The sequence below is a fragment of the Mesoplodon densirostris genome, chromosome 1 (assembly GCF_025265405.1).
Source record: "Mesoplodon densirostris isolate mMesDen1 chromosome 1, mMesDen1 primary haplotype, whole genome shotgun sequence".
Classification (NCBI taxonomy): domain Eukaryota; kingdom Metazoa; phylum Chordata; class Mammalia; order Artiodactyla; family Ziphiidae; genus Mesoplodon; species Mesoplodon densirostris.
Window position 1 is genome coordinate 54206933 of NC_082661.1, and position 144179 is coordinate 54351111.

General features: G+C 43.1%; 1 protein-coding gene across 1 annotated transcript; it reads left to right on the forward strand.

The window, feature by feature from the left end:
• Positions 1–5665: 5665 nt before the first annotated feature.
• On the forward strand, positions 5666–106432 carry SEL1L3 (SEL1L family member 3). The gene is made up of 24 exons (XM_060103549.1): positions 5666–5903; positions 18384–18954; positions 29410–29536; positions 31181–31302; positions 31655–31770; positions 34906–34964; positions 42443–42575; positions 44447–44579; positions 46082–46222; positions 59047–59258; positions 60420–60599; positions 68926–69045; positions 71295–71435; positions 75111–75173; positions 78209–78385; positions 80767–80894; positions 82633–82716; positions 89954–90044; positions 90175–90259; positions 91378–91487; positions 95958–96085; positions 96686–96788; positions 96871–96943; positions 105295–106432. The coding sequence occupies exons 1-24, from the start codon at positions 5736–5738 to the stop codon at positions 105432–105434; spliced, it is 3405 nt and encodes a 1134-aa protein (XP_059959532.1). The 5' UTR covers positions 5666–5735; the 3' UTR covers positions 105435–106432.
• The last annotated feature ends 37747 nt before the right edge of the window (positions 106433–144179 follow it).

The following is a 144179-nucleotide window of genomic DNA, read 5'->3' on the forward strand; positions in this document are numbered from 1 at the left end:
AAAGTCATACTTGATAAGAACTTTAAAAAGAAATCTCTCAGTGAAAAACTGTAGAGATAAGTAGCTATTAAGAAGACTCTGGTCTAGTTTTCTCTTCTTTATGCTTTTCTTGATTTTATATGGACCATACTAAGCGCCCAGCTGATATTGACATTTTACTTTGCTGGATATCGCATATTATCAGATAGACTAAAAGCCCTAAGTCAATGTTATTGCCTGACTGTTACGATTTCAGCTGCAAGACGTAGTTATAAAATATTGTCAGGACTTGTCGACACAAGCTGTTTTCCCCAAGCGTTAGTGTGCACTCACTTTCCCTCTGCAGTTATTTACACTGACATTCTCTCCTTTGGTGCCCAGTGGCTCTCTCCTCTCACTCTCCATCCCAAGCAGATCTGCACATTCACACCCAGCTTCTCTCCACTCTGCTGCTTTCCACACACATGTTCTTCTCAACACACTCAGCCAAAGACATCCTTGCACCTATGGACCTTCTGCATCCCAGGGCACCTTCCTTCCTCAGACCCCCAGTGTACAAATATTTCTGTGCTCACTGAGCCTGAAATGTCCCCTCCATCCCAGGTCCCCCCAGGGATATGCTGGAGAGGATTTGCAGCCATGCCACGCAGGGCAGGATGCAGACCTATGTATGAGTGAGGAAGCTCTGGACACTTGGCTGCACCTGTCCAGGGATGTTTGGCCCACACAGCTCTTCATCAGTGGCCAGAGAGTGGATTTCCCTACTGCCCACCTGGACACTGCACAGACATCCTGGGCGCAGTCCAGAGAGTAGACGACAGCTGCTGCTTAAGGGGACAAGTGTTCCCGACCCAGGAGGGAGGAGGCTTGGCTAAGGGAAGCTGCCTGTTTTTCCTAGCTCAGGGTTGGGGGAACATTGAGCTGAATATGCACCTATTCAGAAGGGCAAAGAGCCAAAAATAACTAGGAGCAACAGCATTTCATCTGACAGGCCCAGAAATAGAGCTCATTTCAGAGCTACAGACCGAGTGATTCCAAGACCTTCACCATCCCCATAGAAATACACCTTCAAATTCCCACAGAAAAATTCTGAGGTGACACACAAAATACCATCCCCTCTTCACTACAGCTTCTCAGAGTGAGGGCTCTGGGGCCCATAGGAAGAGAATCTGCCGAGTCAAAGACCTGAGGCTCGAAAGACAAGGTCTGGAGACCAAGACGTGAGGATGCTATCTGGTGGAATGTTCTAAGGTAGGAAGTAATTGATCAATATGGAGATTGCAAAACAGGAAGAACAGAGATAGAAAAGGGATGTAGGGAAGGTAAAGAATAGGTGTTATGAGAAAAACAGAAGTACTGAACATTAAGAACAGTGTGCAGTGGACTTCCCCGGCAGTCCAGTGGTTAAGACTCCACCTTCCAATGCAAGGTGTGCGGGTTCAACTCCTGGTCGAGGAATTAAGATCCCACGTGTCTTGCGGCGAGTATGTCGCCTTCTATTTTCTTCTCTTCTGTTTTGATGTAAAAGGCAAATGTCACAGTTCAGTCTATATTCTGAATATCAGAAATTGCAGGAAGGAAGTTGGGGATGGAAGAGAGGAGAGGCTGCAGGATTCCAGAGACCCCTGATTGTGGGGAAAAACTGTGTTCTATTGGAAGAAGATCGGGGGAAGAGTAATGAATAAGAAAGGAAAAGGAGGAAGGAAGATAAAAAGGGACAGGAGAGGGAGGATGGAAGAAAAATTGAAAAAGGAAGATGAGGGGTTCAATTTTATTTAGCGAATTTGTCTAGGAACTTTCTATACAAGGCATGAAGGCATTACACAGAGCTGACTAAGAAACAATCCCTGTTTGTAAGGAGCTTATAGTCTATCTGAGGAGGAGAACTGGCCAGCAAACCAGCTACAAAATAAATAAAGCAGGATTAGATGGCTACAGGCAATGCTTGGTGGGGCAGAGAGAAATGACCAATTGAGTTTTTCTTTTTCATATGTATATAGTTTTATTTAGTGGCTTTTTAAAATTGAAGTATAGTTGATTTACAGTATTGTGTTCGTTTCAGGTATACAGCAAAGTGATTCAGTTGTATATATATATTTTTTTTTCCAGATTATTTTTCATTAAAGATTATTACAAGATATTGAAGTTTGTAATTGAGGTCATGAGGGGAGCTCCCTGGAGCTGGGGGCCCTAGGTTTGTGCAAGGCCTCCTGCAGGGCCTCTCCGCCAGCTCTGTAACCCCTAGGTCAGCTCTCTCTGTAAGAGCAGATCTCTTGACCCGACACATCCTTAATATTTAGAAATGTGGTTTCCAAGTGCCCAGCAACGGGCAGCACTGATCTGAAGGTAAGTTGCTACTCGTCCACAGCAAAATAAGACCAAGACAAGTTAGGAGTTTTTCACAAGCAAATGATATTCAATTTAAAGGACTGTCTTTTATTATGATGTTAGGTCTTTCCTAACTTTTTGCTGGTAAAAATGCCCTATCTTTTTAATGAAATAATGTTGATAGAAGATTGTGTATTGGGGGGTTGTTTTTTGTTGGTTGGTTTGGCTTAAATATTTTTACTTGGCAAGTTAATAGTTGGCCAACTGCATTGGTCCCTGAGATTTTTCTCATCTCCAACCATTTCAGAGTCTGAGAACTACTGGCCTCAGATGTTATCCAGTGCCCAGCCAGGCAAGCAGCTTCTCCTCAGCTCCTTTCCCTCCAGGTCCCTGGGTGCTCCTCCACGGAGCTTAGATAAGCGAGGCTGCCATCCTCCTTCCAGACTCCGTTGCCTTTGTCCTTTCCCGGGTTCAGGTGTGGCATCATTTACCTTTCACTGTCTCTTTAGAGGGGACGTGATGAACTGACTTATACTTCAGCAGTAATGAGCAATATACTCTCCCCAGGGGCCTTCACATTTCAGTGGAGTATTAAAGCTTAACTCAAACCAATGAATTGTAACAGTGGAATTTTAAGCCCTTCCACAGGACAATGGAAAAGGGGGCTGTTTTTAAATAAAGGCCCTCTGAAATCAGACCACACCCTTCAAATTACCGACACAAACATCTAGAGAGAAGGCAAGGGCAATAACGGATTCTGTCTTCTGGATCAAAATTTCACACTCCACTGTGAGTAGAAATTCTGACCTTCTCTTCCTCTACCCTTCTGCAATACAGAATTAGTCAATCCCATCACCCCCTGCCCTGGGCCACAGAGCAAGATGAAAGTAACTTTTAAAGGATGGAATTGTGTTTTGGTGAGTTTTCTGCATGACTGATGCTCCTCAGGATTCTCAGGGTCTGGGGTGGTGCCAGATGCACAGTAGGAACACAGTAGAAGATGAATAAGTGAGACATTGGCTATACCAGGTTAAAAATAGCCCAAGCCCCTAGTGGGTGCCTCCACATTGACTATAGTTAGGTAAATTCAAACCCTTAAAGCTCACAGGCTTGAAAACTCCAATTCCATAAATCCTGAATACAGACAACCTGAGGGACTCAGTTCTCTGAAGACCAGCCCAAACCGGGTGCAGTGAAGGAGGAGAGAAAATCCAGAGGAGGGCCCAGGAAGACAGGTGGAAACCCCAGAAACACTGTGAAGTCCTGTTCTCTCTGGAACAGTTTTCCTTCCACACACATTAAAAAGTAGAGTCTACCATACTGATAGAAAAAATATGGACATGATCTAGGACAAAGCCACCAAATCTTTTATCCCCTTGGACACTCAGTAGAATAAATGGAATGGTTTTCTACATCACACAGGAGAATTTTAAGAGCTTTGGGTCTGTGGAAATGGGACAAGGCATTGTCAAAGAAACCCTCAAATTCTTTAATGTGGTGGCCTGTGGATGAGAGAGGAGCAGAGTGACCCTTTCTTATCAGCCAGTGGTTCTGGAAATGGGGTCTCTGGACTGGCAGCAGCATCACCTCCCAGCTTGTTAGCAAGGCAGATTCTCAAGCCCCACCCAGGACCAACTGAAGCTGCAATTCTAGCCCAGCAATGTGTGTTTTAACAAGCCCTCCTGGTGACTGGGATGCACGCTGAAGTTTGAGAACAGTTGACATAAGTCATGAATTTGCAGCCAGGAGCCTGACCCAGGGCCACAGTCCTTAGGTGACCTAGAAAAAGTAAGGGATGACTCAGCTGAGGTGCTGAGTGTAGCCAGGGCTGTACTGAGATGGCTGAGGGCATATCCAGGCACGGGCGATTCCAAAGCTGTTCTAACCCCACCCTGGGCATCCTATCTTCACCACCAGCCTCTCCTGACGCCTGTCGGGACTTGACCTGCTATGGTGGCACCTCCACTGGGAAAGGGCTGTATCCTCTCAGACTCCCAATCTTTTATTAGTTCCAATCCGCACAAATCCACCAGTGCCAAAGGGAAGCTTCTGAGAACTTTCGAAGGTGGGTTAACTGTTTCAGAGCAGCCGCGGGCCCAAGCAATTATCTGAGTCGCTAGACACAGCCACTCTCTTTCCGGAGTGCCAGGGCTGGCGCGAGCTGGGAATCCCTCTGTCCAGCCGGGCCACTCGGCCTGGCGGCAGAATCCGGGTCGCCGAGCAGCCAGTCCCAACCTGTGTCCCCAAGGCCGAGGATGTGCCTGAATTTTCTTTTCTTTCATTTTTTTTTTTTTTTAAAGCTGTTTGTACACTTCAAGAGCCTCACCCCTTTCACTTGGGGCTTGAGCACAACTGAATTGGCCTAATTAATTCATTTTCTTTTCGGTCCAAAGTGGAAGCCAGGACACAGGGATGCAAATCAAATACAAACGCGATTTGGGCGCCGATACTCTGGACAATTAAAACAAAGAGCTCGGCGGCAGTGGCGCCGGCCCAGCACAAAACCCTCGGGAAGCATCCAGAACGTGCCGCGAACCAGCCGGCAGGGTGCGGCGCACCTCGGGCTAAAACGGTGCCCGCAGGGAGGAGGCCCCGCGCCTGCAGGTGGACAGGTGGAGGTCGGTAGGGGTCAAAATCCACCCTTAAAGACTGGAAGCTGGGCCACTGCGTAGCGCGACTCCACGGGGGCACACTCGCACTGCGCCCGACGGGAATGGCGCCCTCGCCAGAAAAGCAACCAAACAAAAACCCATTGCACGGGCGGGAACTAGGCTGTAGGACCCGCCAAAGGAGTGGGTGGGAGAGAGAGGATGCGCAAGAGAGGAATAGAATGAGAAGAGGAGGGAGTGGAGAGAGGAAACGGATTGAGAGAGAAGGAAGCAAGTGAAAAAAGAAAAAAGAGGGGGTTAGGAAGAGAGAGGTGAGAGTGAGAGAATTGTAGAGAAGGAAAAAAGGGAAGCGGAGGGCGGGGAGAGGGATCGCGGAGAGAAAGAGCGCGGAAGGGGGGTGGGGAAGGAAGAGGAAAGGAAAGAAAGGGAAAGGGGGTCTGTCCGGGAGCGGGGGGGCGGCGGCCAGGGGGCGGGGCCCGGGTCAGTCCCCACCTGCGTGGGCGCCTGCTGCCCGCCGGGGTGGAAGCCTGGAGGCCGGAGGGAGCGGCCGGGAGGCGGGCTGGGCCGGGAGCGGAGGGGAGGGAGGGGACGGGGACTGGGAGGCTGGGAGGAGCTGGCGCTCGGCTGGGGCTGCGGGGGCGGCGACGGCGGGAGCGGCAGTGGAGGCGGCGGCGGGTCCGGCGGCGGCGGCGGCGGCTGCAGGTGGCCCCGCGCGCAGCGGCCGGCCCGGCCGGGGGCGGGCGGGAAGGTGGCGCCTTGGGCGGGGGCCGGTCTCTGCACCAGGTGACCTGTTCCGGCCCGGATCCGGGCGGCCTCGCCATGCAGCGGCGAGGCGCCGGGCTCGGGTGTCCACGGCGGCAGCAGCAGCAACAACCCCTGCCGCTCGCGGCCGGCCCCCGGGCCTCAGCCATGGCCCCCCCGAGCGGCGGCGTCCCCCCGGGCCTCGGCGGGCGCCCTGCCTGCGCGCTGCTCCTGCTCTGCTACCTGGTGAGCGCCGGACCCTGCCCGGGTCCTCCCCTCCGCGCGGGGCCCCGGGGACGCGGGTGGGGGCGGCCGGGGACCTCCACCTCGCGGGCAGGTGCGGCACGGCTAGTTTTGTCTCTTCCTCGCCGCCGCACCCTGGGCGCTCCCGGCACCTGGGACGGGTACCCGGGGCGCGGAGAGCGGTGCGTGGACCGGAGTTGTGGCGCTGCGCTCTCGCCGGGGTCCCTTCCTCTCCCTCCGAGACCCGCTCCAGACCCGGGTCAGGTTCCCCTCGACACCCAGTCCTGTTCCCCACTCCACCTGGGAGCCTCGCCACCCCGCGTTTTCTCCCTCCCCGCTGCGCACAGCTCTCCAGCTCCCTCCCTGCCGGTCCTGGGCGTCCCTCACAATCTTCTCGAGGTTCCTTTCCTTCCCGTGCCCAACTTCGCCTCTTTCTCTCTGCGAATGCCACCCGCCTCGCCCCTCCTCTTAGTTTCCACCCGGTCCTCATGGCCCGGACCGTTTTGTGCGGACGCACCCGGCGATGAACCTCGTATTTGCAGCGCTCTTCAACTCCTCCATGGTCCCTCCAGCCAAGTTGCGGCTGCCAGAAAGAAATCTAGTTCTTTGTAACACGCTTACCGCCGGAGTGGGGACTTTAGCTGCGTCTTGAATATTGTCATTTCAGAGAACGCGTTTGGCTCATGCGTGTCCGTTTACAATTTGCACACTTCCTGGCTTTTGTTTTAGTCATCAACTAAATGGCAGTAACCTATTTTTCAAAACCAACTCATTTAAAATACCAGACTAATTTAGACCCTCGGAACAAGGTGGGGGAATATTCCCCAGTTCCTTTGCTGGCTTGCTCTCTTCTGCCTTGAATTCTCCTAAACAACAGTAAATTTACAGGAGTTGACACCCTTTCTGTCCAGCCTACCTTATGTTCCAGGATCCTGCAGAAACCTTGGGTTATCTCGCCATATATTACTGTAAATAAATGAAATGGAAAATGCTGAATCATGAAACTGATGTAATAGGAAATTCACAGAATGCTGAAAAAAAAAAAAAGAAAAAAAATTGAGTAGTGTCATTGTCCAGAATTCTTTTCATTTATGTGGCATTGCCATTATTTGGAGACTTTCTTCTTGGAGGCAAAAAACTGCTTAGGAGACACTGGCAGGATTTAGAATTTGATTCCAAAGAAAGTTGCCACTCAGCCCAAGTTTCTTTTGATACCCTTTACTTGTTGAATGTTTCATTTCTTGAAGCAAGAGGATGTAAAAATGCAAATTGTAATTCTGCCTTTTCATCTACCTGTTGAGCAATCCATGCTTTTCCTCATATTGTAAAATAAGCCAGTATCAGATTTTGTGGTTGGCTTTAGTTCATATTTTTGTAAGAAGTTGTCAGTTAACATGAATGGTTTTTTTCACCTAGGAGATATTATTATTTAATATTTATGCCACAGGGTTACAGCACACAGGCTCATAAATAAAACTGCCATAACAGATGACAGGGTTGCAGTTTAAACAGATGATTCCCATCCACAAGGCACTGGTTACCCACAGAGGCAGAAATGATGTAGTAGAGCAGTGTGTGAAACATTAATGTGCAAGTGGTCAGGAAAGTTCCACGTGGAAATACCAAGACCTGGCAAGCAGAGACTGCTTCTTGACTGTTACAAGAAATCAGAGAAACAAGAGCAATAAAGGCCTAAGTGGTCCACAGGAGCAAAGACAGATGATGGAGAAAGTATGAAAGTGCTGTATGGGGTTTCCCTGGTGGTGCAGTGGTTAAGAATCCGCCTGCCAATGCAGGGAACGTGGATTTGAGCCCTAGTCTGGGAGGATCCCACATGCCGCGGAGCAACTGGGCTGGTGAGCCACAGCTGCTGAGCCTGCGCTCTAGAGCCCACGTGCCACAACTACTGAAGCCCGCGCGCCTAGAGCCCATGCTCCGCAACAAGAGAAGCCACCGCAATGAGAAGCCCCTGCACCGCAGCGAAAAGTAGCTCCCGCTCACCGCAACTGGAGAGAGCCTGCGTGCAGCAATGAGGACCCAACGCAGTCAAAAGTAAAATAAATAAAATTAAAAAAAATAAATTTATAAAATTTCTGTATGGACCAAGGGGGATTTGAGACAACAGATCACAGAGAGGAGAAAAATGATGCTATGGACAGACTATGGTGAGTTAGTGGTGAGGTAGGGCTCCAAAAAGAGAGATTATAGAAAATACTGTAATGTGGAAAATAACTAGAGCATGGATGAATGTCTTGGCAGACAAGGAAGGGATGGATTTTGGAACTACCATGGAGAGGGAAATGTCAGTGCTTCCTGAGTATGTGTGTTTCCTTCAGATGGGCTTCGGATATGTTACTGTTAAAAAAAAAAAAAAACAATTTGAATAAACAAGAAAACCATTTTTCAACTGAATGAGAAAGTTTTGCAAAACCCAGGGAAGCAAAACTGTGACTTGGAAGGTGGGCTTCACCTTTTGTTCTAAAGGTCTAGCCATTGGTAGGGATTTTGCTTGAGAGGTATGTGCTACCAGAGAAACTGCTGAAAGGTAAGCCTTCTTGACCTTGGAGAAATTCAGTTGCAAATTGGGGAAAATGTAAAACAGCTGCATGAACACATGAAAAACATAAACTACTGAGAAAAATGCATAAGTGTGTGTCTTGTACATCAAGGAATACTTCCTAGAGAAAGTGCTTGGTCAGGGCAGGGGGGTGGACAGATGGAGGGTAGAAGTCGAGCAGAATAGCTAAGCAGGACCTCAGGAACAGGTAGACACTAGAGGAAGAAAGCTATCCCATAATTTGGAAACCTAAATAATAGTAGTAGTAGTAATAATAGTTTGCATTGTGCTAGGTTATTTATATGCATTATCCTATATATATATATATATATATATTTTTTTTTTTTTTTTTGTGGTAGGCGGGCCTCTCACTGTTGCGGCCCCTCCCGCTGCGGAGCACAGGCTCCGGACGTGCAGGCTCAGCGACCATGGTTCACGGGCCCAGCCGCTCCACGGCATGTGGGATCTTCCTGGACCGGGGCACGAGCCCGTGTCCCCTGCATCGGCAGGCGGACTCTCAACCACTGCACCACCAGGGAAGCCCCCAATATTAATCTTAACCATAACCTTGTGAGGTAGGAGCTAGTATGATCCCCATTCAGATGAGTTAACTGAGGCTCAGAGAGGTTAAGTTAGTTGTACTAGGCCACACAGGTAGTCCAGGTTTGAAACCCAATTCTGTCTCCTTCCAGAGCCCCAGTTCTAACCATTCATTGCCTTCTGGATTTTGCTGCTTGTAACCCATTCCCCTTATCCATAGATGTATGGGCCATTAGCAAAGTTCTCAAAATTAGCAGCTTCTGTGAAATTGACCAGGATGTGAGGTCATGTCTAAAGTAGCCTAAAATATACAAAGCAGGAAGCCCAGGCCACAGAGTAGAAGCAGGATGTTAAAGAGGGGGAAAAAAAAAATAAGTAAAGCCAGAAGATATTTGCCATCACAATGGAGAGGTAAAGGATGGGGTCCTTGTATAATCCAGAGGCAGCTGGCAGAGTTTAGCACTTGAGTTTGTGTGAGCATGTGTCTAAGAGTATAGCCAAGTGTGCCTTGGAATGTATTACAAAGACAAATTGTCTGTGATTTGGGGACTGACTCCTGTTTTGTGTTATCCCTACCTATTTGCTGGTTCACAAGGGCTGGAGGTTGAGAGAGGCCTTCTAGACAGATGCCTTTAAGCCCCTGCCACCCTGATGGAGAACAGGGTCCTGAGGTGATGGCACATTCCTGCTCCATTGGCTGGGACAGAATAACCTTCAGTAGCAGCCCAAGAACAGCTCTGTGACTGTAGCTAGGATACTGCCAAAGCATGAATAATTGTGACGAGGCCTGAAAGATAAGTCACGGAACGATGCCAAGCAGATTTCTGAAAAGATGATCCCTGGTTCCAGCAGCTGCCCCCCAGATTCTGAAGTCACCAAAGGTCAAGGTGCAGAGAGCCTCCTCAGAGAGGATGGGGCCTTGAAAGCAAAAGGTCACGGAAACCGCTTCCACTGAAGCTATGGGTGCTGAGTGGTGGGGTCCATGCTGGTCTTTCTCTGCTTCAGAGACCCCCTATCCATTCTCGTCCATCGTTAACTCTTACCTTCCACCAGACTTGGCTAGAACAGCCTGAGACTGCCCAGCCCCATTTGTGACAATGGCACTTGGAGAAGGCAATTCTGTCTCTTCCGAACTCTGGTCTCGAAGTATAATTTTTTCCTAAAACGAGAAAATAAATCTCACAATGGCTGGTATTGGTGTCAGCTGTAGAGCTGAAATATTCCGAGTGGACATTTGCACTTGTGAGACAACCAGAAGACAAAGAAACAAGAGGGCATTAGCGGCACAGATGTGTGTGGGGCTCATTGGCAGACAGTGGCTGTGACAGAGTCTTGTACAGAATTCTCTGTAAGCGACCACAGACCATCAGTTATCCGTCCAGAAGTGTTCATTAACTCCTTGCTTTGTGTAACACAGGACCTAGGAACTTCAAAACGAGGTATAGAGATCTTCAATTATCCAGTTTGTGCAAGAATGATTATGGATATTTGAAATACAGAGACCCAACCTCTAACTTCACATCAGCCAATAGCTTCCACATTCATTCCAACCAGAGTCCCTAAAATCTCCCAACTGGCGGTGTTTGCCTCTTGCCTTCTCTTCCTTCCAGCTGCCTGTTGGCAAAAGTGTGGGAGCCATCAACTGGCTGAACAGGGCAGCTGGAAGGCAGGTAGAAGAGAAGGCGTAAAGAGGCCAGGCAATTCACGGAGAAGTTGGATAGACGGGAGTAGACCATAAATAGCCTGAAGTGAATTCAGTTACCCTGTTTATTGGCTCATCCCATTCCCCGGAGAAAGGAACGGAGGGGCACGAGGGCGTGCGGGATGTGAGGAATTGCCGAGGAGCTTCTGCTTTGGTGGCTTGTCATTTGTCCCCCAGCCTCACCCGAAGAAGGGCCGAACCAAGCTGGGGAGTCGGCTCAGTGCAGCGTGTGTGTTTGTAAGATAACATCTACCCTCCCGAGACGTAATGCATGGTGATCTGATGTGATTTTAGCCCCTCACCCCACACTTTCAAGATGGGAGTGAGCAAAGTCCCAAGATTTCCCCACCTGTAACCAGAAGGTAGTGACGGGTGTAGAAGTGGATGAGTTGAGGGCATCATTTTGGGTGTTTCTGGAAGGCAGCAGGCACACCATCACCAGCTGTGGAGTCAGCAGCTATGGATTTGAATTTTGGTTCTGCTTTTTTAGTGGCTGGTTGATCTTGCGCAAGTTACTCACCCTCTCTGAATCCATTTCATTTCCTCAGCTGTTAACTGGAATGCTGTGTCCCTCAGAGAGCTGTTGTGAGGTTAGAGGGGAGAAGTTCTATGAAATTCAGTGTGAGAGGATGAGGTTAGAAGTGAATGAGAAGACTTACTGCGTTTGTCCCCGTGCTTAGCACATAGTAGGTACTCAATGAAATTAAACTGCACCAAACTTGGTTACCCTCTCATAATTTGTGTTAGCAAGAAATAGCATATCAAACAGTATTAAAAGGGGGAGAGGATCCAACACAGCAAAGAGTGTTGATCATTATTGCAATGGTGTTTCTCTAGCCAGCTCTCAGGTTTGGGAAGGCACACGGGTCGGCTGGGAAATGTTTCCCAAGGCTCATCTTGACCTCGAAGTCCATATTGATGTCATCACTCATTCTGCTTAATTGCATGCTTTGTTGACATAAACAGAATTTTTGCTTATTTCTAGTTGGCAGAAATCGGAAACGTAGGCCTCTTAAGCCAATACAATTACCTTTTGACCTATGGAAAGTTTGATCCAGCCAGTTTGGAGAGAGGGTGCTCAAAAGCCAAGGTTTTCTTAGGTGACTGTGGCATGGCAGAATGGACAAGGATGAGAAAAATAGTCAATTATTGTTTGCAATCAGACATACCCACATGCACATGTAAGTGTAAATGGACTTCGCATAGACAAGTGACGTGAGTTAAGATTTTCTGATGTCTCTGTTTCCTTAAATAAGTGGATCATATAGAGAAAAGAGCCAAGTTTTCTCACATCTTTGGAACAAGGGAAGGTTATTTGAATAGCGTTTCCTCTTACTGATTTTTAAAGGAATGAGATGGACTCGTCCTAAAAAAAGTTCAGGTGGTTTTGATAGATTATTTTTTCCATCCAGAAGATACATTAAGTTCATCTGTTTCTTGATTCCCAGGCTGAACGGAATGCATTTAGAGTTCCAATTTTGGGTCTTTTATCAGGAACACACACGAAATGACCCATTTCTGTCTTGTTTTTTTAAAAAAATGACAAAACATACACAATTACACAAAGGCAAAGGAATCTATGTTTTGTGACTGTGTGGGATGTTGTCAAATTTGACTTTGATTAGGGCTTCATTCTGGTGTAAACAGATGTTTGAGGGCTCAGGCATCTTTCAGAGCCCAGCTCCATTGTGTGCGGAGTGGACCAGCAGCTTCCGAGGTGAAACATCTATGTGGTTGCCTAAATGGCATAATTTGAGGGGCACAGAGGTGCCCTTTACACTGCAACTATCTTGCTTACAGCTGCAGTACATTTGGCCTTTGTTTTTAAGGCATTATCTCCATCAGGCTGGCCTAGAAATGCAGATATGTGACATTACCACAGTGTTTTTCATTATCACATTAACATGGGTGAACTCGCCAGATGAGCACGAGTCCAACGGGGTGGAGGAGCAGGAAATTTAAATTTTTTATTTTATATTTTTTGGTGTGGGGAAATGGAAAAGTTCTAGAATGTAGGGCTGTTGTCTGAAAGGGAGAAGTCCACCCTAAAGGGACAAGGTGGGTGCAAGTGCCACCTTCTCTGACCTCACAGTCCCCTGGGTCAACTCTGACCCCCATGGGCCCAGTGAAATGTTCTTTGGAAGGAGATTAATGAGGCTGGATGAAAAACAGAGGAGTGCCAACCCCCATCCCCCCACCCGCCCCAAAGAACCTGTGAATGTCAGGAAAGTTTGGTGGGGACTTAAGATTGGATCGAGGGCTTTGGTTTATATGCAGGTGCCCCCAGCGCTGTGGGGCAGTTGATCTGAGTTGGACCACTGAGGCACCTGGTAGAAATGTCCACACCTGGTACTTATTTCAGCAAAAAACCCTTAGCCAAACTCTACAATGTGCCGAGCTCCATCTTATAAGCCGGGGACATAACAATGAACAAGACATGGACTCTGACTTTATAATTTCTAAACAAAGGAACGTTTGGGTAATTTTTAGCTTATGTTAATGCAAACTGGCATGTGAAAATGCCTATGAAGGTTGGACACGTGTCATGCCCGTAGCTGAAACTCTTCAAGTTAATTGCCTTATTTTCCTGGCAGGAAACAGCTCATAACACACACATAACTTGAGCCAGGAAATCAGCTTCAGCTTAATCAATATTTAGAATGTGATGTGTCTCTAATCGGTGTTGGTTTTGTACATAACAGAGGTAGCCACGACTCATGGTGTAGCAGCTGCCCGCTGGGTCTGCTCCAGTCCACGAGATGCCAGCTTCCTATGTTACATAGGTGCCCACGAGAAGGAAGATTGCAAAACCTTCCTGAGGGATTTAGACCAGGCTCCTCAAATCACATACAGTAACTCTGAGGTCCTCTTTGGGGCTGGCATACCCCCATCATATAAGAACATCACCCTATCCCTGAAGTTGCTCTTCTCTTGTTCCCCAGCTGTCACTAATGTTTCTCTCACTTCTTTAAACATCTATTTCAGTCCATGAAATTCTCGTTGTTGTTGCTGTTGTTGTTTTTGTCTGCGCCAAGTGGCTTGCAGGATCTTAGTTCCCCGACCAGGGATGGAATCTGTGCTCCCTGCAGTGGAAGCGCAGAGTCTTAACCACTGGACCACCAGGGAAGACCCGTCAGACCATGAAATTCTACCTCTTTTCCTAGCCTAGCTCCAACTTCTCATCCTACTTAGATCTTTATTGAAAGAAACATTAGCAAGGTGTCAACATACCCATGAGGGACCCTTGGCAAAATAGAAAATCAAGCCCCATCAACCACATGTATAGGGAATGATGCCTGATTGGGTTATTCATCTTATTTCTCCTATGTGATTATTCCTTTAAAAAGTATATCTTTTGTCACTCTGTGTTCTTTAAAACTCTATAGCACTTTAAGTGGTCTTCTAATTCAGCTGATTGTATGATCTTGTCATCTTTCCAAATGGCTGTAATCCAAAATAATGACGAGAACACATTTTCATAAAAATGACAAAATAAATAATATCTAATAATACAAAAACTCTATCTAGAATAAAAGCTTGATAGTCTGTAACAGTGATCTGCAAACTATGGCCCCCAGGCCAATCTAGCCAGCTACATTTTTCTGTAAACAAGGTTGCACTGGACCACAGCCATGCTCACTGGCTTGTGTGTTGTCAATGTCTGCTTTCTTGATACCACAGTAGATGGACATCAAGCAGCTGAAAAACCCAAAATAATTACCATATGGCCCTTTCTTACAGGAAAAGTATCTGACCTCAGATCTAGAATAGCACCATTGGATAGAAATATGTGAGCCACAAATTCGAGCCACATATGTAATTTCACATTTTCTAGTAGCCACACTAAACAAGTAAACAGAAACAGGTAAAATTAATTTTAGTAATGCATTTTATTGAACTCACTGTATCTTAATCTTATCATTTCAACATGTAATCAGTATAAAAATTATTAATGAGGTTTTTTTATCCTTTTTTGTGTTCAGTCTTTGAAATCCATTGTATCTTTTACACTCACAGCACATCTCGGTTCAAGTGCTTAGTATGACTTGTGGCCACCATATCAGATAGCATACATCTAGGACCTGTCAACCTGGAATTTACTTTTACTTCACTTGAGACTCTGAAGCCAGTGAAAACAAAATGATCTTCATATGAGTATATGGAGATTTCCTTAAAAACAGAATTTCAAGAGAAGGTCCTGGAGAGAATACACTGTCAGGTGTCCCATACCTTCTTCATTCTCATCTGTCACCACCCATCTCCACAATGATGAGCCTGGAGTCTGGAAATCTGTGGGTCACCAAGCAAAAGTGAAACTAGGGCTTCCCTGGTGGCGCAGTGGTTGAGAGTCCGCCTGCCGATGCAGGGGACACGGGTTCGTGCCCCGATCCCAGAAGATCCCACATGCCGCGGAGCGGCTGGGCCCGCGAGCCATGGCCGCGGAGCCTGTGTGTCCGGAGCCTGTGCTCCGCAACGGGAGAGGCCACAGCAGTGAGAGGCCCGCGTACAGCAAAAAAAAAAAAAAAAAAAAAAAAAAAAAGTGAAACTATATTTAGCATGATGCTGTGCTTATTAACGTGGAAGGGTGGGCTGGGGCATTTTTAGCAATAAGATGTAAATGAATTAACTGCACTTTCCAATGAAATTTAAGGAAATCAAACAGCTCTGTTTAAAAGAGGTTTTCACTGGAGTTCCTAGCATCAGCAAAAAAAACGTGATTTAAAAAAATTGAAGTGGGAGAACAGGGCCTGGGTGAGGTATTAAGGTATACATGAAAAGAACGAGGAAGAGGTTTTAAGTCATTCTTTGAGAAGGGACACAATGTGATATTTAATATACCACAGCACATCCTGGACTCTGTTCCCTATTGTCTCACTAAATAAGCAAATGTCTCCTTCCGGGGAGCTGAGAAAGGGAAGCCTTGGGGGCTTTTGGACTGAGGAGCGCAGGTCACCCATGGGCACCACTCTGGTCCAGCTCCCATCAGCACCAGCAGTCTCTGGCTTCGGCTAAACGCTGCTATGGGCTTAATAGCTCGATTTGAATCTTGAGGAGGTGGCCACGTCTCGGCACATCTGGCCAAATGAATAAACCATTGCTTGTGGACAAATGCTGGCTGTATCTCTCTTTATATGAAAGCAGAATCAGCCTGGAGTTCCCAGGCAGCCATGGAACGGCAAATCTTTGGTTTCATGGTGTGTGCTGTGGGGTGGAGAATGTCAGAGTGGGCATGAGGAAAAGGAGCCAGGCTTCCGGGCCGGGCTCTGCTAAACCTGCAGCTGCGGGATGTCGGAGAACACACCCTCGGGGTTGCCATGTCCTCATCTGAAAACCGGGGTGGTCTGGCTTATCACCAAGGGCTTGTGACCCTCATATTCCCATGTCCTTTTGTGTCTTTATTTACCCCTCTTCTGTCCTCTGGCCAAACCCGGCTGCTTGCTAGACCCCCAGGACAGCCACCTGTCCCTCCTTTCATGTCTCTACTTAAGCTGTTCACACCACTTGCAGTGACCTGCCTTTTCCTCTCTACCTAAAGAGCTTCTCTTCATCCATCGAAGCCCAACTGAAATGCCATTTCCTCCATAAAGCCTTTCCCAGAGCCCCCAGTCAGAATTACTGTCATTTGGTGCTGTGTTCCCTTAGGGTTTGCATTTAGTTTGACTGGAGTTCAGGCCATGTTCTGCCATGTGTCTGCTATCTGTAAACATGATTCTCTGATTCCAGACTTCGCATGTTACTCACCTTTGCCCCTCCTACAGCCCTAAGCCAGAATTGAAGAAAGAGGTCCCTATTTCTTCCTTCTTTGGAGAAGACCACAGTGACCTTTTTCTTTAAACTTGTGGTTAAAATATTCATAGCAGGGCTTCCCTGGTGGTGCAGTGGTTGAGAGTCCGCCTGCCGATGCAGGGGACACGGGTTCGTGCCCCGGTCCGGGAAGATCCCACATGCCACGGAGCAGCTGGGCCCGTGAGCCATGGCCGCTGAGCCTGCGCGTCCAGAGCCTGTGCTCCACAACGGGAGAGGCCACAACAGTGAGAGGCCCGCATACTGCAAAAAAAAAAAAAAAAAAATTCATAGCATAACATTTACCACTTCAGCTATTTTTAAATTTATAGTTCGGTGCAGGTAAGTACTTTCACAGGGTTGTGCCTCCATCACCAGAACTCTTTTCACCTTGTGGAACTGAAACTGTTCTCATTAAACCACAGCTCCCCATTTCCCCTCCCCCGCAAGCCCTGGTAACCACCATTCTACTTTCTGTCTATGAATCTGACTACTCTTGGAACCTCATATACGTGGAATCAGACAGTATTCTTTCTTTTGTGACTTTCATTTCACTTAGCATAATGTCCTCAAAGTTCATTCATATTATAGCATGTGTCAGAATTTCCTTCCTTTTTAAGGCTGAATAATATTCCATTGTGTGTATATACCACATTTTGTTTATCTATTCATCCATCAGTGAACAGTTGTGTTGTTTCCACCTTTTAACTATTATGAATAATGCTGCTGTGAACCTGGTGTATGTCTATGAACATATCTCTTCCAAGCCCTGCTTTCAACTTAGATATAGACCCAGAAGTGGAATTGCTGGGTCATATGACAATTTTGTGCTTAATTTTTTAGGAACTGCAGTACTGCCTTTCACAGTGGCTGCACCATTTTACATTCCCACCAGCGATACACAAGGGTTCCACATTTCTCTGCATCCTCTCGAACACTTGTGGTTTTCTTTTTTTAAAAAAATAGTAGCCATTCTAATGGGTGTAAATTGGTCCAAAGTAACATTTTTGCTATTGTGTTATGGATGTCTAAATCTCAAAGTCACATTTAGAACAGCTCTTAGCATCCATCCATCCATGCCTCATGATCAAAACATTGCCTTAATTTCAGGACCAAACTTTCCAGATTTCTTCTGGAAGGAAAGTCCACACTTGAGAGCGCTTCATCATCTAAAGAACTAGATAACTAACACAACATTGTAAATCAACTATTCTTCAATATAAAATAAAAATTAAAAAATGAAGAACTAGATAAATAAACCTGCAGCTAAAATCTCTCTTGGCACCTGTGGCGCCATCCATGGTGAAAGAATCAGACAGCACAGTTTGTGGTCCAAGCCTGCCTGTGTGTGATTTGGAGCAATAGAAACCTCTTGCTGGCCCATTCATCATGCATGCTTGTCCTAGCTCAGAACTTATGGAGAAAAAGCGCCCCAGCTGGCATCCCTGATATGTGTTCTCTCCGGTGCACTTTGAACTCTTCTCCCATCCTTTGATTTGGGTGCATTTGACCACCATTTGAAGTCAGGACAATAGTTTGGAAATGTCTGGAGCTGGATTGCCTCTTTTTCACTTTAAGGCACGTTCACTGCTCCTGGATTTGTTGTGAACTAGCTCCATCATTTGGAAACCAACTCTGGAATGTTTGCCACGTAGATTTGAAAGTCCCATCTTGATGAGCAGATGCTACTGAGTGTGGAGAGAGAGTTTAATGTGGCCTAATCTTCATTTGTGTGTATGTTGGTTTTTCTCCAATTATTCGGTAGTGCTTTCGACATCTTTTATCTTCCACTTTCATTGTATTATGTAAATGGATATTTTTTTCTTCCAGGAAAATAATGATTCACCTATCTGTTAATATGATCATTTTTAAGCTTTCTCTATTTTTTTTTTCTTTTCAGAATTTTGTACCATCTTTGGGTAGGCAGACTTCCCTGACGACGTCAGTGATACCCAGAGCTGAGCAGAGCGTGGCTTACAAAGACTTTATTTATTTCACTGTCTTTGAAGGAAATGTTCGCAATGTTTCTGAAGTCTCGGTGGAGTATTTATGCTCTCAGCCTTGTGTTGTCAATTTGGAAGCAGTGGTTTCATCTGAGTTCAGAAGTAGCATTCCCGTGTACAAAAAAAGGTGGAAGAATGAGAAACATCTTCACACCAGCAGGACACAAATAGTACATGTGAAATTTCCAAGCATCATGGTTTATAGAGATGATTATTTCATCAGACACTCCATTTCGGTATCTGTGGTGATACTACGCGCCTGGATTACTCACCGATATAGCGGTGGAGACTTGAATGTTAAATGGGAGGAAAACTTGCTACATGCTGTAGCAAAGAATTATACCCTGCTGAAGACCATCCCACCTTTTGAACGCCCTTTCAAAGATCATCAGGTGTGCCTTGAGTGGAACATGGGTTATATTTGGAACCTTCAAGCAAACAAGATTCCCCAGTGTCCTCTCGAGAATGGTAGGTCGTTTGCCTTGCTAGGAACCTAGTTCTCATTTTTTTTCAGACGGCTTGGATCTTAAGAGGAGGGCAGGGGGAAATTCTTGTATTAGTGGTGGGGGACAAAGCAAATGGAATCTATAATTTTGGACTTTGGGGACAAAAGAGGAAAAGTGAAAAGGTGTTGAGACAGAGTAGCAGAGAATAGGATTGAACAGGGAGTTGAGAGAGGGACAAAGAACCATGCAAAGGGGAACCTTGGGAGGCTTGGATCTGCTTTACATTGGAAAGGAGCTTTAGTGCCACTGAAATGAGGATCAGGAGAGTCTTCCTCCCCGTCTCCCTCAAAAATCCCACATGTGTCAGTTTTTGTGCAGCATTGGCTTTTCAGCCAAGCCTACCTGGGTTCAACTCCTGGCTTTGCCACTTTCTGCCAGTGTAACTTACAGAGTCTCAGTTTTCTCATCTGTAAAATGGGGGTAATAAATAACAATTCCCTCAGGGCAGTATTGTGAGAATTAAATGAAATGTGCTCAGCACAATAATCAGCACTCAGTAAAAAATAGTAGCCATAGTGATGATAGAATGCAAACTCTGTATTTTATCCTAAATGTCACAGGGTCACAGCCACTGAAGGATCAATAGAAGAGGCTCCTGTGCCCTTTCTCAGCCTCTTTTAAGCACTGGGGTTGGAGCTCTCTGGCTGCGTGCATTTAGAAGAAGGGGGCTGAAGTTCTCTCCATTGTTGCACAGGCACCTTGCTGTATGGATGCTGAGCGCCTGCCAGCTCCTCTCCATATCCTGCAACGGAAAGCCTATCCAGGCATGCTCCCAGGCACCCGCCTGGAGTCGGGCAGTGTTTCCTAAAGTGGGAGCCTAAGACCACCTGCAACAGAATCATCAGGGCTCTTGTTGCAAATGCAGATTTCCAGTCCTCATCTATTTCCTGCTCAGCCAGGATCTGTGGGGCGCAGGGCCCTAGAATCCACATTTTAAATACATTCCCATGACTGATGCACCTTAAAGCTTGAGAACCTCTAGAGCAGGGATAGAGCTGGTGGGACTTTGAGTTGCAGTGGCTGGACCCCCAGGCAGGCTTGGTGGGTGGAGGAAATCCACAGGCCTGTGACAGCAGACCCAGGGACGTGCCTGACACCTCTTAGTCTCCAAGAGGAATGGTTTGGAGCAAGGCGACTTAAGGACACAGTGAGAACACTGGCAGTGAGTATTTCCTGGGGCTACCCCCAAACACCCCTGCATATAATGAAAACTGAAAGGGCCAGAGCCCACTTGCTGTAGAACCAACACATTTGGCATTAAAAACAACAAAACAAAACAACAACAACAACAAAAAAACCCTCTTTATTTTGAAATAATTAGAGATTTGTAAGAAGTTGTAAAAATGGGAGAGAGTCTCCTGTATCCTTCCGCCAGCTTCCCCTAATTGTGACATCTTCCATAACTATAGTACAATGTCAAAACCAGGAAACTGACGTTGATCTAATACTCTTAACTAGACTGCAGACCTTATTCAGCTTACACTGGTTTTTACGTGCATTTTTGTGTGTGCGTAGTTCTAGACAATTTCATCCTACATTTTATTTTAATAGCTCTCTTCTGTGTCTGGCTTATGTTTGTGCAGTGCTTTAAATACAGAAATATCTAGAAGAAGAAGACAAATTCCCTTTCTGTGTGTGTGTCTGCACATTGCGGGTAGGGTGGGGTGGGCAGTTAAGCCTCTGAAATCTTCGAGCTGCATGCGTTTTGAAGATCAGTGTGCATCCCTCTTCCAGGCAGAACCCCATGCTAGTATCCATCTGGAATGCCTTCCGCAGGGATATCTAATTTGTTAAGGAGAAGGAAGCATGGGGCACACGCAGCCACAGTTTTGCTTTGCCTCCGATTGATTTTGTCAGGGCTTAATGATTCCATTTCATGTTTGGCAAATCACATATTTCTCATTGAAGAATGACTGAATTATAAATTGGAAGTTTTCAAATGAAGTCATTTATGAACCAGTTGAGTACTTAGGGCTCCTGAACATACCCTTAAACTGTGAAACGTCTTTTCTTTTCTTTTGTTGTTCCTTCCCCTATTCACAGGGCTCAGGAACAGCACAGAGGGATTTTTTCTCCCAGCCTCCTTCAGACCATTACTTTTGGGGTGAGAACCAATCCAATAATGCAGAGGAAAACCTTTTCTAAGAGTCAAAGTCACTGGAAATAGGCGTGGGGAGCTTCATCCACCCTCAAAACCAACTGTTTGTATGGCTAAGAAAAGGAGAGCACTTCCCCTCCCTCTCTTAAAAAGACAAATCAAAGAGTGTCTGCAGCAGCCCTGTCAAAGTGTCCACGACCTTTGCTCTTGATATTGTCTGCACGATGGAAGGGGGCCAGGCCTCTGGCTTGTTCCCAGCAGGGGCTTCTTTATTCGGCTCTTGAAGAACAAGAGTCTAGTGGGAACAACAAGGTGGCATCAGGGCGCCACAGGGGAGCTTTCAGGCCTGGCCTCATCACAGTCTGCAGCCAGCCCTGGTGTGGGGTGGAGGGAGACATTTTCTGTGTCAAGTGCCTGATGTCATACAAGAGGTCTGCGTCTGAACTAAGTACCCCCTGACTCACTTGCCTTTTCTTTTTTTCTTTATAAAGAGAGAGCCCAGTCCCCACGCACCGATGTTCCGTGAGTGTGGTTGCAGTGCCCCTCCATCAAAGCCTTAGCTTCGGCTCCCAGGGCCTGAGCTGTGTGTGCCCAGGCACTCTGCCGCTTACCTCCTGGGCTGGGACTGTGCCAGGCCGAGCCGGTGGGCTGATTGTCGGTGGAGGTGCAGCGGCTTCTGTCCCCCCCCGCTGAGTAAACCTACCCCAGATCAGAAGCCGGCAGCCTTTCAGGACACGTGCGTGCCAAGGCTCGGCCACGTGCCCTTCTGACGCACCTGTTCCTGCTGCATCCTGGGTGTGTGGGCCATTGGCGGCGAGGTCCACCCTGCCTGAGGCCACTTATTGTCCATTCCCTTGGGGGAGGGCACCGGCCATTAGCTGCTGCCCCTCACCAGCCACACGTGTGCCTGACTCACCCGGAGAAAGAAATCAGCCACACAGGCCGGTAGCTCTAGGGGCGCACCTGCACTTGACGTCCTATTTTGACAGGTCAGCTAGCCCTTCTGCCTCTATCTTCGGCCCGTCACTGCAGATTCAGTAGCTTCTCACCAGTGTTTGCTGTCATCCTAGTCTAAGCCACCACTGTCCCTGTCTGGACTCCGTCCATAAGCTGCAAATGGCCTCCCTACTTGCCCTCGTTCCTCACAGGGCAGCCGGTGCAAGCAGCTCACCGCACCCCCTGCAGGCGGCTCCTCCCATCACGTCAGGAAGGGTCAGCCATGTCCCTTAGCGTGGCCTGTGGAATCTGTCCCTGTCCCCTTGCTGGCCTCATCTCCTGCCACGCTCACCCTTGCCCACCCGTCCCAGCCACGCAGACCTGCTTGCTTCTCCCTTGATGTACCAAGTTCGCTCCCATTTTCGGACATCTGCATTACTGTCCCCTCCGCCTAAGATGCTGCTTCCCTGGATCACTACGTGGCTTGCTCTCTTATCTCATTCCTACCTCTGCACAAATGTCATCTCATCCGGGACAGCTTCCTTGACCACCTTATCTAAGGCGGCAGCCCCACCCCTGCTGCTCCCGTCCCATCGATATCCACCTTTTATTTCCTTCACAGCCTTGGCACCGCTGGACCTTGTAATTAAATATATGTAATGGCTTATTTGCCTGTTGAGTGTCTCCATACTAGAACACAGGCTCCATAAGTCCCGCTTTGTCTGGTTCCAGTGCCCAGCGCGACGCCCTGCACACAGCAGGCTCACGGTGACTGTTTGTTGATTGAGTGATGAATGCTGTCAGCCAAGGGGCAAGGACCCTTTCTCTCTGAGCGGATGTGTGACCATCACACTGTGACAGCACCCTCACACGGCTATCGTAGGGAGCATGTGGCGATGGACGGCAGCCCCGAGCCTTCCCTAGGGCCAACACACTCTGAGGCTTCCCAGGTGGAGCCCATTTGGGCTGAGCTGGTTAAAGCTGCAGTGATTCTCCTTTGCAACCACACATGAGCTCACCTGCACCCTGCACACGCCCTCTAGTTTGAGTCTGTGATCTCCCACCCCTATGCCTCGGCTAAAGAAGCTTCTTTTACAGGCAGCTGCCGTCCCTGGCTGCCCCCCAACACTCTCCCACCCCCAGTGCCATCTTTCCTGTCTTCCTGGCAAAATTATACTCATATTTCAGTAGCCAGCTCAAATTTCCCCTCCTTCCCCAAAAGCACTTTTCTTTTCTTTTGATTCCTACATCAGAAATTAACTTTCTACCCTCCAGCCTCCCCTAGTTCTCTGTGGGTACCCACCACCTCCTTATGATGTGTATCATGTTCAGTTCAATAAAGATTGATTGAACACCTATCACGTACCAATTTCTTTACTAAGTCTGGAGCCTCAAAGATGCAGACACAGTCCCTCTCTTCAAGGTGGTTTTACAGGAAGTAAACACAGCTACCAATCATAACAGCTACTTTCCCTTACTGAGCACTCGCTATGTGCCAGGAACTGGGCTAAGTGCTTTGTGCGAGTGTCTAATTTAATCCGCCCAGTGCTCTACTGTCGTTATTTACAGAGGAGGAAACTGACTCAGAGAGGTAGAGTAATTTGTCTAAGGTCACACAGCTAATAATGTAGCTAGGACTTGAACCCAGGTCGTTTGGTTCCCAAACACCATGCTTAACCATTAAGCTACACTGCCAGATGACATCATGAAGCTATTTACTTATTTAAGTCACTTATTCATTGAAAAAAGTTACTGAGCAGTCTGCGTGTTAGGCACTTTGCTAGGGTTCTTCACAGAGGAAGTGCCATTTGAACAGAAACTTGAAGGAGGAATAGAGTTTTCACTGTCAGAAAAGGGATAAAGGAAAGGCATCCAGGCAGAAGAGAAAAAAAGAGGAGGCAACGCAGACTGATGGGGGAGTGGGGACGAGCCTACATCCCTTGGTGTGAGGGATGGCAAATGAGTTTCATCTTGCACGCCAGCTCAGAGCGATGGGGGTGGCTACCTAGAGCACAGTGCTGAGAGGGATTCTGAGGCCGAGTCTGTGCTTAGTGAGAAAGAGTGCCATGTGGATTGATTACCGATGTCTGCCACAGGTGAAGTGTGGAGTAGCAGCCCTTGAGCTATTATTTGTTCAGGTAAGAGTCTCAAGTGTGAGATAAGCAATTCAGGAAATAAGACTGGGAAGGCAGGTTGGGGCCACACTTTGGAAGTGCTGAAATGCCAGGGTCAGGTGCAGTAAGCATTCTGTCCTACTACTTATATGAACATTTTCTGACCTTCCCTCTTGAGTCAGAAACTGGGGAACCTGGAAGTTTCCTTCTTCTCCACTTTCCTTTCACTAACAATTCATTCTCATTTTCAGGTCCAATAGATTGGAAGTGGAGTTTCTTATAACAAAATTCCTTTACAACAAAATCATAGAAGACTAAGTCAAATTTTGGAGACAGACTTTACATGTCTCTGTGAAAATATCAGCTTATTCAGTGAGACAATTCAAGTTAATGACATGATAATACTTTCTGTAACTATAAGAACTACCCATTTGATACTTCTGGAAAAAAAAGACACAGTTCTTTACTTCCCCCAGTTAATCACTGTAGACTGGATTTTTCAGTAATAGTGCTTATGAGTACCTAGCATCTGCATTGCCCTTTATGATTTTTGAACCACTTTTCCTATGCAGAATGTCTCATTTAACCCTTAGTAGCCCCAGGGAAGGACAGTATTCTCATTCTCTCCTTACAGAGGGGAACACTGAGGCTCAGGGAATTTGTTAACGGAGTCCCAGTTCTTGATTCTTTCAACTTTGCTAAGCCACCTCTCTGAAATATGCTAATACAGTCCTAACCCAGCTTCTAAATGGGAAGGAATACACTTTTTTATAAGTTGAATTTTCACTGACATGGATCACCCTGTATTCCTCACCCACTGGACTTTGCCTCTTTGAAGTGGATTGAACCACCACAGCGCCCAGCGCGGGGAGACCTCTGCATGTGGCTGGCTCCTACCCGCTTGCATGGAAATGCTCAGAGATGTTGTTCTCTTCCCTTGTAGCCAAAAAAGTAATACATGTACCTGGAGGAAAGTTCAGAGAGCATAAAAGGGTTTTGGGGAAGAGTAAACTCCCACCCACCCTATTCTTTTGGTCCTATTTCTAGAAGCAAACTCAATAACACTAGTTTCTGTGTCTCCTTCCAGAAATGTTCTCTGCCCATATAAGCATTAGGTTGATAGCCCCTTCTCTTCATACACACGTTGGAGGATACTATAGACTCGGCCCTGCGCTCGTTAACAATACGGCAGAGATTTTTCTATGTCAGTACTTGCTACACAACCCCATTCTTTTCAATAGCTTCTTACCATTGTGTTGCCTGACGCTTCATAATTTATTTACCCTGTCCCCTGCTGATGGTCATGCAGGTCATTTCTAGTCTTTTACCATTAACAACAAGGTTTCTCCAAGCATCCTTGTACATGCATCTTTGTACACACAAATAAATATTTTTGGAGGATAAATTACTGGGAGTGGAATTTATTTATTCTTAAGACTCCTAGTATTGAGTATGTTACAGACTTCCTTAGTCACTCACTTCACTGCGTAGTATCCTTTGGGGTGGAAGTTCTGACCTAAATCATACTTGCTAGAAGGTAGAGTTTTTGCTCTCAGGCTTTGGCTTTGAGGAAAATAAAACTCCAGATTGCCGCTGCCTGTTTAGTGTCCTGCATTTGGAAAGCAGATTGAGTTATCGACATTCTAACTTTACTTCTCTGGGTGGGAAAATCTTAGCTTCTTTTCCTCCAGGTTCCCCTTACAAACTTTTAGCCACAGTTATTCCTTGCCTCAAGACTATCTCTAACTTCCCCACAAAGGGACTGAGGGTCTCAGCTGCATCATTGTGATGTATTTGAAGCTCATCCTGAATAGGGCTTTGTTATGTAGAAACGGGCCCTTCCCCAGAGCAGGTGTCCTGTCAGGGCTCTGATCACTATGCTGAACTGGAGAATGGGCTATGTAAGCACACCCCACCAACCACTCCACTCAGGATGATACTCAAAATACTTAACAAATAGTATGAGCTGGGGGCCCCAGTCAGGCTCCCCCGGGCGCTGGCCCTGGTGCTGAAACAGGATGGTGCTGGAGACCCTTGCTGAGCCAGGTTCTACTCTGAAGGAGAAGCCAGCGTGGGTGGGTAGTGGGTGGGGGCTTTGGAGGTTCAAGGCAACACCAATCATCTAACCGATACACTGACATGTTTCAGTGCTTTAACAACTAGTACAGCCGCTCAGGGGCATGCCAGCTGAACACCAGTCCTAGCTCTCCCTGTGAGGACTTGTGAGATGTGATGTGGTTTAATAAAAAGCTCATTGTTTTGCAGTGGCAGACCAGGTTTGAGTCATACCTGGGTCTCTTATTAGTTATACAACCTTCAACAAGACACTAACCCTTTTCTTGTCGCCAAATGAAGGAGTTTGCACCATGTTATATCTAATGCCTCTTTTTGCTCTAGAATCTGAGGAAATAAAAGAAGCAAAATAACCAAGGGGGTAGGTTTCAAACCTGAACTGTTTTCCTGACATGTTGTGTTTATGTCATAATGATGCCTTTTCCCTACTTAACTTCCTCGTTCAAGATTAGCCAGAGAAATGGATCTGGGGGAAGGACCTGAAAAAAGAGAGACTTAATTTTTGGCTTGGGCAGCATGGGGCACATTATAAAATTATGGAACGTGTTGGGTGAAAGACAGGTTCAAACTCTGACTTGGCCGCAACTATGTTCATTGGATCATCCATCCATTCATTCATTCACTCCCTAAATATTTATGGAGCCTCTATCAAGTGTTGGCCATTATTCTGGCTGAGGATGGAATAATGAATGAAGTAAAGTGCATGCTCTCTTGGAGCTTACATTCTATGTAAGTGAGCCATTTAACCTGTTTGGGCCCAAGTTCTGGACTTAAGTGTTCCTACCTGTAAATTCTTTAAGTTTTTTTTTTTTTTTTTTTTTTTGCGGTACGCGGGCCTGTCACTGTTGTGGCCTCTCCCGTTGCGGAACACAGGCTTCGGACGTGCAGGCTCAGCGGCCATAGCTCACGGGTCCAGCCGCTCCACGGCACGTGGGATCTTCCTGGACTGGGGCACGAACCTGTGTCCCCTGCATCGACAGGCGGGCTCTCAACCACTGCGCCACCAGGGAAGCCCCTACCTGTAAGTTCTTTAATGGGGCATGGCACTGGTACTGTTACTTCCCATTCTGGTGCCTATGACAGCCATCACTAATCAGTTATAGCACTCCAAGCAGCCAATCAGTTACTAGAAATTGTTATCCTGGGCTAGATGAATTCTGAAGTCCTTCCCTGCACCAAAATTTCATTCCTATTAGTTATTTCTAATGAAAAGGAAAGACAGTATTATACTGAGGGAAAATTGTAATGGAACTCCAAATCAAAGAACTATTAAAGCTACTGATATTACAAGAGAACCACCATCACTTTGGTTTGGTTGGATACAAAAGATATGTGTTTATAAAAATTATTTTAGATCTTTGTGTCTTAGATTTTCCCTCCACAGTCTTTTGCTGCAAGTTCTCCTATTCAGCTAGCTTTTCTTTGATCACTGGATAAAGGAATGGCTCATCAACATTCACTTTTAACTCCCTTCACTTTGGAAAACTCCTTTATGAAGCCTCCTTTTACTGGAGTCAGGTTGGACAGAATCAAATCCTGTTCATTTTGATAAATGTTTCTACTATACACTAGATAACTCAACAGCAATCACTAGCAGAAGGCTTCCCAGGGGGCTAACATGACCGTCTGGTCTCTTACGTTCCACTCAACATGGTGGAAGCCAACCAAGGTTGGCTGATATCAACCTCTTGGTGAATTTTTTCCTTGGATTCTGAAGACACCCTTGTAGTATTTCCATTTCTAATCCCCTCTCTCCACTCCCGTAACTAACCAGCAAGTCCAGTGTGCACAAATTGAGCTCAAATTGCAAAGAAATAAGGTTTGAAGTATTTTTGTTGGAATTGATAACTCCACCCTTTTGGATTTCCAAATGCACCTCTGAGACTTTGAAAACATTGCTCTTATGATTTCCAAGTTGTAATGAACCAGAGGTACCTCTTTATATAATAAAACATTTTTCCCCATTGAGGAATGAGAGCTGGGGTGTCCAATATCCCAGGCTGAGGCTCCTGTAATTTCTTCCAATATTGGCATTCGGTAATTGGTGCAGAAGTCAACTCTAGGAAGCCCAGGAAAATAGATTATTTCCACCATTTAATTATGGATATTTAAACCAAGGAACATTTTAAGAAAGAGAAAGGTGATCTTTATTTCTAGGTTGTATTGTTGAATTTTTTTCTTTGAAGGGGGGTGGGGTATTGGAAATAAAAAAATCCGTATTAGCCTTGTAGGCATTAAATATAGATGAAATAACTCAGTTTTCCCTTTCAGATTTGTTACAGATGCTCCTCTTTTCTAGAACCACAGAATTCTCACACATTTGCAAAATAAAGTGGAAACCTCCCTAGTTTTAAGGAGTATGGTTAGTAATATTTGCATAGGGCAACATGTTGAGGTTATGCGGAAAGTCTGCACGGACGAAAAAAAAAAACTGTAATTTTAAGTGCATAGATTCTGAAACCAGACTGCTCGAGTTTGAATCCGAGCTCCACCTCTTATTATTCAACCTTCTCTAAGGCTCAGTTTAAAGGGGGACAATAATAGAATCTATCTCATAAATTGTGAAATTAAGCAAGATTATTGCTGAAATGTACTTAGCATGTTGCCTGGCATATTCTAAGTGTTAAATAAATGTTAGTATTTTAGCAGCTGTGCATCTATTTCCTCATCTATAGATGGGGGATAATAATGAGGATTAAATGAATTTATATATAAATATATATACATATATTTTTATACAGTAGTGTGGACCATAGTGATTGCTACTGAAGTGTTAACTGTTATTATTATTACATAAATTCAAAATGCTTTTCTTTGCATTAGAAGGGCAGGATGTAAAATGGTTAAGCACATAGACCCTGAGCTGGAAACTTGAAATTTCGCTCTACTACTTATTAGGTCTGTTACCTTAGGCAAGTTATTTTACCTCTCTATACCTCGGGCTTTTCATCTGTAGAATGGGACTAAGAAAGAATCTCCTTTATAGCGTTGCTATGAACACAAATTGAGATAGCTCTGTAAAGTGCTTCTCAGCTGGCTGGCATATATTCAGTGTGCAATAAATGTTTGCTAATATTTTCAGACTCTTCATTTAAATGTTTGATGGGAGCTAGGCAGTGGGTTCCAGGAAGAATGTAATGTTGGAAGCAGTGTTTTTCTGGAAATAATTAAAAGGCAGCCATCTTGCTGTTTACAGATGTGGTCACCCTCCTGGGCTTTCTCTTTGCCTCCAGTGGAGAAAACACAGGCATTGTGAAGAAGTTCCCGAGATTTCGGAATCGAGAGCTAGAGGCCACCCGACGCCAGCGGATAGATTACCCAGTGTAAGAAAAGGCCGGTGATGGGGGCCGGTGGGGCGGTAGTGCTCTTTTTATCTGAGGACCAGAGCAGGCTAGTGGAGCCAGTTAGGTAGACCTACCTTTGTAATATGCTTTGGAAAAATGGTGAGATCTACATAGCTTAGGTAGAATTTGTGGACCTGAGAACCTCAAAGAATTCTGAAATTATTCTTGCATTTAGCAATCAATCCTCGCTTGACCTTGTATGTTGGTCCTGGGAATGACCCAAGTAGGTGAGTCAGGTGTTGGAGCCTGAGGCTTTGCAAGGTGTCAGGTGCAGCCAGCCACAGCCCTGCCAGATTGCAGCCTTCACTTTGCCTTTTCTGTCTTGGAAGATTGGATGAGCTGCTTGAAATCTCACAACTTCTGATCTCCTCCACTGATTTCAGCAAAACCCAGATATATTTTTTTCCTTCTGCTGAATTGAAGATGCTGAAAATTGTTCGTGGTTTACCTCAGACTGGATGGATTTAGCAGAGTGATTTAATTCTTCCCATGCTGCTGGCTGTAGAAAGATCTTGAGTCACTTTACTAAGCGTATGTTCTTGCTAAGCTTCCTTGTAATAACTTATCTTCATGAGCTTGCTCAGCTGGGTGGGTCAGGAGGGAGCTGTGTGGTACCATCTGTTTGCATATCTTACCACCGACTTGAAGGCCAGTTTATAAAGCCCAGAATATTCTAAAGGTCTTGTTGGGTTGAGTCCCCAAAGAACCTGGGGCCGCTGCCACTTTAACCCAAACTGTGAATTGGTTACTGGGGTAATGGAGAACATTCTCTGTACAGGTTTTGACCTTGATTCATGTTTCACATGCAAAATGCACGACTCCCAGCTTATCTTTGAACTACTGGTCACTAGCCCAATGTGTGGCATCAAGCAAATGTTCTAACAGCAAATATTTGCTGAATGATTGGTGGATCACATAGCTTGGCTAAATGTGTCCTAGTTAAGTTGACCATTGTTATTTTATCCTCACTCCACAAATCACAGATGGATAATATTTTTTCAACTAAAATAACCCTAGCCCAGAAATGGAACAATTAGAGTAGTTGTTCCACATTGGTCAGCCAGAACTGTGATACTGAATAACCTAATATGGGCATTAAAATTGTATCTGTGTGTCCTGATTAGCATATAGTGATGCCATTTGCAAATTATGGCATTTTTTTCTGCCTTAGGGCTTTTATCTTTGAAAGAAACAAAATTGCTCAAAAAGCCCTAATTATGTTTTTTTTTTAAATCATTGAAATTAGAACAGCTTCTTATCAAGTCACCTCTTATTAAAATCCAGATTTTTATTCTGTGTCTGGCTTTATAAGCCTTAATCAAGGATTCAAATGGTGGGCCTGTGTGAAGCTCAGAAAAGGCACAGGAAGAGTTTTTGGTGCAAGGTACAATGTCTGCTAGTTTTGTACAGCGACGCTTAGTTAACTCCCGTCTTTTGCAGTTACTATAACTACCTCCTTTGTCTCAAAAATCAAGCTTTGCAAGCTGATCTCCCATGATGAACACGAAGGCAAATTCATCCCTTCATTGGAAAGAAAGCAATTTACTCTGTCATTGTTAACTGTAATTACCTGCTCTTGGATGATATCAATCTGCAGAATTTTTTTTCTCCTCACTCTTATAGGTTTACTGTTTCACTGTGGCTTTATTTACTCCATTATTGCAAGGCCAATCTCTGTGGGATTCTGTATTTTGTTGATTCTAATGAGATGTACGGCACGCCTTCTGTATTTCTTACTGAAGAGGGTGAGTATGAAACAGAACCTTTAGAATGATAGTGTAGTTTTCTTATGCTCTGTCTACTGGCAGATACGTCTGTCTAGAATAAGGAATGTTGTCAACGTGGCAATTCAATGAGAATGATGGTTTCCAAATATGGGATTCAAGTTAAATTTTTTTCTGGAAGCTTAAAACAAACATATACAGATGAATGCACATATGTGTTTTGTTTGTTTTGCTTTGCTTTGCTTTTATTTAAAGGAAGAAGGAATGTGATCTAGTCTTATAGCTGTTTAGGACAGTCGCCGAAAAGATATAGCCACTTCATTCACTCCTAAGGATTTTCTGTCATTTTCACAAGCTTTCATTTTCCTTTTAGGCCACTTGCATATTCAAATGCATCTTGTCAAAGGAGAAGACCTTGCTGTAAAAACGAAATTCACCATACCCTTGAAGGAGTGGTTTCGCCTGGATATCTCTTTTAATGGTGGCCAGGTACTGAAAGCTCGCTCCACCGTGATTCATATCAGCATCATCACTTAGCTTTAAACATTGCTGTAAAGTCAGGGAGCTAGGAAATCTGCAAAAACAAATTTGTGGTATCTGATAAACTTTTACAACCATAACACTTTTTTAATCAAATTTTTATAGTTGGAAATTTAAATCATAAGAATTCTATCCCATTTAATTAACTTTTAAAGTGCTTCTTTCAACTCTATTGTGAATGAGTAAATAATATAGCCAGCTACATAACCACAATTATCTGAGCAATTGAAGCCTTTTCTCCTAGCGAGATAGGCTTTGGGGAGATAAATGTCAAGATAGCCTTGGCCATATTTATATAGTGTTATCAAATCTACAACTTTTTTACAGGAAATTTATTTGTTAGTTCAGCCAAGAAATGGTTTGACTATTTTGGGCAGTTAAAACAATTGCTTATGCTTCGCATTAAACCGACAAATAACCAACAAACCTAAGTGATAATTCTGGTGAGATGGAGGTTCTTTAACTACTTTGTACTATAAAACACTGCACATAATAGTTTCAAGCTTTCATAACACAGATTTTATGGATTATGGCACCAGCAGTGTGGATGTTTGTCAGCTTGCCTTCTGACGGTAAATCTTGGAGGAAGATTCCTGCAGCCACTAATGCATTGTGTATGATAAAAAAACTCTCTGGTATGACACATGTTCTGTGATCATTGTTAATTAGTGACATAGTGACATTGCTATAATTGAAGATAATTCCATTTCTTCAAATATACGATGTCAGTATGCTACTCCTTTCTGGTTACTTTATTTTCTCATCAGCTTTTCTTATTGATTTGTAACTGTCCGATAATAAAACTGGAAAAGACATTTTGCTTGTCTTGTGTATTAGATAATACACAGACTTCCCTTGGCGGTTAGGTCTATCACATTTCCTTTTTCTGAAGAGAAAAGAAGTCAAGTCAGTTCTTGTAGCTTTCCTGAGGAGAGTCTGTAAGATGTTAGCTGGCAGTTTTTGTATGTTTGTTTCCTTAATTCTGTTAGGTGACGTTGCTGTGGTCCATGTTTTAGCTTCTCATTTGCATGAGGATATTGGTGGCATAGCTTGGTTGCTGCTTTCTCTTAAGGTCAGCTCAGTACCATGTGTCACTTAGGTATCAAATCATGAGAGCAAATAACAGATCTTATTTTGCACCAGCTGTATGCAAGGCACTATGCTCAAGGAGCTTACAGACTATTTATAGAAGTCACATTAAGCAGGTGAAGGGGTGTCATAAGGCGAGCTTAATTGCCAAATGATTCGTATTGATTCACAGAAGAGAGACAGCACTTCACCACTCAGGGGAGGTTTCGTAAAGAAGGTTCCTACGAATGGGCAGAATTTAAATGGAGAAGCAAGGAGGAGGTACTTTAGCACATCATTGGAGGTTGGCAGTTAAACCAGTTTGGAGTAGAAATTCGCTGCCTATAGAATGCTAATAGAAAAAAAAAATGTCTTTAGGGCTAGAATGTGCGAATCTTGAATATCATGGAATTTAAATTTCTAGTTGCAAGGCAGCACAACGTCATCGAAGCTTTCAGAGCAGAAGAGTAAATCAAAGTAGTTCTTTAATTAAAGAGACGAATTTAATGGCAGAGTACATGATCAAGTAAAACAGGAGAGAAGAATTAGGAAGACCAGATGCAGTGGAAAGAAAAAAGAAGTAGATCTTTTTTAGTAAACTTTTGCCATTTGCCCTTTCATCTTTCCATCCCATCTGGTCTCTCTGATCACATAGGTTCCAAAATAGTACTTATTGTTTTTCTACACAAAATCCAGCTCTGTGGTGAGACTACTATATTCATTGCTTTGACTAAATGGACACATTGGCTTAAAGTAAATGGTTGGTTTAGAGAAACAACTGGTCTGAGTCATTTTCTTCGCTGAACCAACATGTTCTATATGGCTGAATTGGGTTGGATTTTATGGGTTAGCTTTTCTTTCATAGACATGGTGTTGGAGCCACATCTTTGACAATCTAGTTAAGCCAGAATGTGTTTTCTGAACACTGGTTCTGCGCTAGCACTGGAGGGAATAAAGGGAGTCCCTTAACCCCAGAGGCTTATGTTGTAGTCCCAGGCACGAGAAGAATACACGACAGCTAACAACATTTGTGATGAAGACATTGTCACCATTGAAATGACAGCGACAATTCTCAGTGCTGAGGGAGAGAGGTTGGGAAGCCACAGTGCGTGAAGAACATTCATCCCCTGTCTTGTTTTCCCCCCAAGGCTCTCCTGGAATCAAAGACAAATTCCAAGAACTCCTTGTAATATCTTACACATTTCCTTGTCTTTTTATGCAACAAGTTTTCAAGCACGAATACACCAAATGAACCTTTGGCTGGTAGTGTGGAAGTGTCTACAACCCACTGGGGGAAACTGCACTATAGACGTTTTTATCACATTAAGTCATTTGGAGGGACTTTCCTGGCAGTCCAGTGGTTAAGACTCAGAGCTTCCACTGCAGGGGGCATGGGTTCGATCCCTGGTCGGGAACTAAGATTCCACATGCCGTACAGTGTGGCCAAAAAAATTTTTTTTAATAAATAAATAAAAATAAAATGACCGAAATACTTCTTTAAAAAAAAGTCAGGACTTCCCTTGTGATGCAGTGGTTAAGAATCCTCCTGCCAATGCTGGAGACACGGGTTCGAGCCCTGGTCCGGGAAGATCCCACAAGCCGCAGAGCAACTAAGCCCGTGTGCCACAACTACTGAGCCTGAGTTCTAGAGCCCACGTGCCACAACTACTGAGTCCCTGTGCCACAACTATTGAAGCCCGCACGCCTAGAGCCCGTGCTCCACAACAAGAGAAACCACTGTTCGCCGTGACTAGATAAAGCCTACTCAGCAATGAAGACCCAATTCAGCCCAAAATAAATAAATAAATTTATTTTTAAAAAAGTCATTTGGAGAAATTAAGTTTCTTAAGTCTCAAAATATACACAGGGCTAGTAAACTGCACCTTTTATTATTTGCAGAAACTGATCAGGTGAAAGACTATGAAGCCTATTTTACGAATAACTCATATCCAGGACTGTATTTATGATGTGGGGTCTTGAGGCATAACTGATCCTTGTGTATCTCTCCCAACATAGATAGTAGTAACCACCAGCACTGGACAGGATTTGAAAGACTACCATAATCAGACCATTAGGTAAGTGTGATTTTTCTTTTGATTCAAAATTTGCTGGATGAGGGTTAAGGAACCTTCATATGTTAGCCCTCAACCCTGAAGTTATTCCCACCCTATCTGATTCAGTTTTTTCAAGCATGGACTGGGCTAGTCTGCTCTGTAGCTAATCTTTGTACTATTTTTTTTTTCTTTTTTAAATGTACAAAAACTCTCCATGTTTTCCCCACAATCTTTTTTTTTTTCCAAGCAAGAGAAACTAGTTCTTTCGCCAGATCTCACTGTAAATTCTTCCTTTCATGACACTTTATAATTTGTTTTCTTTGAAAATTATCTTCTACAAAGGATTCGGAAAAATAAAAGTATTAATGTTGCTTATTGAGAGGGTTTGGTAAGTTTGGCCTAGTATAAAACATAAAAGCAGACAGCCTTGGGCCTCCCTGGTGGCGCAGTGGTTAAGAGTCCGCCTGCCGATGCAGGGGATACGGGTTCGTGCCCCGGTCTGGGAGGATCCCATATGCCGCGGAGCGGCTGGGCCCGTGAGCCATGGCCGCTGGGCCTGCGCATCCGGAGCCTGTGCTCCGCAACGGGAGAGACCACAACAGTGAGAGGCCCACATACCGCAAAAATCAAAAAAAAAAAAAAAAAAAAAAAAAAGCAGACAGCCTTCATATTTATGTTTATAATGTAAATTTGAAATGTATGCAACTATTGATATTGGGATAACTTTTCAATCTTATATAACGATTCTCTACAAGAGTTACAGAAACTGAGAATTGGGTCTTTTTCCTCATTTGTCATATATTTTTAATTTGCTTCTACATCCCTGTTTAAGAGTGGGTCATATAGTGTCAGAAACGTGGGGCATGAGCTCTTCTTTAGGAACTCAGGATATCTCATCACAGCTAGATTTTATATATATATCAATATATATAATGTATATGTATATGTGTAAATTCAAATGCTTAAGAATAAGTAAAGAACAGAAACAAAAATTAGCAGCTTCATATGTATAATTAAAAAATATATATATCAGGGAACTTCCCTGGCAGTCCAGTGGTTAGGACTCCACACATCCAGTGCAGGGGGCACGGGGTCATTTCCTGGTCCGGGAACTAAGACCCCGCATGCTGCACGGTGCGGCCAAAAACAAAAAAGTATATAAAAAAAAATATATCAGGACTGTTGGGGACTTTGGCTGGGGGATAGGGGGAGGTTCATTCCTTCATCCTTTAGTCATTTCACTACGCTCAGCCAAAAACCATCTCTCCAAACAGGCTACATTCACTCAGTCTCCACACAATCCAAATTTTCTTGGAAACCAATTATTAAAGAAAAGAAAGCAAAGAGGGGTGATGACAGCAGAGTAGGGGACATACACTCTACTTTTTTTTTCCCCCCACCATTTCTGTTTACATTTAAGTCAAACAATTTCTTTTAGGCTCTGGGCACGTAGAACAATTCTTATTTTCATGACTGGATTAAAGGATTAGAGTTATAGCGAAAGGCTAAAGCAGTGTTATTCCTTAGCCTGCAAAGAGAAAGTCAGGGAGTGACTTGATAGCTATATTGAAGCATAGAGACTGAGGCCTTAGAACAGAGCAGAAGCCTTAAGTGCACCAGGTGGATTTAGACCAGTGAGGAAGAATTCAACAGATATGTGTTTTGTTATATAACCAGCGGCCATGGGATCTGCTATGAAGAGTTTGAGAATAGGAAAGGCCTGAGAGTTTGCTTTGGAGAAACAGCTGATGTGTGGCCCCTTTAGAAATCTCTTCGAGTGCCCTGTTCTGCCCCAGAAATTAAGGGTTTGCATTTCAGGATGTGAGGTCTAAAATAATACCTGCCCTTTCTCCCCTGACACCCACATGCAACCTCAGACACTTTTGACAACCGATTGAATTTCATAAGCTTTTTTTCATTTTCTATGTCAGGGTTTCCTTTCCTCTTAAATCCCAGAAATGTAGATGCTGACACAAGCGGAGTGAGTCACAGTAAGATCCAGGGCATATAGGTGAGGCAAGGGAGGCACCTTCCACATAAAATGTAAGGAGACACCAACAAAACTTAGTAATTATATTAGTTTGCCGAGGCTGCTGGAACACAGTGCCACAAACTGAGTGACTTAAACAACAGAAATGTATTGCCTCGCAGTTCTAGAGGCTAGAGGTCCTAGAGCAAGGTGTCAGCAGAGCTATGCTCCCTCTGACGGCTCTAGGGAAAGATCTGTTCTAAGCTTCTCTCCAGCTTCTAATAGTTCCTTGGCTTGTGGCAGCATAATGCCAAACTTCACGTGGCATTTTCCCTGTGTGAGTGTCTGTCTTTGTCCAAACTTCCCTTTTTTATAAGGATACCAGTCATATTGGATTAAGGGCCCACCCTATTCCAGTATGATCTCATCTTAACTAATTATATCTGCAATGACCCTATATCCAAATAAGGTCACATTCTGCTGTACTGGGGGTTCAGACTTAAACATATGAATTTTGGGGGGGACACAATTCAGCTCATAACAATAGTCATGATAAATAACATTTAATACAGTATTTTAAAAAATCAAGATTAATGTAAAGAATCCATGAGGAACAAAATTACAAAATTTTAAGTAAAGACGGAGTCAGTATGATCATGTAAGATTCCAGAATTCAGGACTGATTTTCAGGTACATACCAATTCAACATCCTGGTGAAAGCTTTGAAATGATTCCTTACCTGGTAATACGTCCCCAGGCCCAAGACGTCCCCTTACCACTGTCTCAGCTGCCCTTCCCCTACTCCTGGGACCCCCTCCATCAATAGAACAACTAAAGAATTAATGTTGGGCCCACCTGGGATTCCAGTGGTTAGGTATTAGGAATCTCATTCACCAGAGAGATTTCAGAATGGGCCAGGTAGTAAACTAAACATCAATTTTTTTTTTTTTTTTTTTGGCGGTACGCGGGCCTCTCACTGTTGTGGCCTCTCCCATTGCGGAGCACAGGCTCCGGACGCCCAGGCTCAGCAGCCATGGCTCACGGGCCCAGCCGCTCCGCGGCATGTGGGATCCTCCCAGACTGGGGCACGAACCCGTATCCCCTGCATCGACAGGTGGACTCGCAACCACTGCGCCACCAGGGAAGCCCTAAACATCAAATATTGTAGATGGTTATAGGTGTTCCAAGGAAAGCCTCTTAATCCTCCTTTTTATTTGTTCTTGTAAAGTAAACATAATGATAGCTGTTATCCCGCAAAAGTGGTGTACGAAGATCAGTGATTAAGCGCTCAGAAGTTCAGTGCTGCACCGCATGAAAGCCTGCAGTAACAACTGCAGACTTGTCTAGTGTCGAATTCATTCATCTGTCCATCCATCCATCCATCCATCCAGTATATATTCATTCATCCTACACATTTACCACATGCTTGACAACGTGCTGGACTCTGGGAATAAAATGATGAAAAACAAGAATACAGTCCATCCCTGCCTTCATGGAACTAAAAAATCTAGTGGGGGGAAGACAGATCTTAAACAAATACATTCACAAATAAATTTAAAATTACAGATTGTGATGAATGCAGGGAAGGAAATAAATAGGTTGGCTTGAGAGGATCCCAAAGGAGCCAGAATTTAGACCAGGCCTTGAGGAAGTGACACTTAAGATGAGAATTACTTTAAGGGGTGGGAGGGACAGCTATTTTGAGGCTTTAAATTCCCCTGCTAAAGAACCCATGAGCAGGGACTTTCCTGGCGGTCCAGGGGTTAAGACTCCGTGCTTCCACTGCAGGGGGCCCGGGTTTGGCTCCTGGTCAGGGAACTAAGATCCCACATGTCCCTGCCATGTGTTGTGGCCAAAAAAAAAGAACCCATGAGCCAAAACTGTTCCCCAATTCTGAGTGAGGCCTAGTTAAAGACAGAGGCAGGCAATCCTTCCCCGCTGCTGGGTCCTCCACAGTAATAAACCGGGGCACTCTCCCACATCCAGATAAGAATAAAGATAGTTTGCCAGCTTGTCTGAGGCTTGCGGGAAGGACCAGCTTGGGCTTTTGAACTGTCTAGCTCAGCTTTTATGTCAGCAAAATTGATGACCATCAAACAACGCACAGTGCAAGGAATCTCTTGCAGTCTTGGTGCAGCCACTGTGAATTTTAGAGGAGAAAAATGTGGAGGCACCGATGTGGAGGGAGACTGAGCTGGAGAGATCTGTTAGTGGTATTATAATGACGGTAAAAAATTGCAATCTAGTACCATAGGGACCAAGTAATTTATTGATTAGTTGAGAATTCAGTTAAAGCAAAGATCCATAAAAAGAAGTGTGTAAATATTTTAATTTAAAATATGGAAATGTACATTAATTTGCCAATCTTTCTAGCTAGAGCCTTGCCTTTGAGTATGGGTCTACTGATTGGAGTTCCCTGTGATCTTTCTTGCATAAATGGTACCCAATTTCTGTTTCTCCCAAATGAAAAGAAAACAAAGACACTTGTGAAACTATCAGAGCCCAAAATCCATCTAGATTTCTTCAGTTTCTTTTTCCAGCTGTCCTAATTCCACAACAATTTTTTTAGTAACCATTCTTTACTGAGTCTACCGAAAATATTCAACTTAATTTTTAAAGAATGAACATCTCTTTCTTCTCCATCCCTATTTTATTGGATCACATAAGATTGAATTACATTGTATGGTTACAATGACCATACAGTTGGCAATTGACAGGTTTGGGAGCAAACACATCTTCCGTCAGCATGCAACTCAAAACGTGGCAACAGGGACTTCTCTGGTGGCGCAGTGGTTAAGAATCCTCCTGCCAATACAGGGGACACAGGTTCGATCCCTGGTCCAGGAAGATCCCACATGCCACACAGCAACTAAGCCCTTGTGCCACAACTACTGAAGCCCACGTGCCTAGAGCCCATGCTCAGCAACAAGAGAAGCCACCACAATGAGAAGCCCGCATGCTGCAACGAATACCCAATGCAGCCAAAAATAAATAAATAAATTAATTTTAAAAAGTGGCAGCAAAAGTCCAAGTTGGACTAGGTCAATAATAATAACTGTAGTTAACAGCTATGGTGCCTGCTATGGTGCCTACCATGTGCCAGGCACTGTTCTAAATGCTTTGTTTAAATATTAAATAAATGTTCCCAACAACCCTGTAGATAGGTACTATTTTTATCTCCATTTAAAAATGAGAAGACAGGGAATTCCCTGTCGGTCCAGTGGTTAAGACTGTGTGCTGCCACTGCAAGGGGCCCGGGTTCGATCCCTGGTCGAAGAACTAAGATCCCACAAGCCATATGGTGCAGCCAAAAAATAAAAAAAATATTTTTTTCAAATTAAAAAAAAAAATGAGAAGAAGCCTCCAGAGAGGAACCTCCAGCTGGCAAGCATCCAGCGTGTTGTAGGGATGAGCCGTGAGGTGAGCTGGTGAGTTGATTGAGCAGAGTTCTATTATGAGAGCTTCTATGGCAGAAGCATTGCATTGTGTCCCCTGAGTGCTGGGTAATACCTCATGAGGGTAGTTGGAATGTTCAAATCTTTCGAAGGTCTTGAAAAATTTAATCAATTCACAGCTCTCAGAGATAATAACTTTGTGGTCCCACGTTAAAAAAAAAGAGAAGAGACCATCAACTTCTTAGTGCCCTTCAAGCCTGAGATTCCAGAGAAAGAAATAGCAGGAAATAAAGCATTTCTTTTCCATGTTAGTTGCCTTTGTAGAAAGCTGATTTCTAAGTGTTCCCTCTTGCCACCATCGGTTGATGTTGTCAGAGTGCCCATTTCTTCACCTTTTTGTCTTCCTTCCAGCTGGGAGCACCTGCCCAGGGTTGGGTTTCTGCCTAACAGCCCATCCTCTCTCCTGGGATGACCCCCGGTTGCCTGGCTTCTCTGACCCAACCACTGGTGGCTGCTCTGTCCCGTCCGTGTCACCCTGGTCCATGGCTCTTGAGGCTGCCGGGCTCCTGGCGGCCTGCCTGACATGCTGTGTTCTTACCTTCTGCTGCCATCTGCCCTCTGTGCTCCCTGGCTCTTTTTGTCTTTGCCTGGCTTCTCACTCGATGCCTATCTTGATCCCTCCTTGCTGTTCACATATGCTCTGATGGCACCTTGTCCACCCATTCCTATTTTACTTTCTAAATAGGTAATAAATGCACATGGTATAAAAAACCAAAACAATGTGAAAAGGTCTACAGTTAGATGTCTTGCTTCCAGCTCTGCCTCCATCCACTCAATCCCCTAACCTCCATGCCATGTGGAAAGACTTTTATTAGTTTCTTATGTATACCTCCAGAGTCTTTTTTAATGCAAATACAAAAAAAATCCATTCTCCTCTTTCTTGGATAAAAATATATTTATTGTTCTGCTCGTTCATTTTTATTTTTTCACTGAACAATGTATTTTACAGATTATTCCAGGTCAGTACACAGAGCCCTTTGTCCTTTTTTAAGCTGTGTAGATGTCCAGGGCCCATTGGATGGATGTGGGTACCAGTCCTCACTGACAGACACCTAAACTTTTTCAGTCTTTGGTGGATGTAAATAATGCTGCCAGGAACAACTTGTGCATTTTATTCATGCTGACCCATTTTTTCCCTCCATTTTCCTTCCTGATCCTTTAAGTCTTTCAGGACAAAGTGGACTTCCAACAAATCACCTGTGCTGACCGCTTATCTTTGGCCAAGCCCTTTGACCTTGCTGTGGCCTCCTTCTCCTAACTCTGAATCTGACCTCAGTTCTTATCTAATAGGGTATGTTTTTATTTTCCTCCACATCCACCTTCTATCTACTCAACAAGTTTTCTTTTTTTCCTTTTAGAGCAAAATACTTCCAATTAAGATCAGCAATTCCAAATAATTCCAATGATGCTAAACAATTTCACCAATATCAATAGGCGGCACGTATTAAGTACTTATGGTGGAATTTAGGATTACCAGAGGGGAAGGGTAGGAAGGTAGTTAGGGAGTTTGGGATTGACATGTACACACTGCTATCTTTAAAATGGATAACCAACAAGGACCTACTATGTAACACAGGGACCTCTGCTCAATATTCTGTAACAACCGGGAGAAGAATTTGAAAAAGAATAGGTGCATGTATATGTATAACTGAATCACTTTGTTGTACACCTGAAACGAACACAATATTGTTAATTAACTATACTCCAATATAAAATAAAAAGTCAAATAAAAAATAAATAAAAAGAAAAAAAGGTACTTATGGTGGGCCAGGTGCTGCTAGATGCTGTACTTCTTTACTTAATCCTCTTATCAATCCAGTAAGAGAGGAATTCTCATTTTACTAATAAGAAGACTCAGTCTCAGAGAGGTTAAGCAACTGGTCCAAAGTCACACAGCTGGTAAATAGCAGGGTTGGGATCCTAGCTCAAGTCTGCCTGACCCCACCATGGTCTCATCTTCTAGAACTAGAGTGAAGGGTTTGCGGAAATTTGGAGTTCTAAGTCAAGGAGAAAGAGTCTTTAAAAAAAAAATCTGTTCAAACCCAGAACTCTTTTAACCCTTTGTTCTTCTCTAGCTTCCGAGAGGATTTCCATTATAATGACACTGCTGGGTACTTCATTATTGGAGGGAGCAGGTATGTGGCCGGCATTGAAGGGTTTTTTGGACCCCTGAAGTACTATCGCCTCCATGCTCTGCACCCTGCACAGGTGAGCCCAGGGGACCAAGGAGTTTTCGAATGCTTATGGGTAATGGGCATGTGGGTCAGGACTGTGGAACCAGTCCAGTGTAAACAAAAGATTTATCTAAGCCGGACCTCGCATCGGCTCTGTCACCAAACATAAGTAATATTGAGGCTTCCCCCTCCACCCTGCAAACGTGATAATAGATTTTTGTTAAGGTTTGGTTCATTTAGTACTCATAAAATGGAAGCCGTTTACTTCCTCCGTTTTAATAACTAGTAGCTTAATTATAGAGTCGATTTTTATCAGGCTGTTGCCTATCCAGTGATTAAGCTAATGAAAGGAGAGAGTCTTAGCTATTTGGTAAAGCTTCTTTTATATGCTATTATTTAAAGTATCAGAGAGGAGACAGTCCAGCAAATAGGACTCTTGGTTCTGCTTACTGCTCTCTCCAGAAACGTGGGCCTTTGGCTCACACTGGGTGGGTGGGCTGCAGTGGTGGAGATCATAGAGGGCTTTGTAGTCAGCACTGAATTCTCAAGTCCAAAACCCACCCACAAATGAATGGAATTGTCGGAGTCTCCAGGCCAGCTCCAGCAGAGCTGGCGGGTATTAGAGGGGGGCTGCCCCATGAGGGAACCTTCACCCTGGTTGCTTTTCGTGCCTTGGTAAGGAGATCACCGGATACCTAAAAAAGGAACGTTCTTTCATTCCTGTGACCTTGTGGGATTTGTTCTGGGAAAAGCAGGAGTCACTAGGCAAAGTCAATTCGGAAAAATGGGGCACTTTATCACCCATAGGTCATCTTAGAACCCCTGTTGAGATACCTCTATAAGAGGAAAAAAATGAAATTCTCTTATTCATGTGTACAGCCAATACTTATTAAGCACCTACTATGTGCCAGGCTCTGTGCAAGATGCTGAGGTGTCCAAGATGAATTAAGGTGGTGGCTTTCAAACTTTTTTTTGAAGGTGGTCCACAGTAAGAACTCTATTTAATAGCATGAGCAGTACGTACATAAGCATATATAATACACATATACATACATACACACATAATATATACGTATATATATATAGATATATATAAAACACAAAACTGAAATAAGAATTTTACTAACGATATAGATCCTTGCTATGTTCAGTGTACTCTGATGTTCTGTGTTCTGCTCTATAAAAAACAAAATCACTGCTGGTTACAAACCACTGAAATAATTTCACAACCCTCCAATGGGTCATAACCCGTATTTTGAAAACCACTGAATTGAGATCAGGTCTCTGATCTTGAGGAGCTCCTTGCCTGGGTCTTAAACAGATAAGTCATGAAAGAATGGGGTACATGCTTTAATAAAGATGTGAGCACTGTGTCTGGCAGTGCCGAGGTGCGGTCCTCTGCATCGGTACATGTATGAGGGTGGGATAGGCTGTTAGGGAGGCTGCCCTGAAGGGATGACCTTGGATCTGACTCTTGGAGGTTGAGTAGGAGCCTTCTAAACAGAAGAAAAGGAGAGGAGGCTTCCAGGCAGCAGGTGCAGCACTGGTAGACTTGGGGTCCTTTGGGAACTCAGGGGAGATAAATGTCATTTTCTGGGGATAGCACATAGCGGCGGGGAAGGGAAGAGAATGAAGGCCTGGTCTCTGGGAAATCCTAACACTTAAGAAGCTCTGCAGAGGAGAAGATGCCACAAAAAGAAACTAGAGGGAAGCAGTCAGAGCTGGCGTGTCCTTGAATTACTAGTAACACCCTTCCTTTGAGAATCCAAAGCAGATGATCTGTGTACAGACAAGCCACCTGGTGCTATCAGTGGGAGAAGGAAATCCACCTGAACGTAGCCTCATTGGTACCCATGGGTGTTTGATGACAATTGTTGTTCATTCCGTTTTCTTGCCCTCTTGTAGATTTTCAATCCCCTACTTGAGAAGCAACTTGCTGAACATATCAAGTTATATTATGAAAGGTGTGCAGAGGTTCAAGAAATAGTATCTGTGTACACATCCATGGTACAGCAGGGGGACAGGAGACAAGAAGCATGTAAGTATTGAACTTCAGGAGAGTGATTTTTAGCTCCAGGCATTTGTAGCAGCATGCTTGGCTTCTTTCACTAAGGGGTTGGAATAGAACATATGTGACTTGACCAATGGGGGCAAGTATGGCCTCCCCAGATGGATGCAAATGATAGTGTGCCTTCCATCTAGATCCCACCAAGACCAAGAGCCAGCAAAACCCAAACCTGCCTCGTGGCTTCAACTAGCTGTAATTTAGTTTAAGAACATAAATGAGAGTGTTTTGAGCCTCAAATTGCATTATTCCCATCCATAATGGGATCTTAGGCCAGTCTAGGAAAATAAAAATGAATTGGAAAATAAATTAGTCATTAAAAATGTTTCCCCGTCGGTGCACTTTTGTCTTGGACCATTAATATCTGAATATTAGCCTTCAGAAATGTTGAACAATGGCTTTGTTGTTTGGGGCTGGGTTTTATTTTTCAAATCTTTGAAATTGACTCATTCTGGAAGACATTGGTAACTTTTCAACAGAAGGAATGAATTTCAAATAGACTGCTTCCGTGCCTGCTCGTATTTGCAGACATCCTTTCATTCATACGGAGTGTGTATCTGTTATAAAACTCATCCCGTCTTGTCTTCCAATGTTCCAGCACTTATAAATTTCTCTAGCTATAGATCTTCTTGCATGATATGGTGGCACTAGAGTTAGTCACATATGTTCTTTCTGGAAGAGAAATTCCTGTGGGGCCTTTGCCATCAGCAAAAGTAAATTGAGTATTTCAGTCCTGCCTAAGTAATCTCAACATCTCCAGAGCTGAGCTTCCCATTTCAGACCATGGAGGAATGGATGCATGTTGAACATACCCCATTCTGATAGGGTTCACATAAAATGGTCATAGGAAGTGATTAGAGATGGTGATAGGTATGTGTAGAAAGGCAGCACTTCCGCAATTTAATTTAAGAATAGGCTATACTAGTCTCCCAGCTGCTGCTCTCATCACTGAATCATCCAGAAAATATGATGCAGTCAGAAGAGGGGAAGATATATAGGAATAGTAATGTCCCAAACAGGAAAGAAACTGATTTTGAAAGCTGATGTAATTTCAGGAGAGATACCCAGAGTCAGAAGGCCGGTCTTGCATGCTGATCTGTTTGGGGGCATTGGGAAGATTCTCCTAACATCTTCTACTGCCTTTCCTCCCTGGGGAGGTCCCTGTGCTTTGTTGACTCACACTGCCAACAAAATGGCCTAGATATTGTCCTCCTGGGGACCAGTCCGAGGCCATCTGCTCATTCTGTAGAATTATTCAACAGCCTTCAGCAACTTTGGCACATTTCCCTTGGACTTGGCTTTGAATTTGTGACCTCGAGGCAGAGGCATTGTAGCCAATTTCAAATCCCGGATGCACCCAAACCAACATCCAGTAATGCTAAGTCTGACCTCTTATTTCTAGTTCCCCATAGAGGAAGGGAGTTAGAGAGGCAAGGCTTCCCTCTAATGGTATCCTGTGCTTCCCTTTCCTGTAGGCGACCTCCAGAATTCCTACCTGGACTTGAAGCTCAGGTACGGGCGGCCCTCGATGTGCAGAGCCCTCCTCTGGGAGAAGGAGCTGAAAGCCAAGCACCAAAGCTTGTTCCAGGCCTTGCTGGAGATGAGTCTGGTGACAGGTAATTGAGTCTATGCCTCGCTCGCCTTTGGACGCTGGTTAGGAAGGTCCCTGTTTTTCTGCTTTCCCTCACCCTCTTTAGTGATTTATGCCTTGAAGTTATTTTTAACCCTAGTGTTCTAGCTTAATTTCAAATTTAAATTCTGCCCTTAATGTGTCCACCACTCAATGTATCTGTGCACATTTTCAACCCTAAATACAAAAACTTAAATTTAGGAATCACTTGAGCAATTCTTTATTTAAAGCCAAGGCCACAAACAAGCAGCTGACAACCAGAGCTGACCCCCAAATGTGATTGCTTTGGCATACACATTGTTGTCAATTAAAAAAAAATTAGTTACAGGGATCTAAAAACTTCCACGAAAATGCAAATTTCTAGCTTTTCTCAGAAGATCCAAAGATCTGGCGACGCCAGGCCTCCGTTCCTGAGTGGCAGCAATCCCAGAGGTGTGTGGTTGGGACAGGCAGGCTCTGTCCATCCACAGCCCTTCCTGCCTCTGGTTGAGCACCTCCTGCTGACTTCAGTCATGGATCTTACCTGCCCGGGCCCTCGGGCCCTTGAACTTGAGACCTTTGATTTGAAGTACATTTTAAGCAGCATCTCAGGAATCTGTGTATATTTTGCAAATGTGTCCAGCTTAAGTCCATTGTGATTTACGTTTGCGTAGTAATGAAGTACATACTGTAAGACTACAAGGAATCTTGAAACAGTGTCTGTTAGGAAGAGAAGAGAAGCTGGAGGTGTTCAGCCTGGGGAAGGGAATGAGAAGGAGGGTAATGAGAACTATCTTAGCGGTCCGCAGCAGCCCATGGTATTCCTGGGCATATGACCAAACCCTTGGGTCAAGGCAATGCAGAAACTGACTGCTGCTGCATATAAGAACTTCCTAAAAATGGCAGTGTCCAGTGGGATAGACTCTCTTTGCAGATAGTGATTCACCCTCACCCCATCTTGAAAGAATTCAAACCATACAAGATATTTCCTCTTTGGTTCATTTGATATTTGCTGAGTGACTGCTCAGTTACTTGGCTGGACTTCAGAGGTAAGTAAAATAGTACAAGGTCTCTCTCTGCCCTTGAGGGACCGACTTGAAAGCAAAGAAAAATGGTAATGTATTTTTAAAAATAAAAGCTATGGGAGTAATTGGCAAAGGCACAAAGAAGGGAGTGGTCAATTCTACTTGGAAGTCTAGGGTGCTCCAGGAAGGCTTCCTGGAGGAGGTGACACTGGGATTGATTCTTGAAGGGTCAATTGATGTTTGCCAGATAAGCAAGGTGGGGGTAGGTATTGCAGGCAGAGTAGAGGCAGAGAGATGGGAACAGCATGTCACTTTTAATGACGTGCAAGGAATTTGGGAAGCGGGAGAAGGCCTGGAGAGTGATTATTCTTTTTTTAAAATTATTTGTTTATTGAAGTAAAATTGATCTACAATGTTGTGTTAGTTTCAGGTATACAGCACAGTGATTCAGTTATATATATATATTTTTTTTTTCAGATTCTTTTCTGTTATAGGTTATTTCAAGATATTGAATATAGTTTCCTGTGCTATATAGTAGGTCCTTGTTGTTTATCTATTTTACTTATAGTAGTGTGTATATGTTAATCCCAAACTCCTAATTTATCCCACCCCTTTCTTTCCCCTTTGATAACCCTAAGTTTATTTTCTGTGTCTGTGAGTCTATTTCTGTTTTGTAAATAAGTTCATTTCTATCTTTTTTTTTAAGATTCCACATATAAGCGATATCATATATTTGTCTTTCTCTGTCTGGCTTACTTCACTTAGTATGATAATCTCTAGGTCCATCCATGTTGCTGCAAACAGCATTATTTTTTTTCTTTTTTTATGGCTGAGTAGTATTCCAGTGTGTATAGATACCACATCTTCTTTATCCATTCATCTGTTGATGGACATTTAGGTTGCTTCCATGTCTTGGCTATTGTAAATAGTGCTGCAGTGAACATTGGGGTGCATGTATCTTTTTGAATTATGGTTTTCTCCAGATACATGCCCAGGAGTGGGGTTGCAGGACCATATGGTAGTTCTATTTTTAGTTCTTAAAGGACCCTCCATACTGTTCTCATAGTGGCTGCACCAATTTACATTCCCACCAACAACATGGGAGGGCTCCTTACTAGAGCTTAGACTCCATCCTAACAAGTTGGAGCTTTACCTTGTAGGTGACGGGGACCTGTTGAAGGGTTTCAAGCAGGGGCTAGAGGCGTGATCAGATCTGGGTTTTTGAGGTCACTCTTGTCAGCAGTGGGAGACTGAGGGAGGTAAACTAGAGTGCTGTGGAGCTGGAAGCAGGGGGGCCACTGCATGGCCCGGGGAGGAGAGGATGGAGGCCTGAATGGGACAGAGTGATGTAGATGGAGCCAAAGGATATAACGGGTTGGCTCTGAGGGACTTCATCACTGCCTGGATCTGGGAAAGGGAGGCCATGTGGAGTCAGGTGTCAGCATAGCCTCTGCAGCCAAGTGACCTGATTCTGATATTAACTTAGCACTTACTAGCTGTGTGATCTTGGGCAAGCCACTTCATTTCACTGAGCCTCAGTTTCCTCATCTGCAAAATGGGGATGACAATAGTCCCTCTCTTCTAGTGTTGGGTTAAGGAATTGACACTTAGAAGAGTATGGGCACTTAGTAAACTCTATGTAAACAGCGTTTCTCAATCTTAGCACTACTGACATTTTGGATAATTCGTTGTTGTGAAGGATCTGTCCTGTGTATCGTAGGATGTTTAGCTGCATTTCTGGTCTCTACCCACTAGATACCAGCAGGACTCTGTCCCCTCCCATAAACCTCCACCCAAGGGTGACAACTAAAAATGTCTCCAGATATTGTCAAGTGTCCCCAGGGAGGTCAAATCGCCCCCGGTGGAGAATCACTGCTGTGTAAGTGTTACACTATTACTACCAGGCAGAGACAATTGCTGGGTTTTCGTGGGCCTTCTGGGAGGTGGTTGAACTGCCCCCTGAGACAGGTGAACGGAAGAGGGTGATGCATGTTGGAAAGTGTAGGCTAAACGGACAAAGACCACATCAACTCAAAACTGGCTTTATGAGATTTCAGATATATTTAAATATAGTTTTACTGATTAGGAACAGGAGTGAATCACTTTCACAAAACATTCTTTTTCAAGCAAATACTCTCAATAAAGAATGTTTTTGTGTTATTTTTACTGCTCAGGAGTTTCTTTTAAAGAATGCAGAATGGGGCTTCCCTGGTGGCGCAGTGGTTGGGAGTCCGCCTGCCGATGCAGGGGACACGGGTTTGTGCCCCAGTCCGGCAGGATCCCGCATGCCGCGGAGCACCTGGGCCTGTGGGCCATGGCCGCTGGGCCTGCGCGTCCGGAGCCTGTGCTCCGCGGCGGGGTGTGGGGGGCAGTGAGAGGCCCACGTACTGCAAAAAAAAAATGCAGAATGATTTTATTCTCTGTGGAGGCCTAGAAAGGGAGCTAATTAACCCAGATCATGAACCCCCAAACCTTGAGACTTGATGGGCTGCAGTGCTGGGGAGTTGTCACACTGCAGCATAGACACGCGTCCAGCTGCCCTCGGTCAGGCTTCCGGGGCCCCATGCCTGGGGGGAGGGGGACACAAAGCCAGATTTGCCACTTTAGGGCCCACTGCTGGTGCCCAAGGAGCCGGTCAGGTCCTTCTGGTGCCAAGTCGGCTTAGATCAGCGCCAGGGAGCATACACGGAGGGGCCCCTATCTGCCTGGGAATGCAGCCACCTGCATCCCACCTCTCCCTGCCATTTCCTGGGGCCCAGAAGCAGGTGGGGAGGGAGGGTAGTCAGGGTAGGCAAATCTCCAGAACCAACCTCAGGCTCCCATTCTGCCTTCACCCCCTATTTTTCTAGTTCACGTTGTCCCATCCATAGGGACTGGGGGCCTCCTGCAGGGGTAGGGCTTACACCCATTTAAATTCATCTCTACCTGGCACACTGCCCTTGCTTGGGGCCATCATAGTTAACTAGATAATCTCTGTGGTTAACCCTGGAGAGAGATTGGTGTCAGACATTGTGCCCAGTTTCTAACAATCCTGAGGGAAGTGCAGAAAATTTGATTTTGTAAATTGCGGGGAAAAAAATTACATTATTTACATATCTTTACTCTGGTCTCCTATAAAAAGAAGAGTAGTCTGACTGGTGTGACTATGTATCTATTCCTGGTTCCTCACATAACTTTTGATCCAAGTTTATCCTGCTGTGAGTGTCTAGCTGGCTTTGCAGTGCTTTGGACAACTCTAGTCAATAGGAACTATGTTTGCATCATGTTTTCTGCTGCTGGCCTGAGCTGTTTGGTCCTGTTGACCAGTAGACTTTACTAGAACATCCTCATCATGTTACATTTCTTGTATCTGAGATAAGCTACAAGAACAGACTCAAGGATCAGATGTTGGCTGCTTAGAATTCTTGCTGTAGGAACTGAGTAGGTGCAGTAACAAAGATAAGGAATGAAACCGTGTGAGTAGCTTAAGTCACTCGTATCACAACCTTCCATTCATTCATTCACTAGACAAGTATTGACCAAGTGGCCCAGGATAGGACAAAGATGAGGCCATGTTTTGAATGAGAGTGACTTAGGTTAAATGCAAAGCATTAGGAAAAATGCTCCCATAGCTCCCACAAAGGGAATTAATTGGTGGAATTATTTTTTTCCTGGCATTAAAAAAATATATATGACAGCATGAGACAATGGCCTGTAATTTCGGGTTCTTTGCGACAGACTCACCCTTTTCTTGGCAGCCTCTCCTCACATATACAGCCAACTCTACTGCCAGGCTGCTGCACGTGCACGCTTCAGACGGCAGCGTTTTCCCCCGACACTGTGTGATTTTAGATGGATCATCTGCTCTCCCTCTGAGCCAACGATGTACTTCAAAGGAGCCATGAGAACGGTGCAGGGAGTGCAGAGTCGGAAGCTTTCAACCAGTAGGAGTGTCCTCTGCATTCCGCCCAGTGAGGTCAGGAGTGGTCACCACCTTCTAATTGTTCCCAAAAGATTGAGCTCTATTTTTCTACTGCAAAAGAGAATCCCCAAATATTTACACCCTCCCTCTTTAAGGACTGTAATTTTTTTAAAAATTTGTGGTAAAATGCACATAATTTAAAATTCTCCATCATCACCATTTTTAGGTGTACCCTTCAGTAGCATTAAGTACGTTCACATTGTTGCACAACAGATTCTAGAACTTTCTTATCTTGCAAAACTGAAACTCTGTACTCATTAAACCACAACTCCCCACCCTGCCCCTGCCCCCACCCCCAGTCCCTAGTGACCACCATTCTACTTTCTGTGTCTATGAACTTGACTCTTCTAGATACCTGATATGAGTGCAATCATACAGTATTTGTCTTTGCATGACTGGCTTATCTTGCTTAGCATAAGGTCCTCAAGGTTCATCCATGTTATAGCATCTGTCAGAATCTCCTTCCGCTTTAAGGCTGAATAATATTCCATTGTGTGTCTATACCACATTTTGTTTATTCATTCATCTGTTGATGGACACTTGGGTTGCTTCCCCCTCTTGGCTATTGTGAATAGTGCTGGTTTGAACGTGGTGTACAAGTATCTCTTTAGGACTCGGCTTTCAGTTCTTTTGGCTGTATACTCAGAGGTGGGCTTGCTGGATCATACAGTAATTCTATGTTTAATCTTTTGAGGAACCATTATCCTGTTTTCCATAGGGGCTGCACCATCTTACATTCCCGTCAACAGCATACAAGTGTTCCAATTTCTCCACATTCTCACCAACACTTGTGATTTTCTGGGTTTTTGATAATAGCTATCCTTATGGGTATGACGGGTAATTTATGTTTGTAACTTATATACCGGGGAAAGTCTGGTTTCATAGGAATGAAGAATGTAATGCTCTCATAAAGTGACAGTGTCTACGAAAGAGCTTCACAGACAGAAAGGTACCCTATGGATATGAGAGATAGAGTCGCCCGGATAGGGCTCGTCTCATCTGCCTTGACTTACAGCGCTTTGATCCTATGGGTGTGTCCATTACTCGCTTGACTGCAAGCTTGTTGAGGGTAATGCGAGAGGTATAAGTATCCCACTATGCTTCCTATTCCTTCACAGTGTCTGCAACGGTGCTGGGCATACGTTAGCTGCTTAGTTATCAATCCTTCTTCCATATGACCCTATACAGTGCATTTATGCCCCCCTCCCCTCAAAGAACACACCTCAGCCACCCATGCTCTTCAATTTGCCTGCCTTGCAAGCAGCCTTCAAGTCCCAGCTCAAACACTGCCTGCTCACATCGTCTTTCCTGTCCCCCCAGGCAGTCAGCTCCATCTCCCCTGCCCCCCTTGCCATTTTGTAGGTGTCCCCTTATCAGTACCTATCTTACCACATTACAATATTGATTTGCCTGTCTGATTCCACAGTGGAGCTCAGACATCTTCAAAGACAGCAACAGAATCTAGGTTTTCTTTGAAGACCCTCAATAAGTATTTGTTGAGCCACTGAACACGCTCCAGATGAATAAGTTATCTCATTGGAAATACTAAAAACATCTTTTTGGGTCTGTGAATCAGTGAAGGAACAAGGAGTTTAACTTCCAGGAGATACAAATTCAAGGTCTGCGCTAGCTAAGCCATAGCACCAATCCAGACCGATGGAGTCTGTGGGCTTATTTGCCTTTCCTCCACATTTTTTTCACTTCTCTCACACTTCCTTAGCCTGCTTCTCCCTCAGAGGCTGCTGTCCTGGCTCTGAAGACGCCTCTGCAAATATAGTCCTGTTTGCCAGGTCAGCCAGGATGCTGTCTCTCAACTCTCCCCTGACAACAAAAGTAGGCCAGGGGCTTCCCTGGTGGCGCAGTGGTTAAGAATCTGCCTGCCAATGCAAGGGACAAGGGTTTGAGCCCTGGCCTGGGAAGATCCCACATGCCGCGGAGCAACTAAACCCGTGTGCCACAACTACTGAGCCTGAGCTCTAGAGCCCGCGAGCCACAACTACTGAGCCCGCGTGCCTAGAGCCCGTGCTCCGCAACAAGAGAAGCCACCACAATGAGAAGCCCACGCACCGTAACGGCAACGAAGAGTAGCCCCCGCTCGCCGCAACTAGAGAAAGCCCGCGTGCACCAACAAAGACCCAAACTCAGCCAAAAATAAATAAATAAGATAAATAAATTTATAAAAATAAATAAATAAGTAAAGACATCAGTGCTCTTGGGGCACCCAGCTGCAGCGCACACAGATGTAGCAGCCAACCCTTCCTGCCACGGCTCTGCATCCTGATTTCCTCGAGTGGCCCAGGAATGCTCCTGTGATGCTCTGTCCTGAAGTTCACCGCTGTCCAGGCTCTGGGGGGCATCTGACACAAGACCCCATGTTCAAGACTTCAGGGGGGGAGGGGGGAGGGAGACGCAAGAGGGAGGGGATATGGAAACATATGTATATGTATAACTGATTCATTATGCTATAAAGCAGAAACTAACACACCATTGTTAAACAATTATACTCCAATAAAGATGTAAAAAAAAAAAAAAAAAGACTTCAGGGGGACCATTCTGCTTGGTCAACCTCTGTGTTGTCTCCTGGGGAAACTCCAGTTCTTTAGGAAAATGGCTCTTGTCAGAGCATAGAAATTGCCCTATTTGCATTGGGGCTTTTTCTAATGCTAGGCTGGTAGTATTTTAGTATGCATGCCTTTTCATCCTTTAAGAAGTATACTGGCTGTTTCTTTTTACTCTCCTCTCACACCTTTCTTGACAAAATGGAACGCTTTCAATTCAAAAACCCTCTGAATGGGGCTCTGGCATCAGGGAAGAGAAACGGTGAGAACCAGCTGGTAAGAGGTGGCAGGAATGGCAGAGCTAGGTGGGGCTCCAGGCCAGAGAGCTGGTATGGCAGGAAGGAGCAAGGAAGGACACAATGGCCCACGTGCAGGGGTCTCGAAGGCAGGGAGCCCCAGGTAAGCGTGACAGGTGAGTGGACCAGCACTCCCTCCAGACATTTGCCCTGAGGCCAGAACTGTTTACTTCCTTTCTTCCTTTCATGCTGGACTGGGCACCTCTGAGCCCATGGTAGCTGATGACTGTGGCTACAGAAAGTCCAAGGTCTGCCAGCAAATGGTTCTCGGGAGGAAGCCAGGTCTGAGGCTGGGCTCCCCTCCCAGGGCTGACACCATCTGCATTGTTCCTTCAGGGCCACAGCCTGACTCCTGCCCCAGGCTTCAGAGAGCAGAGTGCAGGGGACGAGGTTCCTCTACACAATATGCAGACGGGTGCTGGCTGCACTATCGTCCCTCTAGCTTGTTTCTAACTCTTCTTATTTTTGCCAACAATTGCAATGTTTATTTGGAGACTAAAACGCAGAGCATGGAAATGGTAGAAACACAATGGGGTTATTTAGTAACTCCAGGATCCTGTGTCCTTTAAGAGCTATGTTCACTGTTGTTCATTAAAGGACCTTTATCTTATTTTTTTTAATTTAAGAAAGCATCTTTATAGTTTTAAAAAAAATCCACGGAGAGAGAGAAAGAGGCAAAGGGAAGGAGGGAGGGGGCAAGGAGGAGGGAGGAAGAGAAGTTACATGTATAAAACCAGACAATGTGCACAGGACAGAAAAGTACAAGTAGTTTACTTCTGAGAGAGAAATAGGCCACTTCTTTGAGTCTCGGGAGCCCAGTGGAGCTCATCAAATGAGAATGCAAATGAAGGATGTGCTGTGTTTTTTTAAATCAGTAAACTTGGTGAAGATCTTTCCTTTTCTGGGTAAATGATATTTTCTCCTTTCACATTTTTTTCCCTTTTCAAACTTCTTCCCTGGATGCATTACACCTTTTGGAAGCTTGAAGCTAAAAATAACTTTCCTGTTGTTGTCTCGTTCCCCTCATAAGGGATAAGTCTGCCTTCCTTCTCCCAAATTCTCCATCAGAGGCCGCTCTGGCTCCTTCAGTAGGTGACTACCTTCTCATTTTCTGCTTTTTGCCTCTTTTAATGATGAGTGTGGGCTTCCCTGGTGGCGCAGTGGTTAAGAATCCACCTGCCAATGCAGGGGACACAGGTTTGAGCCCTGGTCCGGGAAGATCCCACATGCGGCAGAGCAACTAAGCCCGTGCACCACAACTACTGAGCCTGCATGCCACAACTACTGAAGCCAGTGTGCCTAGAGCCTGTGCTCCGCAACAAAAGAAGCCACCACAATGAGAAGTTCGCACACCACAACGAAGAGTAGCCACCGCTTGCCGCAACTAGAGAAAGCCCGCTCTCAGCAACGAAAACCCAATGCAGCCAAAAATTAAACAAAACAAAACAAAACAAAACAAAACCAATGATGAGCGCACAAATGGTGACCTTGTGGTATTGCTGGAAAAAGGAAAAAAGAGCAAAATAAACAACGCTGTGCTACTCAGGGAGAATAAGAGTTAATGGTGGTGGTGCCTTTGTTTCCTTAGCTTCTGGTGTAGGAAGAAAGAAAAATGGGAAAATGGCTCCTACTTCTATTTTGTTTGTTTGTTTTTCATTACTCCATTGATCTCCATAAATAAGGCATGTTTTTTAGTTATAGATCTACTAGAAAAAATGCATATGCTAAACCTGTTGGGTGAAATTAACAGTTTCATTAAATGGATTTTTCAATTGCCAGTTTTACAATACCACCAGTGACATCAGAGCTTCGATTTTGTGCCACATTTGGAATTCAAACTTTAAAGAATGTGCAAAACGAGTGGTTTTCCTTTAGAAGTATTATTATTTTATTATTATACTCACTAGTGCAGAAAATTGTCTAGATTCTTTTGCAGAGAAAATACTGATTGGTAATGTCTGGGGGGAGTTAAGAATTTTAATAGGTAAAAGAAATAATGAAGGTTTTTCAACCTGCCTCCGTTTCAGTCTGCAAAGTTTTCTTGTGTGTTTGCTAAGGATATGAACTTTGTGAAGGATCGCCCTCCTGATCCTTATTCTCCTGCAGTCCCAGCGATCTGGGCGATCACAGTAATGATTGCTTGGATTCTGTGCCAGAGGTCAGCAGGGCAAGTGTTTCATTTGGACGTGCATTTGGCTTGGAGTCTCTTTTCTCCTCTGAGCCCCCAAAGCCCATGTCTGTGGGTACTCAGGCAAAACTCATCATATTAGATATTTTTCTAATGCCTATTTTATTTTATTTTTTGTGTGAAATGGCTTTTTTTTAAATTAATTTTTATTGTAGTATAGTTGCTTTACAATGTTGTGTTAGCTTCTACTGCACAGCAAGATGAATCTGGCAGAGCAGGTAAGGCTGGAATGAATCGTTAACAAATTGTTAATGTTGCTTTGCTCAGAGTGTGCACAGAGGGGTATCGGAGATGAGTATGTATTTAAAAGTAAATATATGAATAAGTAAGAGTAGAATTTACTTTGCAACTCCATCTGAGTACTGCAGTACATACCAAACCTAGCGGAGAAAGTTCTTATCCTATCTAATGTTTGGGTAGGATGGAATTTTCCTCTCAGCTATGCAAAGGGAGAATCCAAAAGGAGATCCCCGGCCTCCTGGTGGAAAAAAGGGTTATTATTCAGATACATCCCAACAGATGAGCAGAGGGAAATGCTCGAGGATGTTCATTGCTGTGTTGCTGGTTATAGCAAAAGCAGTGGAAGCAACCCAAGAGTCTAAAAATAGAGAACCGGTTGGAAGAACGGCACTGCTATAGAATGCAATACTATTGAAACTTTAGGAAGAATGAGCTTCTGACTGCTGTGGACAGGTATTCATGGTATGTGGTTAATTTAAAAAAGAAAGTTGACAGATAAACAATGATTTACTGTCTAGCATAGGGAACTATACTCAATATCTTGTAATAACCTATAAAGGAAAAGAATCTGAAAAAGAATCTGTATATATGAGTCATTTTGCTCTACACCTGAAACTAACACAGAATTGTAAATCAAATATAGTTTGATAAAAAATTACACTCATAAGGGAAAAAAAGTTGAGAGTCCAAACCTATAGGGGCTTTTTGGAAAGAAAATGTATATGTATATAGGCAGATAGATGTGTAATGAATTATTGTCTATGCCAAGGAAAAGTCTAGAAGTATATACACCAAGCTTTCAACAGTTTATCTTCACTATTAAAGAAGATTTGGGAGAGAGAGGACTTCTGTTTTTGTTTTATACAAATCTATATTATTTGATTATTATTATTTTTTTTTACAACAAGCAGCTATTTCTTTAGGGATTAAAAACAAAACAGAGGAGCAAACTCCATGTGTTTAGTTAAGGTGTTGTTTTTAGCACCTACCTCTTGGGATGGAGAGTAAGTAAAAGCAGATCCAAGCTGCTGCCTCTCAGAAACCTGGAGAGGGCGGAGGTGAGGGGTTCCAGGAGCCAGGAGATGGGACTGCCTTAGCGCTGGGTGAGGGGATAGGTGGGCTCCTTTTCCACAGCTCAGCAAGTGAAGGCATGTGCCCCCCTACCAGGGGCAGCCAGCCTGCCTGTGTGCCCAAAAGGATAGGCATTAACTCATAATCCATGGTTTGGGTTTCACAGGTTCATCCTTGGATCCCACTGGCTTCTGTGTTGATGCCTTGGAAGAGGTATCAACCTCTGCCGAGGAATTGCCCTTAAATCCAATCTCAAATCCTCTCATTGAGAGTTTTCCCACATTGGAGACTCATCTCTGTTCATTCCTTGATGGAGCGCTGATAGAGTGAGTCTCTTGTTGCCTCCTGGAAGTTGTTAGTAACATTTTAATTTGGGATGGAATGAAGAAAATCAAAGAAAAATGTTGGGTATAATTCTTTGGGGGAGAAAATTTTAGTTTTAAATAAATTGACCACATCTCTTTAAATGGAAATTGTACCTACGCAATCCTATATAGCTGTTTGTAACATAGCATCTAGTAGATGCACAGAATAGAATTGTAAACGTTCATTGGCTGAATTAATAAAACGAGAGATGAATAATGTAGATGGACTTTAAAAGACTGTAGTAGATTATAGGGCCATATAACTTGCCCATTTGGACTTAAGAGTTTAACAATTTATGGGAGAATTAGGTAAAAGGAAGTATCATAGCTTAAAGCAGTTGCGTAAAGAGGTCTCTACTCATGGTGGCAACTGGCTGCCCATTAGTCAGGAGGTAGGTGAAGCAGAGTGAGTAGGAATCTTGCTTTTGTGACCTACCAAGCTGGATTCTAAGCTTGGCTCAGCCACTTGCCAGCTTTGGTAACTTTGGACAAGTTAGTCGACTTCTCCAGGCTTCAGTCTCCTCATCTGAAAAATGAGGACGCTAATAATAGTACTTACCTCTTAAAATATGTTTGGATTACGTGACATAATTTGCATAAGACATTCAATTTGGCATTTTATAGGCCCTCAATAAAAGTTGACTCATTCTTTTTATTGTATTTAGAAACCCACAAGGAAAACTGGAAGCAAAAGATGATAAGAAAGCATCTCAGAATAAGGTTCTTGTGCTCAACTTTTTACAGCAGCACCTAGGAACTATTTCTGAGATAAAACACACCCTCCTTCAGAGTCTTAGAGGGAAAAAAAAAATCTCTCTGGCAGTTTTAGTGGTCCTGACTTGGTGGTGAGTTACACTGAGTAAATTACTCTCTTGAGGCGCTCTCTCAGCTATAGAAGGCACATCCTTTTCTCCAGGATACTAGGCTGTCATTTAGTGCCAAAGGAAAAGCTGTTTACAGAATGACACCCCCAACGGGCTTGATTTACCTCCCCAGAAGCTGGTATATATCAAGTCACTGCAGGACCAACCATATTAATAACTCAGGTGATTTAGTTGGCTGTTCCCACTTATTTTGTCAACCCCATGGTAGTTAATTGTGTGTTCTGTGAATTGTGTTATTTACAGTGCTGAGGAACCAAAGTGAATCCATATTAGAAATTGGTGGGCAGATATTCGAGAAGGCTGTAAAGAGACTTTCCTTTGTTGATGGTCTTCACCAAATTAGCTCTGTCGTCCCCTTTCTGATGGATGCCAGCTGCTGTGGATACCATAAAGCATCCTACTACCTCGCAGTCTTTTATGAAACTGGATTAAATGTACCTCGGGATCAGCTGCAGGTAGAGTATTCACAGGCTCCAGGAACATCAGTTACCTGCCTTATATTTGCAGATTAAGGCTCTCATGCCCCGGGTGGAACTGGACATGTTCATTTTCCCTGGAGTCCTTTAAAAACTTTACACTCGCGCTTCCCTGGTGGCGCAGTGGTTGAGAGTCCGCCTGCCGATGCAGGAGACACGGGTTCATGCCCCGGTCCGGGAAGATCCCACATGCCGCGGAGCGGCTGGGCCCGTAACTATTCTGGCTGTGGATCCAGCATCCCATATGACATTTTAGCTAAGTGAAATCATTTGGATCTCTAAGCAAAGTATTGTCACATCCAGCCTCCTGTCATTAAATTAAATGTCATACTAGATGGTTTTGTGGTATTGAATCCAAATTTATTATGCAACTTGCCTAACATTTGGAATCGCATTTTTATAAGTGCTGCTGAATGGTCCCTGATCACTTTTAGTTTTTGTCTGTGTACATGGGATTGTTCATCCTGGATTTGAAGAGGCTCAGACTGTTTAGACCTTCCCAGGTGGCTCTGTGTTCCTTTCACTTGACTTCTTTGTGTGTGTCTCTGGCTGTAGAAGCTCATGACTGATGGCATGCTTTCCCAAGTCCCTGAGGCAGTCCCCACCAAGGTGGAATAGGGTAGAAGATTCTAGCCCCGTCTCTGTCACAAAATGGCTGGTTGACCAAGGACATAGGACTTCAACTTTCTGAGCCTCTATTTCCTCGACTCTGAAATGAGATGGTTGGACCAGTTGATCTCTAAAGACCCTTCCCAACACTAACGTTCTGAGAGTGTGAGGTTGGGATGTGGCCCACTATTCAGATCATCTGACCGTAGGTGACATAGCTGAAGTGGACCAAGATCCTTAGAACAGTCGTCAGATACACAAAGAGATGCTATGAGGTAAGTCAGGGGAGGACTCCCAATCTTCACTGAGAAAAGGACAAAGGAATTTTCAGCTGTTAGACATTGAGAAGGACAGATAGCCATTAGAAAGCTCTTGTGTCTTCTTTTCTAACGTTTTTAAAAAAGGCATGTTAACTTGTTTCTGGAATGACTAGGCTCATATGTAGAGGTGAGGCCAGATGACCTTTCTATGTTTAGGATTTTATGACCCTTTTCTATAATCTTGTGAACACTGTCCATTTCTTCTTAACAGGGCATGTTGTATAGTTTGGTTGGAGGCCAGGGCAGTGAGAGGCTGTCTTCGATGAACCTTGGGTACAAACACTACCAGGGTATTGATCACTACCCCCTGGACTGGGAGTTGTCCTACGCCTACTACAGCAACATTGCCACCAAGACACCTCTTGACCAGCACACGCTACAAGGAGATCAGGTATGAGACAGAAGTGGGTGGAAACAGTTATGGCCCTGCTTACTAGAGCTTCCTGAATGGTTTTATTAAGCGTCTGCACCTGTGGCTGGTTTATTTGCTGGCCTTTAGAGTACAGGCATAATCCAATGGAGAGAAAAGCTTTCTTGCATTCTCCAATTCATATTTTCTCAGTGTGTTCTCAGGCTGAATGCAAGGACCATCCTACATCTATGCGTGAAAAGCGTGAAAAGCTTTTCATGAGTGAGAGGACCAGTATGGGGAGGGTAGATAACGGCCCTGGACAGATTTTGATTTTGAAAAAAATGTGTACCAGAAACATAGGCATTTTGTCTTTGTTCCAAAACCATGTGAAAGTGGTGGGGTCTGGCGATATTAGTCAAATTAAGCGAGGGCAGTAAGCCAAGGGCTCCTCAATATGTCACAAGCAAGCGAGGTCTACATAACGAAGAAGCTCCATCCCCAGCTGTGTTCCCGCTGCCGGACACCTTGAGAAGTGTCTGCCCGTTGCATGAGCCTCAGTGCTCACAAGTGATGGACAACAGGCGATGTTTGAAGACCCTGCCCCATCCTGGATTAAGGACTGGATGAAGGGCACTAACTCCAGCCCCTAATTTTGCAGGTTCCCATGTCTTATTGACTCATTAGGCAAAGAAATCAGTGGTTCACATCTGCCCAAAAAACAACATGTTACATTGGACCAACTGATGGTTTGTTTGGGGGACCATGAATAAAAGGGTGTATAAAGGTGATAGTGTAAGAATAAAAAGAAAGCTACCTTTAGATGATGTAGATTTGCATCGAGCAGGAGTAGATTATGACGTGGTTGGCTTCTTGGCATGTATTTTTCTGTATCTCTTTCTTCAGAATGGTTTTAAGATGTTTTGATGGTCACAGCACTTGAGGTAGTTGAGTTAAGTGCAAGTAGTCTGTACCAGGAGATGGCAATTTTTTTCTGCAAAAGACCAGATAGTAAATATTTTAGGCTCTGCTTTTACAGTCACTATTGCAGCTACTCAACTCTGCCAAAGACAATATATAAACCAATGGGGTGCCTGGGTTTGTGCAGCCATAGACAGGAGGTTACTGCATGGTCAGATTTGGCCCTGGTTTAGGCCATAAACCCTTAATTTTCCCCCTTATGCTTGGTGAGTCTGGATTGATAGCAGGATTGTGGAATCTTAGGCAGAGCAGCTAACTGGGAACCAGACCATTCACTCTTCCTCGTGCTGCTCCTGTATTGCACTCAGAAAACCCCAGTGGAGGAAACTTGTGCTTTGATCATTGGAAATGAATGGTTTCTGGAAAAGAAATCTACAGTGGCCACTGTACAGTTATGATACATGTTGTCAGTGAACATTAAACATGAATCAAGCTATAAAATGCCCAAAGGCTGACTGTATAGACATTCTAATTCTTTTAGAAAATAATGATTTCTTCTGAATAAACTTACACACTCTTATCATGGTCATCTGTATTCTCTCAGAGTATATAGGCTATGTGCAAAATCTGACCTCAGTTTGACAGGAATTTATTTATTAATTGATAAAGTTTTTTTTTTAAAGAATTCTTCTGAAAACACATTCAAACAAAATCAAGCCACAAAATAGTATTTCCATTGTTCTGCTAAGCCTGAATGTGTTAATAAAGCCCTGTATGTATATATTATACTTTTAGGAATTCTAATTCAGCATAATTTAGCAAGGGGAGACGGTTTGTTGCTAACAAGCTCCTTTTCTTTTGAAGATTTGGCCCATGAAGTGTTATGATTATGAAAGAAAATGTTTAATTGGTCAGAACCAGAGAAGATGAATAGAGAAGATCCATCTTGCAGCTGGAAAGTCGTGTGATTAAGAGTCATAGATAGGAATTATACAGTTAGAAGAGTTGTATCATAGCTCATTTTCTTAAGAATGTGTAATTAATGGTTTCTTGAGAATTTAAGCAGGTGTCATACATTGATTTAAATGTCCTTTTGTTGAGAGATCTATTAATTCACCAGCAGCACATAACAAATGAGGAGATATGGAAAGCCAGACCCCTAATTAACAAACCAAGGATCCGTCAGTAACTTCTTTCTTGATTCTTGTTTCATTTTCTCTTTTATGTAACTCATGGTTCCCATCAACTTCATCTTCTTTATTCATAATCTTGCTTCATGTCACTTCTTTATGATTCAGGGGGACTCTGCTTCAGGTTAAAGAGAAAGAAGATGGTAGGGTTTTTTTTGATTTTTGGTTTGTTTTTGTGGCTTAATCACAAATGGATTCCTTTCATTCTCTTCACACCTCAGAATTTGCTCTTCTGAAAGGTTTGGTCCTCAGCCTTCTCTGTCTACACCTTCTAGAGGGCAGGTGGTCTCATCAACATCCCTGGTTTCAACTGCCCTCCACATACGGATGACATGCACATCTTATTCTCAGGCTGAGGTCTTTCTTAAAACCCCCGTCTGCAATCGTAACATACCACAAAGGGAACACACCACCTCCTCCTCTCTATTCCCCACAGACACCTCAACCAATGGCACCATTGTCCATGCCAGCAACGGGGGAGTCACCTTTGATCACCCCATCAGCCTACCAGCTCTAATCCCCAACAGCGTTACATGCAGCTCTCCTTCATCATCTCTCCCCTGAGTGACTCTGACAGCCTCCTGTTCTACTATGAGTTATGGAATGAATTGACCCTAAATTCATATGTTGAAGCCCTCACCCCCAGTACCTCAGAATGGGACACTGCATTTGGAGCTAGGACCTTTGAAGAGAGGATTAAGTTAAATGGAGTCATTAGTGGCCCTACTCCAGTATGACTGGTGTTCTTACAAGAAGAGGAGATTGGGACGTAGATGAAACAGGGGGACAGCCATGTGAGGACACAGCTAAGGAGAGGGGCCTCAGAAGAAACTAAACCTGCCACCATCTTGATCTTGGACTCCCAGCCTCCAGAAGCGTGAGAAAATTAATTTCTGTGGTTTAAGCCACGCAGTCTGTGGCGTTTTGTTATGGCAGTCCTGGCAAATGAATTCACCTCCTAACTGGCCTTTCTCTTGCCAGTCTTGTCCCTTCCCATTTTCTTCCCACGGAGGCCAAAGAGGGCAGTCAACAGTGGAGGTTCTCAACCTGACTGCACATCAGAATCACGTGGGGACTCAAAGAATACCTCTGCACAGGCTCCACCCCACAGTCTTATTGAAGTGACAGAGGGAGGGTCCAGGCATGTAATAGGCGTATATATGTCTATGTGCATGTGTGTATTTAAATAGCTCCTCAGATGGGCGTAATGTGCAGTCAGCGTTGAGAAGTACTGAGCCGGAAGCACTAAGTCCAGCTCATCACTTGGCATAGGAGATGTTCCTTGATCTGGTTTCTCTCTGCTTCCCCAACCTCAGCTCTCAGCGATTCCATGTTTGGCCTGCCCACCCTGGCAATGCCAAGCTTTTGGTCACACCATGCTGTCCACAGTTCCTGGCCCTGCTCAGTCTCCTCTGCCTGGTTTGCTTTCTCCACTCCCACCCCCTTTTCCTGCCTCCTGACCCCTGCTCCTACTAGGATGCTGGGCTCAGACACCACCACCTCCTTGGATCTTCCTTTTGCTGCACCACCATGGCGCCCGGGCACATCCCCGCCATTGCTCTATGATGGGTGCTGTGTACAGGTCTCGGAGCCAGCTCTCCCAGTAGACTGTGAGCTCCCTGAGACAGGCACCTTGTCTGTTCACGTCGGTGACCCCAGTGCCCAGCCCTGTGTTTGACATGTAGTTGGCACTCACTGTTTACTGATGGGATGGTGGACAGCATGAGAGTGCTGAGTATCCAGTGATGAACACAAAGCGATCACGTCTCGTTGATTCTCTGGTGCTTTTTGATGCAACCAGTGTTCATTGTTGAGGGCAAGCACCCAGGCACTTGGCTTTCAACTCTGCCCCTCTTGCATTCAGCACCGCCTTTGTATGAGGAACACCCCGTTTGGGGAATCTTGGGTACTTGCTTCCCTGTCTCCATCATTACACCTGATATTCCTCCACTCTTACTTTAAAATCCCTAAAATGTTAAATTTCAACAAAGAAAACTTACCCCCCCCATTGGAAGCCAAACATTATAGCTGATTTTTGTTGTTGTTGTTGTTGTACCCGGGCCTCTCACTGTTGTGGCTTCTCCCGTTGCGGAGCACAGGCTCCGGACGCGCAAGCTCAGTGGCCATGGCTCACGGGCCCAGCCGCTCTGCGGCATGTGGGATCTTCCCGGACCGGGGCACGAACCCGTGTCCCCTGCATCGGCAGGCGGACTCTCAACCACCGTGCCACCAGGGAAGCCCTATAGCTGATTTTAAACACCCTAAGAGGCAGGTTCCTCATGGTGGTGTCTACAGGCCCTGAAGGAAGGAGTGGTTTAAGTGTAGGCTCTGAAATTGCCCTGCTCCTGAGTTCCCAGGAGCACTGGCTGGAGCATTATAGTTCACGACTTGAGAGAATGCATATGCTCCAGAAAATGGGGGGCCGCTGAGAGCCTTTTCTCTCCAGGTCCAAATTCCACCACATCCTTCACCCTCCCTACTCCCTCCCGGCTCTGCGCTCCATCCTGCCTTTCCTGTGATTCACTGCAGACAGCTGATATGATGTGAACACTGCCCTTGCAGCCTATAGGCTGAGCAGAGAGAAAGGAAATAAAGCGTATGAAGAGTCAGGGTCTGTGGGACAGTGTGATGCCTTCTCTGACACTGGGTCCAGGGGCATCTGAGGACTGTAGAGTCTCTGGACATTGGACCTCCTCTAACCTGGTCAGCCGGTTTTAACCCTACGGTATAGGCTATGAACTGCTCATTCTAGAGACGTTGATTTTACAACAGAGCAACAAAAGCAATCCACCTCCCCGGGAAGGCACAGAAGATTCCAGAACTGGTCAGTCTGGGACTCTGGGTCCCTGTCAGCTTCTCCCCAGCTCTGCCCCCCACCATGGTCCCCACCATTCCTTCTCCACACTAAAGCTTCTTCTGGGATTGGTCACTTTCCCATCTGAGGCATCATTCCCTGGTCTCAAAATGTTTGATGATGAACAACCCAACACCGCTCCCTTTTAGGGGTTGTTCCTTCATCAGATGTCTTCGTAGATGGTTGGCTTTCGCGGAAGGCCTTGGACATGTGGCTCTGACTGGTGCTGGATGCCACTCTGGGGACCCCAGAGCTGTGAAGACACAACCACCGGCCCAGGTGTGGCAGGCAGCTGTGGTGTGGCTCCAGGGCCAGTTTGCCTGGTTCAGGTCCCAGGTCTGCATTCACCGGGTGTAAAATCTTGGATAATCGCACTCACTCTTCTGTCTCTGCACAGCTTTTTCACCTGACTGTCTGCACCTCACATAGCTTATAGCATGTATAAATTAATCGTATGATGTGTGTTGAGTGGACCTCAGCACACAATGTGGATGCTCTCAAATGTTTCCAGCCCCAGCACTCCCTCCTCAAATCTGTCCCTTCCATCTTCAAAAAGCACCGAATTCTCTTAGATAGATCTTCATCCCCCCAGTGTAAGGCTTTGAGCTGTACAAAACTGCAAATACCAAGAAGAGGGCTGACATCCTAAACCGCTATCAGCTCTTTACATGACAGAATGAACTGAAGACCTAAAAAATGATGAGTTACCATTCCTGAGAGCTTCCCAGAGGCCAGATGCTCTGCTAAGATCTTCACAAACAATCTCATCTGATCCTCATGCAACTCTATGAGGTCAGTACAAGTATTGTTCCCATTATACAGATGGGGCAACTGAGACTCAGGGAAGCCAAAGAACTTGCCCAAAGTCACACAGCAAATGAGTAGTAGAGCCTAGATTTGAACCTGGATGTTACTAACTCTTCACACTATAAAAAATAATGGCTAATAGGTGGAGTGCTTTTGATGTAGATACCACTCTAAGCTTCATTTTTATGGATATAGAAACTAAGGCTCAAATAAATAAAGTCAGTGGCCCAAGGCCCACAGGTAGTTGGTGGTGAGTTAGAATTCATGTCCACTGGGTCTGATGCGAAAAGTTGTGCTCTTAATGGCCCTGCCCTACTGCAAAGCTCAATGGTACTACCCAGGGAAGCAGGAAGGGGCTAGGTCAGGAGACAGTGAGATAAAAGACAAAAGAGTTCCTTCTTCAGAGTGATGCATGGTTGCCCAGGTGCCCTGCAAACGTGGCCTTTGCCAAGACCCCTCTCACGACACTGTTAGATGGAGTTCATTATGTATGAGGGGAGACAATGAAACAGCCCCCATCTGCTTCTCCCAGATGCATGAGTCATTCACAGGGTGGTGCAGCTAGGTGAGGACTATGGACCCCACAGCCAGCCAGCCTGGGTTTGATTCCAAAGTTTGAAGAACATAGGTAAGTTACTTAACCTTTCTGGGCCTCAGTTTCCACATCTGTGAAATGGGGATATTGATGGTGAATGTCTTGTAAGGTTGCAAAGATTCAGTGAGTCATTCTGGGCCAAGCAGTTGGTCGCCGCACACAGTTCTCGCTGGTGATTATGATCTTACCACTGCCAGAGAGTAGCAGAAACACCTAAGAGTATAAATCCTTGCAGGATAGAAACTCTGGTTTCACGTGTTCTGTGTTTCATTCAAGTCCCATGACAAAGTTAAGGAAGAAGAAACAAAATAAGGAAAAGAAGGAAATTAACCCCAAATCAAAACACCCAAACTCTCCACTTGAACGAAAAACTTCTAGCTGAGAATTCTATTGTTCTAGCAGCCTGAGCTTCAGCCCAGGATTCCAGAGCCTTCCCGCTAGAGGGTGACATCATGGGGGAGCCCATCAGAGCCTGTCTTTGGAGTCAGACCAACCTGGCTTCCAGGGCTAGCTCTACAGTGTGACCTTGAGTTCATGGTTTCACCTTCTGAGCTTCAGTTTCTTTACATATAAATTGAGGACACTGATATTTGGGCCACAGCCCTGCTGTGAGGATTAAATGAGAAAAACATTTGTTAAACACCCCGCACATACTTGGTTTCAGTCAAAGGTGGTGGGCATCATTATTCCAATTGTTGCTGTTTGCTGGGGGGCGTCTCAAGGTTAGACATCCAGCAGGAATTGATACCACTGGGTTCCTATCTCTGTCCCCAAGTCTGTCCCCTACTGCCCCTGAGAGGGACCTTTGGCTCCACATGGCCACAGCTGGGTGACCCTCTCAGGAATGGGCTACAGGCTAGTGCTTGTGAATCCAAGTCATTTTCTTCACTGACAAACAGAAAGGGTCAGAAGGGAAATCAGGCCTGGCTCCTTGTTCTCTAAGGCTTCTTCCCAAACGCATGCAGATTCAATTTTTTCACCATCTGCTTGTGGCCTTGAAGCCCTTCCCAGGCACTCCTGGTACTGTTAGATACCGTTCATCATGTATAAGGGGAGACTGTCAAACAACAAGGCCATTTTTTGGATAAACAGCCAAAATTTATACATAAAAATGAGTCTTGGGGCTTCCCTGGTGGCGCAGTGGTTGAGAGTCCGCCTGCTGATGCAGGGTACACGGACGGGTTCGTGCCCCGGTCCAGGAGGATCCCACATGCCGCGGAGCGGCTGGGCCCGTGAGCCATGGCCTCTGGGCCTGCGTGTCCGGAGGCTGTGCTCCGCAACGGGAGAGGCCACAACAGTGAGAGGCCTGCATAGCGCAAAAAAAAAAACAAAAACAAAAATGAGTCTTATTTTCTTCAAAGGAGGCAGATACCTGGGAGGCTGTGTGCAAATTCAAAACATTTTGTGAACTTTCCCTTTGATTCCTCTTTAGAGCCTCTGGCACATTCTTGCTCACATCCTCAGAGTTAATATGCCCTCCTCTTTTCAGTGTAGATTTCATTTTGAAATAGCCGAAAGATATCGGAGGCCGAGCCTGCTAAATAAAAAGGGTTGAGTCATGCAGGATACTGACACTTTGGGATAAAAAAATAATAAGGTTATACTTAGAAAATATTGATTTACTTTTTTTTGATGCCGTGTAATCTGACTCTGCAATCAGCAGCACAGAGGTGGACTTCTGAACCAGCTTGAGAGATGGAAGAGGAAGTGGAATAAATTTTGTCCTCCGAAGGAAAACACTTTGATAGGAACAAAAATACCCATTTAGATATAGGACATGTGATCCATTCATTTAAAAAAGAATTTGATCTCGTGGCTCTGTGGACACACCTCATATTTCAATTATTCATATGGTTTTTACTTGAGCAGTTGCTGCTTTAAGAACAATGTCATGCCTTTTGCATGCCCATATCATTTAGATATTTTCATTCTCCCTTCTTCTCCCCTGCTTCCCTCCCTCCCTTCCTTCCCTCCTTCTTTTCTTCCTTCCTTCCCTTTTAGGCATACGTTGAGACAATTAGACTAAAAGATGATGAAGTTCTCAAGGTACAAACCAAAGAAGATGGAGACGTCTTCATGTGGCTGAAGCATGAAGCTACTCGAGGCAATGCAGCGGCTCAGGTAAAAATGCGTTCCACAGTTTTGGAAAGTCTCTCAGCCACGACAGACCAGGTTACACCATGATAGTAAAGTATCCCAAACCTAGTGGCTTAACACAACACCAGTGTACTGTTGTTCTCTGCTGTTCTCACTACATGTCCAATGGGGGTGGCATGGGCTGTGCTCTCATAGTCCCCTAGGAACCCAAGCTAACAGAGGCTTCACCAAAACATGCTTCCAAAGCCATTGCCGCAGGATGACGCCGCAACACATCACAGGCTGAGTCTTAACGCTTCTGCTCAGAAGGGGCACGAGTCATTTCTCACATTTCATCGGCCAAAGGAAGTCAGCTGGTCACTCTTGACTTGAGTGAGCTGGAAATGTAGTCCAACCGGACCCAGAGGAGAGAGAGCCATGATATTTATGATCAGTCCTAAGACTACCATCAGACATTTTAGTGCATCAGATAGAAATAAAAAGAAGCATCTTGGAGTGCAGGAGAGATTAGGTGGGCATCGAGAAGGCCACAAAATCAGCTCGGAGAATAATAGAAACTCTGTGTTGCATGTAAGACCAAAAGGATCGACCTTGTCTCTTGAACATGTTTTGTCTTTTCGATAGACCTGTAAGAGGTACAAGAAAGAGCAGAGGGCTGGGAGGACCCCCCAACCTCCGACCCCATCTGACTTCTTGCCCTGATTTCACTATGAAGAAAAGTCCTTGTGGGAGCCAGCTAAGGCTGATTGCACTGGAGGAAGGAAACCTCCTTCCCTAAGGATGGATTTAGCTTTTGCTTTGTGTTCCCAGTGAGCACAGTGTCAGGAAGAGCCTCTGCTCTGGGTCTGCCAAGCAGGCAGAAAACCAGAGATGGGAAAGAGAAAGAAAACCAAAGAACGCATTGACAAACAAACACTTCAGAGACCCTGTAGTAACGGGTCTCCCATCCCTCCTTAAAGGTCTTCGTAGCATCTCAGAAGATGCTTTCCTGGAAGTTATAAGGTTTTCTTTTGGGGAGTGGAGGATGGAAGAGAAGGAGATGAGAGGAGAAGTAGAAAGAAGGAAAGAAAATCAAGGCCCACAAGGGGCCAGAATGATAGCAATGTTGCCTGTGCCTCCGTCTTGGGCTCTGTCCCTGCCTGCAGTCTTTCTAGTTCAGGAAGGAATTCCAGTGCATAGTTCAGGAAATGCTGCTGCCAGATTTCATGAGTGCTCCAGAGCTAGTGTGAACATTCCTAACAAAGACACTTCTTCCCTCCTTCATTCAGCAAATCTTTGTTGCGTTGCTTCTATGAGTTTCTGTTGAGTTCTGCTGGGTGGGAGCTGGGGGCACAAGGGCAGACAAATAACGTCTTGAGATTCCTACACCAAAGACCCCCAGCTTCGATTGAGTCTAATGGTGGAGCCAGCCATGTAGACAGATGCTGGGATAGTGCTGTAGCGAGATGCCCTGATATGGATGTGCACAGGCCTCCATGCTGTTCACTGGGCCAAGAGGACGCACAGTACCTCCCAAGGAGAGGGCATTTCACGAGAGGAAACAGTGTGGTTGTTGATCCATCAGCTCTGGCCTGGGCGCAATAGATTCCTTCACATACACACACACACACACACACACACCCCCCACACACACATACACACACCCCCCACACATACACACACACCCCACACACACATACAGGCATGCACAAACCCCCCCACACACATGTACACGCCACACACATACACACCCCACACAGATACACCCCCCCATAAACACACACACACACACCACACACATACATATGCACCCCACACACACCACCCACCCCTACCCCCCCACACCCCCCCACACACATACCCCACACACATACACACACCACCCACATACACACACAGACACCACCCACACACCCCCCACACATACCCCACACACATACACACACACATACACCCCCCCACACACACACCCCACACACATACCCACACCACGCACACACACCCCACCCACATACACCACACACACACCACACACACATACACACCCACACACACACACACACACCCTGTCCATATACACACACACAGTTTCCAACTTGTGTTAATGACTTGTATTTACACCAGTTCATCTTCAGTGCTCTTGTACCCAGGAGGAAGATAACATGTGTCTACTTAAATCTTGGTTCTCAATATAAAAACATTTTAAACTAGGTTTGCCTTCCCCCCTTTTTAAAGTCTTGTTTATTAAGCATAACACAGGAAAGTCATTATTCTAAATTGCTATTGTCTTGAAGCAACGGTTGGCCCAGATGCTGTTCTGGGGCCAGCAAGGCGTGGCCAAGAACCCAGAAGCGGCTATTGAGTGGTACGCCAAGGGTGCCCTGGAGACTGAGGACCCTGCGTTAATATACGACTATGCCATCGTGTTATTTAAGGTAAGAATCACTCAATTTGTGCCAAAATTGCACAATTTCTATCAGACTTCCCAAGTGGTTTCCTGTAGGCATGCAGGCAATCAGGGAGCCTGTAACTGAAGAACCTTAGGACATGCTTCTGTCAGTCTGGATGGAAAGGGGTATTTGCTGAAAAGGCAAAGTCAGAAGCAGTTCCCTGGTCTCGTTTTTAATCATTTGTCTTAGGTTTGACACCTGGATTTGCTCTGCTTTTGCAAGAACTGACATTCTGGAGCAGGCACCCATATTTTACAGATTGGTACACGGCCAGCAGCCCCAAAGGTGCTGCAAGTTCTCTATCAGGCAGAGTTATCATTGAATTATAGCTAAGACCAAGTGCATGTTTGGGCTGGATCCCAACAGTCCCATTGATCGATACAAAGATCTTGGTTTTAAGCCAACAGGAGAGCAGTGGGACAGATGGGAAGTGCATTAGCCCAGGAGATAGAGGATGGAGTTCAAATCTCTCCTCTGCAACGGTTAGCTGCATCCTTGGACTTATCCGATCTCATGAGACCCTGGTAATGACCACAGATGGAGTGAAATAACCTAAGGAAGGGGCTCCAAGAACTGTAAAATGCTTTATAAAATAATAATATTTCACATTGATTGATGCAGTGCTTATTACCTGATGTACATGTATTAACACATTCAATCCTCGAGACAACTTTGCAAGGTAGGTATCACGGTGTATTATGATAGCTGTTTATATGTGTGGAGACAGAGGCTCAGAAAGGGTTTGTAACTTGCCCAAGGTTGAACAACTGATGTGTTTCAGACCTGGGACTGGGATGCTCTTCATCCCTGAATGCAGAGACATCAATTCACCAATCTTGGGAAAGCTGTTGGCTCTAGTAAGGAAACCCTTCGTCCCTATGTCCAGACCCAATGGAGGCAGCTGCCCACAAAGAGCGAGTGTCTTCAAACAAGGACGTGGATACACGTGGCTGGGCTCATCTCCAGAACCACAGCTGTGGCCGCTCACTAATTAACAACCATGACTCTTGCTACCTTTCTGGCCCTCCAAGTCTTAAAAACCTATTGGTTGTTATGGTTTCCAAGTTTAGAGCCCAGACTTTTTCTTTGTAGTCGTTAAATCAACATAGAAATGGTTTGACTCTTAGCTATATGCCAATGCATTCGTATATTTATATAATAAACACCCATTCTGGGTTGACAAAATGCTAGACTCTGTGCTAGATGGAGGGACATATGGATGCATGAGCCTCATCCTTGACCTCAGGGGTCTCAGATACTCGTGGGCAAGACAGAGGACTGAGACAGGCACAGAGGAGAGGCACCAGTCCACCAGAGTTGGGGCTGGCCACTGCCCGAAGTACAGAGAAGAAAAGGCATGACTCAGACATTACTTCTGCCCACCAGGAGCTTGAAATCTAGAGGGAAAGCAAAAGATATAAATAAATGATACGGGAGGTGACAGGATGTTTCTTCAGGGTCTGATTTCCCAAACCTTAAAGGTTTTTTGGTTTTCCTGCATTCTAAGTTATCTCTGAGCGGGAGGAAGGAAGCCCTTTATCTACATCTCAAGGCAGATTTTTACCTCTGGCCAAAGGTGTCTTTAAGTATTTTCAATGTAAAAAAAAACCCATACAAAAAAATGAACTTTCCAAACATGAAGAATGGCAACATGCTCTCGGCTTGTTGTCTTGTGTGGATATTCGGCTTATTGTATTCAAAGATAGCGCCATGATGACAGCTATAGTTTGTCCAAGATGGTCAGATACATCCCATTTCACATCCACATGAGGATGGAGCTTGGACTTTTACTGCAGCAACTGTCCTCCATGGATTCATTCAGTGGATGAAGTTATTGAGCACTTGCTATGCATCACGACTTTATACTTCTCTCACTTTACAACTTCCAGTACTACTCAGACTTGTGCATAGTGTGTAGTCTTTGTGCAAGAACTCACCCCACTTCTGATTATATAATTACACTGGAAAATCCCTGGCCTAGAACTCAGAGTATCTGAGTTCTGGTTGCAGATCTAACTGTGAGGTTTTGGGTAAGTCAGCCCCTCTGGGCCCCAGTTTTATTCCTTGAAAACAAAGAAGTTGGAGAAAAACTTTGAGTGCAACCAGGTTCTGACATTTCATCATCCTGGTCGTTCCGTTGCTTTCCCCGAAATCCAAAAAGCTTGTCTCATTGCTTCCATCCAGTTACTGCAAACAGCCTTCATGTCCTTTTGTCTTTCCTCTCTCTCTGTAATTAAACGAAGTAATGGTGCACTTCTGAAAAATATTTTCATCTTCCACTTTGCTTCAGCTCATCGGTTTTATGAAATAGGTAAGTTAAAATCGAGTAGAAACTCATTGTATGTAATTTAACCTTTATTTGGATTCACAGTTTTATTTTGGGTCCTGGAAAACTACAAAGACAGATTCTGCAGCATGTTTTCTGTATCCTGTAAGGAGGTTACGGATCATTATACTTTCTCAGCATGGGAATTAAAATATATAGGAGAAAATACAGCATGGCAGTTATAAACTTGGACTCTGGAGCCTGGGTTCACATCCTGCCTCTACTCCTTGCTCACTGTGTGATTCTGGGCAAGTTTCTCTGATGAGAAAGATAGCAGCACCCCGGCTGGGGTTGGGAGGATTTGATATGGCAGGAGAGTTCTTGGCCCACGTTAATTAACACGGGAATGTTTGCTAGTGCTCTCTTCATTTACTGTAGAGCTAAGAATTTAAATAGAGTTAATAGCTGTATTCATTGCAAAGCCCTCTAACATTATATCACATGTGACCCTGTCAAGCGCTGAGTCTGAGGCCAGGAGGACTCCATGGGCTGTGTAGGTCAATAACAGACTCTAAGTGAGCTTGGAAGCATCAGGGTTTTCATCCGGCTCTTCTCACTTGCCATGTGCATGGTCAGCGCTATGTTGAGAGAGCCCTCAGGGTCACCCCCCCCACCCCGCTCCACCCTCACACCCACCATTTTTCCATGTGGTCCTGCAGACACCCCAGCATGGTCCCACGGAGTTCTGCTCTTGTAACAAGAACTCCAAGGCCACATCTCTCTCTGTGATGCACAAACCACCTCTGCTGGAAAAACTTGATTTTGCTAGAGGAAGCTTGTCAGTTTGGTAGCGTCTGAGGGAACAGATTCTAAGGGGTCCTGTCTCCCTCACCACTGGCTCTCGAGCTGTTTCTGAAGCCAAGGTGCTCCACCTTGGGGACTCCCACGAGGACGCTGGAAGGTTGCAAATGACAGGCTAATAACTCTTGACTGTCCGATGCAGATAAAGTTGTCTGTCTGCTCGCATATTAGGCAATCCCCAGAGAAACACAACCAGGATGACCAGACTCAGTTAACCTTATTCATGGCTTCTCCCAACAGCACCTGCGGATTGACGGGAATGTGATTCCCTGGACCATCAATGGGGGATTTTTATGGATGCTAAGCTGGGAGGGTGAGGTTTATTGCCTCTCTTCTACAAATCTATGCAAAATAATGATGATGATGATGATGAGGTAACAGCTCTGTATATAGAAATCTTCAAGATTAGATTTTTAATTGAGAAGGCTTGGGCTTTAGTATCTTCTATTGAACACTGACAGGTGGGTGTGATGGTTTTGCGTGCAACTCTGCGTTTATTTTCTTCGTGATCATTGCTGTTTATCATTGTTTAGGGTCAAGGAGTAAAAAAGAACAGACGGCTTGCCTTACAGCTGATGAAGAAAGCAGCTTCCAAGGTAACACTTGTGCATATTGTCAGAGGGAAACATTTCCGCCACACACACCCATACTCTTAAGTCGAGGAGAGTGAATGGCCAGCCTTCTGAAGAAGGTAGAAATGCAGTGGGGAGGGAGGGGTCACTGGCATTGCAGTGATTAGTCATTTTTGAGCTACAACATATACAGAAACCTGCACAGTGAGGACGGCAAAATTCGAAAGCCAAACTCACTTTCCAGTCAATAGAATTCAGACCGATTTTGTTTGAAGGCTAAAATTATAATCAAGGGCTGCCCTAATAACAAGCAGCAGCAGGGGGGCTCTTTGAAACTGAATGGGTATAAATGCCATTGAATTAGGAAAACCTAAAGCCTGAATCCTCTAAGTTTAACCCTGTTGTGTCCAATGCTCATTTGCTTCTCCGTGCTTTAACAAAGGGGCTGTTTATCAAGTTTATTGCCGAGTTCAGGAATTATTTTCCTTTTGTCACTATTTACTCTTCAAAGTTGTCTTCAAGCCAACTAGTTTAAATATTGCACTACAGAATGGAGGTTATAATATCACCTGTGAGGGGACACACACACACACACACGCACACGCATGCACACAGGCATGCATGCATACATATCCCTGCGTGCAAACCCCCAATGCATGCACATCCACACGTGCACACTCACATGTGCTTGCATACAGATTTGCAATAAACGGATTGGTAGAAACCGTAATTTTACAACCTTGACAGGGCCCTTTATAGCCCTTCAGGCTCTTGAATGTGCCTCCCTCCCCAAGGCTGATAATATTTGCCCTATCAACAAAGACTCCTGAAGTAACCATGCCGTTTTTTCTTCCTCAATTCCCTTTCTTCAGGGAGCTCAGAGTGTCTTTTTTTCTGTAGAACAGGAAGTTGGAGCATGGAGTAAGAATGCCAAGAGGCTTTTTCTCCACCTGTGTGGTTTCTAGAGGACATGTGACCCAGGAGAAGGGAACCACTGAAGCTCATGCCAGCTCCTGACCCTGACACAGACTATAGAGCAGAAATAGAAAAGCAGCTTAATGGTGGTCATTGAGGGCATGGTTCCAGAGCATCCTAAAATGGGGAAGTAATGGGGATTCCTGGCAGGTGTGAAATTTGCATCTCTTTAGCATGCTAGTGGTGAATTGTTTTCTAAGGTGCTTTATTCTGAATGTAGTTTTGGCAGAGCTGAGATGAATATTGGAGGAAATGCAGTTTTATGGCCTAGAATACTCGCATTCTTAAAAGCATTACATGATTCTTACCCATTCATTCTGCAGGGAGTTATTAAGCCCTTCCTCTTTGTCAGGCACTTGGTGAAGCACAGAGTTTGATTTTTGGAATTAGCTAAAAGTCACTTGGATACAGCTGGAAATGTCCGGAATAAGGTGTAAGCGTTAAGAAATAAAACAAGATTTCTTGTGGTGCTCTTGATCTGGGTCCAAATACAATTTCTAAAGGACATTCTGGGAATGTTTTGAGTGATGACAGGTACCTTTGAATAAACCAGTGTGTCTGGAGGTGAGCATTGCACAAGCCATTTTGATATGTATTCCGTACACTTATTCCAAAGCTGGTTATTGCCACTATATATGATGTGGTCTATTCCTTCACGGAAATGCATTCATCCTGCAAATTCTCAGGAGGCCGCCTTGCATCTGGTACCGTGCAAGGCTCAAGAAGAATGCCTCTATGACTGATCCTCGGCCCTGACACCATCCCAAGTGTTGACTATCTTGAGGGCCTACGAATCTGAACCCTACTCTTGATCCTCAGGGTGTAGGATTTGGATTCTGTTTTGTGTGTCATAGGCATTCAAAAGATGGCTTTCATTCATTGGTCAAGTATTTATTGAGCACTTACTGTATGCCAAGTACTAACATAGGTGCTTGGAATACAAAACAAAGATCCCTGCCCTCGTGGAGCATCTGTTCTAATGGGCCTTGTCAGTTTCTTCCTCCTGGTCTTCCTGGCACCTGGAGTCCAACGTGAAAAGTAGGAGGTAGAGCATTTTAGGAGTCGTTGCAGACTGAAAAGGCTGCAGGCTGGTATCTTGGCATCCATTATTGAGGGATACCTGTCCTTCACTTCTGAAAGGGGAGGCAAAAGAGGTGTGGTTCCACACTTGGACCCTAACTTAACCTGTCTCACAGATGCAAGGGCACTCACTGTTTGCTTCTCCAGTCCTTTTCTCCCCTGCTTGTCCATGGTCTTGTGGATCTGGCAGGAAAGGGGGAATGAGAGCACCGAATGCCCAGGTTTGCACACTTACACCCCTGCAGGGCTCCTGAGCCTTCATCAACCAGACTGGAGCAGGTGGGAGCATCTGGGGAGAGCAGAGGCAGGCCCCTGAGAGCATGAATCAGCAAGAACAAGGAGGCTTAAGACTAGACTCACATGAACCAGGCCTTCTGTGGTACAGTCCCAATTTAGACACAGTTCTGAGACCACCCCCCTCCCCTCTGCCTTAGCCCCAACCAGACCCTACCTGTCGGAGCTGGGATGCCAAGCAGTCCCACAGCACCTGTGCTTTACAAGTAGGCCATTGCGGCTGCTTCCCACAGAGGGTTTGTTGGTGTTCAGGGCAGAGTAATCAAAAGATAGGTAGGCAGGTCACCTAGAAATCATCCCAGCCAGGGCAGGTTTCCGGCCTCCTGTCACAGTTGAGCGGTCATGAATTTCAAGGGCATTGTTGATACTGCAGGGCAGTAAGAGGCCTTCTGTAGATGAGGGCATTGCATAAGAGCCCATAGGGGCTGAGAGATGATTTGGGGGCCAGCATCACTGCTGAGCTGGAAGGCAGAAATCCCAGCAGCAGCTCGGTGAAATCCTCCTGGGAAGACGCTGAGGCCGCCTCATGTTTTCCAGCACTTAACTTTTCTTTAATGCCATCTGCCCCCAAAAAAGAGACAGGAAAGGTTTTTTTCAGACTCAGGCAGAATACTTTCACAACAGTTGATTCTCTCTGGGTTTGGTTTTGTTTTGTTTTGTTTTGTTTTTTTTAAAAAAAGGAATTCCTTTCTTGTCGTTCTAAAATCCAGGGATTGCATCAGGCAGTCAATGGCCTGGGATGGTATTACCACAAGTTCAAGAAAAATTATGCCAAAGCGGCTAAGTACTGGTTAAAAGCAGAAGAAATGGGGAACCCAGATGCATCATACAATCTTGGAGTCCTGTACTTGGATGGCATTTTCCCAGGAGTTCCTGGAAGGAATCAAGTGAGTAAGACTTGAGACCAGCTGTGCAGCTGGTCAGTCACTTAGTCATGAAGCAGGTGTACTGTATGCCCAGCCCAGACAAGGCCCCATGGGTGGTGCAGACACCACCCAAGACGCAGACCGTGATCTTGAGAAACTCAGGTGCACAGTTAGGAAGACAAGATGGTGAAGAGCAAAGGCTGGCGTTAGCCAAACGCCAAGTGTGTGCTAATTGCTGTGACCCAAACAGTTCTGGAAAGGGGAAATAGTGAAGGCCAAAGCAGTCAGAAAGGCTTCATGGAGGAGGAAGCCTAAGCTGGGGAGAGGAGAGGGAGATGATGCAAGGTGACAATGAGAGAGAGAAATGGTGCAGAGACTGATGACTGATCTTACTGGAAGCAAAGAAAACTGGGTCCAAATAGGGTTGCCTGGTATGAGACCAGATTTAATGGTAATGTAAATAACAATAACAATCTTCAGTGCTTGCCGAACACTTCCTCTAGGCCAGACACTCACAGACACTTTCTGTGTGCCATCCCATGTCATCCTAACTACCCTCTGGGATAGTTACTGTTATTACAACCATTTAACAGAGTAAGCAACCGAGGCTCTGAAAGGTTTCATAACTTAGAGTCATACACTTAAGTGGAGTCAAGACCTGGTCCCATGTGAAATGGAAACCCCTTGTTATTATTAATAATAATATTGATGATGGTAATAATAATCTGAGCACCATTACATTCAACACATTAGTTGAATGCCCACCCTATGCCAGGCACTCTTCCCAGGCAGTGGGGATACAGCAGCAGACAAAACAGTCCCTGCTTTGGGGAAGTTTACATTCCAGTGGAGCAGAAAGATAATAAACAAACAAATATATAGTATGAGGGCAGGTGGGATAAGTGTTATAGTGAGAAATAAAGCAGGATAAGGAGGACCGAGAGGGTAGAGATTGGGGGATGCTATTTTATAAGGGAGATCAGAGAAGGTCTCTCTGATAATGTGACACTGTACAAACTCCTAAAGGAGTCTTGTGAATGTCTGGGAGAATAGCCCAGAAAGAAGGAACAGCCAGGGCAAAAGCCCAGAGAGGAAAGCAGGTTTGGTGTGCTTGAGGGATAGCAGGGAGGCTAAACTGGCAGGATCAGAGAGCAAGGAAGGCGCGAGGAGGTGGAAAATCAGGTCAAGGAGGCAGCTACGCTGAGCAAGATGGGACGGCTCTGAACAGGGCGGGGAGACACTGTGTTTTCACAGGTTCCTCCTGGATCCTGGTGGAGACTGGGCTTGAAGGAGACCAGAGCAAGAGCAAGGGGGTTAATGCATTGAACCCAAGTGAGAAAGGATGGGCAATATCAGAAGAGGTGCTGAGATGTGACTAGATTCTGGGTATATTTTGAAGGTCAAGGCATCAGGATTTGACGATGATTGGATGTGAGGTATGAGTCAGGGAGAGGAGTCAGGATGACTCCTGAGTGTTTGGCATTTATTGAGATTGGAAGAAAAGGTAGCATTTAATGGGATGGGCTAGCTCTAGCAGCAGAGTTGGGGGTCGGGCATCAGAAAAAAAATATTTTGTGTGAAGCGCCATGCCAAGCCTCCAATACATGTTATCTCATTTAATCCTCACACCATACTTTCATGCTAGCTACTATCAGAAGCCACATTTTTCAGTTGCAGAAATTGAGTCATTCTCTTAGCTGGAGAGATTAACTAACATGCCCAAGGTCACGCAGCTAGTAAGGAGCAGAGCTGGGATTTGAACCCAGGCCTGTCTGACTCCAAAGCCCATACTTAAAAATGGCAGTTAACTGCCTGGGAAAAATAATAGGAATCAGTGGAATGTATACCCGTCTAAGCGTTTGTTTTCTTTTTTCCCTCCACCTCTCTCTGACTACTAGGAAGCTGTATATTTTCATGCATTGCAAATGTCTTTTAGCCCTCCCACACATCTGCCAGAATGGATTTTTTTATTGTCATATTCTAATTCTCACCTTCTTCCTGGAAATGAAGTTTTTGTGTCTGAGTTTGAAAAAAGGTATTAAGCAAGGTTAGGGAAGCAAATGCCTGAAGTTTCACCTGGTGTGACTTTCCATGCTGTCTTCTGTCTGTCTGGCAGGGGTTATGTGAGGATCTGATAAGGTGATAATGATATTTGTAGTGTCTTGTTATCTTATTTATTGGGTAAACTTAACAGAATAGCTGCGGTCAAGGTTATCATGTAGTGGGGCCAGCTTCTGTGATTGGCTGTCTTCCTGGAACTTGACTTGGTTTTCTTAAAGATGTTAGAAGTTATAAACCTGTGATGATATCAGACGTTAAGTGCCTCAGGACCTTAGCTCTGATGAAACCAGCCCAGAAGGACTTCTCACTAATGAGACTGACGTTTGCTCATCTCTTTACAGACGTTAGCTGGTGAATATTTCCATAAGGCTGCACAAGGCGGACACATAGAAGGAACCTTGTGGTGTTCTCTCTACTATATCACAGGCAACCTGGAGACATTCCCTCGAGATCCCGAGAAGGCTGTTGTGTAAGAACCTGCCAGATATTGCATATGAAGGGAAAGCCATATATTCAATACTATATTCACCATGCCTGAGAAAATAGAGTTTTCTTTTATTCTTTTTTTCCACATTAAAAAAACATTTTTTTTTTATTTTAGGCTGCGCTGTTTTCATTGCTGCGTGCGGGCTTTCTCTATTTGCAGCAAGCGAGGGCTACTCTTCATTGCGGTGCGCGGGCTTCTCATTGCGGTGGCTTCTCTTGTTGCGGAGCACGAGCTCTACACGCGCGGGCTTCAGTAGTTGCGGCACGCAGGCTCAGTAGTTGTGGCATGCGGGCTCAGTAGTTGCAGCATGCAGGCCCTAGAGTGGGTGGGCTTCAGTAGTTGTGGCACGTGGGCTCAGCAGTTGTGACGCACGGGCTTAGTTGCTCCACGGCATGTGGGATCTTCCTTGACCAGGGCTCGAACCCGTGTCCCCTGCATTGGCAGGCGGATTCTTAACCACTGCACCAGCAGGGAAGCCCTTTCTTGCATTTTAAAAAATTCATCTTTATTTTAATCAGTTACACATATACATAAAAAGCCAAGTCATTTGAAAAGACAAAAATTAAAAACAAAAATTTAGGGGCTTCCCTAGTGGGGCAGTGGTTGAGAGTCCGCCTGCCGATGCAGGGGACACGGGTTCGTGCCCCGGTCCGGGAAGATCCCACATGCCATGGAGCGGCTGGGCCCATGAGCCATGGCCGCTGAGCCTGCGCGTCCGGAGCCTGTGCTCCACAACGGGAGAGGCCACAACAGTGAGAGGCCCGTGTACTGCAAAAAAAAAAAAAAAAATTAATTAAAAAAAAGTAATAATTTGACAAGAAAAAACAGGAAATCTCTGCCTCCCTCCCACACACTCCATTTCCTGCTCCCTGGAATAAATCACTTTTCATCTTTTAATTATTTCTTTTTTATTTGCCTATATGTCTAAATAACATGCTTAAACCACTATTTCTTGTTATACTCATTATAGGCATTGTCTAATGAAGTCTCACTGGGAAAGATAAAGAGATATAGTTTTTTCACTCTGCCACCTCTTGCTACCCTGCATGTTCATGCTTCCTGCCCTCTCCCATCTTCCCCATAAATATATCGCTGGTTTGGTTGGATTGGTTTACATTATTATGACAATTTAACGCTATTCACAGCTGAGCCATGTAGTATACTGTGACTACTCTTTCTTTCTTGCATAACTTTTTGTTTTCTATGGAATAATAATTATTTTTTATTGTTATTTATCTGCTTAGCTCCCTCTGTGTATTTATCATTTCTATGTACTCAATCTCCACATTCTCCTTCCATCGTCTAAATCTCCTCTTGGTATGTCTACACCCATCAGGTACTCTACTGATTTAATCTTTTTGGCAATGTCTCTGTTGGAGTCTTTGTTTAGGAAGAGCTGTCCTTCTGAAATCAACTTGCTAGAACTCTTAATAAAGATTATCTTTTTCCATGTTCGTAGACATTTTTCATTAGGTACTTTTCACATCTTTTTTCCCCCAAAATGACAACTCCTAAGCATTCATTAGAAAGGGCATTGAATGCAAGGCTCTCAAAGTGTATCTTTCTTTATGTTCTTAACATTCAGTTCTGGTTTGTTGCTCCATAAAAATTCTAAGAAGCAAAATATTCCCCAAGTGGGATTTATTGAAATCATACGAAGTAAAAAGCAATTATTTAATTTGCCATAGTTTGTATATTTTCTCTTCTGTTTCCTTTTCAGATGGACAAAGCATGTAGCCGAGAAAAATGGCTACTTGGGCCACGTCATTCGCAAAGGCCTCAACGCCTACCTGGAGGGCTCGTGGTAAGTTAGATTAAACTTTCTTAGTCCTTACCTTTCAGTCTGTCAGTGTAGTCTTATGAGATGGAGTCTTAAAATGAAACCGAAAAAGCAATTTGCAGGGAAATCACAGCCTCCCGGTAATGATATTCAGAGTATCACCGAATGATTGGCTGTTGATTAGAAAACACAGCATTTCCATGTTTAATTATACACAAAAATTAGTTCTCTAGAGGGAGCATCCACGTTCATCAAATTGAGAGACACATGAATACGTTGACTTCTCTTCCCTTCAAGCTTGCTCTTCTTGCTCTCAGAGTCTGGAGACAGCACAGGGGATCCTAGCTGACCCTCTGCCTCTCACAGAAAGTCCAGGATTTCCACCTTGTTTGTGGGGAGGAGCGAAAGCAGTGTGTTTAGGGCTCAGGCTACATCTTCCGGTAGATATTTTATCGCATCTTCCCTAGGGTTTCTGGAAGTCACTCACCAGACCTCCAGTGTCACAGCCAAACAGACTCACTCTTCCTAAGCTTCTTCTGATGGAGTTAGCAAATTTCATCCTGTGCTGAATGGGATGAGACCCCGCACATGAGGACTTGTAAATGCCCCCTGTTTGCAGTTACTTGATTTTACAAAGAAGGGCACACTTCTCCAAGCTCTACCTGAGTCCGTCTTTCTGTTTTCTTCTGTCAGCCCTCGAATTCTGTCTTACTTTTCCTTGGGCCATATTTTCTTGGCCCGTTTATTGCCTAAATGATCTGGGTATTTCCATAATAACTAAAAAGGATATGCAAATCAGCACATATCCCATCGGTCCACTGCCTCAAAGACATTAGAGCAGATCTACCACTGATCATACTCGGATCTGAACCTTAATTAAAAATTAAAATATAAGTCCAGGAGAGTGCCATTTTCTTCTTTGGTCCATGGGTGTCCACGTAATCAACAGATGGCACCTCAGTGAATGAGAATCTCAAATTAGGGAATTCAGGGAAAATGAGCCCAGGGAAAACAGCACTGAATAACAATGTTTATTATTATCATCCTTTAAAAGTTTATCATCTGTAGCCTTACTTTGCATAATCAGAAAGAAATTTTTTAATGAAATGATCATTTTCCAGTTGATACACCTTACAATTTGTGGGCTGTTTTATTTGTTTCCCAAGGAAACTTCAGTTCATGAAACTCCCAAATTTGACTTTTGCCCATTTCTACTTTTCACCCATTTCTACTTTTCACCCTCCAAATTTCCCACCCTTTACTCCCCACAACTTCTTAGGGGAAACTAAGCATTCAAATATCAAAATGTTTATATGTGGGGTTTTCCCAAAGGGAGAGCATATCTGTAAACACCCCCCAACACACACACACACACACACACACACACACACACACACACACACCAAGATGTCTGACACTTTCCCACAAAGAGAGTATCTGCTAATAGCTTATCTTTCTTGCCGACTTTTGAATTTAACATCACAAAGCACTTCAGGGAGTGCATTTAAAAATTTGCTGTGAAGGTCAAGAGGAGTTAAGACTTCATGGCCTGCTCTCTTTCTTAGAATATTCAGCCACATCACATGACTGATTTTGGGGGAGGGGAGCTAGGGATTACATGTGTTCTACACTGCTGGTGAGTCTGGGTTGAGTTCGGCAGATTTTAATGGGTACATTTACATGCAGGGTGCCTTGCCAGAGCTGCAGGGGACGCCACAAGCAGGGCTGGGGAAGCCTGCTGCCTCATCTCTTCCTGGTACTAAACTACCTGCCGTTTCTCAGATGGCTGATAGTCTCTCTGACCTCTGGGCCTTTGCACTTGCTGTTCCCTCTGCCCAGAAATCCTGCTTAGCTCCTTACTCCCTTTTGTCCTTGGATGGGTCATGATGGCTGTTTACTTGTTGATTGCCCTGTGATGTGTATCCCAGTGCCCAGCACTTAATGGCAACTGGGAAGTACTCAAAAACTACTGAGAGAATGAATTAAGGCAAATAGATGGAACAACTGTAACTCAAGCGCCATGAGCAGTATGTAAAGAGCATCAGGGATTTGGAGGAAGGAAAGATGCTACCTGGTTTGGGGAACTTAGGTCAGCCTTTACAATGGAGGTAATAGATGATATGGCCTTGGGGGATGGGTGGAATTTCCACTCAGTCATGCAGAGGACAACACTTCTAGTGAAGGGAATCGCAGGAACAAAAACAAAGAAATAGGAAAATTCAGGGTATGTCTAGAAATTTTTAAGCCACCAGTTTACCTTGAGGGTAAAATTTGTAAAAGGGAGTGCTATATGACAAGACCAAAGAAGTGCTGCATTATGGAAATTTAAATAGCAGGTCATTTACTTTTTACTCAGCTTGTGGAGCAGTGGGGAGCCCTTGATGGTCTGGGGAGAGGGTAGTGACATGACAGAGCTGGGTTCTGAGATTCCTAACCAAACATCTGTGAATGATGGTGAAGAGAAGGGAGAACCTGAAAGGGGGAGCTAGTTCAAAATCCAGGTTAAAGGAGCTGAGCTTTTGAGCTGGAGCTGTGACCTGAGCCAGGTAAGTTGTTTTCGCTTCTTTTATCACACAGTAATTGATACATACCAAATAGTAGGTGATATGTATGTAAGTTCCAGAGCATAAATGAACAATAAAATGAACACCTATAGCCCTACCACCCTATTTAAGAAAATGAACTGTTGAAGCCCCCTGCATGTTCCTCCCATATTAAACCCACCCGTGGCCCCAATATCCAGAACTAACCACTGTCCTGAATCTGATTGTTGCTCTGCCCCTTGCTTTCTTTATAGTTTTGCTACATATGGATATATTCCTAAGCAATAGATTTGACTTGTTTCTGAGCTTCATATCATTAGAATCATATTATATATAATTCCTCACTGCTTTTTTTTGTTATTGTTTACTTCACCTGATGTTTCTGAGATTCATATCTTTTGATACATGTACCTGTAGGTCATTCATTTTCACTGCTGTCATATACCACAATTTATTTACCAATTCTCATATTAACTTGCATTTGGGTTGTTTCCCATCTTTTTTTAAGAACAATGTGGCCATGAACATTTTTTATGCATATCCTGCCACAAATAAGAAAAGTTTCTATAAAATATGAACTTAGGAGTGGGGTCACAGGCTAACCATATGTTCAACTTTACAAGATAATGCCAACTGTTTTCCAAAATGTCTTACCAAATTACGGTCCTATCAACCACATATAAATATCTGTTTCTTCATATCCTTGCCAATTTTGATGCTGATGCTAAGTATTGTTAAAGATATGTCTTAATCTGGACTTGAGACCATTTCCTATCAACAGGAAGAAACACTTAGTATCCATTATAGTGGGACTATCTTTGTCAAAATATAGTTGAGACAAAGTGCTTTTCTCTCTTCCTTCTCTCGGTGCCTCCAAATGCCTCAGGGGTTAAGTTGGAAATATATGAGCGTTGGCTTCCCCACACCGCTACGTGGAATTTTTTGGGTCCCATCTATTTTGTTATAATAGAACTAAGTCATCCATCAATGTCCCAAGTCCATCCCCTTTTTTCATTTTCTGTGAGTGAATTTATTCTGGACGTTATTTTCAAATTACATGTGTCAGTTTGATGAGCTTGTGTTTTTCTGTGTTGTCCCAAGATTTATATGGGATAGTTTGAAAGAGGAGCGTGAATGAAAAAAAGGGCATTTTGCTGTTTAGGCAAAATACTGAAGACAATGTTGTCATGCCCGAGGCTATCCTCGGACACCAGGAGAAGTCCGATAAGGAGAGGTGCCTGTCGTGTTTCATTTCTCTCTGTCTTACCCCTCTGTGTGTTTCATCTGTGAGCTAAGTGTTTTACTGTCCTTTGTCTTAGATATACCCCAAATACTTAATTAACCCAGGAGGTTAGCCAGATTCTAGTAAGCTTGAGGCAAGACAAGCAGGCATGCAAGATTCCACTTGAAAGAGATTCATCTTTTTGCCTTAGAGCAGGGTCCTAAATTCCACTGAGACCCCAGGATTCTTTTTTTATCCTTCCAGTTTGGGCTGCTTTAGACATTGACAGAAAAGAACCCAGAGAAAACAATAGAATTGTTTGAGAAACTGCTCAGAGTTACTCAAATTCACAATTCACAGAAAGCAGCCAAAGGATTGATTATTAAGAAGTATCATTATAAAAGTTCTATAAATGGATGTGCTGAGTCTGAAGTAGGAGAGTAGCAAGTGTGCCCCTACACACATCCTTTACTCTAAATCCCCTCCTCTCTGCATCCCTGCCCAGCCCCCCACCCCCCATCAGAATGACTGACTGGGAACTATTTCACTTCAGTGCATCGGAAATAAAGCTAACCTCTGGTCACTCCCTAAACCTTGAGGAAATTCACAGAAGGACAGTACAGTTTTGTGGCTTTGGTCCTCCTGCGCAGAGCACATACTGAGCAAATGTTTATCCCATGAATATAAGGAGGGGCTTCCCTGGTGGTGCAGTGGTTGCGAGTCTGCCTGCCGATGCAGGGGACGCGGGTTTGTGCCCCGGTCCGGGAAGATCCCACGTGCCGCGGAGCGGCTGGGCCCGTGAGCCATGGCCGCTGGGCCTGCGCGTCCGGAGCCTGTGCTCCACGACGGGAGAGGCCACAACAGTGAGAGGCCCGCGTACCGCAAAAAAAAAAAAAAAAAAATATATATATATATATATATACATATATATATGTGTATATATATATGTATATATATATATGCGTATATATATACATATATATATATATATATATAAGGATAGAAATATCTGTAATTAATATTTTCAGGCAGACTCAGTTGAGACACAAGTAAGAGCAAAGTGCTAGGAGGCTAAGTGCAGATAGGGTTTCTGCAGAAGTGTCATGTCTCTGAAGTCTTAAGGTGAGAAAGTCTGTTCTTCAGTGTTCTGACCCTTGCCTAGAGTTCACACTTAAATATATGAAAACAGATGGTGGTGGTTTTGGAGTCTACGGCCTTTGCTGATGGCTTCTGCAAGATGGAAGACAGAGGTGGATTTCTGTTCAGTGCTTCTATTGACATCAATATTTTTAGACATCTCTTTGGTGATTTCAGTGCTTCCTCAAAGGAAATACTTGAGAATTCTGTGAAATTTCCTCCCAGGTTATACAATAATTGGTCAATTGAAGTCTTCCTATAAAATGTGTTCCTCCCTTCCCTCCCCCATCTTCCAAGTAACTTTAGAGGCAAGGTATTGCCTTTATAAAATTTATCGTAGTGACTGTTCTTACAGGAAGTGTCAACCTTGTGTCCTCCACTCCAAAATTCTAACAGTCTGCCCAGCTGCTATCTAAGAAAACCTCATTTTATTACATTGCACTTATATGAACCCCATTTCATCCAGTTATGGCAGCAGAGAGAGCTGACCTGATATTTGACCTTGGGCCGGCAAGTCTTCACCATCTCCTTCCCTCATCCATCCAGTGGGGGAAACTGAGGCACTGGGGCAAACCTGAGTGTTTGAGATTATAAGACCTTTGGAACGGGACCTAATTGTAGAATGATGGCGTCTTTCCGCTGAACTTCCCTCAAATTTAGTTCCCCCATTTGGGGTCCGCTCCAAGGATTCTTGTCACCAAACACGACACTTGCAAGCTATGTAAGAAAATGCCTGGGGGTCTTTTGTGTTGTTGCAGTTACAGTTGTGGTTCTCTCATGTGGCTTGTCCTCGCAGGGGAAGCTGCTTAGCCAGCCTTGTCTCTTTAGCATGAGTCATGCCTAATTGGTCGGCTGCCTTGGGTATCTCGGAGGCCAGGAAGCAGCACGCTCAGCAGCCACATGGCCGTGACCTGCAGTATGTCTGATGGAAGGTCTGCCTGTCCTAATTTGACCCCCCAGTCACCTGCCTCTGTCCCCACGGGATGGCCTGCCAGGAGATGCTTCAGCCATGTAGAAAAGATGACTTCTGGGTCTCCTTACTTATTCCCCCGACCCAACCTCCCCCCACTCTTTCTTAAACCATTTCCTAGATGAAGCTAAAATTAAGAAATAGCTCTTAATATTAGCTACTGAAAATGAAAATAAGCTTTAGAAACAACAATTTATGGTTAAAATGGAGGAAATCAGATAAGTAAAAAGAAAATAAAAATCACTTGCATTCTCACCACCTAGAGATAAGTACCGTTAGCATTTTGGTAGATCTTTTTTTTTTCTCCTGCATATATGTATTCGCGTGTGTGTGTACATGTGTGGATTCAGTTTTATTTTTGTTTTACGAAAATGAAATTGCACTGTTTTCTATCCTGTTTTTTTTTTGTACACAGTGGAAACTTTGGCATAGACATTTTTCTACGTCTTTGAATACTCTTCTTCAACATCATTTTTAATGGCCTCATCTGAAAGTGGCTGTACCATGGGTTAATTGAACTAGTCACTGATTTTCAGATATTTGTTTCTTTTTTTCCCCCAATTCATAGAAACAGCTCTGCCATGACCTCTGTTGCCACAGAATCTTTGCACATGTTTCTGATTGTTTCTTAGAATAAACCCTCATGAGGCAGAACTGTTGGGCCAGGTGGTATGTACATTTGTAAGAGTCCTCACATTTAACTATCACATTAATTGGCTTCCCACTAACAGTGGTTGTAGGAATAGGTCCATTTTTCCCGAAGCTCTTGCCGTTATCTGTATTATGAAGCAGGTGTCAGTCTCAACAAATGACAAGTGGTCTCATTGTTTCGCAGTTATTCAATTACCAGGGGTGTCGAATATTTACTTTTTTCAGATGTGTTTTTGGCCATTGGTATCAAGCCCCTTGCAAACTGCCTCTCCTTTGCCAAACTTCTAATGTACCACAGAAGCTCAGCTTTAATTAAGCTTGTTCAGAGTCATAAGCCCCATAAAGCCCTTCACAAAACAGGACCCAAAAGTGCAGAGCTTTTTCTTAATACCGCTTATCTCCTCTAAGCGAGGATGGAGGATGGAAGGATTTCAAGGACCCAAAGCTAATAGACAGCTCCCCAGCCAGCACGCGACGTACCATTCGGCCAGTAGAGGTAGCTGTTGTATCAACTAGCTCCCCAACCTTATCTGTGAGTTCAGCCTTTTAAGAGAGAAAATAAATCAGTGCATGCAGTATTTTTAACAACAGTATTTATTTAAAAAAAAAAAAACCTCATGATTTTGTGGTTTTAAAAAAACTGCTTATTTTGTGCCCTCTTACGTGTGAATATAAAGCTCTCTGTGAGTATTAGTAAGAGCCACTCTATGAAATTTATTATTAATCATCTATTTTTAGGCACGAAGCTTTGCTGTATTATGTTTTAGCAGCAGAAACTGGAATTGAAGTGTCACAGACAAATTTAGCTCACATCTGTGAGGAGAGGCCAGTAAGTAAATGTATTCTCCTCAGACTAGAAGCTCTAAGGTTAAGGATAATGAATTGGGTTTTATGGAGGCAAAATTAATCACTTGGCGGAAATATTAATGAGTTAACTTTCTCCCCCTTCATCCCCTTAGGACCTGGCCAAGAGGTACTTGGATGTTAATTGTGTTTGGAGATACTATAATTTCTCTGTTTTCCAAATCGATGCTCCTTCATTTGGTATGTATAGAGAAATGGGTGCTAACTTGAAGCACTGGAGGCTTTTAATCTTTAGTAACAGGGAACATCTAACAGCTTTGTGTGAAGTGTAGCATGTCTAAACAATTAAGAAACAGAGTGAAAAATCTCGGCTATTAAGATCTTCCCTAAACTCTGCTCTCAATCTCAAGCAATACATTTCTCTTCATCCATTGTCTATCAAATGCTTGGACCCACCATTTCTAAGGAATCAGAGAGAATTCAAAAGAAGCTATTCGGGAGAGATTCTCTGGGCCAGCCTTTTGCCTTTTTGCCCTCAGATGGATTCCCTGTCTTCCTGGCTCTGCCCTGTGTGATAGAGGGCTGACCCTCAGTAACTACAGTTCCCAGACTCCTTTGCCCAGTGACATCTGATTATTTTCAGCCAATGGGAGGCGCTGGCAGGAAATTGCAGGGTGGGAGGAGGTGAGAAGCGCAAGTACTTCTCCCCTTCTCTTTCTGCTTTGGGCTGTGTCTCTGGCAATGGCTGCATTTCCATGGTTCCAACTCCTGCCTGGCCGTCCATCCTCTGTGGTCTCAGCTGGCCCCCAGGCCTAGGAAGGTAGTGGCTTCCTGCATTGCTAATCTCTGGGTTGCCTACTGTTCCCCATTTGCCCTTTCAACTCTTCCAACACCCTGGTAACCAGTTCCCAGTGTTAAAATCCCTTTTTTGAACTACCTGAAGAGGATTCTATTCTTCTGATTGGACATTGAGTGATACATACACTCAAACAAAACTTTTTCCTCAGAGGAAAGATAACATATATGGCTTAAACAGAGTAAAGAAATACGCATCAGTCATCAAACCCGGGCAGCAAAATCTCGGTGCCCCAAACAACCTTGGCTGTTGGGGCTGTGATGCTGCAGACTATGATTCTCACAAACAGACCCATTTAGGAGAACTACCCAGCGAAGCAAGAAAATGTGTCTAGAAATGGGAGTGCTCAGTGCAAAAATATTTTTTTCCCTCCCCACGTCAAGGAAGCCTAAAGATGTATCCGTATCCAGATTCTGGTGGGAAAAACTCGCAGTCATGCAAATGGGCCAATCATTTAAAAGGTCCGTCTGAAATAAAACTACTTGTCCTTCTTGTCCTGCAGCGTATTTGAAAATGGGAGACCTTTACTACTATGGCCACCAAAACCAATCACAAGACCTTGAGTTGTCTGTGCAGATGTATGCCCAAGCAGCGCTGGATGGAGACTCACAGGTAAATGGCAACAGAAATGAGCCCCTGGTGATGCTTCTTTGTGAGGTTGCAAAGTCACTTCTCACCCGTGTTCACGAGCCCCTCACAAAACCTCTCTGAAGACACTAACCAGAATGGCGAACCTTTATTGAGCACTTACTAGTTTCCCCTGCCATTCTCACAGCAATCTCGTGGGAGTGGGGATAATTAGACCTATTTTATAGTAAAGAATATCAAGATTGTGACAAGGTGATAAGTTGCTCAAGGCCAAACAAGCAGGTAGTAGGTGAAGCAGCCAGAGCCTAAACCCAGGTCTCCTGGCTTCAAACCCAGGAGTCTTTCTACCAGATTCCATCAAACTAGCTCACCAGGTAGGAACTCAAGAAATTGGAAGTGGTCAAAATGGGAAGTAGTTTGCTTGCATAGCGGAGCCAATACTTTAGTGATAGGACTTCGCTCTCAGTGACCTTTTTTGGGGGGGGTGGGGGAGACTTCTTATTTTGGAATATTTGTAGAGTTATAGAAAAGTTGCATAGCCACAGTATCATTATCAAACTAAGAAATCAGTGTTGGTTCAGTACCGTTAACTACATTTCAGACTTTATTTGGATTTCACTAGTTTTTCCACTAACATTATTTTTCTGTTCCAGGATCCCACATTGCATTTAGTTGTCGTATTTCTTTAGTCCTCTTCAATCTGGGACAGTTTCTGTCTTTGCTTGTCTTTCATGACGTTGATACCTTTGAAGAATATTGGTCAGATATTTTGTAGAATGTCCCTTGATTTCGGTCTGTCTTCTGTTTTCTCGTGAATAGACTGAGATTATGCATTTGGGGCAAGGATAGCCCAGATGTTATATGTCCTTCTCAGTGTATCATATGTGGCATACATAGTGTCAGTATGTCTTATTACTGGTGAGGCTGATCTCAATCACTCGGTGAAGGAGGTTTCTACTAGGTTTCTCCCATGTAAGGTTAATATTTTTCTCTTTCTAATTTATAGATATCTTGGGGAGATAATTTACAATGATGCAAATATTTGATTTCTCCTCCAACTTCTGCCCACTGATTTCAGTATCCTTCAGTAAATCTTGCCTGCAACAACTAACTGTAGTGCACCAATAATGATTTTCTGTTTCTCTCCTTCCTTCTACATTTGCTAATTGGACTTCTCTTGTGAGGATCTCAGGGCTATTTCATGATGGAAGCTGGAATAGTTGTTACCCTCTTATGCCACAGGTTTCTTGTGTGATTTGTGATCTGATCACAAAGCAAAAGTTGGAAACTCATCCCTATCTTAGTCTTTTTTTTAAAGGAGGTACTACTTTTACTTTTACCCCACATCTTTGTGCCTTCACAGCTATTTGTATATGGCAAGTCACTCAATCACTGACTCTTTGTTTTCTCATTTGTGAACTGGGGATAATAATAACATCCACCTCGTAGGTTACAAGGATTCAATGAGATGCTGGACGTAAACCACCAAGCCCAGGACTGAGTATGCTTAGTGGATATGATCTATCCTTTTATTATTATTTCTCCTGGAAAGAAATAGGAGTTGGTACTAAAAGGATTTGCTGGTGAGCCAAACTCCCCTAGATGATATATGTTGTTACTCAAAATTAGGCCTGGACCTAATTTTTTTTTTTCAGTTCTGATTTTTTATTTTTTCACAAGACGATGTTATAAAAACGTTAAAGAATAATTTTTTAAAATAAACTTATTTATTTTATTTATTTATTTTTGACTGTGTTGGGTCTTTGTTGCTGTGCATGGGCTTTCTCTAATTGCGACAAGCAGGGGCTACTCTTCATTGTGGTGTGTGGGCTTCTCATTGTGGTGGCTTCTCTTGTTGCGGAGCACAGGCTCTAGGCACGCAGGCTTCAGTAGTTGCAGCACGCGGGCTCAGTAGTTGTGCCTCGCGGGCTCTAGAGCACAGGCTCAGTAGTCGTGACGCACAGGCTTAGTTGCTCTGCGGCATGTGGGATCTTCCCAGACCAGGACTCGAACCCATGTCCCCTGCATTGACAGGTGGATTCTTAACCACTGCACCACCAGGGAAGCCCAAGAATAATTTTTCAAGAGAAAAGAAATCAAAGAATGCACCCACAATTCCATGTCAGGGGCTTTATTCCTTTGTGTTTTCTTTTTTTTTTTTTTTTAAATTCAGTCTTCATGTCCCTTTCTAGTCCCAGCCACAGGCCAGTGGGTCTCTTTAATGGTAACTAGAGCACACGGGCCACTTGAAAAATCTGCTTCTCACGCATTGTAGGAATGGGTGCATTCTATTGCATGGTCTCTGTAATTATTACTCTTAACTGCTGCCCCATATCCTGCTGAGCTGATAGACTGTAATTTATTAAGTTTTATCTTTTGATGGACATTTATTGTCTTGTTTGCTAATGTATTGATTGATTTGACACATGTTTATGTAGTCCTGCCATGTCTTAGACACTGCTTAGTGGTGGGGACACAAGATTAAAAGATAGACAATATTTTTGCCTTCATGGGATTTATAGTCCGTTAAGGAAGACGTGAAGGTCATTTCCTATTGTGTTGCAATTATAGCAAGTGCTACAATGAACATTCTCATATTTCCATCTTTTACCTCCGTTTGAATAATCTCTTTATAATCTGAGGGATGGCATTGCTAAGTCAAACAGTCTAAATGGTTTCATGGTTACATAATAATAGTATATTGCTGATTTGCTTTCTGAAACTTTCCCAATTAATGTATCACCAAGCAGTGCTTAGTATAAAAGGATCGCTGAAATCTTGTCAGCACTGGATGTTTTCGTGACTTAATTTTGCTAATTGAATGATTATAAGTTGATCCTTCCTTATTGTTTCAAATTGTATGTATTTGACTACTACTGGGGATGGACACTTTTACATATACTCATCTATAATAATTTACCCTTTATATTTTCTTACGTGAATTCTCTATTCTTACCCTTTGTCTGCTTATCTATTGGAGTTTTGATATTTTAAAATTTAGATTATAATTAGTTCTTTATACATTTGCCCAGTAGATAATGAATCTAAGCTATTACATTGCATACAAATATTCCCCTAGTCCATTTTCCCATTTATTTTAATCTTGTTATTTTTCCATTGTTCAGAGACTTTAAAATTTTATAAAGTCATTTTCTTCTTTTCTTCTAATACCTCGAGTTTTAAGAGAACCTTTCTTTCAAAAAGTGGAGAAACAGTCTATTTTCTGCTTGTGTGTGTGTGTGAAATTTTAAGACAACTAATACTTGTATCTATTTAGAGGTTATTTAGCAGCAAGGTGGAACTTAAGATTTGAGGCTCTGAATCCTGTCTGCTTACATTTGAATCCCCTTTCCAACTGTATGACCTAGGGCAAATTCCTTACCTTCTCTGTGCCTCAACTTCCTAGCAATAATAGTATAGAGGATAACAGAATCTATCTCAATTTGTTGTTGTGAGGATTAAGTGAATATATATATAAAACAGAACAAAGCCTCATATATAGCATCACTCAGAAAATGCCAGCTGCTGTTATTTTTATCATGATCATCACATAGCCTGCTTGTGAGACTCCTGCAATTTTACAACCTGGGGGATGGTGATTTTTATTTAGAATCAACTAAATGAAAGGAAAGGGAGGATATAAGTCATTAAAGCATGACTATGAATTCTTTGAAGGGCAACAATTCAGTGGAATTTGTAAAGCCGTAATAAGAAGTGACACATCATGTTTTGTTTATTTCTTGGTCTGGCCACATGCTCAGCTCATGATGCCCAGTACATCTCCTCCAGGTCCTATAATAGTTTCCATTCTCTATGAAGCACTTCAACCATCAGCCTCTTAACTGTGTTATTTTACTGGACCTGCACAGCCCAGTAAGGCAGCTCCTACCTCTGTGGGTCAAGAACAAGATATATAATGAGCAGGAGGTGGGGAAGCGTACCAGAGTGGAGGGTCTGTACCAAGAGGAATCAGGTGAGGATGTTTTCCTCGCTGCCCTAGGAAAGACCGGACACACACCTGCACGTTACTGTGCACATCAGAGTCCCTCTCCTCTTAGAATGTCAGCCCCGAGCACACCCACAGCCACATTTGTTAGAATTCTGACATACCGATGGTGACCCAGGGTATAGTCTGTAAGTGACGGACACTGCCTTTGAGTTGATATTCTGGGTTTGTTGATGATACAAGGGCACGTTTTCCAGTGAGTTCTGTTTTGAGAGAATGAGCAGGAAAGGACAGATTCCCCGGTTGACTGGCTTCAGAGCAGATGGGACACAGCATCCTCTGAAAGCCTCCTGGTTCTCCTGCAAATAAGTTTCTCAGATGCATATATTTAGGGAAACAATTCATCAGTGAAGATGACAAAACCATCTGGCTCTAGGGACTAAAAAAAAAAAAATCTAGAGGTTGTAAAAGTTTACATTCTGATGAAGGGTGTCCATCTAGGCTTTATTATAAGGAGTGAATGAGCTTGGTTTGTGGCTTGTTTTCAGGGATTTTTTAACCTGGCCCTGCTAATTGAGGAAGGTGCTATAATCCCACATCATATTTTGGATTTCTTGGAAATTGACCCGACTATCCATTCTAATAACATCTCCATCCTCCAAGAACTGTACGAAAGGTGAGTTCAGAGCCTCTTTAATACTGTAGCAGCTGGAGGAACCCAAGTGGGTGGTGTTTGCTTCTTGGTTAAAGTTAGCCTTGGTCTTATTTTCTAATGTCAGTGGTTATAAAGGGCTCAGGATTTGTTTTGATTAGAGAACACTCAGCTGGACCCAAACTTAATTCCCTTTTCTAGTATCTGAGGATTAAGATATAGAATGTGCTTGATTTGAAGTTAAAATGCTGACTAAGTTTTTCCACGAGAGTGGAAAAAATAAAGTGTCCAGTAAGATGATGCTTTTCTGCAAGATAGGGAGGCATCCCAGTGTCTGGACTTTGGACACAGACACTCAGATAAAAATGTTACTTGGCAGCTCCTATGCTACAAGGTCCTCCTTGACCTGTCTTTTTATGAAGGACAAGACTGACCTTTTTCTGAGATTTTTGCCAGGATCCCAGAATTTCAGCGCAGGCTCACACCCCTCAGAACTGGTTTTATTTCTTTTTTCTGTCATTTTACATTTGACCCAAAGCAGAAGGATGTGGGTTTGAGGATCTGTAAATATCGGTCGTAAGTAGTGCTACCAAAGTTTGGCAACACTGTGCTTTTTGTCTGCAGGTGCTGGAGCCACAGCAGCGAGGAGTCCTTCAGCCCCTGCTCCCTGGCCTGGCTTTACCTTAACCTCCGGCTTATCTGGGGTGCTGCCCTGCACTCTGCCCTGGTAGGAACTGTCTCCCCTCAGCCCTGTCCTCATGGTCCCTACCCTTTGTCAGTCATCTGACACGTGCTTTGGATGTTTGCAGATCTACTTTCTGGGAACCTTCCTGCTGTCTGCATTGATCGCCTGGACCGTGCAGTATTGCCAGTCTGTCTCAGGTAAAGATTTATAAAAAGCCAGGGCAATATAAAAAATGTAGGAGGGACTTCCCTGGTGGCGTAGTGGTTAAGAATCTGCCTGCCAATGCAGGGGATACGGGTTCGAGCCCTGGTCTGGGAAGATCCTACATGCTACGTAGCAACTAAGCCCGTGCACCACAACTACTGAGTCCGCATGCTGCAACTGCTGAAGCCCGTGCGCCTAGAGCCCGTGCTCTGCAGCAAGAGAAGCCACTGCGGTGAGAAGCCCACACACCACAAAAAAGAGTAGCCCCTGCTCTTCATAACTAGAGAAAGCCCGCGTGCAGCAACGAACACCCAATGCAGCCAAAAATAAATTAATTAATTAATTAAGTTTTTAAAATCTTAAAAAAAATATATAGGGATTCTTTTTCCTTACTAGAAAAACGACACTCTCCCTCCTTAGCCATTCTACTTCCTTTCGTTAGGAGGATCATTCACATGGTGTTTACCCCTAGGGCTGTCTCATAATCTCTGGCTGATGGAAGGATCCAATTATTGTTACATTTTTCAAAGTAAGCAAGGATTTTTAAAAATAAGGTGCTTAAGAAATTGAACAAAAATGTCTTCTCCAATTCAAAATACATCTGCTATCAAAACTATACCTTGTGTGTCTTAAAACCCAGTTCTGAGACCCCCTCCAGCACGAAGTCTTCCTATTTATCCCAGTCGAGGAATCAAGTGTGTAGGATGATAAAAAAGCACTTGTGATGAGTAAAAATACCCAGCCAATTAGATTCAGAGGGAGGGGCCGAGGGCGACAATAGAGCCAGCAGTTAGTCTAGTGAGGATTCCACTAGTCACTATTTCTTTTCTGAGCTAGTGTAGGGCAGTAGTTAAGGAGATAGGCACCCCAGTCCTTTCTAGCTAGGTTTAGAGTCCAGGCTTAGCTCTTCATTAGCTGTGTGACTTATGGCCAGTTACTTCACTTTCCTGATCCCCCAATTTCTCATCAGTAAAATAAAGTTATAATAGTAGCTACTTCTCAGGGCTGTTAGAAGGGTTCAGTGAAAAAAATACACATGACAGCAAAATGACTACTGTAGTTCAGTGTTAGCTGTTGTATTTATTTGGCATATATAACCCTCTCAATAATGTTAACTGTCATGTTTATCTTCCCTATGAGACCATAAGCTGAGTGAGAGGAAGGCCTTGGTCCCATCATTTATGATCTCACACTTAGTAGGTACTCAAATTTGCAAACATCTCTCAGGGGAGAATTCCAATTCCCAACCATCTTGGAAGCTACAAAAGGACAGAATCACTCACGAAGACCAACAGGGACATTTACAAATGGATACATTAGGGCTGGACATGGCATTTGAGCATTGGCACAGCCATTATTTGTGTAGCAGATAATGAAAAGCAAAAGAAGTGCATTTCAGCACAGATTTGATGGTGAGACAGAAGCCACTGCTCTGAGAGGCTAATACGGAGTCATTTTCCCCCACTTACCAGAGGAGGTTAACAAGGACCCATCAAAAACCGTTCCAGTGCTTCCCTGGTGGCGCAGTGGTTGAGAGTCTGCCTGCCGATGCAGGGGACACGGGTTCGTGCCCCGGTCCGGGAAGATCCCACATGCCGCGGAGCGGCTGGGCCCGTGAGCCATGGCCGCTGAGCCTGGGTGTCCGGAGCCTGTGCTCCGCAACGGGAGAGGCCACAACAGTGAGAGGCCCGCGTACCGCAAAAAAAAAAAAGCCCTTCCTGGGTTGATGCCCTGTAGCACGCTGGCTGATCAGTTTTCCTCCTTGCAAATTCTGTCCCATTCCTAAATTTGTTCCCAGGTATAGCGTATTTATTTTGCATCTTGTCAGTGTTTTCCATTTCAAATTATCTTTGTCTTTTTTCCTCTTTAGAAATATTGTTATGATTATTACAAATGCATTAGAGGAGCTGAAAATTGTCTTTATGATTTTATGCCAGCTGGTAACCATGAAAATTCATGGGCTGGTGGAATGGCTTTTATCAGAAGTCATCTTTTTTTCCTTTTTCCATAGCTTCATTATCAGTCCTTCCACATTCCCATCTCCCGGTCCCTCCTGCCTTTTTTTTTTTTTGCGGTACACAGGCCTCTCACTGTTGTGGCCTCTCCCATTGTGGAGCGCAGGCTCTGGACACGCAGGCTCAGCGGCCGTGGCTCACGGGCCCAGCTGCTCCACACCATGTGGGATCCTCCCGGACCGGGGCACGAACCCGTGTCCCCTGCATCGGCAGGCGGACTCTCAACCACTGCGCCACCAGGGAAGCCCCCCTCCTGCCTTTTGATATACTTTCCCCTTCCTATGTATCCTTTGCTCTTTCACTCATTTGTTTTTCATTTTTTTCAAACCCTTTCACTTGCTTCTTCCTGTACATACCTCTTCCCTTCAGTGAGCATTGGAGAAGTCTGGATAGGATCTTAAAAATAATTTAATTCTACGCCCTTCATTTTACAGATGAAGAAATGGGGCTAAAGGAATGCCGTGGTCTGCCCCAAATCACAAAATAGAGTCCGTGAAAGGATGTAGGGCAGCAGACTTCTGAACTTTTTCACACTTCTGATGCTCTAAAACAGTGGCTACCATCTGCCTCTGTCCCCTTACATAAGATGTATTTTTTAACACATTTTTTGGTACCTTGAAATGAATGACAAGTAATCTGCCTACACACTTAGTTTTAAAAATAATGCCCTAAACAGCAATATAAAGGAGAAATAAAAAGAAAGTAATTATAATAAAATAATATGTATTTCAATATGTAAATTCTAGCCCCGCACTTCTTAATTTCAGTGTGCACAGGAATCACACAGGGATCTGGTTAAATGCAGATTCTAAGTCAGTCAGTCTGTGGGCAGCCTCTGAGACCCTGCATTTCTCACAAGGTTTCAGGTTACATTCACGATGCTTTTCCATACACTTAGAGTCTTAAGGGCATAGAAGTTAAAAAAAAAAAAAGGAGTCTCCACATATTTCCAAAACGTGCCCCTACAGTGGTACATACCAGCCCTGTTAGGACTAGTGTTGAATTAAAATATGTAGTAAATTATTTTCGCATTTTTAAAGTCCTCCATATAAGTGCAAATTTGTCAATGACTTTGAAATAAGAGGGTACTCCATCAGTGATTGGACAATGGGGCAAGGGGGATGGAAGCATAGAAAAGCAGGAGAGAAGCACTGCAGGGGTCCCTCAGCAGGCAGAGTTTCTACCACGGGCGTCTCTCCGAGGAGCTGGTGCCCAAGGTCCACGAGCCACCCCGTGGGAAAGTGACCGATGTCGTAGATGTTGGTGGCATCCCTGGCCTCAGTTAAGCCAGCACAGGAACGCAGCCTAGGTGCTGACTGCCAGAGTAGAGAGGGACAGGATTTGAGAGTTAAGAGCCTCCCTTAAGGTGCTGGGTAGGAGGAGTGTGCTCTAAGCTAGGGATCTCTGTCATTTTGTGATTTGCATTTTTTCCAGTCAGTTGTTTTTAAAAACTAATGATTTATGGCCAAACCTTTCAATTGAGCTGTCCATCCATTTTGCGTTCAGCTCCAACTACCTTCATTTTCCTCCTGAGTTTATATGCTTTGTGATATATAGTCAACACTTCACCACACTTGCCACAGTAAACTGTCCTGCGTTCAGAAGGCTAGCGGTGTGGGACAGTAGCTAACAGCACAGACCGCTAAGATGCTGGCCTGTCACTAGCTGTGTGACCTTGGGCGAGGGAGAGACCTTCTCTGTGCCTTAGTTTCCTGTTCTCTAAAACAGCAGAATTAGTAGAATAATGTTGTATTGTAGTTGAGAGAACCCAATGAGAGAACACTGAGTAAAGTATTTAGAACTCAAGAAACGTTAGCCCGGTAGCTCCTAAGGAGTAATGCCCTCTAGGACATTTGACTTGCAATTAAAGCACGCTGACACCAGGTAGCGCCTACGCTTAAAGAGCTTGGTTTACCTCAGTAAGTAGCAGATACCACTACCAGAGCCTAGCATGCTTTGCTATGCTATTAGACTCTTTCTAAAACATAAAACTCTTTTTTAAAAAACAGCTAAACAAAAATGCTGACTAGTCTAGCTAGCGTCCCAAAACAAGTCCACAAAAAATGTTACGTACGCAAAAAAATCTCCTTTATTTCCTTTGAGGGAACTTGTTTTTGATTCCTAGCTTGCATACTACCAAGCAGCTCAGTCTTTCTTGAAGCTGATGCCTCCCAGGGACGTGCAAAGGTCCCTGGGTTTCTGGTAGCACTAACCACTCAGATGGTCACCAGTCTGATAGCAGAATACACATTGCCCTGGGCCTACGCCATCCTTTCAGGTCCATTGGCTTCACAGCTTCTGGGTCACCTACAAGTCCCATTGTCTTTGCCAAAGCTGAGCACCTTAGCCTTTTTTTTTTTCTGCCAGGTCTTCCTTTCTCAGGTTGCTGAAGGGCAAGGTGAGGGCTCCGCTGGGGTACACCCACAGCCAGGCTCAGCCACTTTCCCACACTCCAGAAACCTCCTTTCCCTGCCTCATTGCATCTCTAAAGCACTTTCCTCTCCCCCTCCCTGTCAAGGATGCCAAGCATAATTGCTTTAATGGACCCAGGCTTTTGGAAAAACAAAAAATCCCAAAGTAAAGTATGTCTAGAACCATCTCCATTTCTGTCCCCGCCATAAATCTCCCCTGAGACTGAAAAGGCATGGAGCCTGGCTGGCTGGCGGAAGGTAAAGGGAAGAATAGAGGGAGAAAATGTAAAAGACCGCTTCAGAGAGAGAGTCCTGCCTTCCTCGTGTTAGTGTAAACTTTATGTCTAAATAGAATACAGAGTATAGAACAAGATCTGCAGAGCTACCAGCTCTGGGCATGACGTGTCACCTTTTAAACCAATGTCAGCCTATTCAAAACATTCATAATTTAAGCCAACTCATCCTTTTTGCCTAAGTGGTTAGCCAAGTGGTCTTTTAAAAAGAGTAAGATGATATGAACAAGATCAATTAAACCTTTTCCTACTCTTTTCCTGTCCTCTACATTTCCAGTTAATGAGGTACTAAAATTACAGTAAAATGTCACAAAGTGGTACTCATGCAAAAAGCAGCAGCCTTAAAGTCAGAGTGATTTAATGGTGAGATTTTACTTTTCTCCTATCTCATTACCCTTGCTGCCCTCCCGGTATCTTTACTCATAAGAAATGTTTAAATGACATGGATCTTATACATGGACTGGTCCCTGCTGGATCCAGAGGCCCAAATGAAGTAGATTAGATCTTATTCATAGTATATGATTTCCAGAGCTTCCCTCCTTACCCACCCCCCCCCTTCATCTTTGTAAATAGTCTATTATCTCTGGATTCACCCAATATATTCTCTCCTATTCGCCTTTGCTTTATGCTCCCATCTGGTCAACTGACAAGCAGATATTTCTCCTGCAGTGGTCCACAACAGAGGTTGGCCAATTTTTTTCTGTAAAGGGCCAGATAATAGACATTTGGGGCTTTGAGGGCCATCTCTGTCACAACTACTTTCATTATAGTGCAAAAGCAGCCATTGACAATATAGGAAAACAAATGATATGGCTGGTCTCCAATAAAACGTTACCATGGACATGAAGATTTGAATCTCATATGTTTCTCACATGTCACGAAATAGTACTCTTCTCTTGATTTTTATTCAACCATTTCAAAATGCAAAAACCATGCTTAGATTGCAAGCCATACAGAAACAGGCAGCGAGCCACCTGAGGCCCATGGGCTGCAGTCTGCCAGCTCAGGGCCAGCTCTTTATTATTCTCACTAATGTACAGAAAATGGTCCCTCAAGCAGCAAATAATCCAAAAATCGCTTTTGACTCAGGAATAGACTCTGTAATTTTTTAAGCAGCACACTGATTTTCCTCATTACCTTGATTCTAATCCGGTAATCAGATTAGGACAGATTCCAGGTGATCGGAGACAAAGAGGCCACTTTAAAATTATGACGGGCTGTTGGGGGGTTTGTCCAGTGATTGCAAACTGCTGCTGGAAATGGGAGAGTTCTCACATGGATAATAACAAACTTACTGCCAAAACATCGAGCATTTTTGTTATGCTCTGACAAGAAGATTTCAGTGGTGGAGATGCTAATTATGCATTCCTTCTACATTTACACAGTGGCACTTTTTTTGTTTTAATCAGAAAACTGATTGCTGATTTATCTTGTTACCATGGTGATTTAAACATTTCCCTGAGCTTGAAAAGGAAAAATATGTGCCTTAGTACTTCATTAACTTCCTCAGAGAATCATCAGAAAGATAACTGTTAGGGCCCAAGAAGTCTTGGACACCATTTAATCCAAGCCCCTCAATTCACAGATGAGGAAGCCAAAGCATATGAGATTCAAGCATTTTAGGACTGAAATGTCTGCCATTCTGTATCTACCCCAAAGTCACCTATTAGTGGTAGATAAATGAGACTTGCCCAGAACAGGTCTCCTGACTCCAGCAAATGGTCTTTGTACCGCGTCACTGGGTCTCATGGTCCCTGCCACGGTTAGATCACCTGCCAGAGTGATGGCTTTGACCTAGAAGCGTCACATCATTATGCAACACCTGGGTCCCCTCTGCACCGCTACCACTGTCCTGTTCTTTCAGAACAGTCTCTGGATTCACAAGGTTTTCTGTAGCTATTGGAAGGGGTTCCTTGGAGAATTCCTTTACATATTCAAAAAGGTCAGAGGCTTTGGAGCCCATTCCGGAATTTCCTAGTATAGCCTCTTGCAGGTGGAAATCTTGAAGAGCTTATCTAGAAGTCAGATGGTCAACAAGTGATGACATCTTCTATAAGTCGATACATTTCAGGATGGACATTTGGGAACCTTTAAAAATAGTCCCATCTACTGAAAATTGTATGAGACTCAAGGACTGCTGAGCTTAAGAGCACTGCTTAAAGGCAAACTGGCAATTGTTCGCACAAACCATGGCCACTGTGCTAGCTGTATGTCACACACCCCTGCAAACTGGTACCGCCATTTTACAGATAGAGAAACTGAAGCTCAGAGAGGTTAAGTAACTTGCTCAAGATCACTCAGCTGGTAACTGTAAGGACCATGTGACTCTGGGCTTTCTGGCTTCAAAGTATTGGCTATTTTCATAGGCTACTGGGGTCTAAAAGTGGACTATAAGCATCCCAGAAACAAACGCCCCAACTCTTTCATCAGTCCTGCAAGCGAGGGCCCAGAAATTGATAAATCAACACATTTCCATGGTAAACCAGGTCACTAGTAGTAAGAGCTAACATCTGTTGAGTACCTAGGCAAGCCAGACACTGTTCTAAGAACCATATATACATTAACTCATCTAATCCTTATAAGAGCAAAATAAGGTACAGATATTCTTATTTTCTCCATTTTTTAGAGGCAGAAGGAGATTAGGTAACTTGTCCAAGGTCACATAACTGACAAAGGGCAGAGCAGCCGGGTCCCAGAGCCCACAGTCTTATGGACAGGATACTTCGCAGCCTTAGTACATAAAGCAGGTGTGTGGGCCTCAGCACTAGTGATATTTGGAGCTGGATCATTCTTTGTTCGGGAGGGGGGCTGGCCCAGGCACTTTAGGATGCTTAGTAGCATCCCTGGCTTCTACCCACTAAATTCCAGTAGCACCCCATCCTCCAGATGTGACAACCAAAAATGTCTACCGACATTGCCAACTGTCCCCTGGGAGTCAAAATTATCCCCACTTGAAAACTATTGACATAAAGTATAAAACTTTATAAGCTTCCCTAACCTTTATTGTGGTTCAACCTCCTTACTAAAGGTAGGTTGGAAAACAATTAAACCTAGTAATTATGTTTTCCAACATGTATACACATTTACTTAAATAATTCAATTTAAATCAAATTTGGCATATCATCCAAATGGAATCAGAATGTGAATAAAACCAACACTCTGATTGATTGGTGTAATCCAGAGCTTGCATTGCATCAATACTAGGTGAAAAAAAAGAGATATGACCATAGGAAACATAGACCAAGGAGTTCCTTCTTCTTTCCTTCCTTCCTTCCTCACTCCCTCCCTCCCTCCCTTCCTCTCCCCTGCCTTTCTTTTCTCTTTCTTTGTTTCTTTCTTTGTTTCTTTCTTTCTTAATATTTACACACCCCTGTAAAGTTACAGAATAAATGCAGGACTTAGAATCCCAGAGATCTTTGCACATCTGTTTCAACCTGCCATTTTATTGGAGGGGACACCAAAGTCCGAAGAACCTAGATAATGGGTCCAAAGTTGCTCATCCAGTTAGTGCCAGGACCACTAGTCTAGAAGCATCTCTCCTGGCTTGCAAGGGTCTAGGTGTGGTTGTGTGTCCTGCACATACTGTTTTGAATATTCAGCACTTGTTGTACATGTGTCTCTGCAGCCAGTGGTTCCCATCCGACACCAGCCCGGGCCCCCCCAGACCCTACTGCCCCCACTGCAAGTCCAGCTGTGACTCCAGCTGCAGACGCCTCTGCTCAGGACCAGCCCACCGTCACCAATAACCCGGAGCCACGTGGGTGAACTGTGCACTCCATGTCTCTCCAGCTGAGAGAGAATCCTTTCAACAGCTGGTATTGGATAGCTGGGGCTGGGGCTTTATACACCTTAAATGTCTTGTCAACTGGATGTGAATTTTGCACTTGGTGTCTTTTTTTTTTTTTTTTTTTAATCAAAGAAATACCCAGAGCAGACAGTGGTTATACCAAAGGTTATCAAACAAATACAAGGAGCATCCTGATCACAGGGACATGTGGGTCATTGCAGATGTCCATTTCTAATGACTGTGTGTGTGGGGGGGAGTCAGAGTGTGCCTTGTGGTGTATCCGAATCCTTATACACTGAGATGTATTTTAAGAATCTTAGCCCCTTGTTCATTCCCTTTTATTAAAAAACAGAAAATTGTGACTTCTCTACCAGTTAGATAATATTTGGTGTGTGTGTTTGCCACTGCCCTACCCCTCGCAGTCCATGGACAGATTTCCATGTGACATCCAAGACCCAGCAATTCTAAGGCACCTTGAAATAAAAGGGTTAAGGCTGGAAATACAGGGAAGGCGATGGCTTTGTAAATTGGGTTTACATTTTTCTCCTTGACTTTTTCTAGGGTTGTAGTGCTTCCAAATCATTTAATGACACTGTTGGATATCATTTACCTTTCAACTGCAATCCATAAAATAACATTTAGAAAATTCTTAGTATTTAGGTCTAGTCTTTTCCATGAATTACCCATTAGAATAGACTGGCAGCAGTGGAATATGCAGGAAACAAGCCTTTAGCTCATAGTCTCGTTCCCCACCCTTTATGCCTGCCTGCGTCTGCATAGGGGCGTGTGTGTGTGTGTGTGTGTGTGTGTGTGTGTGTGTGTGTGTCTCGGGGGGGACGGATAGAGAGGGAGGAAGGGGAAGAGCAGACTGTCTATGCTGTATGCTGCTAAGGTAGTAAATAAATTGCAATACTGTGGGTCCAAACTACTCTTTGCACTACTTTATTTACAGTAGCAAATAAAAATATTTTTATACCATTGTCTCTTGGGAAGTGTCTTTATTTCCTTTTTCATAGTTACTGTTTCCTTTTTCATAGTTACTGTTGTCATCACACAAAGTCCTAAGGTCCATGCATTTTCCTCAAGGAGGCAAAAAAAGTCCCCTCATCAGAGGGATTAATTCTGGTAACCATTAACGTTTTGGGATAGAGAGGTGGCAGGAGGCCTCTCTCCAGGAAGCCCGAGCTCAGGGTCTGGCCCCTGAAATGTTTGCACAGTATCAGTCATTGTTTCAGGGTTCTGGCTGTTGTAAGGCTGGATTTCTATCAGTTCTGGGTTAAGTCTGTGGCCCATCCTCTTTCTCCTATGTATGCTATGTGTACCGCTCTTGTTTTAGGAAAGGTTGCCCTTCCTGCTTGCGAAAGAGCCAGACTTTGGAGTCGGACAGCCCCGGATTCAAATTCTGGTTCGGTAGCTTACTAGCTCAGTAATCTTGGGTGAGTGATTAACCTCTCTGAGTCTTGGATTACTGTTTTACAAAATAGGGGCCATAAAGTCCACCTCTTGGGCTTTTCGTGAGGCTTAAGAGGATAACATATATAAAACTCACAGGACAGTGCCCTGATCGTGGTTGGTTGTTATCGTTATTAGAAACAGAAGTCTGAGGGGCCAGATCAAGTGCTCTTTGGTCTGCCTAGATCCTCTTCATGGCAAACACAGCCATTCCCCACCTGCTGGGAGCAGAGGCTGCTGAAAGTTCACAGCTGCACCCCTCACTGGGAACTGCCATCAGCAGCAGGAGTCTGCCCAAGGTTAAATCCTGGCCAGAGCAGCTCAGCGCTTGCTGATGTCAGGAGGCTTTTTCAATCTCAGCACTATTGACATTCAGGGCCAGGTGGCTCTTTGTTGCGGGGTGACGGGGTGGGGGTGGGGGGCCGCTGTCTTGGGCATTAGGATGTATGGCAGCAGCATCACTGGTCTCTACCCACTAGATGCCAGTAGTGCATGCACCCGCTCCCCCATTGTACATGCACACACCCAATCCCCTGGTGTGATAGCCAAAAATGTCTCCAGACATTACCCAATGTTCTTTGCAGGGGCAAAATAACCACCCCTCCTTCACCTTGACAATGACTGATGCAGGATAACAAAGGCCCCTTTCCTCGATTTGGAACAGTCCTTGAAGGGCCATCCCAGCTCCAGAACACCACCTTGGCGGCACACTCATTATAGCTCAATTTCTCCCTCTGTCCAATTCTGCCTTCCTTGTTTTCACACGGGATTTCCTGACATTGCTCCTGTAAACCTTCACACACAGCCCTGCACTCAGAATCTGTTTACAAGAACACAACTATATTAGTCTGCTAGAACTGCCATATCAAAATAGCACAGACTGGGTGGCTTAAACAACAGAATTCATTTCCACTCAGTATGGAGAATGGAAGTTCAAGATCAAGGTGTCAGCAGGGCTGGTTTCTTCTGAGGCCTCTCCCTTGGCTTGTAGTTGGCTGTCTTCTTCCAATATCTTTATACAGTCTTTCCTTGTGTGTGTGTCTGGGTCCTAATCTCCTCCTCTTATGACACCAGTCCTATTGGATCAGGGCCCATCCTAGTGACCTCATTTTACCTTAATGATCTCTTTAAAGGCCTTGCCTCCAAATACAGTCACATTCTGCATTCTGTGGTACTGGGGGTTAGGACTTAAATATATGCCTTTTGGGAGGACACAATTCAGCCCATAATACCAACCTAAAACACCAGGGAAGGTTGGTTCATGTCCAGAATGTGGACTTGTGGGAGCCATCTTGATCTGAGACAATTGCCCAAACATGCTCACCCCAGCTGATGCTGGAAAGAGCTGTGTGGTTCCAGTGCCAAACCACTTCAGGTGAAGCTGGTAGGTCACCTATCGAGTCCTGTTCCAGCTTAGGCTCCTGTTCTCTTGAGAGTTCTCAGGCAGTATGATGTGGGTCCAGCCTCAACCTCCATCTTCTCTCCTCAAGTTCTAAACTCAGTTCCCACAAGGCTGATGTCCAAGCTAGCTGGAATAGAACCCTGCACAGTGAAGACAATGGGGAAGGGGTGGGGGAGGAAAAAGGGAATGGGAGGATGGGGTCCAGAGATGATATTCAGTTACTTCCCTATTGTCCCCTCCCCTTGGGACATTCTTAGACCAGAGGGTGCAGCCCTGTAAATGTGAAACAGAGCTAGCACACAGATGTGATCTCTTTGGTCCAGCCAATATTTTTAAAAATTTGATTAAGTTGTTATCTTAAAATCAATGAGTTGAGGCTTTTCCTAGAAAAATATACAGATGTGAAAAAACTGGACTTTCATTGCTGCATGGTAAGAATTAGCTGAAGCTGAGTAGGTCTGCTCCGTTTAGACAGAGCTTGTGCTTTCTGCTTTGCCCCAGTCTCCACTATTCCCTGCTGTTTAAACTTAGCCCACGTAGGTACTTGAATTTATTATCCATGCTTTGGACTTGCTTGTCTTCATTCATAATGACTTTATTTTGGCAAGTTTGAGAGAGACCCCCAAATTCATCTACTGCTTAGTCACTGTAAAGCCCCTGGGAACTAGGGAAATGGTAGTCTTTCTTTCCACTCTCTGATAGAGGGAAGTGCCAAGTTGTGAGTCATTTGAAGTCCCAATAAAGTGCCCAAAAATGTTGCAGGATAAAAGGTCAATTAAAAAATAGTATTTTCAGGAATTCCCTGGTGGTTCAGTGGTTAGGACTCCGTGCTTTCACTGCCAAGGGCACGAGATTGATCCCTGTTCAGGGAACTAGGATCCTGCAAGCCACGTGGCACAGCCAAAAAAAAAAAAGGGAAAAAATAGTATTTTCCTACACCAACAAGTAACTAAAAGATAAAATATTAAGGAATTATATTTGTTAAAAACAAATATTTAATAAAATAGTAAATATTGTAAATTAAATTATTTCATTTACAATAGTAATAGTTATAAAAAGTCTAATAATTAACCTAACAATGAATTCACTTGATTTTACCAAGAAAATTTTTTAATTTGAAGTATGTAGAGGACTTCCCTGGTGGTGCAATGGTTAAGAATCCGCCTGCCAATGCAGGGGACACGGGTTCGAGCCCTGGTCTGGGAAGATTCCACATGTCATGGAGCAACTAAACCCGTGTGTCACAACTACTGAGCCTGTGTGCCACAACTACTGAAGCCCTCGCACTTAGAGCCCACTGTCCACAGCCAGAGAAGCCACCACAATGAGAAGCCCATGCACTGCAATGAAGACTAGCCCACATTCTCCTCAACTAGAGAAAGCCTGTGTGCAGCAACAAAGACCCAATGCAGCCAAAAATAAATAAGTAAATTAAAAAATAAGTAGAGTTAGGAAATTGGCCAATCATATGCAGAAAAATAAGACTGAAACTGTACCTCATGTCCTTTATTTTTAAAATCCCAAAGAAATTAAAGATTTAACTGTGAAAAGTAGACCTGCAAGGCTGGTAGGGGAAATAGTAGGAGAATATTTTACACATTTTGAATGAGAAACGATTTTTTAAAACAATATATAGATTTTCTCTCTTCAAAAATGAAGGATTTTTATTCAAAAAATGTCTACCACAGTCAAATTTGGTGGATTGGTGACAGACTGGAAGAAGGCATTTGCAACATCCAACACCACAAAGGGTCAATATCCAAAATGTACTAGGAATGCATGCTAATCAACCATGACAGCAAACAGAATACCCAGTAGAAAAAATATTAGAGACCTATGATCAGGTAATTCATGAATGGAGAAAATTTAATGACTTACAAATAGATAAAGAGCTGCTCAACCTGGCTTGAAGTCAAAGAAATATGAATTAAAATCAAAAGTTATAACTTCATATCCATCATTTTTGCAAAAATGAGAAAGACACATAATACCCTGAGGATATGGGGAAATAGTTACTCCCATGCCTAGCCACTGGCAGGGCGAACTGGTGAGTAATATGACAGTAATGGTGAAATTAAGTATCTATGACTCAGCAAGCCGTCCTGAGTATGGGTTCCACAAACTGCACAGGTCCAATATGAGGGAGGATATTTCTCACAGCATTATTTGAGAGAGCAAGGAGATGGAGCAGCCTGGGTGTCCATCAGTTGGAGAATGGATATGGTGGATGGATGGAGTGAAAAACAACACACAGTCTCAGATAATATAAAATACCCAGGGGTGAATTTAACAAAAAATTCATGAGATCTGTATTCTGAAAACTAAGAGCATTACTGAGAAAAATTAAACAAAGCCTAAATAAAATGGAGATATATACCATGTTCATGGATCAAAAGACAATATTTTCAAAATGTTGATCCTCTTCAAATTGGCTTACAGATTTAATGCAATAACAATCAAAATCTCAGCAGGATATTTTGGTAGAAATTGCCAAGCTGATTCTAAAATTTATATGGAAATGCAAAGGACCTAAAATAGCTAAAGCAGGGTTTTAAAAAAAGGAACAAAACTGGAGGAATTACACTACTTGATTTTAAGGCTTATTTTAAAGCTACAGTTATTAAGACAGTGAGTGTGGTATTGCCATAAAAATAGACAAATAAATGGGAAAGAATAGAGATTCCAGAAATTCTCACATATATACAGTCAATTGATTTTCAACAAATTTGCCAAAAACTGTATCTGCCTTAGAGAAATAAAGATCTTTTCATAAAACAACTTGATAGACAAAAGCAAAAAGATAAAAAATAAAAAAATTAACCTAATCCTTCCCTCACACCATATATAAAAATTAGCTCAAAATGGGTCCTAGATCCAAATGTACAGACTAAAATTATAAGACTTGTAGAAGAAAATACCAATATCCTTGAATTTGGCAAAGATTTTTTTATGTAGGACACAAAATCATGAATTATAAATTAAAAATATCAGTAAAATGGACTTGATCAAAATGAGACATTCTTGCTCTTCAGAAGATACTGTTACAAAAATGAAAAGGCAAGCCACAAACTGGGAGACTATATCTGCAAAAAATGTAATGACAGAGGACTTGAATATAGCATATGTAATGAACTCTTGTAACTCAATAATAGAAGACCAGAAACGCAATACAAAAAAAGGGGAAACAAACTGAACAAAATAACCTCCTGGGTTTCCTTGGTGGCGCAGTGGTTGAGAGTCCGCCTACCGAGGCAGGGGACATGGGTTCGTGCCCGGTCTGGGAAGATCCCACATGCCGCGGAGCAGCTGGGCCCGTGAGCCATGGCCGCTGAGCTTGCGCATCCGGAGCCTGTGCTCCGCAACGGGAGAGACCACAACAGTGAGAGGCCCGCATACCACCAAAAAAAAAAAAAAACCAAAACAAAACCTCCTCATCAAGCTGGCAATAGGGATGCCAAATAAGCACACTGAAGATATACTCAACATCATTAGTCATTATAGAAAGGCAAATTAAAACCACATTGTAATATGACTGCATATTCACTAGAATGGCTAAATTTCAAAAGGCTGATTATCCTAAGTGTTGACAAGGACATGAAGCAAATGAAACTCTCATTTACTGCTCATGGGAATGTAAAATGATACAATCACTTCAGAAACAAAGTTTGGGAGCTCCTTAAAAAGTTAGTAGTACACTTCCTAATTTAGTGTTGCCAGATAAAATAAAAGACACCAAGTTAAATTTGAATTTCACGTAAATGGTGAAAAAATTTTAATATAGGTATGTCCTAAATATCACATGGGACATATGTATACTAAAAAAATTACTTGTTGTTCATCTCTGTTTTAAGTTATATACTTAGATGGCTTTTACAAAATTTTTTACTTATTTATTTTATTTTTGACAGTATTAGGTCTTTGTTGCTGCGCACAGGCTTTCTCTAGTTGCGGCGAGCGGGGGCTACTCTTCCTTGCAGTGTGCGGGCTTCTCATTGCGGTGTCTTCTCTTGTTGCAGAAAATGGGCTCTATGCACTCAGACTTCAGTAGTTGTGCTGCACAGCCTCAGTAGTTGTGACACACGGACTTAGTTGCTCCGCAGCATGTGGGATCTTCCTGGAGCAGGGCTCTAACCCACGTCCCCTGAATTGGCAGGTGGATTCTTAATCACTGCGTCACCAGGGAAGTCCACTTGTTGTTTATCTAAAATTCAATTTTAATTGGGTGTTGTGTATTTTTGTTTACTAAATCTGGCAGCTCCACTTCCTATACAACCCAGCCATTCCATTCCTAGGTATTTACCCAAGATAAAATGAAAATATATGTCCACTTGTACACAAACATTCATAATAGCTTTCTTTGTAATAGCCCTAAACTGGAAACAACCCAAATGTCCATGAGCAAAAGAATAGATAAACAAATTATGGTATATCTATAAAATGGATTACTGCCCAGTAATAGAAAGGAATGAACTATTGGTACAAAAAAACATGGATGAATATCAAAGTAATTATGCTTAGTGAAAGAAGCCAGACCAAAAAAAAAAAAAAAGAGTACATATCAAATTATTTAAAAATTATCCATTTAAATAAAATTCTAGACAATGCCAACTAATCTATAGTGACGGAAAGCTGAGCATTGACTGCCTAGGGCATGTAAGGATTGGAATGAAAGTAGGGGGAAGGATGCTTTTTGAACTTCTCAGAGTGATAGATATATTCTTTATCTTGATTGTGATGATGGTTTCACTTGTGTATATATATTTCAAAACTCATCAAGTTGTATTCTTTAAGTGTGTGCAGTATATTATATGTCAACTATATCTCAATGAAGCTGTAAAATTTTATTTCTAATTTTCTTTTACTCTATATATAACAGTGTGTGAAACTCTGGTGGATAAAACAAGCATTTAACTTACTTGTAGAGACAAGACCAACAAATATAAAAAGTTAAATAAAAGCACAAGTGTTAAACAAGATGAAATTTGAGTTAATATTTGCAAATATTGAACCAGTATATTTTAATTTCCCCTACAACTCATGTTCCTTTGCAGCCTTCTCCCTCAGAGAGAGCCCTGAAGCTTACAACTAGAGGGTAGAATAAAGCAGATGTTTGATTTCAGATTAACAGGATAATTGACTAGCAAACTAAGCCTGCTAGAGATCAGTTTCCTACAATCTTTAGTATATCAAGGGATAGGTTTGGAGGACTAGTTCATAGATTTTTCTATCAATAGTGTAGAGACAGTATCCCTTCCATTTGTGACAACTAGATACTATGGTTAAAAGAATATAATAAAGGAAGTAAGAGAAAGATCCACTCCTTCCAGCCTGAAGGGTGGTGGGGAAAAGAAAGAAGAGAAAAACAGAGTCTAGAGGAGGAAGACAGATGCCATAGTCCTCCTTTTTTATATCCTCTCAAGCCCCCAGGAGGACTGACCCTCAAACTTAAACCCAGGGGAATCCTGGGGCATAGAGAGATCTGTCCTGCTTCCATTGGAAGGCGCCATGACCCCTGACCATACCTGGGGCTCAACCAGTGCCTCTGTTTGCTGTAGCCAAGGGGAAGAGCCTGAATTTGGCTTCACTGAGTCTTGCCAGCTTTCTGTGTGGTTAGAAAGTGTCCAGACAAACACCTTATACCACATTGAGAAAAGAAATTATGCAATGAGAAAATGTGTATTTGTAGAGGTTGTGGAATATGTTTATAAGCTTGCCAATCAGGAAATGCTAATATGACAAACAGTTCACCGTTACTTCCTTCCTGGTTTTTGCTAGAGATTAAGGTTTCTAAGGGTTAAAAATTATTATGTGGATGTAATTAAACTACTAGAAATAATAAGGGAAACATTTCAGTATAGAAGAAAACTAAGATGCGTGTTTCTAGTAAACAAAGTTATGAAGAAAGGAAATGGATTTTATTAAGGGAAAATGAAGTGATATTGTCCTGAAGCATCTCAAAGAGAGATACTTAATGATGCATATTTGGTATATTATATTACACAGGAAGCATTTTCAAATAAAAGGTAACATTTAAAAAAAAAAAAAAAGGCGTCCAGAAAGTTTTATGTGCCCCAGGGGGAAGATGTGGAAAGTCACTGAGGGTGCTGGCTGTCAGGACTCTAGCAGGGACTGCAGCTATGGGAATTTTTTTTTTTTTTTGCGGTACGCGGGCCTCTCACTGTTGTGGCCTCTCCCGTTGCGGAGCACAGGCTCCGGACGCGCAGGCTCAGCGGCCATGGCTCACGAGTCCAGCCGCTCCGCAGCATGTGGGATCTTCCCGAACCGGGGCACGAACCCGTGTCCCCTGCATCGGCAGGCGGACTCTCAACCACTGTGCCACCAGGGAAGCCCTACAAACTTTTTTGGGGCGGGGGGGGGGAATCTTTAAATACCAATGAGAGCTGGAAGTGGAGCCCATCAGTAAGAGGAAGCTGGAGGGGATGTCTGGAAGCAATGTCCAAGATGAGGGAAACGACCACAAGTTTCCTGAAGCAGGTATTAGCTTCAGAGGCTGGCCCTATGACTAGACAGTATGAAGACATTGTACACATCACCACAAGCATCCCACTGTGAAAGGAAAATCAAAACGGAGTCGGTATTGCTAAGGAGCTCTCTAAAATGGAACTGGGAGGTCATTAAGGAAGTGTGACTTAGGCACATCATCCTGGATGGAATCTGAACTTTTGACCTGAGGAAGTGACCCAGAAAAACTGCCAGAAACTCAAGATGCTTATTGAATCTTTACCCTAAAAGAACTCGTGACAGTCTATATATGTTTCATACCCCTACCCTAAATCAATTTTGTGATTCCTTAAGGACAAATATTTTCTGACTCAGGGTCAGAGTCAGTCACAATTCTTACCAGGCAACTTCTAAAAACGTCGTGGCTTTTTGTTTTTATAAGTGCTTCTTTCTCTTCCTCAAAACACTGTTTCAGGTTACCCAAATCTGTGCCTCCTGAATTGTAATTCTTAAGACCCTAAATAAACTCTTCCTATTTGCAGCCTCCTGAGTTATTTTTTTGACACCACAAATTCCAACATTGATACCATCTTACAGAGGAATAGAGTGTCTATGTGTAGGGGGAGGGGGATTCTGAGAGAGCAGGCATTTTACCTAAAGAAACTAAACTACCCAATGGCACAACATTAGTTTATTACATTGGAATAAATAGTTTCCTGATTCTACTCCTCTACCCCGCCACCCACCAATACCCAGAGGACACACACTCAGAAGGAAGGCTAGATTATAGACAAAATAAAAAAATATATTTCAAAACACACATGAGCGTAATAAATTTGTAAACCATTACCAATACAAGACAAGGGATGTTTCAAGGCATTCGATGCTCAAGGGCAATAGTGGTAGCCAGTAAATGCCAGGTAGTCTCAGAGGTAGGGTTGACTCTTGCGGGATGGGCAGAATTGGGGCCAAGCAGATGGAAGGGGACATGTCAGGTGAGGAGAACCTCGTGAGCAAGGGCCTGGAAGTGAGGGTGGGCACATGGAACAGAGAGCTCCTGCTGGGCTGTGGTGCCCCTGTTGGTGAACACAACCTGGGAATTCAGCAGTGAATAAGCTCAGAAAAGGCAGGCTCTGAACAGACCTGGACATGCCTTCTAGAGACTTTTCAAAAAGAAAGCCAGAGAATGTTAGCTGGCCCCTCAATAGACCAAGAAGCTGCAGGGTAGCAGACATCTTCGACATGTCACTGAGACAGATTAAGATGATTCTTTAGAGGGTATGTCTAAGGCACTAGAAACACCAAGGGTCGTTCTCCTAGTAGGTCATCTTAAAGAAACCGGGGACTCGGAACAAAGGCTAGCTGGTACACTGCAAGGAGAGCTCTTATTTTCTAGTTTCTATTCACTCCAGGAAGAAAATGTACTGGGTCAGTCTGTTCGAAATGGCCTGGCTCACCTTTCTTGCCACCTCCCGTGGCCAAGTCATTCAGCCAGGCAGAACTCCTTGCCGAGAGGTCACGGAACAGGAAAGGGTGCTGGTTCTATGGGAGAAGCAGTCACTCTCATTCATTGCTGCTGGGAATGCAAAAGGGTTCACCACTTTGGAAGACAGTGTGGTGGTTTCTTACAAAATGGAACATACTCTTAACTTATAGTACAGCAATGACACTCCTTGGTATCCACCCAAATGAACTGAAAACTTTGGTCCATACAAAAACTTGCATACAGATATGTATAGCAACTTTTTTCATAACTGCCCAAACTGGGAAACAACCAAGATGCCCCTCAGCAGGTGAATGTATAAATAAACTGTGGTCCATCCAGATAATAGAATATTATTCAGAGCTAAAAATAAACAAGCTAGAAAGCCATAAACAGATGTGGAAGAAACTTAAATGCATATTACTAAGTGAAAGAAGCCAATCTGAAAAGGCTATGTATTGTATGATTCCAACTATATGGCATTCTGGAGAAGGCAAAACTATGGAGACAGTAAAAAAGATCAGAGAGGGGTGGGGAGGGATGAATAGGAGGAGCACAGAGGCTTTTAGGGTAGTGAAAATCCTCTGTATGATACCATAATGATGGACACATGTCATTATACATTTGCCCAAACTCGTCAAATGTACAACACTAGGATTAAACTGTAATGTAGGGCTTCCCTAGTGGCACAGTGTTTGAGAGTCCGCCTGCCAATACAGGGGACATGGGCTTGTGCCCCGGTCCGGGAAGATCTCACATGCCACAGAGCGGCTGGGCCCATGAGCCATGGCCACTGAGGTTGTGCGTCCGGAGCCTGTGCTCCGCAACGGGAGAGGCCACAGCAGTGAGAGGCCCGCATACCTCAAAAAAAAAAAAAAAAACTGTAATGTAGACTCTGGACTTTGGGTGATTATGATGTGTCAATGTAGGTTCGTCAATTATAACAAATATACCACTCTGGTGTGGGATGTTGATGATAGGAAAAGCTGTGCATGTGTGGGGTGCTGGGAGTTATGGGAAATCTCTGTATCTTCCCTGCAATTTTGCCATGAACCTGAAACTGATCTAAAACAATAGTCTCAATAATTTTTTTTAAAGCTAACAGAGATCAGTAATAGTTTTAAATGAATAATGTTAACATTTGAAGAAGTGTCACAAATGTAAGAAAAGTAGTACTCATTAGGACTTTAGGAAATTTGGGGATTCTGGGAGACCGTAAAATAGTTTCATCCCCAAAAGGATGTCTTCTGGGTCCACAGGTCTGCAATCGCCCAGAGCAGGGACAACTGGCTTGAACTACTTGCTATGTAGCCCTGAGCAAACAGCAGGCCATTTGGGCCCACTTTACTGGTCTAGCTGTCATCTCTGAGCTATCTTCAGGGTCTGATATACAATGATTGGACTTTTTTCCTCACAGTGGGCCTGGAGACTTCTGGCCCCTCTCTTTTTCATTCCAGCTGCTCCATAATCCAGCTCGAATTTCCTCTCTTCCAGGAAGTAGAAGAGAACCAACACTTCTTGTCTACCTACCATTCACCTAGTATTTTCCAGACATTATTTCTATAAGCAGAGGTCCAAGTAGGATCCCATCTATCCACTGGGAGTAGTCAAAGGATATCCACTCTCTCAAGAAACCATTTGCAAACTCAGATTTGCATGGAGCCTGGAATGTCTTCTGGGAATATGTCTTGATTTGCGGTTCATGTCTGGGGCTCAGACATGCCTAACAGAATTGAGGGCCATGGCTTGGAAAGTCCTTATAGAAGCCAGGGAGGAAATTGACCCTAGGGACCCAGACTGGGTAACAGACCCTCAGGGCTACTGGGGAGAACTAGATTGGGTTTACAAATAATCTCTTCTCAACTCTGCCATTATGGAAATATTTCACATTTGAAAAAGCTGTTTCAGTTCTGACTCTCTGGGGCCCTAGCAGGCTGTGGAGTCCACTAATGGACTTATACTAAGTGAGGGAGAGAGTATTTTCTTTTCTTTTTTTTTTAATTAAATTTTTTTGGAATATAGTTGACTTACAATGTTGTGTTAGTTTCTACTGTACAGCAAGATGAATCAGCTATACATATACATATATCCTCTCTTTTTTAGATTTCCTTCCCATTTAGGTCACCATAGAGCATTCAGTAGATTTCCCTGAGCTATACTGTAGGTTCTCATGAGTTATCTATTTTATGCATAGTATCAATAGTGTATATATGTCAATCCCAGTATGAGGGAGAGAGTATTTTCTATCCTCATTCTTCTCATCAGCACCATTACCCTAAGTCATGAATCCGGCTTAGCATGCTGCTGAAATATGTTGCTCAGTATTCTATAGACGTTTGTTAAGTAAGTAAATGAACCAAGCCATCCTGCATCATGAAGTTCAAATCCTCTGTTGGTGAGTCTCCACAGCATTTCCACCAAATGACCAGCCCAAACCAATAAATAATGAAGAACCCGAGCTTAGAGTGGTACCCTGGTAGAATTTTGGGGACCAGGGGCTGATGAGTGAAGGGGCACACCCCAACACTGAGAAACATAAGGTCTACTTATGGACCCACTTCCAGGAAGGGAATGTCCTCATGAGCAGGTCAGGTATCAATATTAACATGACCTCATTTGTATCCTCAGGGTGAGATATTAGGTTCGTATTTCACTTAATTCTCATGATACCACTGCAAATAAGATACACATTTCCCCCATTTTACAGATGAATAAACTACTGTTGCAATCATACTGAGGAATGAGTAACTGTAAAATCTCAGTGGCACATAGCCATAAGCATTTATTTCTCGTTCAGGCACCTGTAGGCTGGCTGTGGTTCAGCTGATCTAGTCTGGGCTTGGTTCCAGGCTGTAGGGTGGGTCCAACCATGCTCCATGTGTCTCTTATTCATCTGGGGTAAGTAGGTAACTGGGCATGTTGAATGAGATCAGGATATGCAACCCCAAAATATACCACTTTGGCATAAGTGTTATTGAGAATCAGAAGATGCAGGAAGAGTTCTCTGCCCTTTTGTTTTCTGCCCAAAATTAGGGCATAAATTTCCCTTTGTGAAGGTGTCCTCTCCTCTCTCATACCAGGAAGAGGAGAGCAACTCTTTTCACTGGAGATGGAGAGTCAGCACTGAGATGAGTCTGCATTAAAAAATCTTTCTAAAATAACCCTTATGTTCCATTAGTTTCCCCATATATTTCTTAGTTACTTCCCATAAAACATCATCCCTCAAATCTCAAACCCCCTTTCCCTTGTTAAAATGGTATATGAGCTTCTGAGTCTAACCACTTCTTTGTGTTTCTCTTTTTCTGTAAATTCTCAAATGCGTAAAATATTAATAAAAAAGTGTGTGCCTTTTCTCTTTTTGTCTTTTATTGCTTTAATCTGCAGGCCCCCATACACTGAACTGAAGAGGGTAGAGGAGAAGTTTATCCTCCCCAACAGTCTCATGACAAGAGGCTCAAAACCCAACTGGGCAAGCATTTTGAAGCCTTCATTCACATCACCTCTGCTAACATCCCATTAGCTAATGCAAGTCATATGGGTAACCATGAAGGTAAGGAAGAGTACGCCTCCTGCCGGGGTGGGACGGGGCTTGCTTTCAACTTCCACTTGTCTGACTCCAAAGCTGGAGCTGTTTCTTGCAGCTTTCATCCACTGCCCCCTTCTGTGAATTCCCCAGGCTTGTTGTGTTTACCACTCAATGAAGCAATTAATCACATACTTTTGTCACATTGTTCAGGCGTTTGTGCTTTGGTATTTGCTTTGTTTCCCCAGTGAGATGATTCAGTTATTAAAGCAGGGGCACTTCAGGGTCACTCCTAGCCCCTGTACAATGATGGTACTGAGAAGGAGCAGTGAATAATCATAGAAGGACTGCTCAGGTATTTTTTCCCTATTTTCCTACCAAGAAGTCTGCAGTAAGTGCCACTATGGGTATCCTGGCAGATTACATGAGAATGAGCCCAAAAGAGCTGATCATATAACTGCAGCCCCACAGTGCTGGAAGAATTTGATATCTCTTCATTTATTTTAGAGGATCTTCCACTAGCAGGTACAGCTGATTTAATCAGTACTGTATCCTCCTTGCAGACTTAATTAGCAGCTTTTGTCAAAACTTAAGCTTTCTGTTAAAAGCAGAATTTAAAAAAAAATTGTTCCAAGCTTATCTCCTTATTTTCAGTTATGTTTCATCCAGACAAGAGACCAAAATCTCACTTCTTTTTTTCTTTTAAGTTGAGCTATAATTGACATATATAACATTGTGAAGTTTAAGATGTACAGCATGTTGATTTGATACAGTTATATGTTGCTATATGATTACTACCACAGAGTTAGCTAACACTTCCATCACATCACATAATTATCATTTCTTTTTTGTGTGCGAACATTTAAGTCACTTTCAAGTGTATAATACAGTACTGTTAAAAATTTAAAATAGAACTACCATGTGATCCAGAAATCCCATTTCTGGATATTCATCCAAAGGAAATGAAAGCAAGATCTCGAAAAGATGTCTGCACTCTCATGTTTATTGTCACTTTATTTACAATAGCCAAGATATGGAAACAACCTAAGTTTCCATCAATGGATGAATTAAAGAAGGCATGGTATAAATATATAATGGAATATTATTCAGCCATGAGAAAGAAGGAAATCTGGCCATTTTTATTGGATGGAACTTGAGGGCATTATGCTAAATAAGTCGGACAGAGAAAAACAAATACTGTATGATCTCACTTACATGTGGAATCTAAAAAAGCCAAACTCATAGAAACAGAGAGTAGAGGTGTGGTTACCAGGGGCTGCAGGTATGGGAATTGGGGGGATGCGGGTCAAAGGGTACAAACTGGCAGTTAGAAGAGGAATAAGTTCTGGGGATCTAATGCACAAAATCTCACTTTCTAGAGTTAAGAAATGAAGAGTCAGAGTGATTCAAGAATGCCCTTCCCCTGGTCAAACAGAGACGATGGTAATACTGGTTAATATTTACTAAGCACCTACTATGTACCAGGATTATTCATTCATAACCTTGTTCAATCTTTATCTTACCCCATCTTATAACTGTTACAATTATCCCCATTTTGCAGCTGGAGAAAATGAGATTTAAAGAGATTATGAAACTTTCCAGGGTCACAGTGCTTACAAATGATAGAGATGGGACATCAACCCTAACCAGAAAAATCTGTGCTCTTTAGTGCTCTATGCTAAGTCTGTGTTCTTTTTTATTTTAATGAACTATTTCAGACATTAAAATGTACAGAAAGTAATAGTCAGGTACAACCAACCAGTTTTATAAAATGTTACCTTTTTCTTTTTTTTCTTTCAGTGATAGACTTTAAACAAAAACCAAAATATGGCAGACATGGAAACCGTCCCACAGGTACCCCCTCCCTCCCCCTCTGCCCTCCCCCTATGCCCAGGGGCAACCACTATTTGAATTTTCTAATTCCAGTGTACTTTTAAGACTTGCTGTATATGTAAATAAGGACAAACATTATATAGAATCATTTGGAATGTTTTAAAATTTATTTAAATAGTATCCTTTTAAAATTGGCTTTTCATTCCACCTCATGTGTTTGAGATTTATCCATGTTGATATATATGTATGTATATCTAAATATGTACATATATACATATATATATAGGAATATTAGAACTGGAATATTGGTATGTAATATTTCATTTTGTAACTATACCATTAGTTATCCATTGTCCTGTTGCTTTTTTAGTACCAACAGTATGTCAATGACTATTTTCTGCATGTGTCTCTTCATGCACAAGTGCTAGAAGTTTTCTACGATACGTACCAAAAAGTGCAATTACTGTGTCAAACGGTATGCATATTTTCTACTTTATAGCTGTGTAGCTGTCTAATGTGTTAACACCCATTTACACTCCCACCAGCAGGCCTGAGAGTTCTACATATCCTGTATCCTCACCAACATTTGGGATGGTTGGAATTTTTAATATTTTCCAATCTCATGGCAGTAAATGGCAATTTATTTTAATTTACAGTTTTCTAATTGTTAGAATACATGTCTTTTAAAGATGTTAATTGACCAGTCATGTTTCTTTTTCTGTGAATGTTGTCATCTTATTTTCTGTCCATTTTAATATTGACTTGTTTGTCTTTTTCTTATTGAACTGGAACTCTGGGTACTAATCTTTTGTTAGTAACATCTGTTGAAAATACAGCCTCCTAGTATGTGATTTACCTCTTCATATATTTATGATGTCTTTAATTGTATAAAATTTTAAAATTTCAATGTATTAATAGTTAATTTGCTAAATTTAAATATGGGAATTCCCTGGTGGTCCAGTGGTTAGGACAGTGCTTTCACTGCGATAGCCTGGGTTCAAGCCCTGGTCAGGGAACTAAGATCCTGCAAGTCGTTCAGTACGGCCTAAATAAGTAAGTAAATAAATAAACAAGCAAACAAATAAATAAACAAACCTTTCATTTCATGCACATTGCTCAAAATTCAAGAGGTACAGAAGAACATATAGTGATGTCTCTCTTCTCTGGCTCTTCCTTTCTTAGTCACCCAATTTTCTTCAATATACTTACAAAATTATTTTATGTACATAAAAAAGCAAAAGATAAATTGTCTCTTTTACCTTTTAACCCAAATATTGTTTTTCTGGGTTTTTTTTGGCTGCACCATGTGACAAGTGGGGATCTTGGTTCTCCAACCAGGGATCGAACCCACGCTCCCTGTAGTGGAAGCCTGGAGTCTTAACCACTGGATCACCAGGGAAGTCCCCAACCCAAATATTAACATACTGTATATACTATTACACATCTTGAGGGTTTTTTCTCCTTTACTGTATATCTTGGAGATTATTCCGTATTAGTACTATACTATAGATTTTTCTCATTCTACAGCTCCATAATATTCAGTAGTATGAATGTACTGTAATTTACACTTAACCAGTTACTGATTAATATTGGGTTGTTTCCCATCTTTTGCTCTTCCAAACAATGTTGCCCTGAGTAACCTTGTCCTTTTATCATTACACACATATGTGCAAATGTCTAAGGGACAAATTCCTAGATATGGAAATGCATGATCAAAGGATAAATGAGACTGTAATTAATAGATAGTGCCAAATTCCCTCCTTAGGGGTTGTAAAAATTTATACCCCACAGTGTTGTAAGAGGGTGTGTTTCCTACACCATGGATGTTACCATAAATCAGACTTCTGGACTTTTACCATCCTAACAGGTAAAAAGTAGTATCTCAATGTGGATTTAATTTGCATTTCTGCTACTATTAGTGAAGTTGAACTTCTGGCACAGAAATAAAGTATTTTTAGGTTTTTAAAAGACCACTTACGTATACTTTTCTGTGATCTGTCTGTTCATATGAAATTATTGTTACTTTGTTAATTTGCAAGAGGGTTTTTTATTTATTAGTGACGTTAGCTCTTTGTGATGTAAGTTGTAAATTTTTTTCCAGATGGTTCATTGGTCATCTGATTATACTCCTGGTGGTTCTGGTCATGTCTATAGTCAAATTTATTAGTACTTTATTTTATAGTTTGAGCTTTCTCTGCTTTTGCTAAGTTCTTCTCTGATCTCATGGTATCAAAATATTCCCCTAAATTTTCTTCCAAAACTTTGTAGTATTTTTCTTTTTTATATTTTAATCTTCAGTTCATGTAAAATTGGTTATTGCTTATGGTGTGAAGGTAGAAAAACAATTAAACATTTTTTCATATATATACATATATATGAAATATATATATAAAACTAGCTGTACCATTTCTTGAATAATCCTTTCAGTCCTAAGAGTTTAGTAATGACACTACTTTTGGACATGATAAAATTTCCATGTATATGAGAATCTCTTTGAGTTCTCTTTTCTAGTCCACTGGTCTATTCCAGTGCTTTGTAACCTTTTCACATCATGAACACAAAGAAAATGATGATCTTCATACAGCACATTGGAGTAGTTGGAAAAGGCTGCCCCAGGCCTCACCTAACCACCCCAAGAACTGACAGGATAAATATCTCAGTGCATTTTTTTTTAACACAATGGAAGAGAATCACGTCTATTTGCCTTAATACCAAACTGCTTTATTTCTATACTCAATAATAAATCTTGGTGTTTAACTGGTAAGGCAAGTCACTCCTCTTTGTTTTTCTTCAAAATTGCCTTAACTCCTTTTTGTCCCTTTGCTCTTCCAAAAGAATTTTAAAGTCAGGTTTATGTACAGATTAATTATTGGAGACTTGAGGTATTTATGATATTGAGTCTTCCAATCCACGAACGTGGTATACATCATTTATTCATCATCATCTTCTTTTAAGGCTCTCAATGAAGTTTTATCATTTTTATCCTAAAGGTTTAACAAATCTTTTGTTACATCTTTTCTTTGACATATTATTATTTTGTGGATATTGTGTGTAAACTGTGCCTTTTTTCTCTTGCATAAAGAGTGAGGAGAACATAAATGATAAAAATAATAATAACAGTAATGATAATGTAATAATATTGGGTTGGCCAAAAAGTTCATTCCAGTTTTTCTGTACCACCTTACAGAAAATCCCGAACGAACTTTTTGGCCAAGCTTATAGTTACCAGTTATATAGCTAAGCTCTATTCTAAGGATGTTACATATTTCAACTCATTTGCTTGTCAGAAAAGCCCTATTAGGTTGGTTTATTCCCATTTTTTTCCTAAAGATTTTTTTTTTTTTTTTTTTTTTGTGGTACGCAGGCCTCTCACTGCTGTGGCCTCTCCCATTGCGGAACACAGGCTCCGGACGCGCAGGCTCAGAGGCCATGGCCCACGGGCCCAGCCGCTCCGCGGCATGTGGGATCTTCCCAGACCGGGGCACGAACCTGTGTCCCCTGCATCGGCAGGCGGACTCTCAACCACTGCGCCACCAGGGAAGCCCGATGTGGACTATTTTTAAAGTCTTTATTGAATTTGTTACAATATTGTTTCTGTTTTGTATTTTGGTTTTTTGGCTGCGAGGCATGTGGGATCTTAGTTCCCTGACCAGGGATCAAACCTGCAGCCCTTGCATTGGAAGGCGAAGTCTTAACCACTGGACCGCCAGGGAAGTCCCTATTCCCATTTTATAGACAAAGAAACAGAGGCACTGAGAAATTAACTTGCCCAACGTCATCCAGTTGGTAGACGGCAGAGCTGGGATTCACACCCCTTCAGTCTAGCTTTGGAGAATGAATTTTAAAAATCTTAAAATACCACACACTTATTTATGCTGAAAACTCAAATAAAGGCCAGGAGGGAAGGAGACACTTACAGAACACATGCTTTGTGACACAGATTGGGTCACGTATTTTCAATCTGATTTAGGGCTCACAGCAATCCTGCCAAGTGAGGATTATTATTCCTGTTTTTAAAATGCAGAAAACCAAGACTCAGATAGATGAGTAATTTGCCCAAGATTACTTTGCAGGCTGGATGTGGAGTGTGATGTGAGTGTGTGCCCGCCCACCTCCAAACCCCGTGTTGTGTGGTTGCTGTTCTCACATACTCCAGAGCTAGTAGAGTCACTCTCTTGCATGACTTTTCAGGAGTATGAGGCTTAGTAACCCCAAACCAACACCACCAGCCCTAGAATGCCAAGTATGAATACAAATAGCATCAAAAAGAAAATGCCTCATCTTTATTTTTTTTTAACTGCTGTTGTACTTATTTCTCTTCTAAATTTTTTTCATGATTTGATATTGGTGTATATTGCAAAATGATCACTGCAATGAGTCTAATTAACAATCATCCCCATGCATAATTAAAACTAAATTAAAATGTTTTTTCTTGTGACAAGAACTTTTAAGATCTACTCTCTCAGCAACTTTCAAAAATACAGTAGTCTTAATAACTATTGTCACCATGCTGCACATTACATCCCTTTGACTTACTTATTTTACAATTGTAATTTTGTACTTTTTGACCTCCTTAACCCATTTCACATAACTCCTATTTCCTGATTCTGGAAACCATCAATCTGTTCTCTTTATCTATGACCTTGGTTTTTGTTTGTTTCTTAGGTTCCACATGTAAGTGAGATCACATGGTATTTGTCTTTCTCCACCTGACTTATTTCACTTATTTCAGCACAATGCCCTCAAGGTCGATCCATGTTGTTGTAAGTGGCCAGATTTCATTCTTTTTTATGGATGAATAGCATTCCATTGTATATATCAGTATATACCACAATTTCTTCTCTTCATCAATTGAAATCAGGGAGTTTGATGTCTCCACCTTTGTTCTTTGTTCTCAAGATTGCTTTGGCTATTGAGGGTCTACTGTAGTTCCATATGCATTTTAGGACTATTCTATTTCTGTGAAAAATGCCATTGGAATTTTGATGGAATTGCATTGACTCTGTAGATTGCTTTGGGTAGTATAGACATTTTAACAATATTAATTCTTCCAATCGCTGAGCATGGAATATCTTTCCATTTATTTTTGTGTCGTCTTCAATTTCTTTTATCAATGTGTTACAGTTTTCACAAGAAAAAGTATTTGCCTGAGGAGACAGCTCCAAAAACATATTGCTGAGACCAATGTCAAAGAGCTTACTGCCTATGTTTCCTACTAAACATTTCTTGGTTTCAGGTCTTACATTAAGTCTTTAGTCTATTTTGAGTTTATTTTTGTTTATGGTATAAGAATTATTTTTGTATATGGTATTCTTTTACATATGGCTGTCCAGTTTTTCCAGCACCATTTATTGAAGAGACTTTATTTCTGTGGAAATGCCATGGGTATTTTGATAGGGATTGCACTGAATCTGTAGATTGCTTTGGGTAGTATAAACATTTTAACATGAGTATGGAATATCTTTCCAGTTATTTGTGTTGTCTTCAATTTCTTTTAGCAATGTTTTATAGTTTTCAGAGTACAGATCTTTCACCTCCTTGGTTAAATGTACTCCTAGGTATTTTATTATTTTTGAAGCAATTGTAAATGGTTTTTCTTAATTGTTCTTTCTAATAGTTTATTATTAGTGTATAGAAACAAAACAGATTTTTGTATATTGATTTTGTATTCTTAAACTTTACTGAATGTTTATTAGTTCTAAGAGTTTTTTTATGAAGTCATTAGGGTTTTCTATATATAATATCATGTCACTTGCAAATAGTGACAGTTTTACTTCTTCCTTTCCATTTTGCATGCCTTTTATTTCTTTTTTCTTGTCTGACTGCTGTGGCTAGGCTTTTCAATACTAAGTTGAATAAAAATGGCAAGAGTGGGCATCCTTGTCTTGTTTCTGACCTTAGAGGAAAAGTTTTTAGCTTTTCACCATTCAGTATGAATGCTAGCTCTGGGCTTGTCATATATTGCCTTTATTATGTTGAGGTATGTTCCCACCATACCAACTTTGTTGAGATTTTTTTTTTATCATAAATGGATGTCGAATTTTGTCAAATGCTTTTCTTGCACCTATTGCAATGCATTATTTGAGGAAGTTAATAAAGAGTGTGGAGATTATAGTTAGAATTCCCTCCTGGCTCTTGGAGGGACCTCTGAAGGGAGTCAAGGAGCTCTGTCAATCAACTAACAAACACATAACGAATAGAAATAGTGTGCAAGGCACTAGGTCCTTCCCATACTTCTTAGGCTGGTTAGTACCTGCTCTGTAGCTACTCAGGGATGTGCCAATCACAGGGGTCTGATCCCATGGGATTCAGTGGTCCTAGGTAAAAGGGAAAGACAATCCCCAGACTATGACAACCATGACATAATCTGCTCTCACCTATCCAGGTTGGTCAGTGAGATGGACTAAATATGTGTTTAAAATTGCAAATCTCATCCTTTGGAAAGCAAATTCTATTGAAGTGCTGAAATTTTATGTTCTCCTCCAAACAGAGCTACAAGATTCAGGCTCTGTTTTAATTTTTGCCTCAATAATATTTTTTACCAATTACAAAAGTAACAAGCAAATCACAGAAAAATCTGGAGAATATGGAAAAGCACAAAAATGTCCATAATTCCTATAGCTGAGTTCTCCTGTTGCTAGTAGGGTTTATATTTTCAGGCTTTGGAGCTAGAGCTAATAGATCGACAGACGATACTGCTTTGTAATCTTGTTGACTTAGCTCTTGTTTTCACTTAACAACTTTGTATGTCAAAAAATTAGTTTTTCTTTGTCATACTTTAAATAGCTGAACTGTATTTCATTAAATGGATATATTTGTTTGGTTTATCAAATCCCCACATGCAAGATATTTATATTATATTTGATTTATTACAATAAATGCTGAGGGGGGAAAAATACCTTGTAGCCAAATCTGTAGTTTTCATATTAATTCCCTTGGGATAAATCAACAGAAGTGGAGTTGTGGGATCAAAAAGAATTACAGGGCTTCCCTGGTGGCGCAGTAGTTGAGAGTCCGCCTGCCAATGCAGGGGACATGGGTTTGTGCCCCGGTCTGGGAAGATCCCACATACCATGGAGCGGCTGGGCCCGTAAGCCATGGCCGCTGAACCTGCGCGTCCGGAGCCTGTGCTCCTCAACGGGAGAGGCCACAACGGTGAGAGGTCCGCATACAGCCAAAAAAAAATAAATAAATAAAGAATTACAGTTTAAGACTTGTTGTATGTGGCTGGCTGTTTTCGGCACCTCAGGTTGGGGCTGGCTTGACCATTCAGCTTAAGGTGCTTGGGTTTCCAGCAGGATTCTCAGCAACTGTGGCCTCCAGGAGCAAAGCTACATTTGAGGGCTCAGCAGCTGGCTTGCCCTGCTGGCCTGCGGTTCTGTAACTCTAGGTAACCAGACACTCCTGTACATGTTTCTCTTGCCCTGTGACCTCTAGAGGTTCAGAACCCAGAACTATCTAAAATCTAGAACTGCTAGAACCTTCAGGAAGAACTGACAAGTCCAGGTTAGAACCAGCTCAGAAGATCTCTTGGGGAACTGTTTGAGGGAAAGAGAAAGACGAAACTGCTTCTTGAAATTGTCGATTTTAAATAAAGGAGTCAAATGATTCTCAAACAGGTGCTGGCTTCCTAGAAACTTCTGGTCAAGTGTATGGGAGGCCAATGTGATATCCCAGTTCGATCATCTTAAATGTACAAAAACAAGAGAAGCTTCAGTTGGATTACTTGGGTCTTTTTTGGCTTTTTATTTTTTATTTTTTTATTACAATTGAACTAAACTTTGTTCCCAATGATTTTTCAGTCTTTAAAAGAGAGTGGGTGGATGTTGAGACCATGTGATCTGAGCTAAAATCTAACTTTTACGCTTCTTAGAGATCTTCCTGGGGCAAGAGACTTTACTTCTTTGTGCCTCAGTTTTCACATCTGTAAAATGAGAATCAGAATATCTGCTTCTCAGGCTGTGGCAAGGATTAAATGAGAAAAAAAAGACTGTGCATCTGTCTGAGTGTCTAACATATAGTAAAAACTTAGAAGACATTAATCCTCTTTTCCCGTTCTCTTAGTTCCACAGCAAGTCTGTTGTGGTTTCTGTATTATAAATGTGGAGTCCTTCCTAAGTGTTTTATTTACAATTTCAAGTTCACTGACTCTCTCAGATTACAGTGAGATCTTATTTCAGTTAATAATTCACTGAAATAGAATATGAATACATTTTGAAAACTGTAAAATACTGTACTGTAATTACCAGCTTGGATAATGTTCTTCACATTCAGGAGTATTAGAAAAGCGAGCGGAGGGAGTAAATTACTCAAGTGATGGAAATCACATGGCCTCCCCATACAAAGGTTAGCCTGGTGGGTTGGTATGTCAGCTGCACTGAGTTCTGAATTGGGGGTTTGGATGTAACCTCAATGGTTTGCATCATTTTTTCTTTCCATTGCATTGGATAAATCAAATCAATTTGAAAAGTCAGTCAACTCATGTTTGATGAAATCATAAACAGTGAGAAGTCCCCCTACTTACATGCAAGGCTATAGTTCTAGAAAGGTTCTTCCCAATCCTTTGTTTGACATGCTAAGCAACCTGTCCCAATAGCTCCCCTTGTTCCCAGACCAGGGCTTGAGATGCCTGCTCTTCTTTAACTGTCTTCATGCCTGTTCCACAGAGATTAAAATCACAAGGGGAAAACCATTCAATGGGGAAAGAATAGTCTCTTCAACAGTTGGTACTGGAGCAACTGAATTTCTACACACAAAGGAATTAAGCTCAACTCTTACCTCACATTATATGGAAAATCTAACTCAAAATGGGTACATGACCTAAATGTAACAGCTAAAACTGTAAAACTCTGAGTAGAAAACTGGAGTAAATCTTCATAAATATAGATTTGGCAATAGATTTTTAGATGTGATGCCAAGCCAAGAGCAAAAACAACAACAAAAATAGATAAATTGGACTTTATCAAAACTAAAAACTTTTGTGCATCCTAGGCCATCATCAGAAAGTGAAAAGACAGTATATGAATGGGAGAAAATATTTGCAAATCATACATCTGATAAGTTTTTGTATCCAGATTGTATAAAGAACACTTACAACTCAGCAAAAAGACAAACAGCTCAATTTAAAAAATGGGCAAAGGACTTGAACAGACATTTTTCCAAAGAAGATATACAAAGAGTGCACAAAGCACATGAAAAGATGTGCTTAGTCGTTATGGAAATGCAAATTGAAGGCACAATGAGTTACCACTTTACACTCACTAGAATTTAAAAAAAATGGAAAATAACACATGTAGACGAGGATGTGGAAGAACTGGAACCCTCACACATTGTTGGTGGGAATGTAAAATAGTTCAGCTGCTGTAGAGAACAGTTTGATAGTTCCTCAAAATTTAAACATAGAATCAGCGTATGATCCCACAATTCCACCCATTAGTATATATCCTGAAAAATTGAAAGCAGGGACTCAAATGATTAATTGTACAAGCATGTTCGTAGCAGCAGGACTTACAATAATCAATAGGTGGAACCAGTCCAAATGTTCATCAAGAAATGAGTGGAGGGGTCTTCCCTGGTGGCGCAGTGGTTGGGAGTCCGCCTGCCAACGCAGCGGACACGGGTTTGTGCCCCGGTCCAGGAGGATCCCACATGCCGCGGAGCGGCTGGACCCGTGAGCCACAACTACTGAGACTGCGCGTCTGGAGCCTGTGCTCTGCAACAGGAGAGGCCGCAGCAGTGAGAGGCCCGCGCACCGCGATGAGGAGTGGTCCCCAACTAGAGAAAGCCCTTGCACAGAAACGAAGACCCAACACAGACAAAAATAAATAAATACATTTATTAAAAAAAAAGAAATGAGTGGATAACCAAATTGTGGTATATAAAATGTGGCATATAAATTGTGGTATATAAAATGGAGAATTATTCAGCCATAAAAAGGTACTGATACCTGCTACAATGAGGATGAACTATGAAAGCATTATGCTTTGTGAAAAGAAGTCAGAAACAGCAAAGTCCCATATTATATGATCCATTTATATGAAATAATCCAGAATAGATAAATCTACAGAGACAGAACACAGATAGATGGTAGCCAGGGACTGGGGGAGGGATAAGGCGTTTTACTTTGGAGTGATGGAAATGTTTTGGAACTAGACAGAGGTAGTGGGTGCACAACATTCTGAATGTACTAAATGCCACTGATTTGTTCATTTTAAAATGGTTAATTTTGTGTTATAGGAATTTTGCCTCAATAAATTATTATTTTTTTAAAATCATGAGAAGTCCAAAGCCATTCTTCATCAAACAAACAATCCAGCCGGAGTAGATAGGTGAGCTCACTCTCTAGGGGACGAGGGTATTTCTCTTGGTCTATAAAATAAGGATGACAGTAGTTCCTGCTTCACAGAGCTGGTGGGGGAATTAATGAGTTAGTCCTTGTAAAGTACTGAGAACAGAGCCGTGAGCATGGGAAATACTCCATACATGTTTGTTTTGTTTTGTTTTTGCGGTACACGGGCTCTCACTGCTGTGGCCTCTCCCGTTGCGGAGCACAGGCTCCGGACGCGCAGGCTCAGCGACCATGGCTCACGGGCCCAGCCACTCCGCAGCATGTGGGATCCTCCCGGACCGGGGCACGAACCCGTGTCCCCTGCATCGGCAGGTGGACTCTCAACCACTGCGCCACCAGGGAAGCCCTCCATACATGTTTTCTATCATCATTATTAATAATTCTTGCTTAAGAAACCCACTAGAAAGCTTCCTCAAAAGTCCTAACACAAAAATTTCTTCCTTCATTCCTGTTAAAATTATAAAAAATCAACAGCTCTGCATTTGAAAAAAAAGTGGGACAGAATTAACCTGAGTGTTAACTAGCATCAGTGGAGACTACTGTCAGGTACTTTGCAAACACTACCACATTCATCCTTCCATCTTCTGGGTCGGTATACAGCAGCTGGGGAAACTGAGGCTCAAAGAGATTAAATAACTTGACCAATACCTCACCAATGGTCAGTGGTAGATCCAGAATTCAAACCCAGTCTGGCATTTACCCAAATGTATAAGCTTCCTTCTGGGCCAAGCCAGTTTGAGGGGGACCCGTGTGAAGGAGGAAGAGGAAGAAAGAACCACAGGGCAAAGGGGAAACCCTCTTGGGGTGGGGGGTGGGGGGAGGGGCAGTGGGATGCACACCCTGCCGACTGGTATTCCCAGCACCGCTGACTTTCTAATTGGCCTTGGCAACATCCTCGATTCCTCTCACGATGCATTAATTGCAAGCACCAGACTGGGACCAGCGTGATGTGGTCTCACCTCGCTACGTTCACTTGCTGATTTGAAAGCAGTTCTAAAATATTGGGCAGGACAGATGCATGGGAAATCTGAGACCTCTCCCTGCCCTCTACTTCCACCTCGCCCCTACTCCACGCCCACCGCATCACCTGGCAGCTTCTGCTCGTGCTGGGTGTGCGGAGTCAAGACAGACGTGTCTGCCCGGATCACCTCTTCATAGGATGATGTCCCGTCCCTGCCCTCAGCCCCGCCCCACTCCGCACCAACACCCCAACGGATCCAGAGTTGCCTGGAGAATCAGCAATATAAAGCTGACCTCAGCTAATCAGCACCCGCTTTAGTTGCTTAGGACCAGGACCAACGAAGAGGGAGGCAGGGGCATTGCTCCCTCGCTGAGCTGGGGGTGGGAGAAACTACAGATCCACACTTTAATAATGAAAAGTACCAGCCTGCTAGGCAGCCTGTGGCTGCTCCGGGTTGATGGAAAATCCTATCCCTGGGCAGCCTGTGTGCCTGGGACACAGACACTCATCTCCTCCTGGCACTGCCCTCACCGCTGTCACTGTAGCCCTAAGCCTCCCCTGGGCTCTCCCTCTTCCTTCTACCCCCTCGGGTCTCAGAGTACCTGGAAGGCTGCACTGGAGCTTGCTTGCGTTTTACCTGCGGCTGGAGAGTGTGGTTCTACCTGTAGAGGATCACTCAACTAGAGGAAAACAAAGCAAGTTGTAAACCCACCTTTCGAACTAAGGCACAGAATTTTTTGTTTTTTTGTTTGTGCTTTTTGTTTTTTGGGTTTTTCTGCAGGCCTCTCACTGTTGTGGCCTCTCCCGTTGCAGAGCACAGGCTCTTGACGCGCAGGCTCAGTGGCCATGGCTCACGGGCCCAGCCGCTCCACGGCATGTGGGATCTTCCCGGACCGGGGCACGAACCCGTGTCCCCTGCATCGGCAGGCGGACTCTCAACAACTGTGTCACCAGGGAAGCCCGGGCACAGAATTTAAGGGAGCATTTGCACGACCCTGAGAGTTAGCGTCTCCTTCAATTTTGCACCCCAGGTGCTTCTCTCGCCTCACCCCAGCCTCGTCCCAGTTGATCTTTGCAGGGCTTGGTCATCTGCACACAGAGAGCAGCTATGAGTCTCAGGGACTCCATGGACTCTATCCAGGAGGCTGGTGACTAACACCAGAAGGCCAATTTATTCATGTATAGCGTTTGGGTTTTTAAGGCAGCTATAGATTACAGAATGGGAGAGGGATATAAGAATAATGCTAAATCCGTATTGAACTTCTGTGTACCATGCAGTATAGGAAATGCTTGACACTCAGTAGCTTACATAATCCTCACAGCAACCCTGTGAGACAGATAGGTATATGAATACATCATCCCCATGTGACAGATGAAGAAACAGAGACCTATAAGATTAAGGAATTTGCTTAAGATCTCGTCGCTACCTACATGGAGGAATCCAGATGTAACCAGCAGTGAAATGGTTTGGAGACCATTACAAAGCATTGAAGTGAGAGATGAAGAAGGTATGAACTTCAGGGGCAGTGGGAGGCAGATGGGGCACAGGATTTGATGAGTATCGGAAAAGGGAAATTGACAGGCTGCTGAGCCTTGTTGTGGAAGGCAAAGCAGAGGAGGGAACTGAAGACAGCTCCCAGGTTTGTGGCTTTCACTACTAGGTGAGTGCACAACAATTCTAACAGCTATGGCTTTTGGGGACAGTAGAACCTGACATCAGAAACAAAGTGCTCATTTCTGCTGAAATAAATAGTTCCATATGATTTAGGTGGAAGCCTCAGTTAGCGAATGAAGGGATGAGAACCGGGAGGTGTGAGAGGTGTTTCTACAGATTTATCAGGCAGCCTTGTGGACCTTCCATCTTGAGCTACTCTAAATAATTCTGAGATCTTCTTAGGCTGTAAATGGAAACATGTGACTCCTCAGGGTTTCACCCTATCCACCAGGATCAAGTCCAAATTCCTCAGAGAGCATGCATGCCCTTCTTTATCTGTATCTGAGCCAGCTTATCTACCCTTCCAAGCTCATCTCTCACACGCTTCCACTTATAGCCCAACCTGCTACCCTGCAGGCAATTCCTTGAAAACGTTCTAATGTCCTGTTCTGCTCCTAGCCTTTGTCTCCCTTTTCTTAGAAAGCACCTCCTTTAGCACCTCCTCCCTTCCTCAAGTCCTTTCACCTGTCTGATGACAGGTAGCTCCAGCTTCCTTGTAGTGTTCAGATGTCACGCCTCTGGGGAGCCTTCCGCCTCCCCCTGCCCCAGCCCTAAGGCATCGGGTCCTCTCATCTACTCTACGCTTCTCCGAATCAACAAAATTGCGTGTATTTAAGCCTCTCGAGAAGCAATATAATTAAGAATATCCAAGAATATCTGTATTTCCCTACCTAAATGTGGTATTTATGCCCCAGCAGGCACATGGAAATTTGCTAGGTGGACTTGAATTTTTACAGCTATGCATTTGTTTTAATGTTCATTAGAAGAAAAAATAGGACTCACACATCAAAACCATGATTTCACAAATATTGATGCTTAGGAAGAAAAAGTGGGTGGCAACGTTAATGAAATCAATGTAGAAGTTGCAGGGAGATGGAGCAAGCGTTCTAAAGGAGAGATGCTAATTCCTGAGGCTTGCAGCGATCAATCGCATTTTAATCCTTAGAACCACCCTGTGAAACAGATGTCTTCAAATTTCTGAAATAGCAGCCCACAGAGGCCAAATAACTTGCCTCAGGTCACAGGTCTTAAGGAAGGTTAGAATTTGCTCTGAGATTGGCTTGATTCCTCCTGTCCTAGCAAAACTCACATGCTGGCTTTATCTAAGTGTCAGTTTCTCTCCCTGGGCAGCTGAAGTGCCTTGAAAGCAGGAATGTGCCTTCACTGTGTATATGGACCACGCCCAGGGCATCCCAATGCACAGCAGAAGTTACTACGGTTCTGTGGAAAGCACCGAGGGCTGCAGGAGTGACTGCTGGGCACCATGCGCAAAGCATTTTCACAAGCATTTGCATTTAATTCTCCCAACCCTCTCGCAAAGAAAAGGTGATTGCTCCCTTTGCCGGCTTCACAGGCGAGAGTGCTGATGATCAGAGTCTTGCCTTCAAGCTAAGAGAGGGGCAGAGTGGGATCAAACTCACCAAGCTGCCGCAGAGCCGCAGGGGACAGTCTCGTGAGGCGGGAGGTGGGAGGTGGAGAGGGGTGGTACCCTGCAGACCTAAGGCAGGTGACATTTAACCCCCAGCACATTTTTCCTTTCCAGGCTCGGAGGTCAGCAGGCCCAAGTCACAGGAACTTCCTGCCCTGGCAGTACACACAGTCACTTGGGAGGTTTCTTTGGAGTCCCAGGAACAGCCCCCTGGTTACTTAGATATTAGGAGATGAAGACTTGTTCTTGAGCAAGGAGAGACACCAGGGTCATATCCAGTTTCCTAGTTGACACACTTCCTAAGAGTCATTCAAGTTTTTCTTTTCTTTATTATATATTTTTCTTAGTGACAAAATAAGTTCAAAAAATTGGGAGAAGGCCAAAAAATATAAATACAGGCATTTCTGTTTTCTTATATATTCATATATAATGAATATATATAACTATAAATAAATATATAATATATATAATTTTCTTTATAAATGTTTCTTACAACCCAGAAATGACTGTTAGCATTTCTGTGAGTGTAGGAAAAAGGAGAAGGAGAAAGGAAGGAAGGAAGAAGGGAGGGAGGGAGGGAGAGAAAAAGAGAAGGCTTGACAAACGATATGAAAAAGCATCTTGGGGGCTTCCCTGGTGGCGCAGTGGTTGGGAGTCCGCCTGCCGATGCGGGGGACACAGGTCCGTGCCCCGGTCCGGGAGGATACCACATGCCACGGAGTGGCTGGGTCCGTGGGCCATGGCCGTTGGGCCTGCGCGTCCGGAGCCTGTGCTCCGCAAGGGGAGAGGTCACAACAGCGAGAGGCCCGCGTACTGCAAAAAAAAAAAAAAAAAAAAAGCATCTTGGGACTTCCCTGGCGGCCCAGTGGTTAAGAATCCATGCTTCCACTGCAGGGGACAAGGGTTTGATCCCTCGTCTGGGAAGTAATATAACGCATGCCACGTACCCAAAAAGGAAAAAAACATCTTAATTTTTGCCCTTTGCTGAGGGCAGAGTCCCTCCAAGTATGATTTGAGAATTACCAGCATCAGAATCACTTGGGATATTTTCTCGAAATGCAGACTCCTGGCCCCCCATCTCCTGAGCTGCAGTGTCTGGGATGGGGCCTGGGGTTCTTCATTTTAACAGGTTCTGTGAAGTTGCGAGCACTCCAGGAACAAGTGGTCCACAGAAGTCATCCTGGAGACGGAACGATGGAGGGGCTGCTTTAGTGGAGGAGAACCTCTCCAGTGCTCATGCCAGGGCCTGGCCTGGACATCTGCATTTTTGAAGGAAGAGCCCCACCGTCCTGCAGAGCCCAGGGTCACTGTGCCTGCCTTGGCTTGCCTGGATGCTCATTGATTTGGGGCTTCCTCTGTGGACACCTGAGATGCAGGGAGTTTGGAGGTCCCTGGGCCTGGACAGAGGAGGGGAAATTGAAAGGAGGCTGCGATCTGAGCAAAGAGCTTGAAGAGCACCAGGGAGCTAGGCCAGGGAACAAGCCAGACAGGTGACCAAATGAGGCTCACAGACTGAGTTGAGATGAAAGTTTTCCTTTTTGCGTTGTGTGCACTGTGACATTTTCAAGGTTTTAGGAAAGCCTGTGACTTTAACACTGTCTTGGTGCTTTGGGAGCAGGAAGGAAAGGGTAAAGTTGATACCAAGTAAGGAAGTAGTAGCATGACCTGGGGCTATGGGCAGGAGACAGAAGGTGCAATTTGGAAGGAAAGGTGACCAGTCACAACCAAAGGTATAAGCACTGCTGGTGATCCATAGAACTTAACAGGAATGAACCAGAATTCCTGTTATCCTGGACTGAGGGTGAATTTTATTTTATTTTTATTTTATTTTATTTATTTATTTTTTTTGCGGTACGCGGGCCTCTCACTGTTGTGGCCTCTCCCGTTGCGGAGCACAGGCTCCAGATGCGCAGGCTCAGCGGCCATGGCTCACGGGCCCAGCCGCTCCGCGGCATATGGGATCTTCCCAGACCGGGGCACGAACCCGTATCCCCTGCATCGGCAGGCGGACTCTCAACCACTGCGCCACCAGGGAGGCCCTGAGGGTGAATTTTAAAGGAAATGTCTGGAGAATATAGTGACACCTGTGTATCAACACACACATCCCCAAAACACACACACACACACACACACACACACACACAGACACACACACACCCCTTACTTCTCCCTCTCTCCAGGTGGGCCCTAGGAAAGAGGAGGTGAAAAGTAAAGTTGGCCAGCAAAGACTCATTCCTGCCCTAGGCTGGGGCCAGGCACTCACTGAGAATAGTTGGGCCATTAGAAGCCCTAGGGCCCCAGAAGCCCAGTCTGCACACTATCTGGGATTAGAGGACTTTAACCAGGTGGAAAAATTTTATCACACAGCCTGCTTGCCCTCTGGTGTCTTTTACAGCCATCTAATTGCCATCAAGTTTCAGCTTGACTCACAGGAATTTGAACCCCAATCATGCAGCTCTGAATGTCACACTCAGGTCTGGATGAACAGAGACATATTCCAGGAAGTAGTATTTCCTAAAGAGTCTTGGGGAGAGGAGGGTATGCACCTTGGTTCCCACTCTATTCCTTTCCCAACTTGCCTCTCTCTCCTGACATTGCAAACTCATCATATTTTCAACTCCAATTCTAGGGATTTTAAAATTTTCTTGTTGTGGTTTATCTTTTTATGACCATACAGTTTATGCTTATGCTAAATGGAAAGTTTAGGAAGCTATAATAAAAAAGTTGCCTGTTACCTATGCACTTTTTTCTTTAATAAAGGTTACATTGCATATAATTTTGATTCCCCATTTTTCCACATATCTTTCTAGGCTTATTTCTGCATAGCTAATGTCATTGTTGCTATTATGAATGATATTTCTTTGCACTTTATTTAGAAATGGCTAAAACTTTTGGAATCATGGTAAATAATTGTGGTGGTAACCTGAATCTTTGTCTTGTTTCTGATTTTAATGGGAATGCTTTTGGTGTTTAACTTTTAAGCATGATATTAATTCTTATTTATACCTGTTAGATGTTGGATGTTGAGACAGATGTTCTATATCATGAAAAGAAAGTATGTTTTCTAAATCAAACTTTATTTTTAAGAAATCAGAAATGGATATTGGAGTTTATTAAATTTTTTCAAAACTGTCTGTCGAGAGGACAGATATTGATGTGAATTTTATGAGAAGTTTTATATTAAACCTTCCTTACCTTTCTGACATAACATCATTTGGCATTTTTTATACTGCTTGGCTTATTTACTGGAGTTTTGTTTAAAATTTTTGTCTCTATATAAGAAAACATTATCTATTTTTTTAAAACTTTTTGTCTGAATTGCTTTAAAACTGAATTATGACACAACCCATAGTTTCCTCTGTTCCTTGTCCCAGAAAAATTTCTTTATCGTGGGAATTATTTATTCATCAAATGTCTTTTTTTAAAAGAAAGTTCTTTTATAATTATTTAGCCCAGTATTTTTTTGTGGAGACAATCAACTTTTCTTTCATGGTTATTGCTTTGTTTAGGTTATCTATTTCTTGAGTCAAGTTTGGTAATTTACATTTTACTCAGGAATCATACCCTTCATAAGGATTTTCAAATGTATTAGCACTGAGTTGCATGCAGAATATAAAATTTTCTGTATCTGAAATTTTATCCACTACTCAGTACCGTGTAGAGATTTAAAATGGCAGGACCTAAGGTTTAGAGGTCCTGGTTTTAAGTGCCCATTCTATTTCTTATTCCTATGATGGGCTTAGTTAGATAAGTTACTTTGACTTCTTTGATCCTGGCTCTTGAAATGTAGAAAATGAAAAATAGAGCTATTAGTATTCTGTCTTTCATAAGGATGCTGGGAGGTGAGCTGGAGAAGGTAAAGTGCTTAGCTAGTGCCTGGTACATGGGAAATAGTTGGTAAATGTGAGCTATTTTATGCATCTAATATTGGGTATTTGAGTTTTCACTCTTTTCTTTATTATAAGGCCTTTTTAATAAGCCTTATATGAAATGTTATCTATTTTATTGTTGTTTTTTTAAAATCTAAGACTATTTACTTATCCTTTCTTTTTTCTAATTCAATTTCTTTCTGTTTTATCTTTGTATTTCCTTTCTCTGGGTTTCCTTCAAGCTACTTTGCTTTCTAACTTTTTGAATTTACTGCTTCATTCTTGCCTGTTTAATAATGAAAGCATTTGCTACTTTGAATTTGCTTCTAATTACAGCTTTGTCAGGTCCTATAGGGTTGCTGGATACTATGCTCATTCCTGCTGGTTTCTAAATATCTTACAGTTGCATTTTGGTTTCATATTTGACAAAAGAATTACTTAGGAGAGAATTCGTAAATTTTTTTATGGTTGGGTCTTTCTGTTGATTCTAGTTGTGCTACTAATATTGGTTAGAGAGTGCTCTGAATAATTTGTGCTTTGGGGAATTTATTAAAATTTATTTTGTTGAACATATATAATTAATTTCAAAATAATCTGTGAGTAATAGAGAGCTAATGTTTGTAGAAAAAGGAAGTCCAATATTTATCTATTAAATTGATCTTATTGATCATACCATTCAGACTTTTTATATCAGCACTGTCTAATAGAAATATACTGTGAGCAACATATGTGATTTAAATTTTCTAGTAGCTATGATAAAAAAGTTAAGAAAAATAGGATAAATTAATATTAATTAGCATATTTTATTTAGCTTACTAAATCTAAAATATTTTAACATGTAGTCAGTATAAAATATATTGAGATATTTTACATTTTTTTTTTCATACCAGGTCTTTAAAATCCAAGGTGTGTTTTACAGCATGTCTCAATTTGGATGCTAAACTGTCGTCAGTAATTGCTCTATATTTAGATTCCATAAAATTTACAGTTGAAAAAGTAGATTCACACATTCAAATTGATCTAAACATTCTTTAAAAATCATCAATACTAAAAAAAAAAAAAATCATCAATACTGACTCAAGTAGCATTTAAAACATTATATATAAATTAATTAAAATTAAATAAAATTTAAAAAATTAGTTTCCCAGTTACAGTAAGCACAAGTGCCCAGTACTTGTGGCTGCTACTTGCTGTACTGGCGAGTGCAGGACTATTTCCTTTATTTTACTTATTTTTGACCACTAGATCTATTAAACAGAGGTGTATTAAAATGTTCAACTACTTTTAAGAAATTTTTGTTAATTTTTTTAGATGTGCTAATGGTATTGTATTTTTAAAAAATTTTTATTGAGATACAATTGATATATAATATTCTATTAGTTTCATGTACAACATAATGATTCATTATATGTTTTTATTACAAAATGATCACCACAATGTCTAGTTAACATCCATCATTGTGTATATTTTTTAAGCATTCTTATCTTTTAGAAATGCATGTTGAAATGTTTATGAATGAAATTATATGATCTTTGAGCTTGATTTCGAAACAATGTGGGAAGGGAAGAAGTGGGTTGGGGTATAGGTGAAAAAATACTGGCTCTGAGCTGATAATTGTTTAAGCATAGTGAAAGGCATGTTGGAATTCATTATAATTTTCTGTTTACTTTTTTTTTTTTTTTTTTTTTACGTGGGCCTCTCACTGTTGTGGCCTCTCCCATTGTGGAGCACAGGCTCCAGACGCGCAGGCTCAGCGGCCATGGCTCACGGGCCCAGACGCTCTGTGGCATGTGGGATCTTCCTGGACCGGGGCACGAACCCGTGTCCCTTGCATCGGCAAGCGGACTCAACCACTGTGCCACCAGGGAAGCTCCTTCTGTTTACTTTTTTAAGTGAGTGAAAATTTTCATTATAAAAGAAATTTTTAAAAACATTTTGGATTAAATATTTTCCCTTTATGAATTTTTTCTATCAAAAGTTTCCTGTATTTTGCTTTATGTATTTCAGTGCTATATTATTTTCTGTTTAATTTTATGATCATAACTGAGAAATTAAATAAATATAATGAGTAATATATTTTACTTTTTTTCTCCCACTGATCTTTAAAACTTGTTCAATGGAAAGTTCTTTCTTTGCTTCCTCCTAAAACCCCACAGTTTTTCTAGTCCTTGTTAGGTTAATAAAAAAGTCTTAATGTGAAAACAACCTAAATGTCCATTGAGAGATGAATGGAGAAAGATGTGGTATATATATACGAAGGAATATTACTCAGCCATATAAAAGAATGAAATAATGCCATTGGCAGCTACATGGATGGACCTAGAGATTACCATACTAAGTGAAGTAAGTCAGAAAGAGAAAGACAAATACCATATGATATCACTTATATGTGGAATCTAAAATATGGTACAGGGCTTCCCTGGTGGCGCAGTGGTTGAGAGTCCGCCTGCCGGTGCAGGGGACACGGGTTCGTGCCCTGGTCCGGGAGGATCCCACATGCCGCGGAGCATCTGGGCCCGTGAGCCATGGCCGCTGAGCCTGTGCGTCCGGAGCCTGTGCTCCGCAGCGGGAGAGGCCACAGCAGTGAGGGGCCCGCGTAAAGAAAAAAAAAAAAAAAAAAACGGTACAAATGAACCTATCTACTTTATCTATGCAACAGAAACAGACTCACAGACATAGAGAACAGACTTATGCTTGACAAGTGGGAGGGAGGTCCACGGAGGCATGGACTGAGAGTTTGGGACTAGCAGATGCAAGCTATTATATATAGAATAGATAAGCAATAAGGTCCTACAGTATAGCACAGGGAACTATATTCAATATCTTGTGATAAACCATAATGGAAAAGAATATGAAAAAGAATATATATAACTGAAATCACTTTGCTGTACACCAGACACTAACACAACATTGTAAATCAACTGTACTTCAATTTTTTTAAAAAAAGTTTTAGCTTAGAGAATGAACTTATGGTTACCTGGGGGGAAGGGCGGGGGGGATAGACTGGGAGTTTGGGATTGACATGTACACACTGCTATATTTAAAATAGATAACCAACAAGGACTGTATTATATATAGTAATATAAAAAATAATTAATTAAAAAAGAGGAAAAAATAAATTAACCATTAAATGATAAAAAAAGGAAACAAAAACAAAACAGAAAGCAAAACTATATGTGAATAAACATGTTTTGATATGTTTGAGCATCAAAAAAAAAAAGTATACTTCAAAATGTTGGCACCAGTTATCTAGGAAGGGGAAGGAATGAGTTCTTTTCTTCGGTTTTTCCTTTAATGTCTCTGTGTTGTTTACTTGGGGGCACTGACTCTATATTGCTTTTGTTGATAAATGGAAAATTCAATAAGATATTTCTTATCAAAAGCACTCAAAAGAGGAAGGCCTCAAAGTGTTCGAAAAGTTTTGTTAGAAAAAACTACGGGTCTTTTCCTCCCCTTTTAAGTGAGCTATGGTGACCTGTCAACCGTGAAACAAATGAGAACTTGTGAAGTTCTTGAGCTCACTTGCTTTGTCCTCAGGTACTGAAAGTTATTCCCTGTGATGTTGTTGAAATGATTAACCTGTATTAAGAAGGAGGGACTTTCAAACAAAGGTGAAGTTCACTGCTGCCTAAACTATACCTAAAAATTTGCTTGAAGTGTTCTGAATATTGAGATTAGAAACGTCCAATCAAAAGATCCCCTACGGCAATTCCATCATGTAACCGATCCACTAGTTAGCATTCCTCTCAGTCCCAGGAGGAACCCAAAGCAGCGCCTCAAATATTGTCCTTGGTCTCTAGGGGTTTATCATGGAGATGAAAAGTCTAAATACGCATAAAAAATTAGAGAATGCAATGAGACAAAAAATAATCTTTCTGCGCAGTGTCCACTTTCAGTGCTGTAGACATTCGAAGAATGAACAAATGAATAAAGGCTGCCAGATTTGGATAAACACTACAATGAAAATGTTTGCATAACTAGAAATAAAATACAAAATAAAATTAGAATAAATAAACAAATAAAAAAGTCTTAGGATCACTTAAGTCACAAAACTAACAGGGTGGATTAAAGATGGCTGCAAATTCTTTGCAATTCTTCCTTATGGAATGGTGGAGTCTATCCCTCTCCCCTTGAATTGGGACTGGCATTGCTTTGAGCAATAGAATGTGGCAGAAGTGATGCTATATAACTGCTGAAGCAAGGCCCTATGTAAGAGATCCAGAGCTTCTTCTTCCCCAGTCTTGGTA

Excerpts from the sequence above, each read along its gene's own strand:
- SEL1L3 (XM_060103549.1), top strand. The coding sequence starts at position 5,736 with ATGCAGCGGCGAGGCGCCGGGCTCGGGTGTCCACGGCGGCAGCAGCAG. Across the intron at positions 75,174-78,208 it reads TGAAGAAAGCAGCTTCCAAG|GGATTGCATCAGGCAGTCAA; the intron begins GTAACACTTGTG and ends TCTAAAATCCAG. Across the intron at positions 82,717-89,953 it reads GCCTACCTGGAGGGCTCGTG|GCACGAAGCTTTGCTGTATT; the intron begins GTAAGTTAGATT and ends ATCTATTTTTAG.